The sequence below is a fragment of the Phoca vitulina genome, unplaced genomic scaffold (assembly GCF_004348235.1).
Source record: "Phoca vitulina isolate PV1807 unplaced genomic scaffold, GSC_HSeal_1.0 scaffold7, whole genome shotgun sequence".
Taxonomy (NCBI): domain Eukaryota; kingdom Metazoa; phylum Chordata; class Mammalia; order Carnivora; family Phocidae; genus Phoca; species Phoca vitulina.
The window spans coordinates 32,869,920-33,014,098 of NW_022589710.1; the positions used below are offsets into that span (position 1 = coordinate 32,869,920).

General features: G+C 36.8%; 2 protein-coding genes and 1 pseudogene across 2 annotated transcripts; 1 reads left to right on the forward strand and 2 right to left on the reverse strand.

Moving 5' to 3' along the window:
• Window positions 1–49,550: 49,550 nt before the first annotated feature.
• CUNH14orf39 (chromosome unknown C14orf39 homolog) lies at window positions 49,551–113,116 on the reverse strand. Its single transcript, XM_032404609.1, has 17 exons — window positions 113,068–113,116; window positions 112,921–112,977; window positions 110,337–110,463; window positions 105,700–105,789; window positions 87,451–87,638; window positions 87,313–87,355; window positions 84,697–84,817; window positions 83,660–83,751; window positions 81,674–81,807; window positions 80,909–80,985; window positions 69,938–70,023; window positions 69,794–69,852; window positions 64,671–64,732; window positions 63,386–63,564; window positions 59,524–59,668; window positions 52,832–52,889; window positions 49,551–49,750 (listed from the first exon to the last, which is right to left on the reverse strand). The coding sequence occupies exons 1-17, from the start codon at window positions 113,114–113,116 to the stop codon at window positions 49,551–49,553; spliced, it is 1,767 nt and encodes a 588-aa protein (XP_032260500.1).
• LOC116632673 lies at window positions 60,930–62,307 on the reverse strand (annotated as a pseudogene).
• A 27,691-nt stretch (window positions 113,117–140,807) lies between the features above and the next one.
• On the forward strand, window positions 140,808–142,720 carry SIX6 (SIX homeobox 6). Its single transcript, XM_032404611.1, has 2 exons — window positions 140,808–141,457; window positions 142,552–142,720. The coding sequence occupies exons 1-2, from the start codon at window positions 140,886–140,888 to the stop codon at window positions 142,718–142,720; spliced, it is 741 nt and encodes a 246-aa protein (XP_032260502.1). The 5' UTR covers window positions 140,808–140,885.
• The last annotated feature ends 1,459 nt before the right edge of the window (window positions 142,721–144,179 follow it).

Genomic DNA, 144,179 nt, shown 5'->3' on the forward strand with positions numbered 1-144,179 from the left:
GGAGAGGGGAGAGCGGCTCTCCTTATGCAGGGAGCCCTAGGCAGCTGGCCATAGATTAAGGGATAAAACTGAGACTCCTGCACCACCGCCGCCACCGCCCCCTATCTTCTCCCCACTAGCACAGCATTTTCATAAACCAGGGTTAGGCTCCTCATTCACGGCGCAAGCTCCTGAGAGCGGCAGTATTTTCAAATGACCAGCAGGTGGCGGAGTAAACCCTGTTCCCAAATCCATTCCCGGGGATGTTTAAGTTATTTGAAAACTAACGGATTAAAAAATTCAGTATCAGCCCAAATAAATTTAGCATTCAAGGTTCCATTAAAATAATAATATTTAATATAAAGACTTAAGTCCACTGTCAAGCTAAATGCTGACTATAGGGCACACTGGCATTGTTTTTTCTTAGCATTGTAACATATTCCAAAGTCATTTTTTTAGAATTACAATTCTTTTCTTTCCTTTCACTGTACTACTGAGTTGGAGAGAAATGATGGCTTCTTACTCATCTGAGTTTTTCTCTATTAAGAAATCTCTGTAATGGTTATCTAAGTGTGACATTAATCCACCAAACACTACAGCTCTGTCTGAGTTTAGGGATGTCTTTATTAAGTGTTCACTGTTAACCACTAGTTTCCCAACTCCTCCTACCCTGGCACTATGGGAGGCTACATTACACTCCTGTCTGCATCCTGAGCTGCTCCACAGGCAGGTGGATTGAAGAAGCCTCACTCCTCACCAGAGCCTTCCTCTTCTTCATAGTGTCTTACTTCACAGTGCTATGACTAGGGTTTGTAAACCTTGAGAACACACATTGTCCCTAAACTCTTTTGTCAAATAGTTTCTTCAGCTATTTTCATACATTCTTGGCAAGCACCAGTAATTATTAAAAGGGGTTTCCATCCAAACATATTCAGCAATTTTTACTTAAAACACAATCATATACAAGTATTGTACCCATACACATTCTCATTTCCACACATAGATGCATTTGCCATTGCATACAGGTGTAGATATTTGCATACATTTGTATAAATATCAAATCTCATTGCAGTGAATTTCATTGAATTATCCAACTCCCCATATTGTGTTGGAATTTTATGCCTCAAGTATGTTTTAACTAAATGAAAGGAACTAGGTTATAAGTAATAGGAACTAAGTGATACCACCTACTTCCTATCATGTATAACTTAGGGACATGGAGATATTTTATCTGCAGTTTATTTATTTACTTATTTATTTATTTTTAAAGATTTTATTTTTTAAAGTAATCTCTACACCCAGACATAGGGCTTGAACTCACAACCCCAAGATCAAGAGTCCTACGCTCCACCAACTGAACCAGCCAGGTGCCCCTCTGCAGTTTGATTTTTTGATATGAACTTTGCATTTTTATATAGACATCCACAAGTGAATTGATTAAAGAAAATGCACATTGAAAATATACATGTTAATATCTATTTATATAGGTTTTGTCTTTTTTCAGAAAAAGATTTCAAAAGGATTTACAGAGTTACATGAGAGTTCATAGAGAGTCACTAGGGACTTCAGAGATTTTAAGGATGAAACGCCAAGAATGGTTAAGGGCTTTGCTCAAAGGCATAGAGTTAACTAGAGATTGAAGAAGGACTGGAATAGGAAGTGTTCATCAAATGTTTGTGAATTAAATAAGATGGAAAATAATTCAGTGAGACTTTAAAAGATGCATAGCTGCTCACCTATTGTGAGCAGCTATTATAGAAATCAAGAGAGGTGAGCAGCTATAATAGCAATCAAGAGAGTAGAAAGGCTTATGAGAAGAGGTAGAAATATATATGTTTGTGGTCTTCTATAGCTGGTAGACGGGGCAGGCATAGTTACTGATCATGGTACTTGTTACTGGATATTTAGAACAGAGCATTCTCTTTGGAAACTTGAGAGCAATGCCTTCCTCCCAATTCCAGAGGATTTTGGAGAATGAAATAGAGTTCAATGAGAGCTGGGAAAAGAACCCAGGAATCCTTGCATTTCATCTCCTTTATGTATCAAGGAGATAATTCTAGCTGAGGACAAAAATCCAGTAACTATTTCATTTATGCTATAAATATTTTAATGCAATTATCTGCCAAGATTTATTAAAATTTATTAATAACTGACCCTTCTATAATTACATAATACCTTCTGTGAGTTAATATGTATTTAAGCTGACCAAATAAAGGTAAATGTTAATAGTGAGCCTTAGCCATCTCCTTGTTGTGCTCCAAGTCACCTTAGTTACCAGTTGAATAATGGGGCTTATTTAGTATACTTCAAATCCTGTCATTTTTAAATGAAATCAAGAGAATCAAACAGTACAAAAGAATCCACCAGGAGTGGAAAACAAGTGTGTTGATGGTGACTTCAGAAGTCATTTTGCCTTTCCCTGAAATAGAAAATTCTATTTCATAACCATGTTAAACTCCTTCTGTGCCAATTCCCCCATTGACAAGTACACCACACACACACACACACACACACACACACACACACACACACACATTTTACAAAAACGCTGAATTCTTCTCTCCAGGGTTATTTTTTATTTTGGAACAACACTAAACCTACATAAAATCTGCTTTAAGACTGTACACATATTGTTTGCCTTTCCAATATTATGTGTTTCTTTATTTTACAGATTGGGTTGAGAGCTGGAAGATTTTTTTTTCCCTGTTTCATCTTAAAAGCCTAAGGATCAATGCCAATTGCATACTTAGATATCAAGGCAACTTTTCCAGCTGTGCTCCAACTGTTTTCTATTGTGCTCACTACCATATTCTTGGTGCCATTTTTCTGATTTGAGTGAAACCTATGCAAGACATTAATTGTGTCTCATTACTGGTCCTTGCTCTTCTTTTCAATTCTGGTATATATGAATGCTCCAAAAGAAATACAACTGATAAACAAAACAGCAGTGTATTCTTCTGTACATTGTTCATGAGGCAAAGAGTAAGTGAGAAATTCATATTTGCCAGTGTATTTCAAGGCATTTTGTGGGATCCTTTAAAAAAAAAGTCTATTGCTTTATTTCTACCACAATGCCACTTCAGATCTAAATATTGGGGTTTTTTAACCAGAAGGGTAATAATTCTTTTGATTAAAATACTGCAGAATTTTGTAGAGTATTATCCAATACTAACAGAATAAAATATGCTATTACAAAACTGGGAGAAATGCAAAATAGAAAAATATAGATGTCATTAGAATAGTTTCTGATAATTTACTACTAAGACAGTATTTTGGCCTGTGTTATCTAGTCTGGATTCAAAGCAGTCAAAGGAGTGAGCTAGTAGAACCCACATTTCAAGTCACATTTAAAGCATTTTCTAAATCTTTGGCATAAAAATGCTAATTTTGATTTTAAATTTGATAAATTCTGCTTTAATATGGAGGTCATAAGAGAACAATTACTAAATGATGGAAAAATCATTTATTCAGAGAACCCTTATAATCTCCAGAGGCAAATCATGAATATCAGGACCAAACCCTTCAAGCATTACGTAGCACCACCTTAAAAGTAACTTTCTCTTTTGTTCAGCCAGAGGATACCAGATATTATAAGAAATGTGAAGTCCATCAGCTATTAATTTCAGGCCTGACTAAATTAAGAGCTAATATAATTGGAGTACTTTTATCAGACAGCAATTTCTGGAATAAAATACACATCATATAGCAAAGTTTTAAGAATTACAGAGAACATTAATTCAAAGTGATAAAATTTTTGGATTCCAACAGAACTTTTAAAATTTACATATATTTCCATATGTCCAAATGATTGATAATCTCACATTGTTGAGTAGGCCATGGCAGAGTACAATACATATTTGACATTTTGTGCATCACCATGAACTTATTTTAACACTAAATTTTTTGTAGGCTTAAGTGTGTTTCCTGCAGTTGTATTCATGGAGAAAACAGAATACTTGTAGTGGAAATAAAAATTCATCCTCAGAGATAACATCATTAAGGGGAAAAAATATCTTGATAATTACTAATTGATTTTCATAACACATTCATTGTATAAGAGTATTTTAGAGGGCCAATGGCCTGAAATCATACTTTCTTACATTGAAAAAGGTTAATTAGGAATTGAGCTCAAAGTTAGTTTTTTGAAGGTCAGCTGCTATGCTGTTGGGTCCTGTGACCCTGTCTCAAGTAATCACAGCATTAACATACAAGTTATAGCTTTCCTTTCACTTGATGACATAATCTCTTTAATTGGTGTCGGGAAGCCTGCATGTGAAAGAACCATGGAAAACACCTAGAGACTATAATTTTACTCTCTCCATTCACAGGGCAAATGAAACAAGCCTTAAGAATGTACGAAAGACTCATTACAATCCCTTGGCTGTCAACACAAAGCCCTCACATTTCAACCAAGAGTTTTAGGAATGATCAATTCTGTTTAGTTCTAACTTTGGCTGGTGAACTATTAACCTTTTCAGAAAAACCGTTGAATGCTAAATGTCAGATAATCTTCTATGAGAAAGCTAAGAGAGTAGATAATGTGGTTTAACTGATTAGACATCAATGTGAGAAGGTAATATTTGCAAAGTTATTAAGCATGCTCTCTGAAAGAAACTATTGGAGTGAGACTCCCTAACCCTCGCATTTCTACAACCTCTGACATCATTCTCATAAATCCCCTGCGCCTCATCATGCAGACTTGATATGGCCCATTTTCATTTGAGAGTTTAAATTCACCTTTTACAGAGAACTGATCAGCATTGTTGTGATCCTGTTTTCCCAACAGATTCTGCTTAGTAATAAAGAAACCCTTGAAATACCCATTATGAAACTTTTGCAAGGATAGGCTTTCGGAGAAGGAAGAAAGGAATTCTAAAATTTGCTAAGCCTCTCAGCATCAGTTTAACAAGTGCTCGCTGCAAAATGGAAGGGCCCTGGGTCTGTTGTTAATGGAGTTCCTGTCCTTACAACACTATTTCAGTTTTGTCACCTTTTATGATCCTTTTACCTCTTGAGTTCTGAGATGACTTTTTAAAAATTAGGTTAACCATCCAACCAAGAAGTACTATGTCTGGACTGCTTTGTGCTAAGGCCTCAATTGGGTGCCATCAACAGTCTGGCAAATATGGGGATGTGCCATCTAGCAGAGTTATGAAATCATCAGTTGGAACTCGTTCATATTTGGTTCTGATATAAATACTGGACTCTGCCTCTTGTGCCCTGTCTAGAAAAAAACTGTACCCTGAAGGTGTGGGAAGAGAGAATGTGGGTAGAAAGGACAGGCAGGTGTTTGTGATTGCAGACAGTACTGTACTGCCTTCCTATGACAACTACCAGTCAATCGAAATACTGTGTATTGACATGTCTTTAATCATGGCTCTGTGCAGATAATACACTGGTCTTAGGGCATCTGTTTTGTGTTTTGTATAATCTTCTATTTTTCTGCCCAGATGCATAGTACACCCACTCAAGGCTGGAAAGTCAGAAGATAACTTATTTGCTCCATTATTCTAATTTAGTCACTACCACAATTTTATTAATCAGCAAAATAATGATGCACAAATGCCTTAACTATAATTTGCTTTGTTTCACTCTGTGCCAATTTGGTGCGGTCTCAGTAATATCATAGTTTCATTATGCGCTGAAAATTGAATTATTTTTTCACCTTCAACCACTCAATAAAACCAACAATCTTCTTTTCCCATCAAGAGTTTTTAGCAAAATCTGAACTCTATCATCTAAGTTAAATGGTAACTTATAATGGGGAATTTGCATTCTTTTATTACCTGGGAGCTTTCTGCCGGAAGAGGAAATAAAATCACCTATTAATGCCCCTGCGTATCTAGTGCCACTGCATCCTAAGATCTATCAGTATTTGTTCACTCCCTGTAAGAAAAGTCCTAAGAGTGATGTCACTGAGATAGCAACATAGGTCATTCCTGACTTCACTCCCCCTCACAAGAACCAACATCTATTCAAGAACAAGACACCACTGAGGGAATCCTAGAACATGGGGCTGAGGCTGAGGAATACCCTGCACCTCAGAGACCAAGACAGACTGCATTAAAAGGGTAAGAAAAGTGACCTAATGTATACCACATTGTCCCTCTCACAGGACAGCACAGTACTACACAGAGGGGTCTCCCCTGAGCCACTACTTCCTCCAGTGGAAAAAGAGAACCAGGGGTACAACTAGCCTCCCCCAGTATGGTGGGTCACTTTTTGGGAGCCCCTACTCTGATCTCGAACCCTGAAGATTGCAGGGAAATTTGTGGGGCTAAGCTGCTGGGCATCTGACTGTGATAGAGAAGCAAGAAATGGCTTGCAATGACCATCATGTGGATCTTGGCAGACTGAGTTCATACCTGCAGTGCCCAAGTAGTAATCCCAAGCAGCAGTTTTGCTCATCTGCAGAACCAAGTGAGGAGGACACTCTGATCAGGGAACTCAGTGGGATGCAGATCTGCATGATTCAGATCCTCAAATATAGAGTTTTGCTGGCCCTAGAGTTTGCCCATACCCAGGCAAGGTGCTGAGTCACAGACCCACCCACTGTTAAGAGTCCTTCTAGGAACATCACCAAAGGCAAGGGAAGCAAGGGCAAAAATGAACTATTGGGACTTCATCAGGATAAAAAGCTTTTGCACAGCAAAAGAAACAACAAAACCAAAAGACAACCAACAAAATGGGAGAAGATATTTGCAAATGACATATCAGATAAAGGGCTAGTATCCAAAATCTATAAAGAACTTATCAAACTCAACACCCAAAGAACAAAGAATCCAATCAAGAAATGGGCAGAAGACATGAACAGACATTTTTCCAAAGAAGACATCCAAATGGCCAACAGACACATGAAAAAGTGCTCAACATCGCTCGGCATCAGGGAAATCCAAATCAAAACCTCAATGAGATACCACCTCACACCAGTCAGAATGGCTAAAATTAACAAGTCAGGAAATGACAGATGTTGGCGGGGATGTGGAGAAAGGGGAACCCTCCTACACTGTTGGTGGGAATGCAAGCTGGTGCAACCACTCTGGAAAACAGTATGAAGGTTCCTCAAAAAGTTGAAAATAGAGCTACCATACAATCCAGCAATTGCACTACTGAGTATTTATCCCAAAGATACAAATGTAGGGATCCAAAGGGGTATGTGCACCCCGATGTTTATAGCAGCAATGTCCACAATAGCCAAACTGTGGAAAGAGCCAAGATGTCCATCAACAGATGAATGGATAAAGAAGAGGTGGTATATATATACAATGGAATATTATGCAGCCATCAAAAGGAATGATATCTTGCCATTTGCAACGACGTGGATAGAACTGGAGGGTGTTATGCTGGGTGAAATAAGTCAATCAGAGAAAGACATGTATCATATGACCTCACTGATATGAGGAATTCTTAATCTCAGGAAACAAACTGAGGGTTGCTGGAGTGGGGGGTGGGGTGGGAGGGATGGAGTGGCTGGGTGATAGACACTGGGGAGGTTATGTGCTATGGTGAGCGCTGTGAATTGTGCAAGACTGTTGAATCTCAAATCTGTACCTCTGAAACAAATAATGCAATATATGTTAAGAAAAAAAAAAAGATAGCAGGAGGGGAAATTGGAGGGGGAGACGAACCATGAGAGACAATGGACTCTGAAAAACAAACTGAGGGTTCTAGAGGGGAGGGGGTGGGAGGATGGGTTAGCCTGGTGATGGTTGTTAAAGAGGGCACGTTCTGCATGGAGCACTGGATGTTATGCACAAACAATGAATCATGGAACACTACATCAAAAACTAATGATGTAATGTGTGGTGATTAACATAACAATAAAAAATTTTAAAAAAAAAAGAGTCCCTTCTAGGGGTGTCTGTGTGGCTCAGAAGTAACCCTTGAAATACCCATTATGAAACTTTTGCAAGGATAGGCTTTCGGAGAAGGAAGAAAGGAATTCTAAAATTTGCTAAGCCTCTCAGCATCAGTTTAACAAGTGCTCGCTGCAAAATGGAAGGGCCCCTGGGTCTGTTGTTAATGGAGTTTCTGTCCTTATAACACTATTTCAGTATTGTCACCTTTTATGATCCTTTTACCTCTTGAGTTCTGAGATGACTTTTTAAAAATTAGGCTAACCATCCAACCAAGAGGTACTATGCCTGGACTGCTCTGTGCTAAGGCCTCAGTTGGGTGCCATCAACAGTCTGGCAAATATGGGGATGTGTCTGATGGTTAAGTGTCTGACTCTTGATTTTGGCTCAGGTCATGATCTCAGGGTCATGAGATTACACCCCACATTGGGCTCTGAGCTGGATGTGGAACCTACTTGGGATTCTCTCTCCCCCTCTTCTGTCTGCCCCCACCCCTCTAAAAAAAAAGTCCCTTCTAGCCCTATCTAACCAGAAAGGCAGTGACAATTCCTGGAAGCTGTGTGGCCCAGTGGTGCTTGAGCTATGAGGTGGGTGGGCAGAACTGATCACCCCCAGAACAAAGCCAATACTGGACATGAAGTCTTCCAAAGCTATGCACAGGCAGGGGATTAATTCTTAGCCAAGGCTAAGGGTAGTTCCTAGTCCCTTCAAAATGGAGAGCCTATTTGGGAAATGGAGAGTAGCCTAGGACATTCCCCCCTCCATCCTGCCCAGGAAAGAGACACTGTGGAGCGTATTCTGGTCTTATCTGTCCAGAAGGGTTGGTGACAACTCTTGGGAACTATGTGGCCTAGTGGAGCTCCAGCTAAGAGAAGTATAGACAGAGGTGATAGTTTGCAGAGAAAAGCCAGTGGCCCTGTTTGGCCAGGAAACTTGGGGTGTGAGTCAGCTTGAGTTAAAACAACAAAGAACTTTAGAGCTGCTTCTCCTGCTGTATCTGAGTGGGGGATCTAATTTGTAGCCCTGCTCATTGCTGAATATAGCTTTAGCCTGTCTGACCAGGGAACCTAACCAGAGCACACAGGAAGCTGTGTAGCTCATTCAACAGCCCTCTACATAATAGCACTTGAACAGAGAGCACAGCTTGTGGCTTCCCCTGTCTGCAGAGCAAAACCTCACCAGACCAGGAAATTCAGTGCACATTCAGGCCTGATTCGGACCCCTAAACAATGACCTCTATAGGACCTGAGCCCTGGCCTGCTGTTCTACCAGGGCAGGGAAGCTAATTTATAGCCCCGCCTACTATTGAATATAGTACCCAGTCCCAACCATCTGGTCAGCCTGACCAGGGAATTCAGGCAGCTGTGGAGCCCCTCTTACAGCCCCATTTGACTAGTAGGGAACAAGACTGCAGTTCATTCCAGCTGTTCTCAGCCAGTGGCACCCCTGTTCCCTGTCCTCAAAGCTCAAACAGTTGCCACACCCAAAAGTAGACTATAATACTGGGCCTTACCTGCCCAAGATTACCAGCTGGAATCTGAAACCAAACTGAGCTGGCCAGTGAAGAACTGTCTCTTCCCAAGCAAACCTATAAAGTCTGGAAGAGGAGCCCTGTCATCTAAATGTCAGATAACAATGTAAGGATTCAAGGATCACAAAAAATCAGGTAAAATATGACACTTTCAAAGGAAAAAATAAAGCTAATCATAACTGACTCTAAAGAAATGGAGATCTATGAACTGTCAGACAAAGAATTCAGAATAATCCTCTTAAGGAAGTTTAGTGAACTACAAGAAAACATAGACAACTAAATGAAATTAGGAAAAAATTAGACGAATAAATCAAGAAGTTTGACAAGGAAATAGCAACCATCAAAAACAAAAATAAACAAACAAAACCCCCAGAAATCCTAGAGTTGAAGAATATAATAACTAAACTGAAGAATTCAATAGAGAATTTCAAAAGTAGACTTGACCATGCAGAAGAAAGAATCAGTGATCTGAAGGATAGCACATTGGAAACTACACAGTCAGTGGATCAAAAAGAAAAAAAGAATAAAAAAAGAGCAAAGAAAGCCTGCAGGAATTATAGGACACAATGAAAAGTAACAATATTTACATTTTAGGAATTCCAGAAGAGGGAGAGAAAGAGAGTATATTTAAAATGATAATGGCTGAAAACTTCCTAAATCTGGGAAAAGAAATGAATATCCAGATCCATAAGACCCAAAAGATCCCAAATAGGTTGAACCTGAATAGAGCCACACCAAGGCATATTAAATTAAATTGTCAAAAGTCAAAGACAGGGGCACCTGCGTGGCTTGGTCCGTTGAACCTCCGACTCTTGGTTTCGGCTCAGGTCATGATCTCAGGGTCCTGGGATTGAGCCCTGCATCGGGCTCAGTGCTCAGTGGGGAGTCTGCTTCTCTGCCTCTCTCTCCCTCTCCCTCTGCCCCTCCCCCTGCTCAAGCACTCTCTCTCTCTAAAATAAATAAATAAGTCTTTAAAAAAAGTCAAAGACAAAGAATTTTAAAAGCAGCCAGAGGAAAAAAAAGAGAAGTTACATGCAAGGGAAACCCCATGAGACTATCAGTAGATTTCTCAACAGAAACTTTTCATGCCAATAGAGAATGGCATGACATATTCAAAATATTGAAAGAAAATAACAGTCAACCAAGAATTCTATACCTGGCAAAGCTGTCCTTCAGAAACAAAGGAGGGACAAGACTTTCCTGAACAACCAAAAGCTGAGGGGATTCATTACCACCAGACTTGCCTTACAAGAAATGCTAAAGAAAGTTCTCTGAGTGGAAGTAAAAGAATGCTAATTAACATCGTAAAAAACACAAAAAGTTAGAGTAAATCTCACTGTTAATGGTAAATATATAGTCATAGTTAGATTCTGCAATATGGTAATAGTGGTGTTGAACTCACAACTCTAATTTAAAAGTTTTAAAAAAAGAATATAGAAAATATAACCATAAATGAGAAAATCTGTTATTAGTTACACAATAAAAAACATGTAAATTGTAACAGAAATAACCTAAAATGTGAGGAGGAGGAGTAAAAGTGTTAAGAATACAAATTCTATTGAAGTTAAGTTGTTATCAGTTTAAAATAGGATGTTCTAAGTTTAAAATATTTTATGTAAACCTCATGGTAACCAAAAGGGAAAATCTTGTAGTAATTACACAAAAGAACAAGATAAAGAAGTCAAAGCATACTGATACTAAAATACATCAAAACACAGAAAAAGACAGCGGGATAAGAAACAAGGAACAATACATATACAAAACAGGAAAATAATTAACAAAATGGTAATAGTAAGTCTTTACCTATCAACAATTACTTCAAATATAAATGGATTAAATTCTCCAGTCAAAAGACATAGAATGGTTGAATGGATAAAAAATCAAGATCCAACAATATGCTGCCTACAAGAGACTCACATTAGCCTTAAAGACACACATAGACTGAAAGTAAAGGGGGGAAATACACATTTTAAGAGAATGGTAACCAAAATAAACAAACAAACAAAAAACAGGAGTAGCCAACATACTTAAACAAAATAGACTTTAAACTAAAAATGGTAAGAAGCGGGGTGCCTGGGTGGCTCACTCAGTTAGGCTTGATTTTAGCTCAAGTCATGGTCTCAGGATCGAGCCCTGTATCAGGCCTATAGTGTGGAGCCTGCTTGATTTCTCTCTCCCTCTGCCCCTCTCCTCTCTCTGTCTCTGTCTCGCTCCCTCTCCCTAAAAAAAAAAAAAAAAAAGGTAAAAAGAGACAAAGAAGGTTATTATATAATAAAAGGGGGTCAATACATTAGGTAGATATAATAATTGTAAATATTTATGTGTTCAATATTAGAGCACCTTAAATATATAAATAAAAAACAGAGCTAAAAGGAGAAATATACATGGCTAAAATACACAGAGCGAAAAGGAGAAATAATTGGGGACTTTAATACCCTTCTCTCCACAATGGACAGATCACCCAGACAGAGAATCAATAAAGAAACAGTGGATTTGAACAACACTCTGGACTAAATGCATCTAACAGACATATACAGAACAGGAGAATACACATTTTTCTAAAGTGCACACAAAACATTTTCTAGGATAGACCATATGTTAGTCCACAAAATAAGCGTCAATAAATTCAAGAAGATTGAAATCATACCAAATATCTTCTCTGACCACAATGCATACAACTAGAAACCAATGACAAAAGGAAAACTGGAAAATTCATGAACACATGGAAATTAAACAACATTCTCCTGTACAACCAATGGATCAAGAAGAAATTAAAGGGGAAATAAAGTTTCTTGAAACAAATGAAAACGGAAATGTAACATACTAGAACTTATGGGATATAGCAAAAGCAGTTCTAAGAGAGAAGTTCATAGCAATAAATACGTACATTAAGAAGCAAGAAAGAGCCCAAATAAGTAATCTAACTCTATGTCTTAAGGAACTAGAAAAAAAAGAACAGAGACTAAGGTTTGCAGAAGAAAAGAAATACTAGAGATTAGAGCAGAAATAAATGAAACAGAGAACAGAAAAACAACAGAAAAGATTGACCAAACTAAGAGTTGGTTTCTTGAAAAGATAAATAAAATTGGTAAATCCTTAACTGGACTAACCAAGGAAAAAAGAGGACCCAAATCAACAAAATTATAAATGAAAAAGGAGACATTATAATTTACCACAGAAACTCAAGGAGTCATAGAGGTTATTATGAACAACCTATACACCAACAACCAACTTCTGGACAATCTAGAGGAAATGAAAAAATTCTTAGAAACCTACAATTTGGGGTGCCTGGGTGGCTCAGTTAGTTAAGTGTCTGCCTTCAGCACAGGTCATGATCTCAGGGTCCTAGGATCAAGCCCTGAGTCGCGCTCCCAGCTCAGTGGGGAATTCTCCCTCCTCCTCTCCCTTTGCCCCTCTACCCCCTACTCATGTGTGTGCTCTCTCTCTCAAATATAAAATCTTAAAGAAAAAAAAAAAAAGAAACCTACAACTTACCAAGACTGAATCAGGAAGAAATAGAAAATCTGAATAGAACAATTGCTAGTAAGGAAACTGAATCAAAAATCTCCCCAGAAAAAAAAACCCAGGACCAGATGGCTTCAAACATTTTCAAAGAAAACACCAATGTTTCTCAAACTCATCCCCCCAAAATTGAATAGGACCAAAAAAATTGAAAAGGAATATTATTTAGCCATAAAAATGAGGAAATCTTACCATTTGCAATAACATATATAGACCATTATGCTAAGTGAAATATGTCAGACAGAGAAAGACAAATACTGTATAATCTCACTTATATGTGGAGTCTAAAAAAACAAAATAAAGCAAAACTCAGAAGAAATCAGATTTGTAGTTATCAGGCAGGGTGTGGAGGGTGGTTAGAGGAAGGTGGTCAAAAGGTACAAACTTCCAGTTATAAGATAAATAAGCACTAGGGATGTAATGTACAACATGATGACTATTGCTAACACTGCTGTATGATATATAGGAAAGCTATTAAGAGAGTAAATCCTAAGAGTTCTCATCATAAGCAGAAACTTTTTTCCTTTATTCTTTTCTTCTTTTTTTTTTTAATTATATCTACATGGGAAGACAAGTGTTAGGTAAACCTATTGTGGTAATTATTTCACAACATATATAATCAAATAATCATGCTGTATGCCTTAAACTTATACAGAGATGAATATCAATTATTTCTCAATAAAACAAAAAACAATGAACAAAGTCCTTAGCCTGGCATACAAGTCTATGTATGATTTGGTCCTCTAGTACATCTCCACCTCCACCCTCCCACCATATCGAACTTCTCTCAGTCACTCAAAGCACCATGGTCTTTCTCTTTTTTAGAATCTTTGTATAATGTTCTCTTTACCAGAACTTCTCTTTCATTTGGACATTCTCAACACAGATTAGGAGTTAGCTCTGGTGTCATTCTCCCAGAATATCTAACCAGTATGGACAACATTCCCCTACATTCCGGGCCTTATATCACTCAAGGTGTTCCCTTACATGCCCAACTCAATCTCAATACACCATGCTGTAATTTTATGATACTCCTCAGTTTCTCTTGAGTGCTAGGACTCTATATTTTTCATGTCTAGAACCCCAGCATCTAGAACAGTGCCTGGCATAGGTAGGTGTTTCATAAAAGTTTGTTGAAACTTTTGCATGTTTTGGTAAGAGCATTTTGTTAATGTGTGGAAAATCATTTATGTTTTGTAAAAGTCATATATTTTGTATGATAAAATCCTTGAGTATAGGAACCCAGACAGATATATTATGTTTGCTGATCTATTTAAAAATAATTTCAGTATTATTTCAAAACTAATTTAATTAACTGGTTTTAAAACAACTGTGACTATGCTGGATCAGTCCTTTCAAAGATCCCAACATAATCTTTTATAGGAAATCAACCTAAGCCCTACACAGGTCACTTTAATGGTGTCCTCTAGATTAAGAAGATGAGCTATTCTGCTCTCTGCTTATCTCTGCTCCTGACTCTGAGCCAGGTTAAAATTTTAATGTGTTTGAAATGATGACTGAGTTTTGACCAGCAATTTACTGTCCCTTCACAAGGGGACAATCAAGAAATCAAAATTCTCTCTACTATTTTTGTCCAGTTGTTTTGCAAATGAATGAGCATGCATTGCCTGTGTGCCTTCAGCAAAGCAAGCATTTGTGAGAGCAACTCTGAATAGAAGTTTTCCTGTTTACCTTCTTATCACTTGTTTAAGTTCTAAGGAGAGAGACCTGGCCATTTTGTTATAGAATGGGTATTTTCAATGCAAAGAAAAGAAAAAAAAATCACAGTTTTGAGTTTTTACAATGTTTGCCCCTTTTCCCAGCAGGGATGTGTTTTGAGTGCCAGGAGACAAAAGTGTGGCCTCAACAAGCCGAATTTTAAAAAGAACATCATTTTCATTATGTAGTCAATCTCAATTACAAGCAAATGTTTTCTCTGTGGAGACTCTTCTCCTTTCAGGGCATTATGTGAACCTCTTTTGTGGATTGAGAGAAAGGATCAGTGGTCAATAGGGAGCAGAGTGCTGTGTACAGTGGATTTTTGTATCCCTCAGTCTCCTACATAATGCGTTTTGTCAGGAGAACAGCCTGCCATCCTGAGCAGATTTGCTGAATTAAAGAGCACAGCGGGGATAGGGAACTTGTTGCTAGGTGACTGACCACTGCTGCTTGGCGGGTCTGGGCCGAAGGTGACTCTCTGCTTTTCTTCCACTACTTAATCTTGCCTTTTAATCTGCATCTATAATTAACTCTGTTAATGCCACACATCCATTTGTTTCTTTTTTACTGCACTTCAAGCAACCAATTTATCATTATTTAGTCTTTACACTCAAACAACAAACTATTTTTTCTCCATTAGCGTCATATGAGGTGAAATATTCTACAGGCAAAAAAGATGTAGACTCAGTAGATATTGCCTGTGATTACTCACTTCCTCTGAGGATTTTCAGAGATACTTTTTGCTAACCTAAATGGAAAATACATCCTTGAGAAAACACTCCTGTTTTCCATTATCTCTACAAATTGATTGTGCCTAATTAGTGGAAATGTTCTTGGTGACTTTAAATTCCTCTCAGTGGTGACACATATCAACAATTAAAAATTGCTTCCTTTCTCAAAGGTTTACATAATTGTTTCACCTGAAACATGTGTTGCCTCCATTGTCTTTGCAGGACGTATTCTCTGTGGTCATTATCAGCCATAGAGGCTGGACGTGGATGCAGGACCTAGGAATGCAAAGAAGTAGGGACTTGGCAGAATCAATTCTGGTGAAGTGATGGCTATGTTCACTGTCTGGGGGATGCTGTAGTAGATTCTGGCAGCAGCGTCCAGAATCCAGCTTGGCTGATGTTGGTGGTTCAAGTGTGATGTTGTATGAAGAGGGAGAACTAAGGTAGTTTTGAGGAACTAGGTCTATGGCATGATTTTCAACACTGTTCCAGACCAGATGGCCCCAAGCCTGGCTCTGACCCTCCTCGACATCTGAGAGTTAAGATATTCTGCATGATACAATAGGCCTTGACTTGCATTTCTACACCCCTGTAGGCATTCTGGTATAATAGTTAAAAGAGCTGACTTAGAGACAGACTGCCTGGGTTCAGATCTCAGGTCTACCATTTACATGATGTATGGCCTGAGATAATTTAATCTCTCTATGCTTTGGTTTTCTCATCTCTAAATAGTGATAATAATAGTACCTTCTGATTAGGGTTGTTACAGGATTAAATAAACCAACCCTTGTAAGGCAATTAGTGCTTATTAGCTATTATTGTTATATTGATCATATGATAAAACAATTATCTAATTTTACATGTCTTATTAAGACAAAACTGCATGCCCATAGTGAATAAAAATATTAAGACATGGAGATTAAATAATGCCTTTTGGGGTTTTCATAGCAGTTTACTCACATGATCTCAATCCTCAAACTCCTCTAGTTTCACAAATTCTCAGTCTGTGTACAGAGACAGGTTACCATAGCAAAGATAGTTTAAATGCACATTTTCCTTAAGAATGTATATTTTGTGTGTACTATAGGGTTATACTATAGTTCAGGCTTTTAAAAGTGCTCGGTCTGACCTTTCTAAGTTAAGAAAAGGCAAGTTATGCAGGCTTTTATGCCAGACATATTTGGAGAGCATTAGGCTGTAATTAGACTAACTGGGGTTAGTTGGAGGTTGTGATGGCTCTACTTCAGTGGTGCATAAAAGCATCTTGTGCACAGAGAATTAGGAAGCCAGAATAAGGACCATTAGGATGTCATTTACTACATTTTCATTTAATCAATTTATACTCTTTAATGTGATGGCCTAGTTTGCATCCTTTATGCAGGTGTTAATTCTCTGCCTTTGACTCTCTTTAATACATGTCTATGAAATGTGGCTGCCTGCAAGTTCTTCTATGCATGTGTGATGGTGAGGGAAAGCGGGCCCCGTCCCGCACTCCTGACCATCACCAAACACAATGGGACGGCTAGAAAACTTTTATTTCTGACATTCTGAGAGTGAGCTAAAAGCCCCAGTCTCTTATGAAGGGTACCTGAGCCTACACAACACAATGAACTTGACTTTATTTCAGGATAGTGCTTCCTTATTTTTCCTTTTGACCACCAATGATAAAGTAATGTACAATAACAGTTTGAAGTAGCGGCCCTTCTGAGCACTCATATATGATCTCACTTATCTTAAAAATCTTCATAGAAAATTCCATTTTATAAGTGAGAAAATGAAAGCCCAGTTGTTGACTTAGTTGCCCAAGATGATTCACTCAGTCTATAGCAGGAACACGGTGAAGCATAGATACATTTTCCTTTAGGTCATATTCCATGCTGCTTCTCTGCTAGTTTTGCTGATTCAAGTATGGTGTAGACAGAACAATAAGTTGTTCCTCTTCTTGTCTTTCAGAAAGACTAGGTGATGACCTCAGTTGAACTTACAGGATTGTTTCACATTTTGACACTTTTATAAGATTTTCCCTCCTAAGACAAAACACTCTTTAAAACTGCAGTCAATTTGTGAGGCTCCATAGCAGATTTCTTAATTCTCAGATAAAGCATCTCTGGAAGCTAAAGCTCCATGAGGGCAGGGATCATGTCTTCTGGGTTCACCACTATATCCCCAGGATTTAGCACAGTGTTCAGTACATAGTAGGTGTTCGCATCATGTCTGTTGAACAATAAGTTGGTGAACGAATGAATTACTAAATATACTTAAAAGGAGAAGCTGATGTCTACCATTAGTTCCCTAAAATCCATTTTTACAGTAGTTTTCTTTTTTTTATGTATTTTATTTATTTGAGCGAGAGAGAGCACGAGCGGGGGTGGGGGGCAGCAGGAGAAGGACAAGCAGACTCCCTGCTAAGTAGGGATTATGACACTGAGATCATGACCTGAGCCAAAGGCAGACACTTAACCCACTGAGCCACCCAGGCGCCCCTCCAGTAGTTTTCTTAAAGTGATTAAAATTTAACACTTTAAAATGAATTTTAAGGATTACTTCATTTTTTTTTGAAGGATTACTTAGACTTGACTTAATTTTCTCATTTTGATTCACGTTCTCCTTTATTTATTTATTTATTTATTTATTTAGGTTGGGGGGGTGGCAGGAGCAGAGGGAAAGAGAGAATCTTAAGCAGGCTCCACTCCCAGCGTGGGAGTCCTACTCGGGGCTCAATCTCACAACCCTGAGATCATGACTTGAGCCAAAATCAAGAGTCCAATGCTTAACTGACCAAGCCACCCAGGTGCCCCTGTTTTCTTCCTTTTAAAATAAATTCTTGGCTTTTCAATGGGCTGTGCAGAGATTTGGTCATTGGTTTAAAATCATGGAGTAAAATGAGTTCAGTAATGGTATATCATTTTAATTTCGTCATATCCACAAAAAGATGGGGAAAAGTTAAAAAGGTAAGTTTAGAGCCTTTTTATCCTTTGCCTTTTCCTGAGAAGTGACTAAAATTTTGAATTTAAAATGGGTAGATAAAAAGCTCAAATTTAAAATTTGAGTTTGAAAATATGGAAATTATCTTTCAGCCTAATGAATTTTTAAAGAAATGTAATAAATAGTTATATTTATGTACCAGGAGCCATTATTAAATTAGTTTGTCATTCTAATATAGAGAAAATTATCATCAAATAAAGTTCATTAATAAACTTTGATATTTGGTGGCTGATTATCTCTGATTTTGCAGCAGAGTCTGTTTTTCATTGAGTGCTAAAAACTCACCTTTAGTTAATAAGTTCTGCTAAATGACATAAGTATGCATAATGAAAGCTATACACTAATAGGTTCACATTCATATCCCTTTTGCATCTGCTAAAAACCTAACACTAATTATTAATTATTTTTCTGCAATAATCCTTTGCAGTTTTTCCAGAAATTTGTGGATATATGTTTGGAACAAGCTCTCTATTTTGCTATTTTCCCCATATTTTGTGTCTGTTTTGTATTAACTTAACTACATTCATATGATTCCATGTCTAATAGGCAAGGATTATTTAAATACAAAAACTGCAATCAACAGGAAAGATGTTTTATAATGGTCTTCATTTTAAAAAGGAATATATCCTATAATTAGATCAATCTCATCTTATATTATGAACGTCGGTCCCTAGGATTTGGTGAAAATCAATCTAATTTTAAAAGTACTTGGAAATCACCAAACAAATTAGATTAAGCAAGTGGTATATCAACTCAAAAGAATATCTACAGCATTAAGGGACCTCATGTAGCTTTATTACAAATAGAATGATATGCCAACTTGTTCTATAGTCTTTAGTACATAATGCTGGCATCTAATCAAATCAAAAGTTCAATTGCCTTTGCTAAATGTTTCTTTTGGAAAGTTATTTTTTTTATTTTTTAAAAAATTTTATTTATTCTTTGTTTGAGAGAGAGAGGTAGGGAGAGAGAGCACAAGAGGGGAGGCGAGGGAGAAGCAGGCTCCCCGAGAGCAGGAAGCCTGATACAGGGCTTGATTCCAGAACCCTGGGATCATTACCTGAGCTGAAGGCAGATGCTCAACTGACTGAGCCACCCAGGTGACCCTGGAAAGTTATTTTTTAAAGGTATAATTCTGTTTTCCTTCTGTTTGTGTGATGGTATTTCATAGCTAAAAGACTTTACTGATTTCTCAAAAATTCTAGTTCTTAGAAAACCTTGCATGTTGATCAATAGATTAAAATAAATAAAGTGCCTTTTAAATTTAATTTTCTTCTTTGTTTACTCCTCAAAGTGTTGTGTTAAGTATGTTAGACAAAGTGTAGTGATAATGAGGCATCTATTGTGATATAAAACAGATTGTGGTCCTGTGTAGACAGTACAATTCATTCATTCTGTACCTTCCTCCCTCCCAAGTATTTATTTGTGCCAGGTGTGTTAAATTCTGAGGTTTCTCTATATATAGAAAAGCAGCCTCTTCATATTTTTTCCTGAGCATCTTTAAAAAATAAATGTACTGTTTTTATAACATTTCTTCCAAAACATTCAAAACACTTAAAAAGTGATAATTCCATTTTTGAACACAATGCATGTAATAATGAAATTCCTTTGGCAAAGCAACAAGTTTTTAAACAATTTTTAAGTGAAAAAATGAATATTTATTTAAGATGAGGAAATAAATAACAATAAAGTACAGATATCTATGGCAAACATCATGAAATCTAGAAAACATAATTTTTAATTAATTGCATGAAAAGCCTCTATAATACATTTTCTCCAGTATTTTTATTGAAAAAATTTTGAAAATTCCTGTCAAATTTCTTTCCAATACCAGCTATAAAAGATGTATTTGCTGTTTGTATGTTTCTTTAGGCTTGTGGTTAAGAGCCTATGGAATCTGATAAATTCTATTTCACATGATTACTATAAAAAAAAAATTGTTCCTTTCCATGCATGCCTCTACACTGAGTATCTTACAACCTGGCAGCTGACTTGATGCAAGAGGAAGCACGTACAGGCAAGAGGGCACCAGAAAACGCTGCAGCCAGAGAAAACAAGCTAGCAAGAAGCCAGTCTTCTTGTAACCTAAACACAAAAGTGACATTCCTTCACTATTCATTTGGAAGGAATCCCTAGGCCCCACCCACACTCAAGGGAAAGTAATTACACAGGGTGTGAATGAATATCAGGAAGCATCATTCTATGAGCTGCCTGTCACAGCACCATAGGACAACTTCATATGGTACTGTGGGCTCTGGTCTTATACCTTCCTGTCACGCTGCTGGCTAAGCAGGCTCAGTGGGCCATGGGAGCATATTGAAAGCCATTCCAACACTATTCTGACATCTAACAATGCCTTAAATAAACATGCAAGTAACTGCAAGCTACCCAAATATACCCCATCAAACTCAAAGAAGATGTACCCCCAGCTCATTTGTCCCTCATCTGAATCCCAAAATTGCCACTGGCTACTCCAATACTACCTCACACAAGTGGCCTTAACTGATTACAGTTAAAATACCCTGGTCTTACAAATTTTACAAAAGCGTAAGTATGTGCATACATCAGAAGGGGTCAAAGAATTGCTTAAGCTTTCGTACTTTCTCCATAAATCTGCCTCTGAATGGAAACCATCATTATGGACTAGGTTGACACAGAAAAATGACATAAAGTTGATAGAATTTAGAGATAGAAGACCCAGTTTCCACTGTTGCTTTTAAGCCCCTAAAAAATCACTATGACTTTAAGTTTTTATTTTAATTCCAGTTAGTTAACATACAGTGTCATATTAGTTTCAGGTGTACAATATAGTAATTCAACAATTCCATACATCACCCAGTGCTCATCACAACAAGTGCACTCCTTAATCCCCATCATCTATTTAACCCATTCCCCCCACCCCTTCCCCTCTGATAACCATTAGTTTCTTTTCTATAATTAAGAGTCTGTTCTTAATTTGTCTTTCTGTCTCTTTCCCCCGCTTTGCTCACTTGTTTTGTTTCTTAAATTCCACATATGAGTGAAATCATATGGTATTTGTCTTTCTCTGACTGACCTATTTCACTTTGCATTATACTCTCTAGCCGCATCCATGTAGTTGTAAATGGCAAGGTCTGATTCTTGTTTATAACCTCTTCTGCATATAGCAGTCTATATTAAGTTGATGGTTGCTCAAATTTGAGCCCATTCTTTACTCCTCTCCTCCCCACATTTTAGGTACATGTTGTTATATTTTGCCTTCTTTTATTTTGTGAGTTCCTTGCCTAACTTTTTACAGAAATATTCATTTTTACTGCTTTTTTGTTTCCTACCTTTATACTGTCAACTTTTGGTGTCTCCTTTCCACTCAAAGAGTCCCCTTTAATATTTCAGGGCTGATTTAGTAGTCATGAACTCCTTTAGCTTTTGTTTTTCTGGGAAACTCTTTATCTCTCCTTCTATTCTGAATGATAGCCTTGCTGGATAGAGTATTTTTGGCTGCAGATTTTTCCCATTCAGAACTTTGCATATATCATGCCACTCTCTTCTGGCTTGCAAAATTTCTGTTGAAAAAGTTCCTGCTAGCCTTATGGGTTTTCCCTCGTAAGTTACTGTCTTATTTTGTCTTGCTGTTTTTAAATTTTTTTCCTTTACCACTATATTTTGCCAATTTAATTACAATATGTCTTGGGGTGGATCTGCTTTTGTTGATTTTTATGGGAGTACTCTGTGTTTCTTGGACCTGGATATCTGCTTCCTTCCCCAGATTAGGGAAGTTTTCACATATTATTTCTTCAAATAAAGTTTCTGCCCCCCTTTCTTCTCTTCTTCTTCTGGGATTCCTGTAATATGAGTGTTACTACGTTTGATGGAGTCACTGAATTCCCTAAGTCTATTTTACTGTTGCATAATTCTTTTTTCTCTCTTTTCAGCTTGATTACTTTGCAGTACTCTGTGTTCTAGGTCACTAATTTGTTCCTCTGCTTCTTCCATTCTACTGTTCATTCCAACAAGATGTTTCTCATTTTGTTTATTGAGCCCTTAATCTCTGCTATGTTATTCCTTATTTCTGTGTTAAGGGTCTCACTCATGTCTTTCACTCTTTCCTCAAGTCCAGTGAGCATCCTTATGATCATTATTTTAAATTCTCTATCAGGCATTTTACTTACATCGGTTTTGTTTAGATCTCTGGCTGTGGCCTTGTCCTGTTTCTTCATTTGGGATCAATTTCTCTGTCTTCTTATTTTGTCTAAGTCTCTGTGCCTGTTTCTGTGTTAAGAAAGTCAGCTATGTCTCCCGTTCTTGAGGATAAGACTCCTTTCACTCACCATAATGTTTTTGAGATTTTTCCATGGTGTTGAATATATCCATAGTTCATTCTTTTGCATTGCTGAGTAGTGGCCTATAGGGATACATTACAATGTTTATCAATATATTTGAGTTGTTTCCAGTTTTTGGTTATTATGAATAAAGATGCTATGAACACTATTGTTCAAGTCTTTGTGTGGAGATGTTTTCATTCCTCTTGGACAAATAGAAATGAGTGAAATTATTGGGTCATGGGGGCAGGTATGTGCTTCCTTAACATAATGGGAAACTGTCGAACAGTTTTCCAAAGTGATTCACTATTTTGCTCTCCTATCAGCAATGGATGAGAACTCTTGTTTCTCCACATTCTCACCAACATTTGGTGTTGTCAAAATCTTTTTAATTTTAGCCATTCTAATAGGTATAAAATAGCATCTCATTGTGATTTTATTTTGTATTTTCCTGATGACCAATGATGATGTGCACCTTTTGATGTACTGATCATCTGCACATCTTTTGAGAAGGGTCTGTTCAGTCTTTTGCCCATATTTTACTGAATTGTCTTTTATTATTGATTTGTAGGAATTCTTTATATATTCTGGATAGAAGTCCTTTGTCAGATGTATGCCTTAAAATATTTTCTTCTTGTCTATATCAGTCAAGATAGAGAAACCACATAGTTTGAACAGGAAAAGTTTAAATACTTTTTAACTTAATTCTTATACTTAAGAATTCTTAAAAATAGCAGGGGACTGAAGTCCAAAAGACTGGTCAGTGAAAAATAAAGAGAGCTTTAAAGAATATAGAAATAGTAGTTATAAAAAACAGATACTATCCCTAGGACTGAGATAAAGTATCCAAGGAAGAAGCTCCATCAGAGCCGAGATGCAGATCTTGTTGAAGGTACTGGCTATGCCTACCATATGGCTGACAGAGATTTCACTGTGATGCCACATCAGTGGAACTTGCTAGAAAAAGTCTGTAGCTTGTCTGTTTATCCTATTCACGTGGTCTTTAACACAGCAAGGTTTTTGTCTCCCTTCCTTCCTTCCTTCCTTCCTTCCTTCCTTCCTTCCTTCCTTCCTTCCTTCCTCTATTTCTTTTTTAACCTATTGAATTCACTTTATCATAGAGAATCTCAAACAAGATAAGCACTTTCTAGGTAATTTTGTGGATTTGGTTATACATAGATATAGAAACAAAGATATATAGATATGTGTGTGTAATTTGCTTTGTTTTAAAATAAACATTGAATGCAGAAACTTTGTTTCTCATTACATGGCTTGATTTCAGGTACCATACTTCTGACTGGGTACTTGGACTGCATAACCTAAAACACAGTTTATATCATTGAGAATATGTGCAAATATCCAATAAAACAACTATATTTATTTCATTCTGTTTCTTGTTACTTGTATTTTTCTTCTTATCTTAAAGAAAATCAGAATATTTCTATTCTAATGAGTTAAAAAGAGGAGGGTATTTATTTTCTTGAATGTTAGGCACACAGAGTAAACCAACAAAGACAGTACTGACAAAAGATTTAGTGCATGTCATTTGAATGTGCTCCAAAGTGAAGATTAATAAAACAATGCTTATAAAAAAAGAAATGTTTAAATATATTAGTTAGCCTAATATATTATTTACCCTAAAAAATATTAATTACCCTAATTATGACAATCATTTGTCAGTACTGAAAAAAAAATATGCATATCCTCTGAAGTTTTTCTAACACTGGAATTTGCCATCAAAGCCAGAGGCAATTACATCCTACTGAGTGCACATTAAAGCAATCTAGAAACAGCTATTAAAATACATATACCCCTTTGCATAAATACCAAGAGATGCAATTGCTGGATCATACAGTAAGACTACATTTACTTCTATTAAAAAAAAAAAAAAAACTGCTAAACTGTTTTCCAAAGTAGCTGTACAATTCTGCACCTAACGCTTCGGTAAAACAATAGAGGCTATTAAAAAAAAAAAAGGAAAAAAATACATATACCCCAGTTCTGCCAAGATGGAGTACTTTTATTCCTCCTAAGACCTCCTCTTTGCAACTGAAAAACCCTGGGCATATACAACAAACAAAGATAGGAAGACTCTGTAAGATGTTAAACTGCCTAGGGACCTCAGGACTTGAGGAACAACATAGTGATGAGTTCCTGAGTTTCCTTGTTGCCTCCCACATATCCTGGACAAGGAAATGCAGAAGTCTCCAAACTGAAACCATGAATAGGCATAGGCAAAAAACCAAACACTTCCAAGAAAAATCTGTTTCCCCTAGCCAAAGAACTGAATGGCCTAACAACAGAAAACCTCCGGGCAATACATATCCCACTCCAGCCAAACATCAGTGGAAAAACCCCACTCTTAAAAATATTCAAATAGGTCACAGGAAGGTAAGAAAAGACAAACAGAAGAAACAAACAGAAAACAATAAAATGACTGACTTAAGCCTTAACATATCAGTTATTCCCTTAAATGTAAATAGTTTAAATATACCAATTAAAACACAGAGGTTGGCAGAGTGGCTGAGAAAACATCATCCAAAATATACCGTATATAATAAATTCACTTCAAATACAATGACATGAGTAGGTTTAAAGTAAATATCAAAATGACAGAATAGGAAGTCTCAGCCCTCATTCCCACCTCCCCACCAACACAGATTTAACAACATAAATTACAAAATACCTTTATGAGAAGTCCAGAATTCAGTTAAGAAGTTGCGGTGCCAGATGTCTGGGTGGCTCAGTCAGTGAAGCGTCTGCCTTCGGCTCAGGTTATGATCCCAGGGTCCTGGGACCAAGTCCTCCATCGGGTTCCTTGCTCAGTGGGGAGCCTGCTTCTCCCTCTGCCCTCTGTCGCTCCCCCTGCCTGTGCTCTCTCTCGCTCACGCTCTCTCTCTCTCTGACAAATACATAAATAAAATCTTTAAAGAAAAAAAAAAAAAGAAGTTGCAGTACTCCAGGTAAATGAAAAACCTGAGATCAGCTGCACTAAAACAAGAAAGAACAGCAATTTCACTTTTTTGACATCAGTCCCCCAAACCTGGCACAGGTCATCACAGAGAGAGATTGTGACTCCTCCCTGGGGTGGGGGGGAAGAAGAGAGAGTGAGGAGAACATCCAACACCCACAGCCTTTCTGTGCTGCAAAGCTGTTAATGGGATATACCACATTAAAAAATGAAAAATATGGGGCGCCTGGGTGGCTAAGTCATTAAGCGTCTGCCTTCGGCTCAGGTCATGGTCCCAGGGTCCTGGGATCGAGCTTCGCATCGGGCTCCCTGCTCCATGCAAAGCCTGCTTCTCCCTCTCCCACTCCCCCTGCTTGTGTTCCCTCTCTTGCTGTGTCTCTCTCTGTCAAATAAATAAATAAAATCTTTAAAAAAAAAAAAGAAAAAGAAAAATCACATGATCATCTCAATAGATGCAGAAAAAGCATTTGACAAATTCAATACCTTTTCATGATTAAAAACTCTCAACATATTAGGTATAGAAGGAATTTATTTCAACCTAACAAAGTCTATATATGACAAGCTTATAACAATTTTGAAAGTTTTATTTTTATTTTTTTCAGTTTTATTTTTTAGGAATTTTCTTGTTATTTAGCATTGAAATATAGTGCCTTTGAGGTTACACTTGTTGAAATTTTACAAGAAAGGATTCTACATAAGCCTGAAAAATATGGAAAATTATTAATGGTCCTTACTTGTGATTAATATTTTGGATTAAAAGAACTTTTACAGGAATTATATCTAATTATATGTTCTGCAAAGCACCTATAATTTTATGCCCTTTTTTTTACTCTGAACTTAATATATTTGTATTTGAATAGACAAGTCAAGTAAAGTGAACATGCACAAAATTCTTCACTAAGAAAATACATGGCTTCAATGTTTTTTAATAAAAAACTAATTTGTAAAAAAATAAAGTAAAATAATAGAAAGAGACATACCAGGGACGCCTGGGTGGCTCAGTCAGTTAAGCATCTGCCTTATGTTATCATAAAAAAGTATGTAAACTCATGTACATACATACATACATTCACAAACACGTAAGAGTTTTTGTCATTATTTTCCTTTATTAAAAGGGGATTATATTACACACATTTTTCTTCACTTTGTTTTCTTATTCAACTTTGTGAGAATTCTTTCAAGTCAACTGGCAGAGCTTTAATTCATTTTTAATAGATGCATAATATTATATATCATAATTATTCTATCACTACCAAATTCATGGGTAGTCACTTGTTTCTGGGTTTTGCCACTAAGAACAAATTCAGTAAGTGCTTATATGTTTTTATACCCTGATGAGTTTATTTCTATGGAAGAAATTCTCAGGCCTGAAATTAATGGGACTATTAATTCCATTATGAGAGATACTGGTCTGTAGTTTTTTGCTTTTTGTGTGTGTGTGTGCTTTGTCTGACTTTGGTGTAATAGCAGCCTTATAAAATGAGTTGGGAGGTGTTTCCTCCTCTTCCATTTTCTAGAACAGATTGTGTACAATGGGTGTTAATTATTTTATTTTTTATTTTTTTTAAAGATTTTATTTATTTGACAGAGAGAGAGTACACCTGTGTGCACGCACAAGCAGGGGGAGTGGCAGGCAGAGGGAGAGGGAGAAGCAGGCTCGCTGTTGAGCAGAGAGCCAGATGCAGGGCTTGATCACAGGACTCTGGGATCATGACCCGAGCCAAAGGCAGACGCTTAAGGACTGAGCCACCCAGGCATCCCTGGGTGTTAACTCTTTATTCTCCAGTGAGTCTACCTGGGTCTAATGATTTCTTTTGGGGGAGCTTTTTAATTACAAACTAAATTTCCATTATCATTGTAGGACTTATTGAGGTTTTCCATTTCATCTTGGTTGAATTCTGATAGTCTGTGATTTTTGAGGAATTGGTTCATTTCTTTTATGTTTTTAAATTTATGAGCATAAAGTTGTTCATAGTTGTGATGGTTAATTTTATGTGTCAACTTGGCTGGGCCAGTGCCTAGATATTTGTCCAAACATTATTTTGGATGTTTCTGTGAGGGTGTTTTTGGATGAGATTAACATTTAAACTGGTAAATTTTGAGTAAAGCAGATTGCTCTCCATAATGTGAATGGGCCTCATCCAATCAGTTAAAGACCTGAATAGCACAGAGACTTACCTCTCCTGACCAAGGAGAAATACTGCACCAAATGGGTTTTGGACTTAGACTACAACATTAGCTCTTCCTGGGCCCCTAGCTCAACTGCGTTCACACTTGAACTGCAACATTGGCTCTTTTCTGGGTTTTCAGCTTGGTAGTTTTAGAATTGAGCTGCAGTACTGGCTTTTCTCTGGGTTACCATGCAGATTTTGGACTGCCAGCCTCCATAACACATGAGCCAATTCCTTAAAATAAATCTCTTTCTAATACATACACATCTTATCAGTTCTGTTTCTCTAGAGAATCTAATAATTATTTCCTCCTAATGGCTGCAGGATCTTAGTAATATTCTCTGTTTAATTGCTAGTATTGGTGATGTAGGTCTTCACTTTTTTTGTCTTTGTTAGTATCATTAGAGATTTATCAATTTATTGATTTAAAAAAAAAACCCACCCTTTTGTTTTATTGATTTTTCTCTATTGTTTCCAATTACATTAATTTCTGCTCTTCATCATTTTATTCTTTCATCTTGCTTTAGATTTATTTTTGTCTTCTTTTTCTAGTTTCTTGAGGTAGGAACTTAGATTATTTAAGATCTTTTTTTTCTAATATTAGCATTTAATACTCAGCACTGCTTTAGCTGCATCCCACATATTTTCATATGTTGTATTTTCACTTTCACTCAGTTCTATGTATTTTTCAATTTTTCATTGAGACTTCCTCTTTGATTTATGAATTATTTAGAAGTGTGTTATTTTATTTCCAAGTATTTGAAGAGTTTCCTAATTGTTTTTCTATTATTGATTTCTACTTTAGCTCCATTATAGTTACAGAATATAGTCTGTGATTTCAGTTCTTTTAAACGTGTTGATATATTTTCTGTGGCCCAGGATATGGTCTATCTTGGTGAATGTTTCATGGGCACTAGAAAAAAAAATGTGTATTTTGCTGTTGCTAGGTAGAGTATTCTGTATATTTCAGTTAGATCCTCTGGCTGATTGTGTTGTTTAGATCTTATAGTTTGCCATCTAGTAGTTGTTTAGTAGTAATTGCTAAGAGAGGGATATTAACTGCCCAGTGTATAACTGTGGATTCGTCTATTTCTCCTATCAGTTTTTGTTTCATAGTTTTGGGGCTTTGTTGTTTGGTGTATACACATTTAAGATTAAGTCTTCCTAATGGATTGATCCTTTCATCGTGTGTAATGTGCCTCTTTGTCTCTTGTAATTTTTATTGTTTTGAAGTCTATCTTATCTGATGTTAATATAGCCACTCCTGCTTTAAAAAAAATACTGTTTGTATGGTATGTCTCTCTTGCTCTTTTTTTTTTTTTTTTTTTTTTTGGTCAGCGAGAGAGAGAGATTACAAGCAGGGGGAGTGGCGGAGGGAGGGAGAGGGAGAAGCAGGTTCCCTGCTGAGCAGGGAGCCCGATGCGGGCTCAATCCTACAACTTCGAGATGATGACCTGAGCTGAAATCAAGAGTTGGAGGCCCAGCCAACCGAGCCACCCAGGTGCCCTATATCTTAATATAACAGTGAGATGATATATAGCAAAGAATACTGTACTATTTTTTCATGAAAAAAAATTAGTTCATTTTAGAAAACAATGATTAGGCATTTTTCAAGCTACCAGATTAACATTTACTAAATTTAATATCACTTTCTTAAATAGATAGTATGTTAATTTGAAAATACGCAGTATAAAAATTTTACCTTTAATTCCTTGGTAATAGCTGACCCACTGTTTTCTAAAATAACCCATCCTATAGTAGTTCTCATAATTGACTTATAATAGAAAAAATAAAAATAATGACATATTTGAACCAAATCTGGACACATTTTGTGTTATTTTTCTTATGTGTTTACAATATAAAATTTGGAGACATTACAATACAAAAGGATTCTTATTAGTAGCTTATAAATCCATGCTTATTAACATTATAATAAAAATACATGCATTTGCATCCAATTTCATTTCTTAAATTACAAAGATGTGGTAAGCATTGACCATCAAATGTCATCTCTCATATATTGATAGCCCAGAGAAAAGGTAACTATATTTGAAGTCCTGGAAAAAATTGCTAAGCCTTCAGCATTCCCTTGTCAGAGTAATTTTCATAACTAAAAAGGAGCAATAAATGACAAAAACCAGGAATACAAATAGTTTTACATTATGTCAGTACTTACAGTTGATCTACCCACCATGCTTAGTCTCTGATGATCTTAGTTCTGAACTGTCATTTCCTTGAAGAACTAAAGGAAAATACATATAAGGTCCCATGAAATTCAAATAGTTATTTTAGATTGGTCTTGATTTTACAAACAGGAAGAAACAGATCATGAAACATGTTAAATTGTGTAAATAAAAGAATCATTCCTCTTACACAGCATTTTTGGTATTCTTCCTTGTTATCTAAACCAGAAAATATGCAACTATGTGTATGGATAGGTGAAAATTCTTAGAAGTAAAATGGCAGTGGTACACCTCAAGAGAGCTAACCCGTCAGTGTATTTCTTATAATCCTTGTTCTGTTTTAGGCCCCCTGTACCTTCCAGAAAGGACTAATCTTTTTCCTAATATAGAAGACTCACTGCATAGTTACAATTTTTCTTCTTATATGGGATAGAAGAGACTGCTTCATTATTCAATAAAAAATTTAATGACAATTTCTGAGGCATATTTCCCTAGGTTTTCCAGTAGTTTTCAAAAAGAATTTTAATTACCTATCTGACAAAAATGTATGTAGTATTCTTATGTGAAAAATCCTGTACTAGGTGTTTTAGAGACAGAAGTGAATATGACAGACTTGATCTCTCCCCTTCTGGAACCTTCAGTCTAGTGGCAGATACAACATTAAAGAACACACATAATTCCTTATATAATTAAAGTTGTAATTTTATATGAAGGAGGTATGCAGAATGTTATGAAAGATAGCCTAACAGTCTATGGGAGGAAGGGAAAGCTTCTTTGAGAAATTGACATGAATCAGTGAGCATATTGGTATAACAAAGCCTATGATTCTAATCAGACCTGAAGCCAAACCTATGGTTTCTTTTGTGTTTAAGCTTGTATGAGTTGGGTATCTATTGCTTACATCCGAGGAGTCTAACATGCCACTTAATGTCAAATAAGATGTAAAATAACTTTTGTCCAAGATATTTAAAGAAAAGGCAATTATTAGATTTTAGGTTGCTATTTGAAGTTAATTTCAGATTGCAAATCATTTTTCTGAGGTAATTTTTTTCAAGATCGTTCTCTAAAGAAAATGTAATAATTCAATGCTGATTAATGTCAGAGCTATACATATTCTTTTTTTGCTTAAAAACAGAATATACTTTAGGTCAAGTTGATTATCTATAAGATAAAAATATTTCAATTTCAAGTATTTTTAAATAACTTTAAAGAATATCTAAAAATACTTTTCAAATTATCATCTGCACATACATTTACCAAGTATATACTACATGCTACATTGTAATTTAGTAAACACTCATTGATCACCTATTAAGAACCAGGCCATGGCATTTGCAACAAGGTGGATGGAACTAGAGGGTATTATGCTAAGCGAGATAAGTCAATCAGAGAAAGACAAGTATCATACAATCTCACTGATATGAGGAATTCTTAATCTCAGGAAACAAACTGAGGGTTGCTGGAGTGGTGGGGGGTGGGAGGGATGGGGTGGCTGGGTGATAGACATTGGGGAGGGTATGTGCTACGGTGACCGTTGTGAATTGTGTAAGACTGATGAATCACAGACCTGTACCTCTGAAACAAATAATACATTATATGTTAAAAAAAAAAAAAAAGATAGTAGGAAGGGAAAAATGAAGGGGGGAAAATCAGAGGGGGAGACGAACCATGAGAGACTATGGACTCTGAGAAACAAACTGAGGGTTCTAGAGGGGAGGGGAGTGGAGGATGGGTTAGCCTGGTGATGGGTATTAAGGAGGGCACGTATTGAATGGAGCACTGGGTGTTATACGCAAACAATGAATCATGGAATGCTACTTCAAAAACTAATGATGTAATGTATGGTGACTAACATAACATAATAAAATTTAACAAAATTTTAAAAAATTAAAAAAAAGAGAACCAGGCCATGGTGATATGTTAAAGATTAAAGACCAAGTCCCTGCTCTCAAGGAACTCATATCCAGGGTTATGAGAAAAGTTCTCAAGAAAAATTATATTCTATAAAACAGTAGTGCTAGAAACTGATGACATAAAAATGATTAAGATGTAGTCTTTATCTGTAGGATTGACTAGCCTATTGGCATAGTTGGTTCATGCCATTCACTTTTCTTCCAGCAAATATTTATTGAGCATTTTACATGGGCTAGGTACCACACTAGATTCTATCTGAAGCAGCAGTATCAAACAAATTGGATTTAGTCAGGTGGGGAAGGTGGGAATTACTCAAGAATTATAAAAATAATTAAAGCATCATTGTACTTGGGGATACAAGATATCTAGAGCATAATCCTTGTCCTTGTAAAATACAAAGTCTAATTTTACAAATAAATATTGTAAAAGCTATGCTAACAGGTATAACCAAACTATGTTTGGAGCATTTAAGAAGTGCTGAGATCTGGGGTGCCTGGCTGGCTCAGGTGGAAGAGCATGTGACTCTTGATCTCTCCAGGTCATGACTGTACCCAATGGGTACAGAGATTACTAAAAAAAAAAAAAACTTTTTAAAAAAGAGCTGAGATCTGCTTGGTGAAGTCAGAGAAGGCTTTGCAGAGGTGTTTTTGAGATGAATTGTAGAGGATAAGTAGAAGTAAATAGCACAGAGGTGGTACTTCAAGCAACGGAAGCAGGTAAAAAATTTCTCCCCCTCATAATTCTCTAATCACAAAGAAAAAAATAAAACTATTGTATTGATTTTGGTTTTTTAAGCCTATTAATTACATTTCTGTTTAATTTAGGCTATCTGTTAGAGATACACTTATAATAATTTATTCTCATTGTGTTATGTGGAAATCTAGGAATAAAAAATTTTTATATTATACTCTCAACTCTATTTTTGAGACCAGGTTGATTTTATGCATGAATAAACTCAGGTTCTTATAGGGAGATTGTTATGGAGGATTAATTTTTGTTCAGCTCAGATAAAATAACACTGCTATTTCCCCTTTCTTCTCTCCTTCTCATTCACTATGCTCTGGCCATACTGACTTCCACCTCCTAGAAATGCCAGGTTCTTGCCTCAGGACCTCTGCCCATTTTGTGCTCATTACTGAGAACATTTTAAGTATTTATGCAAGTTTTGTGTACTGCCTATCATTTCCACTTGGTAGACCTTAACAAGCATTTCTTAAATTAATTATTACTAGGTTAGCCACATTATTAATTTTTGAGATCCTTTTATTTTTCTACCCATTAGGTATAGAGAGTAAGAAAGAGATAGACTAATTCAACAGATACAGAATATTACTAGTTATCAAAAACTTCAATGCATAATTCAAATATTTTTATATCATCAGAAGGCATCCATTAATCATAAAGTTGGGCAAAAGAATAAAAATGAGATTAGGAAGTAAATATTTTAATGTTACTTCTTCATGATGTATTGGAAGACAAAATTATTTCTTCCTTGGCTAGAAAAAACATGCATAACTTTTGTAAGTAGTTATTCAGACTCATTTGGACCATGGTGTAACTGAATTAATATGAATGCCTTCTTACTGAATACTTGTTTTATCATTGGATAGACTCTAAAAATTACTTTAAAATATCTTTTGTCTCTATCATAAAATTTTAAAAACCTGAACATTAAATTATCTTATGTTTTGCATGAAAATCTATCACCTGTCTCTAAAACAAGTTAGATCACCAAGCACTTACCATGAGCTAAGTCACTTTAATACTCCCAATAATCCTCTTTGATTTAGGATGATCAACCCCATTTTTAAAATGAGGAAACTGAAGCAAAGAGGATAAATAATTGGCCCAGAGTCACACTTTAGCATGAATCTTTCAGTGTTTAAACCTGGATAATAATATCAGGGCCCACACTCTCCACTACTATTCAATACTCTATCCATCATCCCTCTACTATACTCTCTTGTGATTCATCAATCTGGAGCTACAAATCCTTCATGAAGGGATGCCTGGCTGGCTCATTCAGTGGAGCATGTGACTCTTGATCTCAGGGTTGTAAGTTCAAGCCCCCACACTGGGTGTAGAGATTACTTAAAAATAAAAAACTCTTAAAAAAATAAAAACTCCTTCATGAAAAAAATACTTCCTAAAACATGCCAAAAAAAAAAAAAAAAATCAAAAGGCAAGCTGATACTTTGAGAAATTTACCCTCTAAAAAGTAGGGGAAAGTTCTAAAAAGAGTATCATATTCATCCCAAATCAAAAAAGAAATAATGTTTTAAGAGAGAAATTCTCAGCAAGATGTCAACATCAGAATACAAAGTGATGTATTTAGAAGCAGAACTGCTGCACTGTAAACAACCTGGGTGTGAGTCAGAGAATATTAGGACAGGCCTGTCCACCAGGGATATAGATTTGATTGCATGTGACTTGTGTCAGCTTAGGAGAAATCAAGAGCAAAGTATAAAAGCAAGGCAATGGGAATGGTTCTAAATGAGCCATTCAGCCTCGAAGGCAAGTTATATGGAGCAAATTGAAATTCAAAGGGAAAGCATTAACATGCCAACATGCTGGTTTATACATTGCTTGTTCATTCATTCCTTCAAAAGATCAGAAAACTTTATTTTAAAAATTGTAATTTTTCTTCACTTCAAAATTACTAACCCTCTCTGGTTAGCTAGCAGTAATTAAAGCTCTAGTCAGTCACCTATTTAGGCCCCTGAAATTCTCAATCACGATAAATAAAAAATTAATATTTACATTTTTCATTACTCAAAAAGGATTTACAACCCTGCAATCAGCAAAGCAGTAGAAAGCTTAAAGCTGTGTGTGTGTGTGTTTTGTTCAAATTTTTCCTCTATTGATTTTTTTTAATAGACTTTACTTTTTAGAGCAGTTTTAGGCTCACAGAAAAATTGAGCAAAAGGTAGAGATTTCCCATAAGCTCCCTACCCCCACACATGCATAGCCTCTCTCATTATCAATATCCACCACCAGAGTGGTACATTTGTACAATCAATGAACGTACATTGACACATCATCATCACTCAAAGTCCATAACTTACATTAGGGTTTACTCTTTATGTTGTACATTCTATGGGTTTGGACAAACTTGTAATAACATATATCCGTTATTATAGCATGATACAGAGTATTTTCATTGTCCCCAAAATCCTCTGCTCTGCCTATTCACTCCTTTCTCCCTCTTAACCCCTCACAACCACTGACCTTTTTACTGTCTCCATAGTTTTGCCTTTTCCAGAAACTCAAATAATTAGAATCATATAGTTACATATGTAGTTTTTGCAGATTGGCTTCTTTCACTTAGTAATACCTATTTAAGTTATCTCCATGTCCTTTCATAGCTTGGTAACATTTCTTTTTAACACTGAATAATATTCCATTGTCTGGGTGTACCACAGTTTACTTACCCACTCACCTACTGAAGAACATCTTAGTTGCTTCCAGGTTTTGGCAATTATGAATAAAGCTACTATAGACATCTGTATGCAGGTTTCTGTGTAGATATATATTTTCATCTCCTGTGGGTAAATATAAGAAGCACATAGCTAGAGCTAGATCATATGATAAGAGTATGCTTAGTTTCTTAAGAAAATGCCAAACTGTCTTCCAAAATAGCTCTACCATTTTGCATTCCCACCAGCAATGAGTGAAAGTTCTTGTTGCTCCACATCCTTTGTAGGATTTGGTGTTGTCAATGTTCTAGGTTTTGGCCATTCTGATAGACTTGTAGTGGTATCTCATTGTTGTTTTAACTTACATTTCTCTGATGACGTATGATGTGGAGCATCTTTTCATATGCTTATTTGTCATCTGTATATCTTCTTTGGTGAGGTGTCTGTTCAGATCTGTGGCCTATTTTTTAATTGAGTGATTTGTTTTCTTATTGTCGAGGCTTTTTTTTCTTATTGTTGAGTTTTAAGAGTTTTTTTTTTATATTAAGGCCACTTTATTTTTTTTTAAGATTTTATTTATTTATTTGACAGAGAGAGACACAGCGAGAGAGGGAACACAAGCAGAGGGAGTGGGAGAGGGAGAAGCAGGCTTCCCGCTGAGCAGGGAGCCTGATGTGGGGCTTGATCCCAGGACCCTGTGATCATGACCTGAGCCAAGGCAGATGCTTAACGACTGAGTCACCCAGGCGCCCCGAGTTTTAAGAGTTTTTGTATGTTATGGGTAACAATCTCTTATCAGATGTGTCTTTTGCAAATATTTTCTTCCAATCTGTGGCTTCTCTTTTTATTCTCTTGACCATGTCTTTTGCAGAGCAGAAAATTTTAATTTTAATGAAGTTCAGCTTATCAGTTATTTCTTTCATAGATTGTGCCTTTAATATTACATAGAAATAGTCATGGGGGCACCTAGGTGGCTCTTGATTAAGTGTCCAGCTCTTGATTTCGGCTCAGGTCATGATCTCGGAGTCCTGGATCGAGCCCCATGTTGGGCTCCCCACTCTGCAGGGAGACTGCTTGTCTTCATTTCTCTCTCCTTCTGCCCCTTCCCCACTTCACACTCGCGTTTTCCCTCTCAAATAAATAAATAAATCTTAAAAAAAAAGAAAGAAAGAAAGAGTCATCACCAAACTCTAGGTCATCTACATTATCTTCTATGTAATCTTCTAGGAATTTCATAGCTTTGTATTTTATATTTACATTTATGTGACCCATTTTATTTTTGTGAAGAGTATAAGGTCTGTACCTAGATCCATTTTTTTTTTTTTTTTTTTTTTTTTGGTATGTGGATGTCTGGTTGTTCCAGCACCATTTGTTGAAAAGACTATCTTTACTCCATTGTATTGCTTTTGTTCCTTTGTCAAAGATCAATTGAACGAATTTGTGTGGGTCTCTTTCTGAGTTTCTCTATTCCATTCCATTGATCTATTTGTTCTTTCATCAATATCACACTGTCTTGATTACTGGAGCTTTATAGTAAGTCATCCAACTTTGTTCCTCTCCTTCTTTATTTTGTTGGCTATTCTGGGTCTTTTGCCTCTCCATATAAACTTTAGAATCATTTTGTTGATATTCACAGAATAATTTGTTGGGATTAACTGCAATTGAATTGAATCTATAGATCAAGTTGGAAAGAACTGACATCTTGACAATATTGAATCTTTCTATCCATGAGCATGGAATATCTATTTATTAAGTTCTTCTTTGAGCTTACTATCTTTTCAGCTTTTTATGCTGTAAGTCTACACATTTCAATATGTTCTAGTCAGTAGTATTTATATCTTATTCCCTGACTATGCTAAAGTACATTAATGCCACAATATACAAGTAGAAAGTTGTTTCATTCCTCTGAGCTTTAAACTTGATCTAAATTACACTCTTAAAAATCTAACAGAACACTGAAAAGGAGCAAGGTTAGTTAAATGGTGGGTTCCCTTAATATTTACACTGAATCAAACACTAAACAACCAAATCAAACGATTTTTACATAGTGATGGTATGGTTTCAGAACTGTTAAGAAAATCAATCCAACTTAAATAAATTTTCTTTTAGTCCAGAGTCTCAAAATCCTGCCTAAATTTCATTGCCAAAGATAAATATTAACCCTTTTATAAAGCTTCTTGCTAAACTCAACCACTTCAGATTTTTAAAGGTTTGTTGTGGGGCGCCTGGGTGGCTCAGTTGGTTAAGCGACTGCCTTCGGCTCAGGTCATGATCCTGGAGTCCCTGGATCGGGTCCCGCATCGGGCTCCCTGCTCGGCAGGGAGTCTGCTTCTCCCTCTGACCCTCCCCCCTCTCATGTGCTTGCTCTCTCTCATTCTCTCTCTCTCAAATAAATAAATAAAAAATCTTTAAAAAAAAAAAATAAATAAATAAATAAAGGTTTGTTGTGGGCTCCTGGGTGGCTCAGTCGTTAAGCATCTGCCTTCAGCTCAGGTCATGATCCCAGGGTCCTGGGATCGAGCCCCGCATCAGGCTCCCTGCTCAGCAGGAAGCCTGCTTCTCCCTCTCCCACTCCCCCTGCTTGTGTTCCCTCTCTTGCTGTGTCTCTCTCTCTGTCAAATAAAGAAATAAAATCTTTTAAATAAATAAATAAAAATAAAGTTTTGTTGTGTTTCCTTTAAAATTTGTATTTAACCTGATTCAACAAGTCAATACTTAGAATTACAGGATTAGTTCTTCTGAAAAAAAGACAAATATGCCCTAATTCCCAAATATTTTACACTGTAAATCTAAAAAGAAAAAAAAAAAAAGGTGACTGGGTAATCTGAGACTGCTTAACTTGTAAGAAAATACTAGTTAGCAAGTGGGACACCAAGGATATTAAATGGAGCATATGTAATATAAAATTATCCTAGATTTTCTATGGATTTTCTAACACCATTCACAAAAAACAAACTCAAAGCAGATTAAAGACCTAAACATGAGACTCGAAACCATAAAAATCCCAGAAGAGAGCACAGGTAGTAATTTCTCTGATGTCAACTATAGCAACCTTTTTCTACATATGTCTCCTAAGGCAGGGAAACAAAAACAAAATAAACTATTGGGACAACATAAAATAAAAAGCTTTTGCATAGTGAAGGAAACCATCAACAAAACAAAAAAAAACTACCTACTGAATGGGAGAAGATATTTACAAATGATATTCCAATAAGGGTTAATATCCAAAATGTATAAATATATAAAATATATATTATACAAATCAACACCAAAAAAAAAAAAAAAAACCCAATCTGATTAAAAATGGGCAGAGGACCTGAATAGACATTTTTCTAAAGAAGACATACAGATGGCCAATACACATGAAAAGATGCTCAACATCCCTAATCATCAGGAAAATGCAAATCAAAATCACAATGAGATATCACTTTACATCAGTTCAAGTGCTAAAATCAAAATGACAAGAAATAACAAGTGTTGGCAAGGATGTGGAGAAAAAGGAACCCTTGTGTTCTGTTGGTGGGAATGTAAATTGGTGTAACCACCATGGAAAACAGTATGGAGGTTTCTCAAAAAATTAAAAATAGAAATACAATATGATCCAATAATTCCATTACTGAGTACTTACCCAAAGAAAACAAAAACACTAATTCAAAAAGATATATGTACCCCTATGTTTACAGCAGCATTATCTACAATAGCCAAGATATGGGAGAGCCCAAGTGTCCATCCAGAGATGAATGGGTAAGGAAAATGTGATACACACACACACATGCATGCACACACACTGGAATATTATGTAGTCATTAAAAAGGATGAGATTATGCCATTTGAGACAACGTGGATGGATCTAAAGGTTATTATGCAAAGTGAAATAGGTCAGATTTAGAGAACAAATACCATATGATTCCACTCATAAGTGGAATAAAAAAAAAAACTATGGATAAACAGATTAAAAGCAAAAAAAAAAAAAAAGAAGGCTGTCTTTAAAAATACAAATATGGGGTGCCTGGGTGGCTCAGTCATTAAGCGTCTACCTTCGGCTCAAGTCATGGTCCCAGGGTCCTGGGATGGAGCCCCACATCGGGCTCCCTGCTCAGCAGGAAGCCTGCTTCTCCCTCTCCCACCCACCCTGCTTGTGTTCCCTCTCTCGCTGTGTCTCCCTCTGTCAAATAAATAAATAAAATCTTAAAAAAAAATACAAATAAAAGACGAACAAGAGTATAAAACAAAAATGGCAAGCAAGCACTGACTCTCTTCTCAAAAACCTAAACCTAAAGACATTACAAAACCTGGAGAAAAAGTAAGATATCTGTCAAAACTAATATAAAGACAATTAAGGCTGAATTCTTGCATCAGCCAGAGAAATATGACCAATAGAAAATTTTATATATTTCAAAGAGAGAGAGATTGATTGATGGATGGATGGATGGATTACAAGGAATCTGCTCTGGATTATGGAGTCTGAGAAGTCCTAAGATCTGAAGTAGGAAAGAGAAACAATGCTATAGTTCCAATATGTGTGTGAAGATCTGAGAAGCAGGAAAGGAAATGGTATAAGTTCCAGTCTGAGTCTAAGTCCAAAGGCAGGAGAAGACCTATGTCCCAGCTCGAAGACAATCAGGCAGAGAGAGTGAATTCCCTCTTACTCAGTTTTTCTGTTCTATCAGGACCTCAATGGATTAGATGAGTCCTACCCACACTGGGGAGGGCAATATGCTTTTCTTAGTCTACTTATTCAAATGTTTATATCATCCAGAAACACCCTCATAGAAATACCCAGAATAATGGGCACTTTGTGGCCCTGTTAAGAACATAAAATTAACCATCACATGATAGCATTTTCGGGAGCTAGCATTGTTGGCAAGTTTTTAGGTATATCTTTTTATCTCGCCCTCATAGTGGTGGCAGCTTGTTGTTGATGGAAAAAGGCAAGGAAACATCTGGGTCTGGAGAACAGTTGAGAAGTACAGGCGGATAGCTGGCCCCTGAATATTTCCTTCACCTCCACTCCCTTATACAAATAGTTTTCAAAAACGATTCTTTAAAATGATTGTATCTAGTCCAACTTTCATGTAAAAGCAAAATCAAAGGTCTTTGATATTAATTGTTAAGTGGGAAAAGAAAGGTAAAATATATCTTATAATATGTCTTAAGTGTGAAACAAGGGAAAATAAGAATGTCCTTATTCTCTTTTTATGCATAAAACCCTTAGAAGTATAGAAAAAAAACCCCAAATAACTATGTTTACAAATGAAGGGGGTAGGAAACAGGTAAAGGAGACAGGGATGGGAAGGAGAGTTTTAACTGTTTACCTTTGTGTGTGTGTGTGTGTGTCCATGGGAGTATATTACCTTTAGAAAAATAAATTTAATTTTTAAAAATAAATGAAAGAAAATAATGTTACCAGACCTAAAAGGCCTCAGAAGGTTTATTGTTCAAGGACCATCCTGGGAATTACTCTTGAGAAAGTACTTGAGCATAGAAAGAATATATCCAGGAAGATACTCTAAGATATGCTTAATTACTTTTCAATACCCAGTCACTTCTTTTTCCTTAGTAATAAAACCCTGCATAACATGCTCCCTTAAATCCAACATTTCTCAGCTTCCCTAGCAATTAAGGTAGAGTCATTCTGACCAATGAGACAAAAGCCAAAATGTTATGTGGAACTTTTAAAGAGAGTGTGTGCAGAGATTATTACAATGAACTAAAAAAACCAACCATATGCTATCCTGCAAGAGATATGCTTTAAATATAAAGACACAAACAAGTTGAAAATAAATGGATGGAAAAAGTATATCATGGAAACAATTACAAGGCTGGAAGGGCTATGTTAATATAAAATTAAATACAAGTTAAGAAAAAGAATATTAGTAGAGATAAAGGGAGAGATTTCATAATGATAATAGGTTCAGTTCATAACAATCATAATGAATATAAACTTAATGAATGTTTCAAAAGATATGAAACAAAAATGGACAAAATTAAAGGGAGAAATAGACAAAAACACAGTCATAGTTTTGAACAGCCCTTTCTCAGCAATTGATAAAGATGATCTGAACAACACTGCCAATCACCTTGACCTAACTGGTGTTTACAGACAATTATACTTCACACAAATGCCAAATACACATTTTTTTCAAGTACACATATTTTGTTTACAAAGGTAGACTATATGTGGGTCCCATTAAATTTAAAAGGCCTAAAGTTTTGTGTGGAGGTGAGCATGTTACTCTCCTTTAATGATTGGTTAAACTCCTGGACTGGAGGAAAACTTTGGACAGCCATCAAAGATCTTTTTTTGGGGGCTTCTTTTCCTCATAATTTTACATATATATATATATTTTTTTTTTTTTTGAGAGAGAGAGAACATGCACGTGCATGTGTGCGCAGGGATGTGGGAGAGGCAGACGGAGAGGGAGCGAGAGAATCTTAAGCAGTTTTCACACCCAGCGTGAGGCCCCACCCAGGGCTCAATCTCACAACCCTGAGATCACGACCTGAGCCGAAATCAAGAGTGAGATGCTTAATCGACGGAGTCACCCAGGTGTCCCTTTCTCAAAATATTAACTTTTATTGTCTTTTCTAGTGTCTCTCCGCCTGGTACTGAGACTCCTTTACTGTCATAACTTCAAGCCAACAGATGATCCTTTCTACTCAAGGAGATTCATAAATGTTGTCTACCTTGGATTTGTCTGTCTCCGCCGTTTGTAACTCCTATATGTAAGTTCCCCAACAGATCAATGTTGACCTGTAGGTAGGGACATCTCTATGCCCCTATTCAGCAGGAAGAAGCTACAGAAGATATGACCTTCCACCCTCAGCAACCTTAAAGATTTAAGGGTCAAAATTGTTCAGGGGGTAAAATGAGGAGAACAAAGGCAAAAGAAATGTAGAAAAAATTAAATTTCCTTACAATTTACAGCCCTTTGATAAATACCTGAGACATACAGAGTGTGACATTCCTCAAGGGATTCATAGCTGCCTTAATGTTAATGCTTCGCTAGAGACTAAAAACAACCTTAGCTTGATAATAGCCAGACCTTCAGGATCCTGTAAGTCTTCTCTAAAGTACAGAAATCCCTTTAGATAATTCCCTTATCTCTACCCCACCTCCAACCTAAAAATATATAATCCGCCACACCTCACAATCACAGCTCTTTCTACCCTGTCCCTGTGTTGTAATACAAGCATTTTTTTGCACCATAAAAAGAAGAAAGGAAGGAAGGAAGGAGGAAGGAAGGAAGGAAGGAAGGGAGGAAGGAAGGAAGGAAAAGAGACAGAGAGAGAAAGAAAGAAGAAAGAAAGAAGAAAGAAAGAAAGAAAGAAAGAAAGAAAGAAAGAAAGAAAGAAAGAAAGAAAGAAAAAGAAAGAAATCATACAAAGTATTTCTTGGGCCATAATGAAGTTAAACTAGAAATCAATGACAGAAAGATACTTAAAATTCCCTAAATGTGTGGAAATTAGGGGCTCCTGGGTGGCTCAGTTGGTTGGGCATCTTCCTTCAGCTCAGGTCATGATCCCAGGGTCCTGGGATTGAGCCCCACGTTGGGCTCATTGCTGAGCGGGGAGCCTGCTTCTCCCTCTCCCTCTGCCTGCAGCTCCCCCCTGCTTGTGCTCTCTCTCTGTCAAATAAATAAATAAAATCTTTTTTAAAATGTATGGAAATTAAACAAACTTTTAAATACCCATGGGTCAAAGAGAAAGTCCCATAGGAAATACAAACATAATTTTACCTAAGTGAAAATAAAAATAAAATATATCAAAATTTGATGGATATAGCTAAAGCAGGGCTTAGAGGAAATGTTACAGCATTAAGTACTAATGAGAAAAGAAGAATGGTTTCAAATTAGTAATATAAGCTTCCACTTTAAGAAACTAAAGGAATAAAAGAAAATTAAAGCCACAGCAAACAGAAGGAAAGGAATAATAAAAAGTATAAACCAATAAAATTTAAAACAGAAAAATAGAGAAAAAAATCAATGAAATCAAAAGGTGGTTTTAGAGGGAAAAAACAGTAGCATTGATAATCCTCTAGCCAGACTGACAGAGACAGACTACAAATGATCAATATCAAGAATGAAAGAGAAGTGATCACTAAAGACCACACAGACAAAAAAAGATTAATGAGGAAATATTACAAACAACCCTACGACTATTAATTTGAAAACCTAGATGAAATGGACTAATTCTTTGAGATACAAACAACCAAAACTCATTCATGAAGAAATAGATAGTATATTCCTCTAACTATCTAAGAAATTGAATTCAAAGTTTAAAACCATGCAACATAGGAAACTCCAGGATGAGATGGTTTCACTGTTAAGTTTCCCCAAACATTTAAGGAAAAAAAAAAAAAGACAATTCTACACAATCTCTTCCAGAAAATAGAAAAGGTAAGAACACTTCCTAATTCATTTTATGAGGCCATCATTGCCCTAATACCAATAGACAGTAGAAGAAAACTTCAGACCAAAATTTCTCATGAACATAAATTGCAAAAGTCCTCAAAAGAATATTATCAAATTGAAATCAGAATATATTAAAAAGGATAATACATCAGGGTTTATCCCAGAAATTTATGGCTGGTTCAACATTTAAAAAGCAACCAATGTAATTCACTGTATTAATAGACTGAAAAAAAATACAATATGATAATATCAATTGATGCAGAAAGAATTTGACAAAATTCAACAGCCATTCATATTAAAAATTCACAGCAGACTATGAAAAGAATAGAATGTTCTTAACCTGATAAAGGCAACTATATAATAACCTATAGCTATCATACTAAATGGTGAAAGACTGAACACTTTCCCCCTAAGATCAGGTAAAAAGCAAAGATGTCCTCTCTTCCCACCCCCTATTCAATATCCTCCTGGAAGTCCTATCCAGTGAAATAATATAAGCAAAAGAAATAAAAAGCATGTATACTGAGGAAAAAAAGAAATGAAACTGCCTCTATTTGCAGTCATTACTTACATAGAAAAATCCCAAAGAATATATAAAAAAGCTACAAGACCTATTAAGTGAGTTTAGCAAGATCACAGGATGTACGGTTAATACACAAAAATCAACTTTATTTCTCTATACTAGCAATAAACAATTGGCATTCGAAATAAAAGTAGAAAAAGTATAGCATTTACATTAGTACCAAAAGGAGAAAAAGAAGAAAAATAAATATAAATAAAACAAAATATGTGCAGGACCTGCACTATGAAAATGACAAAATACTAATGAAAGAAATCAAACAGATGTAAATAAATAGAGAGATATACCATGCTCATGATTAGAAGACTCAAGATTGTTAAAATGCTGAATCTATAGGTCAGGGGCACCTGGGTGGCTCAGTTGGTTAAACATCTGACTCTTGATGGGAATGATTTCAGGTCATGATTTCAGGGTCGTGAAATTGAGCCCACATCAGGTTCTGGTTGTGGAGCCTGCTTAAGATTCTCTCTCTCTCTGCCCCACCCCCCCTAAAAAAATGCTGAATCTATAGGTCTAATGCAATCCCAATTAAAATCCCACAGACATTTACAAAAATCAACAAGCTGATTCTAAAATATATATGGAAAGGCAAAACAACTAGAAGAGCTAAAATAATGTTTACAAAGAACAAAGTTGGAGGACTTGTACCACCCAATTTCAAGATTCATTATAATTCATAGTAATCAAGATAATGTATTATAGATGAAAGGACAGACACCTAAATCAATGGAAAAGAATAGAGAGCCCAGAAATAGACTTATATAGGGGTACCTGGGTGGCTCATTTGGTTAAGCATCTGACTCTTGATTTCGGCTCAGGTCATGATCTTAGAGTTGTGAGTTCAAGTCCCACATTGGGCTCCACGCTGGGAGTGGAGCCAACATAAAAAAAAAAAAAAAGACCTATATGAACATATTGATTGATTACTGCCAAAGATACAAAAGCCATTCAATGGAGAAAGGACAATCTTTTCAACAAATGATGCCCCCCCAAAAGTTTATCTTGATACATACCTCACACCTTATATAAAAATTAACTTAAATATATCACAGACCTAAAAGTAAATATAAAACTCTGAAGTTTTTTTTAAGATTTCATTTATTTATTTGAGAGAGAGAGGGAACACGAGCAGGGGCAGAGGAAGAGGGAGAAGCAGACTCTCCACTGAGCAGGGAGCCTGTGGGGCTAGATCCCAGGACCCTGGGATCATGATCTGAGCTAAAGGCAGACGCTTAACTGAGTCATCCAGATTTAGGATTTGCAACTTCCACAATCATGAGAACCAATTCCTTAAAATAAATCTAGATGATGGATGGATATATAGACAGAAGACAGAAAGGATGCTATTGGTTCTGGTTCTCTGAACCCTAACACAATGGCCTTGAAAATTGGAGTGATGTGGACACAAGCCAAGGAATGCCAGCATCCACCAGAAACTGGAAGAGGCCTCTGTAGAAAGTATGGTCTTACTAACACCTTGATTTTGACCCAGTAAAACTGATTTTGGGTTTCTATCCTCCAGACCTGTGAGAGAATAAACTCCTGTTGTTTCAATCCACCAAGTTTGTGGCAATTTGCTATAGCAGCTACAGGAAACTAACATACCCTAATGGATAAATTTGTTTCTCACAGGGTCTGGGTTCACAATTCTGAAATTAAATGCATACTAAGGTTGAACAAGAGTAAATAAATTATAATTAATGAAAGCCAAGTTTCTCACTGTCAGAGAAAGAAGTTTCAAATAAAAGGAAAACACTAGAATGACCCTCATGTTGCTGGAGTTATCAGTACAAGCTCATGTTTTAAGTATGTAGATAGATGATAGATAGATAGATTAATATACATACATATATTTCTTGCTCTGTCCACTGAGAATTAGTGATACTACAGTAGCTATAGTATCTTAGACCTCCTTTGATGATAAATCAGAGTTTTAACTGAATTGGAATTTTCCTCTTCTAAATTTAGAATACCTTTTCTAATCATAGAGGAAAAAAACTAGTCTAATCATATTAAAATAGATTTTTTTCTTAAACATAAATAGATGTGCAGTTTTAGCTTTTCTACTAAATGTAACAGAGGGCTTTGGGACTGGACCCCACATTTCTAAAACCTTACTGTAGAAGTGGAGATGAATTCCTATTTTGAAGATTTCATCTATCATTAGGGGAATACTGTTCTTTAAAAATTATCTTTAGAAGGTTATTTGATTATACAGTTAATTCTGTGATCTATATTAGAAACACTGCACATTAACTCTGCTAGTTGAGATTTATGATATTCAAACACAACCAAATAACTGCTTCCTTTCTCTTTTTACCTTATATACAGAAGGTATTCAATCAAATACCTTTCTTTTAGGCAACATATACTTTTCTGATTTTAGGCGTCAGCAGCATCAAACCACAACACAATTAGTTGTTATCACCTGAAACTTATCACTGCGTATCTGGACCAGTGCAACTGCCTCCTACTTGATTTAACTCTAATTTCTCCCAACTCTAACCATATTACCTGCTTAACCTTTCTTAGTCATTCTTTTTATCTTGCAACTCTGGCATTTAAGACATAAGTTCCTTATCAGCTTCAGAAACCAAGTCAAAACACTTGAAGATTCTCTATAAATCATTCTTACCGTACCTATTAACCTCAGTTTCCTACTATTACTCTCCACTCTGTTTAGGCCTATTTTGAATTTCCTCCACTTGTACTAAATTTGTGATTGCATTTTTCTTTTGCTCATATTGTTCCCCTTACCTAGAAAGCCTTCCCTGCCTCTTTTACCAACTGAGTTCAATTCTATTAATTCAACAAAAAATTAATGAAATCTTACTAGACACTGGTCACTAGAGTTAGGCAACAAAAAATGCAAAGCTAAAAAAAAGCAGCATTTTACAATCTACATATACCTTTAGTGTCCTAATTCAAATCCTACCTCTTCAATGACTCCTTCCTAGGCTTTCCAGTCCATGATAACCTTCCTTTTTATAATTCTTAAAGCACTCAATCTCTTCTCTACCACAGACCAAGTTATAAACTATAGAATTTGATTATAAACTATTTTATTGTAATGTGTTTTTGTTGTTTCATAAGGTATGTCTCAACTAAATTATAAGTTCTTTGAGCGTAAGACTGTGTCTTTTAGCTCTTCTATATACCCTCAAAATGCCATGCACACTGTAGTTATTGATACATGATACCTTTGTGCTAGGCATTTCTCTATTTAAAGTAAAAATAAACCATGGAATCACTGGATCTCTCAAGGCTAAAACCAGTTTTGGGGCGCCTGGGTGGCTCAGTTGGTTGGGCGACTGCCTTCGGCTCAGGTCATGATCCTGGAGTCCCGGGATCGAGTCCCGCATCGGGCTCCCTGTTTGGCGGGGAGTCTGCTTCTCCCTCTGACCCTCCCCCCTCTCATGTGCTCTTTCTCCCTCTCTCATTCTCTCTCTTTCAAATAAATAAATAAAAAATCTTTAAAACCAGTTTTGACCCTCTTAAAGAACAAACCAATTACAACATTTTCTCCTTCCTCATATATAGCCAATGTCTTTATTATATCAAAACTACCAATTAATTCAATCATAGGGTCAATAAAATACTTGATATAAAAAGAAAAACTCTAGGTTTTTAGCTGAAATTTTCAGCTTTCAACCAGTTGTTGAAGCTTTTATTTTTAAACCACAGTCCGAAGTTTTCTTAAATTCTTTCTCTCATTAGCTGTATCATTTCTCTGACTTCTATCAAGTCTTTGGGAAAGCTTAATTTAATATAATTGTGATATGTTGTAGACACCCTGAAGAAGCAAGAGAGATTCACCCAAAATTTGGCTTGGATATTGAGACTAATGGCACCACAGTAGGGTATGAAAAGGTTTATTACTCATATAATGACGTTTTCTGGAGAGAGCAGGCCAGGACTACCTAGTTTGTCTGAAAATGGCTTGAGAGATCAGAGGAAGGAGACTGGCTTTTTTTATGGTGGTTCGGGGTGGGGCCAGAACAAGAGTTCCTATATATGGCTTGAACTTCCCACTGGTGCTAAAGGTGGGAACACCTGGGCTTTTTTTTTTTTTTTTAAGATTTTATTTATTTACTTGACAGAGAGCACAAGCAGGGGGAGAGGCAGGCAAAGGAAGAAGCAGGCTCCTTGCCTGCCAAGCAAGGAGCCAGATGTGGGACTGGATCCCAGCACCCTAGGATCATGACCTGAATTGAAGGCAGACGCCTAACGGACTGAACCACCAGGCATCCCATGGAACACCTGGGCTTTCTTATCAGCTTGATCAGATGTGGAGCAGAAGGGAAAGAAAATGCAGTGAAGCTTAAAATCTGTCAGCAGTCACACACCAGAATTTGGAATCAGACTCTTTATTACTCGAAAACTCAATGTAACCAATTTAAAAAGCACAAAATACAAAGACATTGAGCAATACGTTTATATAATTTCATCAAAATTTAAACATCTTCATTTAACCTACGTAACTCACAAGCAAATACTGCATATAAAACATGAAGGCCAATTTTCTTGTTAGAAACAGAAAACAAAATTTTAAATGTTCTTCAAAAAAGTTTAAGCAAGAAAATATAACAGTATCATCATTCATACAACGATCTAATTTTCAGAAATTACTCTAGCCCTTCACATGTAATTTCTTTCCATTAAAAATATTAGAATAACTGACAAAATTATAATTTTATTATTTGTTGTATTAGAAGAAAATAACACATTTTATTCACTATCACTAACATGAATTCTGTGAGATTATTATTAAAGCACCACTCTTTATACTGCAACAGTGAAGCATAAGTGAAACAGTAGTTTTAAAAGCATTTTTTAGTAGCTAAAGTACAAAGTACACCTCAGCTAATTCTGCATAGTTACTGCTACAAGGTCTTCTGATGGCCTAAATTTCAGGTTCTTATCAAAACACCTAAAATACTACCAGAATGAAACTTAGGTTCTGGGGAGAAGCAGGCTTAATATTTATAGTAACGATTAATGAAAAAGCATCAAATTCTATTAAGATTAATTCTGCCTAAATATGGCTTGCGAAATCAAAACCAAAATAAACAATAGAAAATGCTTCAAATAAAACAAAATTTGATGACATAGGGTTAATTTTCCTCAATATTTAAATATATAATCAAATAATGTAACTATGGTAACCCATTACTGCTTTAATCAACAAAAGAAAGTAGTCTTCATTTTTAAGTGATAATGTAAATTTATGCCCTAGATGATTACAGAGCAGTTAAATAATTTGAGAAATTAGTAATCAGTTCAAAAAAAAGTAAATTGTGTTGTATTTTGTGAGGAAGATGAAAAACCTTTTACAGAAGAAGGTGTTGAGTTTTGATCCTGTTCAAATGAAAATGGAAAACTAAAATAATCTTTTCCAGTTCCAAATGTATGAGTTGAAGAGTCTGAAGAAAAAGAAAATGTGAAGGCATCTTCTCCTTCTGGTTTCCCAAATAAGTTTCCTGAGGAAGATAAACATTACAATACCATGCTATTCATGTTACATAATTTACATAATCTATTAAATTACATAAACTGCAAACAATAAATAGGGTAACACTGAATCACTTATTAAGCAGATATTTAACTGTATTCCTATGTGCAAAGAACTACGAGAAATCAAATAGATTCAAAGTTACTTTCAAGTAATTTGAACTCAAGCATAATAAGAGCTAGTATATATGGTAGGAAAAGGGGTAAAACACCTCAAATGGAGAGAACAGCACAGAGGCACAGTAACAGGCATGCATAGGAAGTATAAGGATAACAGAATTCAATTCAGCTTGTCAGGAGCACTGAGAAATAATAAAAAGTTATTAAAAGGGTATTAATGAAGATGAGCTTAGAAAGACTGCTGAATGTCCAACTACAGAATCTGGACTTTATTTTATATGTAACAGGAAGCCATTAAAAGTTTTCAAGTGGAGGGGCACCAGGATGGTTCAGTCGGTTAAGCAATGGACTTTTGATTTTGGCTCAGGTCATGATCTCAGGATTGTGAGATCAAGCCCCACCTCCCACTCCACACTGGGTGTAGAGCCTGCTTAAGATTCGCACTCTCCCTTTCCTTCTGCCTCCCACCAAAATAATAAAAAATTTTTTTAAGTTTTCAAGTGGAGATATGACAGGATTTGAACTACTTTATAAGGATTACTAAGGAAAGAATGTGTAGAAATCCTGGAACAGTAGAGCGTCTAGAAGTGGGGATAATAGGAAAGAAATGATGAAAGCTTCATCATATAGTCATAGCAAAGCGAATGGGGAAAGATGCTGGGTCTAAGAGATATTGCAGAAGTCAAACTTAATTCAACTATTATTTATGAGTTACTACAATGTACTGTTTGTGGCATTGTTCAAGGAAATGGACAGAACAGTGAAAAGGCTTCTATAGTTCTAAAAGGAATTTTTTTAAGATTTTATTTTTATTTATTTTAGAGAGAGAGAGAGCGCAAGCTGAGGGGAGGACCAGAGGGGAAGGGAGAGGGAGAAAATCTCAAGCAGACTCCACGCTGAGCATGGAGCCTTATGCGGGCTCCATCTGACGACCCTGAGATCATGACCTGAGCCAAAATCAAGAGTCAGATGCTTAAACAACTGAGCCACCCAGGCGCCCCAAGAGGAATTTTTGAAATCAACTTTACATAAAGAATTATTTGGTTAATGACTCCAAGAACTGCCCCTAAGGAAAAATATTATTTTTCATTCACTATATATGTAAGACTATAAATATTAAAATATTTTTAATACCTTTATTATAATTTTTAATTATTAACAAACTCAAAATACACAGTAATCTAAAAACTTACTTGAAGTCTTTTAAAACACCTGTATTTTTTCCATAAAGAACCAATTCAATTAAGCAGAACAATTTATTTTGTAGCACTTTAAAATTTCATGTATCTTTAAACACCTCAATTATTTCAACCTAAATAAAGCTGAGCCTACCAGCAGTAGGGTGGGTGGATGGAGGGATGGTTAGAAAGACAGATGGACTGACTGATTACCAGATACTTGAGTTCTTCTCTATCCCTTTATTTTTCCATTGACTTCAGTACACATCCATAAGACTTAAACGAAGGAAAATAAATGTAATATAGCTATAGGCTCAGAAAGAACTAAAGGCTTGAATCTGCCTTTGAATAAATGAATTTGATGTTTTTTATTTAATTTCAGAAGAAAAAAAGTTCATATAAAGTCTCCATAAAACTCCTATGTTCATTATAAATAAAATAATAGATTAATGTGCAAGGTGCTGTGGACAATACAAAGGTGAATAAAACAGAATCCCTGTCCCCAAAGACCTGTGATTAGAAAATATTTTTTATATACTGATAAATAACAGACAAAAGAATATTTTAAAGTAGAATAGTGAAGGAGAGATCTTTTTGGGATGAAAAGTTGAAGGGAAATAAAAGGATTTATGGAACCTGGTCTTGGAAGATGGTTAGAAAGAAATGGAAGTTGATTTCAGGAAGAAAAAAGTGGATAAGAAAGTGTGGGCATATTTGGAATGTAGCGAGTTCTTTGGTCTGGCCAAAAGCATACATTATTTTTAAGAGAAAAGGCTTAAAAGGTATGTTAGAACAAGGTTAGATACATCACATTAATAGAATAAAAGAAAATAATCATATAATCCTCTCAATAGATGCAGAAAAAGGATTCAACAAAATTCAACATCCATTCATGATAAAAATTCAACAATTTAGGCATAGAAGGTACATATCTCAACATAATAAAGCCATATATGACAAGCCCACAGGTAACGCTATACTCAATGGTGAAAGGAGAAGAGTTTTCCTTTAAAATCAGGAACAAGACAAGGGTGCCCACTCTTACCACTCCTATTCATAGTACTGGAAGTCCTAGATAGAGCAATCAGGCAAGAAAAAGAAATAAATATATGTATATATATACATATGCACATGTAATGGAATATTACTGAGCTATAAAAAAACAGGAAATCCTGCCATTTATAGTAACACTAATGACATTATGCTAAGTGAAATAAGTCAGACAGAAAGACAAATAATGTATAATCTCACTTGTATGTGGTACTGAAAGAAAGGAAAGGAAGAAAAAAAGAAAAATGTCCACTATTCTATCACCAGAGCCAAAGCAGTACCAAATACAAAATATACTATATTTATACACATATATATTTCTATGTTGAATGAATCAATTAATCATAGGATAAGAGAAGAAAGAAGATCAAATAAAAAGTAAGCACCAGAGATATAGGAGGAAATCTAAAAACTTCAGAAAGAAGATGAGAATAATCAACTATATTGAATGCTACAGAGATAGTGAATATGATAATAAATACAAAATACCCATAATGTTTAATAATTGTTAAGTCACTAGTTGTTATTGGAGAATTTGGTGGAGTAGTGAAAGAAGCTAAATAGCTACAAAAAATAGTGAGTGGTGCAGAAGTAATAGAATTTTAAAAGAATAAACTGAGGGCCTGAGAAAATCAGAGGCAAACTAAATAAAAAGTGAGAAGTTAGCATGTTTTTATATGTAGCAAACTTCAAATCACTTACCAATTTCTTGTTGTGATGAGAGAGGATTTAAATTTCCTGCAGAATAATGTTCATTAAACTGAAAAATAATTTCCATTATTACTCAAGAAATCAGTAAAACAGTATATATGGCATTTATATTTGAATATAAAGCCTAGTTCTTCTAATAAGCATAATTAGAGTAGACAAAATGGCAACATTCTATATAGCACATTACTGTACTTTAAAAAAGAAACGTATCTTTAAAACCTATCATTTGCTTACATTAAAACAAAGCTTATTGATTTGATTCTTGCAATAGATAATATATTAAAAGGTATATATAGTATACTAAAGATAGTCCCTACTTTGGAATATTCATATAACCTAAAATTCTAAATAACTTTTGCTTTATTCTGAAGGTCTTTTACAAAGCAGGTTCTTGGTATTGTTTTCCTGCCTATAAAAGTAAGGAAATATGACAGCTTCATGTCAGTTCAGATCAAGTTTTGCTGCCAAAAGAGTCTGTTTTCTCTGTAAAACAGGTTTTTTTCAAAAAATGGGATCATGACAACAGATTTCTGTCCCTTTTTTTCTCTTAATGCTGCATTATGAGCATCTTCCCATGTCACTATTCTTCCAAAACCAAGATTCTTTTGATGGCATTTTCATATTTTTCCATATGAACATACCATACAGTGTCTATTTTTGTTTGTTTTTATTTAAATTCCAGTTAGTTAACATACAGTGTAATATTAGTTTCAGGTGTACAATTTAGTGATTCAACACGTACATACAACACCCAGTGCTTATTACAAGTGCACTCCTTTATTAATCCATTCCCCCACCCCCTCCCCTCTGGTAACCATCAGTTTGTTCTATATAGTTAAGAATCTGTTTCTTGGTTTGCAATCATTCTTTCACTTTGGACATTGAGGTCACTTCTGTTTCTTTCTAATACAAATTACACTTGAGTAAATACTGTTATGCACAGATTTACATTTTTTTTGACAATTAATAAGGAAAGCTGTTTATCCCAGAGATTTTATAAGTCACTTGAATTTCTTTTTCAGTGATTATCTATTCACCTAAAGAACTTTGTATATGTCTCTATTGAGGTAGTAATTATTATTAATCCACATAAGCTTTTTACATACTAAAGACATTAATTCCTTATATTATTGCAAATATTTTTATATCACATTATCATTTTGCCTTTAAAATTTTTTTAACAGATAAAAATTTTTTATGGAACCAAACTCAAACCCTTTTATTTTCTTTTGGCTCTTCTTCCACTGTTTTAATGCTCAGAGAATCCTTCCTCTTATTAAGATCTAATGAATATTTAACGTTTCAAGACTTTCTAGCCCATAATATTGATCAATTTATCAGTCCTTGTACCATTATCACATTTTGATTGCTCTTGGTTCCCCCTCACCAGTCTTCTTTTCCACAATATTCTTATTATTGTCTGTAGGATCTAAAATACGATTTTATTTGTAAAATAGGTAAATTGTCTTATCTTTTTGTTAGTCTAATGATGAGTTTATAAATTCTGTCAATTTTTTTCAAAGAACCAACTTTGGCTTTGTCAATTTTCTCTATTGCTTTTTTTCTATTTCATTGATTTCTCTTATCTCCCTTATTTTTTCATTCTATTTACTTTGGGTTTACTTTGTTCTTCTTTTTCTAGATTTTTTTTTTTTTAAGATTTTATTTATTTATTTGACACAGAGGGAGAGAGAGCACAGCAGGGGGAGCAGCAGGCAGAGGGAAAGGGAGAAGCAGGCTCTCAGCTGAGTGGGGAGCCCAATGCAGGGCTTGATCCCAGGACCCTGGGACAATGACCTGAGTTGAAGGCAGACGCTTAACGACTGAGCCACCCAGGCACCCCATTTTCTAGATTTTCAAGGTGAAAACTTAGGTCACTGATTTTAGACCTTTCTTCGTTTCTATTAACTGAATTATTTAAAATATTAATTAAATTATTTAAAGCTATGGTTTTATTCTGGTTTTGACAACATTCCTCAATTTTGAAACACTGAATTTTCATAATCACTCATTTCAAAATCTTTTCTAATTTCTCTCATGATTTCTTCTTTGGTTTTTTTTTTTGTTTTTTTGTGTTTTTTTTTTTATTTTATTATGTTATGTTAGTCACCATACAATACATCATTAGTTTTTGATGTGGTGATGTGTTTTTTTTTTTAAAGATTTTATTTATTTGACAGAGAGAGACAAAGCAAGAGAAGGAACACAAGCAGGGGGAGTGGGAAAGGGAGAAGCAGACTCCCTGCTGAACAGGGAGCCTGATGTGGGGCTCAATCCCAGGACCCTGGGATCATGACCTGAGCCGAAGGCAGACGCTTAACGACTGAGCCACCCAGACGCCCCATGATTTCTTCTTTGATCCATGGCCTAATTATTTAGGATTTTCCTTCTATTTTATTGATTTCTAATTTAATTATATTGTGGACAGAGAACATATTTGCTATGATCTCAATCCTTTGAAATTTATTAAGACTCATTTTATGGCCCAGAATATGGTCTTGGTGAATATACCATCAGCGCTTGAAAAGAATATACAGGCATACCTCAGAAATATTACAGGTTTGGTTTCAGACCACCACAAAACTGTGAATACCACAATAAAGCAAGTCAAATGAATTTTTTGGTTTCCCAATGCATATAAAAGTTATGTTTACACTACACTATTAAGTGTGCAATAGCATCATGTCTTAAAAATTGCACATACTTAAATTTAAAAATATTTTATTGCTAAAAACATGCAAACTTTCATCTGAGCTTTCAATGAGTTGTAATCATTGGTCACAAACCACCATAACAAATATAATAATAATGAAAAAACTTGAAATATTGTGAGAATTACCAAAATGGGACACAAAGATACAAAGTAAGCAAATGCTGTTGGGAAAAATGATGCCAGTAGACTTGTTTGGCACAGGGTTGCCACAAACCTTCAATTTATTAAAAAAAAAAAAAAGCAGTATCTGCAAAGTGCAGTAAGACAAGACATGCCTATATAAGCTGTGGAGCTGAGGTTGCTGGATGTGGTTGGTGTTCTATAAATGTCAGTTAGGTCAAGAGGGTTGATGGCAGTGTTCAGATTTTATAGATCTTTATTGATTATGTTGTCTAATTCAATCAAGTGCTGAGAGAAGGGTGCTAAAAATCTCCAATCAAGTTGTGTTTTTTTCTATTTCTCCCTTTAATTCAGTCAATTTTTGTTTCTGTATTTTTTAGTATAGTTGACAGACAATGTTACATTAGTTCTGGGTGTACAACTTAGTGAATTGACAAGTTTATACATGATGTTATGTCCACCACATGTATAGCTACAATCTGTCCCATTACATTGCTATTACAGTATCACTGACTGTATTCCTTATGGTCTGCTTTTCATTTGTTTCTGTATTTTGAAGCTGTTATTAGGCACATACACATTTGTCATTGTTATATCTTTCTTAAGAACTGGCCCTTTTATTTATTACAGAGAACGAGAGAAAGAGAGAGAGAGAGTGAGCAGGGGCCAGAGGGAGAGGGAGAAGCAGGCTCCCCACTAGGCAGGGAGCCCAATGCAGAGCTGGATCCTAAAACCCCAGGATCATGACCTGAGCCAAAGGCAGATGCTTAACCGACTGAACCACCCAGTCGCCCCAGCCCTTTTATTCTTAAGAAATGTCCTTCTTTATCTCTAGCAATATTCTTTGTCTAGAAGATTACCTAAAATGATATAAGTATAACCATTGTGACCTTCTTACAGTTTTTATGATATATCTTTTTCCATCCACTTACTTTTTTTTTCTTTCAAGATTTTATTTAAATTGTAGTTAGTTAACATACAGTGTAGTATTAGTTTCAGGGGTAGAATTTACTGCTTCATGACTTGCATATGACACCCAGTGCTCATTATATCAAGTGTCCTCCTTAATACCCATCACCCATTTACCCCATCCCCCCACCCACCTCCTCTCTAGCAACCCTCAGTTTGTTCCCAATTGTTAAGAGTCTCTTATGGTTTGCCTCTCTCTCTGTTTTCATCTTACTTTATTTTTCCTTCCTTTCCCCTATGTTCATCTGTTTTGTTTCTTAAATTCCATATATGAGTGAAATCATATGGTATTTGTCTTTCTCTGACTGACACATTTCGCTTAGCATAATACCCTCTAGTTCCATCCATGTCATTGCACATGGCAAGAGTTCATTCTTTTTGGTGGCTGAGTAATATTCCAGTGTGGTTTTTGTGTGTGTGTGTGTATCATGTCATCTGCAAACAGTGGAAGTTTGATGGCTATTAAGGAGGGCACTTATTGTGATGAGCACTGAGTGTTGTATGTAAGTGATGAATCACTAAATTCTACCCTGAACCTAATATTACACTGTATGTTAACTAACTGGAATTTAAACAAAAACTTGAAAAAAGAAAAAATAAATAAAATGTGTTTCTTGTTGATAGCTTATAGTAGGGTCATTTTTTTGATCTGCTCTTATAATCTCCACCTTTAATGGAGTGTTTAGTCCATTTATAGTTAATGTGATTATTAAAAGTTTTCATATTTGGGTCTAACATTTTACTATTTGTTTTATGTTTGCTCTCTCTGTGTTTTGTTATTCTATTACTTCTCTGCTTTATTTTGGGTTAATTTTTATTTTTTAGGATTCCATCTTAATTTATTGCCAATCTTATTTTTGAACATTTTCTTGATTATTCTTGACCAGGAAACTTAGTAATTATCTGTCAATCTCATTCCCCACCCCAACACTACAAAGCAAAACAAAACAAAAAATTAAAGATAAACCATCTTGCCATAATTCCAATTAGATTAGAATTGAATTACATTTATAAATTATTTTGGGAAGAAATACATATTTACAATATTTTATTCCTATGTAGCTATTCCATAAGTCTCTCTATATACTCAATAATTTTTGTCAGTAGTTTTTGTGGTCTTCTTTATCCAAATGTACATGTTTCCTGTTAAGGTTACATACATGTATTTTGCATTAATGTTAATATTGCAGTGACAATTATCTAATTTTATTCTACTTTTTTATGCCTAGCACACACCTTCTGGAAATTTTTTTGAAATAAGCATTGAGATAAAAATTGAGACAAAGTTGAAGACATGAAATACTATAAAATGTATTGTACTATATCATCCATCAATAAACTTATAATTTCAACAATTTAATATAATGGGGGGTATAGGAATAAAATATTCTAATCCACATAAAACTGGCTAAATGTGACTAATTTAAATGAGCAACAATATAATACTTATTATAATAACATATTTTAGTATTAAGTGGTTAGAATTTTTCTAAGGCTTTATGCATATAAACTCATTTAATATCCATAAAACCAATGGCAAAAACTCTTTTTTGTTTTAAAGATTTTATCTAGGGGTGCCTGGGTGGCTCAGTCATTAAGCATCTGCCTTCGGCTCAGGTCATGATCCCAGGGTCCAGGGATCGAGCCCCACATTGGGCTCTCTGCTCAGTGGGAGGCCTGCTTCTCCCTCTCCCTCTCCCCCTGCTTGTGATCCCTCTCTCGCTGTGTCTCTCTCTGTCAAATAAATAAATAAAATCTTTTTTAAAAAAATAAATAAAATAAATATTTTATCTATTTGTCAGAGAGAAAGAGAGCGCACAGCAGGGGAAGCGGTAGGCAGAGGGAGAAGCAGGCGCCTCGCCTAGCAAGGAGCCCCATGCGGGACTCCATCCCAGCTCATGACCTGAGCTGAAGGCAGATGCTCAACTGACCGAGCCACCCAGGCGCCCCACAATGGCAAAAATTCTTGTTTCCATTTTACAGATGAGAAACAGGGAGCTATGTACTCAAAATGCTACCTCCAGTACACACTCAACCAGTGTGGCATCAGAGTCTGGTCTTAACTGCTACACTGTGCTGTCTCTACTGATCAAATAAAGCATATCTTAATTTTCAGTTTCAATTGCCAAATAACAGAAATAAGCACCTTACTGTTCTATCACTGAATAGCAGAAATCACTATTTGGAGAAAACTAGGTCTTTTAAAATTAACCGATAATGTTGCTACATACACATATGTAAATAAAAAGACCAACTAATAACCTGGAGAATTTTCACACTGAGAAATGAAAAGTTTGTTTAGAAGTTAGGCACATGAACTATGAAGCCAAATCAATTTTGAACTGCCTTTAACTGCAATTTAAATCATCCCTATCCTGAGATTCTTTTTTTTATAAACAGTTATCAACTGAGGGCACCTGAAATTGAAAACAAAAACATAATGGGGGAACTGTGCTACATTATCAATACTCAGAATCTTTTTAAAAAATTGCCTCTGCTTTGTACTCTGCTCCAAGACAGTTTGATACTAAAGAATTAAAATTACTTGAGGGGCACCTGGGCCGCTCAACTGGTTAAGCTTCCAACTCTTCATTTTCACTCTGATCATGATCTCAGGGTGTTGAGATGGAGCCCCAAGTCGAGCTCTGCACTCAGTGGTGAGTCTACTTAAGATTCTCTCTCTCCCTCTGCTCCTTCCCCTGCTCGCTCACTTGCTCACTCTCTCTCAAATAAATACATCTTAAAAAAAAAATTCTTTCTCCCTCTGTCCCTCCCCACCCCTGCTTGCATGCATGAGTGCATGTGTGTTCTCTCTTAAAAAAATTACTTGAGGTTCCAGTGTACAGTTTTTTAGAAATAAAACTTTAGCTTCTCATATTACCTGATCTGATGAGATTTCTGAATCAAATATAGTAGAATCAAATAAATTCAATCCAGGAGATCTAGAAGTATAATTTGTAAGAAAAGAAAATCCAGGGGATTCCTTTTGTGTTTGAGCTTCAGGCATTATATTTCTATTTCTGTTACAAAGAAATAATAATAAAAATGTTAAAAATAAAAAAATAAAAAAATGTTAAAAATATATTACTAAATATTGCAGACTGCTAAACAATAGCACAGAAGTAAGAATTAGCACAGTAGGGAAAGGGAGAGAATAGTTATTGAAGTGAAAAACCTCTTAAGAAAAAGATGGTTTGAGGTGGAAAATAATGTTAAAGTAGAACAATCAATTATGGAATAATAATGAATTCCAACTGAGAATATTCTGTCTGGCTCTATTCTAGGTATTTCCACTGGCATTAACTTACTTATTCCTCACAATAAACCTATGAAATAGGTACTATTATTACCACCTCCATTTTACAGAAGAAAATTTTGAAGCATAGAAAGGTTAAATGACTTTCTCCAAGAAATGTAAGTGCCAGAGTTGGGATTTGAATTCAGCTATCCAGATTCAAAGTCCCAGCTTTTAACTTTGAGGCTATACTGTCTCCAAGATCTTGAAAGACAAGTATAAGATTTTAGTCTTGATGAGGAGGCAGCCATTACATATTGTTGCATAAGGAAGTTAAACTATAAAATGATTTGGGAAAAATAATTAGAGAGCACAGTGGTTAAATGAATTCTGGAGGTAGAGCTGCCTGTATTTTTTTTCTTTCAAACATCCATGTCTTGGCTTTAATACTGTGCATATTGGCCTCTATGGCACTACAAGTAAACATGAAAATAGTTCCCATTTCCATGCACAAGTATTCAGCTACTACACCATTTAAAATTAGTATGGACAAGGAAACCTTTGCAATAATTAATATCCATTTGGATAACTACAATTAAATGAATATTAAATCAACCAAGAAATAGGCTATGTTCAACATGCTCTAGATGTTAGGGTGTAATATTCAATGTTATTTAAAACTTAATTTTCTTTTTTTCTTTAAAGGGACATCTTTTCTATATGTGGGTGCTCAAATGAAAACTGAGGAATGCATTCTTTGACCATAGGAGCAAAATTCAGACAAAAGAGAGTGCTTGCCTCCTCCTCTGAAAGAATACATTTGCTCTTTATCTCTCTTTCCAGGCATCATTTCCCATATTATTAATGAAAATGCTTACAGGTACCAACCCCAAAATTCTGTCTTCAAGGGTAAGTTATAAATTTAAAAAAGAGTGGTTCATTATATAAAAAAGTCAAATTCCAGCAAAAACTAATGCTAAAAATGACATTAAATTTCTTAGCATCCACGTAATATATTTTCATGAGTTTTCTATTATGTGCAGATTTATTTTCCTTAAGAAGTAAAATGAAGTTTGAATAGTACAGTCTGTGTTGTGGTGACATCAGCAACTGCCAGTTCTTGCTCATCAACGAGTCCCAATTCTTTCAATGTCTTGGAGAGATTTGGCCTTGTTCGTTCTTCAATAGAGGTTACTGACTGTAAGTAAAGTGTTCTATTTTTTTCCCTCTAATGTGGCTGTGATGGCTGGAGATTTCATCTGCAGAGAAGCACTTGGTTAAATAATCCAAAACCTCCTGCAGTTTAGTGGATGGAGAAAACTGAATATTTTGAGGAAGCTGGCTACAAGCTGGGCAGTTTTCCTTTCTCTCTGCTTCAAATGTGTACGTTTATAGTCCATCTACATCACTGAATACCAAGTATAAGAGGAATATATGTACTTGTGGCTATTTTAAAAACCTCAGTGACACATACAGCTGCAATAACTGCATTTGTAGAAGCTACTGCAGGAATGATTCGTTTTACTACACCTTGAGTGAGTCTATAGGTAACACCCCTAGTATTATATTGTGATGCTCTCTCCACGGACTTTTGGAAAATCCACTGAATATGATCAGGATCATTTACATCTAATGGACTCCTTCTCCAAAAGCTGCTCCTTAGGCCACTGCAGTATCCTTACATACTCAGTACAGTGTTCTGGTAGCCTGGGCATAGACGCAATGGTGCACACGGGAAAATTAATCTGTGGAGGATAGTTTTAGTGTGCATTCAATACAAGCAGTCATTCCAGGCAGAATCACTTGGGCATTTCCTTTAAAACCTTCTGTCCCATCTATCAAAGGAACAATGGAGCTTGGATCTAATACACCATCTTCATAATTTAGAAGAGATATCAGCATGCCATTTATCCATCTTCTGGCTACGATAGAGTCCAGTCCACATACAATTATATGAAATTGTCGATAGAAAGTGTCATTAAAATCCTGAAATCTTGTTGAAATGTGGAACTACATTGCAGTTAGGAACTCTGTCATTTAGAAATTCTGCAGCAACTTCAGCCTTAGGTCTTCCAACATCTTTAGGCCTATATAAAAACTGCCTATTTAGATTGGAAACATCTATAGTGTCCATGTCTATAACATAAATCTAAAACCAGACAATGCCAGATTTTTTAGGAACTCACATCCTAAGCTGCCAGCTCCAATGACCAGAACTTTACATGTATCTAACAAAAACTGGAGAGATTCAGTGCTCAGTTCGAAATCAGGGTGTGTGAAGGGTCCAGATCGCTCGAGGAACTTCTTTACATGGTTCCAGCGAACTTCTCAGTCTCCAGTGTTCCCACACCCAACATCAACAGCCATTTTCTCAGCCAGCAGCTCCTCTATTCTCCTTCTTTTCTTCTCCGGCTCCTCGCCATCTGCCATATTGTCTCCCAAGCTGCCTGCATTTGAATCTCAACTCTATCACTGACAAGTTTTATCACCTGGGATTCTGTTTCCTCTTCTATAAAATAAGCATAATAATGTATTTACATCTCATAAAGTTGTGACTATTAAATGAGCAATATTTATAAAGTGTTTAGACACAGTTAATGCTATTGTCAAATAAGATAGAAATCTGAAAATACTTCCATAACTGTCTCCATTGACCATCAATGAGTCACTTAACTTTACAGATCAATTTTCTCATCCATAAACGAGGTTTTAGCATATGGCTGCCATATCCTTTTACAGTTCTCATATTTGATGATGAGTTCCACTTTGAATATACTGTGTGAGTCAACAGCGTGACTTTAATATATAAAACTCTTACTATCAATTTAAAATACAGAAGTAGAACATGGGTGAGAGAAATTTGAAGTGGAATCTGTTTGACATATGTTTTAAAAGAATCTTAAAGTTTGTAGTTTAAAAAGGGATTAAACTAAACAAAAAGGTTAAATGCAGCCTATTCTCTTGGCTGTAAACTACGAATCTGTGGTTTCCAAAGTTAAATAATCATGTTAAGAGATATTTCTGCCTACCAAGGTTACTTAACAGATGGCAATTCTTGCTTTAGACACTACAACATAAGGAAAAATGACAGCTGGAACATTATTCAATGATGCCCACAATCTACCATACATGATAGTAGCTTTTTAGCTTGACATTTAATATTTTTCCATACATTTTTTATCCTTTGGAAAATCTTAAATGTATGTACTATTACACTGGATAAGTACTCAGAATCTATACCATCTTCAGCTGAATGCTGTAGGAAAAATGGGGAAGAGGTTCTATGAAACAAGAATGGTAGAATGTTAATAATTGTTTAAACAGGATACTAGGTACATGGGAGGTTCATTACACTAGTCTCTCTCCTTTGTGTATTTGAAATATTCCATAATAAAACCTTTTTAAAGTTACAGGAACTAGACATTTTACTATTCCTATTAATTATTTATAAAATATTGGCTCAATATATATAGATTTCTTTAATGATAATTATTAATTAAAATCCTACATTTCAAAAGAAGGGGTTTTAGGAAACAATAATTTCTCCAAAGGTTCAGGTGTTTTCACAGCTTCAGGGGTTCTTAAAAATAAAGGAATTTCAGGAGTTTGTAGAAAATTCTCAGCCTTTTCTTCTACTTCATCACTATTATTTTCTATTGGTTTCCCAAAATGTTCTGCACATATAACCTGCAAATTCAAAATAATAGAAAACTATAAAAATGAATGTTATTTTTTAAAAAGGTTATTACATTAACAAATTCACATATGTAAAAATGTGTGAGGAAGAACACCATATTAATCTATGATGTTATCATTTCATAGACAAAATAAGTAAAATAAGAATAACTGATGAAAGTGATACCAAAATATAATTGTGCAAAATATGGAAAAATAATTATTTTTAATTTTCTAATTTTTCTTTTCTTCCCAGCTCTACCTCCCTTACCTCTACCTGAAAAAGGAAAGGATAACCAGAACATACTCAAATTGATGAAGAAAAATGGTTAGGAATGATTTTTTTTAAATTTCCACATCATGTGCTGGCTCAGGAATTATATATGACACAGGAAGGAAAAAGTGATTTAATTCTAAGAAACCTTATTCTCATTGGCTGTGTTCTTTGTACATTTTTGTCCTTAAAAATTCATTACACTACTTTCTCTGCAAAGGTTGAGAGCATGAATACTAATTTTCCTTTATATCATTTTGTAGGGTAAGAATATGATTTCTCAAATATGTTTGCTATACTAAATCCTATTTCAAAAATAATTTGGGTCTCTCCACCAAAAAAATTCAGAATGTTCTTTTTACCTGTTTTTCTTGAGCAGAATTCTACTATGTCATTTGTCTTGTTTTAACCCTTAGTAGCTACCTTAGTAAAGCCAATAAACATTGTCTACATCTATCATTAAAATTTTCCACTATTAAAATATATTTTGAAAATATTTTTGTGGCAACCACTGGTCTTGAACTGCCTTAGAAAATCATTCAATTTTACCAAACAAAATTGTTTTCTTCAGTTGTGATTTAGTTGTGGCATCAATATATATAGTCAATTATTAATGACAACTCTTTTTGTATATTTTCCTGTAAACTTTTTGTGGCTTCATTTTTTAATCTAAAACTCTTCTAAGGAATAGAAGATTTAACACCACAGGAACTTGATTACTAACCTAAAACACCTAGACCTCACATATATAATCTTCATTAAATTTAATCTGAAATTAAAGTGGAAACAATATTTTAAATTGGAATATTTTGCTTAGAAATTAGAAATCAAACATTTGACTTACTTGTGAAGTACATTTTGATTCTCTCAATTGTCTTACTGTACCTTTATCTTCACACTCAGCATCTGTTTGTTATAGGAGAACAAACTGTTTTTTCTTTTGGCAATTTAATTGTAAATAAAACATACAAACAATAAGAAATTACCAATATTTAATTGTTTTTGACCTACAAAAATAGCAATTTCATACAGTTTAACCCAATCCATACAGATAAGAGAATAAAACCCATATGAACAGTTTAACAAAGAAAATTATAGAGAATACCCATGTAACCATCACCCAGGTAAAGAAACAGAACATCATACATACTCCAAAAGGCCCCATATTCCTCATATCATCCCCTTCAGAGGTAATCACTTTCCTGACTTCTGTAAGGATTATTTCCTTGATTTGCTTTCTATAGTTTTATCACCTAAGTAATACAGTTTATTTTACCTGTTTTAAAACGTTGTATGATAAAATGGTAATATAGGTGTTCTTTGTCTTGCTTTTTTTGTTCAGCATATGCTTGTGAAATTCATCTGTATTGTTTCATATAGATATAATTTGCTTACTTGTATGGATGTAAAGTATTCCATTGTACAAACACAACATAATATACCTATCTATTCTACTAGCAAATGGGCATTTGGGGTGTTTCTACTTGGGGACTATTACAAACAGTAATGATATGAACATGCCTTTACATATATACTTGTACGTATGTACTTGTATTTCGCCAGGTATATACCTAGGAGTGGAATTATGAGGTATAGAGTATGTATATCTTTCATTTTACCAAATTTTAAACTATTTTCCAAAGTTTAGTTTCCAAACTATCAATTTTTGTTGTGGTACCTAGCCATCCCAAGTTACCTTAGGAACTCATTCAATTTCACCAGACAAAACTACTAGCTCTAATTATAATTTAGATATGGTCTCAATATATAGTCATTTATAAATGAGTTTCCCCCAATAGTTGTGAGAGTTCTTATCATCCTATATTCTCATTAATACTTAGTATTGTCAGACTTTCTGAATTTGCTTATCTGTTGGATGTGTAATAGTTCACTGTGGCTTTATTTTTCAGTTTCCTAATTTGCTGAGCATCTTTTCAAATGTTTATTTACCACATGAGTTTCTCTATTTGAAGTGCCTATTTGCATATTTTGCACATATTTCTAATTGGGTTGTCTGTCTTATTATTCTTGGTTTGTAGAAGTTCTTTGTACAATTTTGGAAACCAGTCCTTTGACAGTTTTCTGTGTTAAAAATATATCCTCTTGTCTTCCATTCTTTTTTTTTTTTTTAAGGTTTTTATTTATTTGAGAGAGAGAGAGAGAAAGAGAGCGCATAAGTAGGCAGAGTGGCAGGCGAAGGAAGAGGGAGAAGCAGACTCCCTGCTAAGCAGGGAGCCTAACTCAGGACTTGATCCCAGGACCCTGAGATCATGACCTGAGCTGAGGGCAGATGCTTAACAGAATGAGTCACCCAGGTGCCCCTTCCATTCTTTTTATAATGTCTTCTGATGAACAGAAATTCTTAAGTTTAATATAGCCAAATTTATCAACCTTTCTGATTGGGCTTTTTAATTCTTATTTAAGAAATTCTTTCCTACCTTGAATAGATGTTTTTCTATTTGATCATCTGAAAGCTTTATAGTTTAGCCTTTTGCAGTTAAGTCACAACTATTATTTTCACCACATATTAACTTCCTCAAAAGACAGGCTTGGAGATTGTTGAAGAGAGTCCTTTTTTTCTTCTAAGATAATTACATGCCTTTTTGGATATGAAGCCTTAACATATATGCTGAACAGCAGCTAGACTGTGCCAGATATATGCATTTCCCCACATATCTGTATTAGGGGTGCATTGTTCCTAGAGATCAGCCATTCTTCCCTTGTCTCACACTCAGTCAGCTTAGTATATATAGAGGATTATAAACAGGTGGAACAAATCACAGAAAGGTTCCCCTTTCTCTACATCCTCACCAAAACCTGTTGTTCCCTGTGTTGTTAATTTTAGCCATTCTGACAGGTGTGAAATGATATCTCATTGTACTTTGATTTGTATTTCCCTGATGATGAGTGATGCTGAGCATCTTTTCATGTGTCTGTATGTCTTCTTTGGAAAAATGTCTATTCGTGTCTTCTTCCTATTTTTTAATTGGATTATTTGTTTTGGGGGTGTTGAGTTTTATAAGTTCTTTACATATTTTGGATACTAACCCTTTATCAGATAATGTCATTTGCAAATATCTTCTCCCATTCCGTAGGTTGCCTTTCAGTTTTGTTGACTGTGCAGAAGCTTTTTATTTTGATGAAATCTCAATAGTTCATTTTTGCTTTTGTTTCCTTTGCCTCAGGAGATGTATCTAGTAAGAAGTTGCTACGGCCAATGTCAAAGAGGTTACTGCCTGTGTTTTCCTCTAGGATTTTAATGGTTTCCTGTCTTACATTTAGGTCTTTCATCTATTTGAATTTATTTTTATGTATGGTGTAAGAAAATAGTCCAGTTTCATTCTTTTGCATGTGGCTGTTCTCCCAACATCATTTCTTGAAGAGACCGTCTTCTTTCCATTGGATAGTCTTTCTTGCTTTGTCAAAGATTAGTTGACCATAGAGTTGTGGGTCCATTTCTGGGTTTTCTGTGCTGTTCCATTGATCTATGTGTTTTTTTTTTTTTTTTTAAGATTTTTTTATTTATTTGAGAGCGAGAGAGCAAGCGAGCGATAAGCAGAGGGAGAAGCAGGCTCTCCGCTGAGCAGGGAGCCTGACTCGGGGCTCGATCCCGGGACTCCAGGATCATGACCCAAGTCAAAGGCAGCCGCTTAACCAACTGAGCCACCCAGGCACCCCTATGTGTCTGTTTTTATGCCAGTATCATACCGTTTGATCACTGCAGCTTTGTAATATAACTTGAAGTCTGGAACTGTGATGCCTCCAGCTTTGTTTTTCAAGGTTGCTTTGGCTATTCAGGGTCTTTTGTGGTTCCATACAAATTTTCAAATTGTTTGTTCTAGCTCTGTGAAAAATGCTGTTGTTATTTTGATAGGGATTGCATCATACGTGTAGATTACTTTAGGTAATATAGATAATTTTAACAGTATTTGTTCTTCCAATCCATGAGCATGGAATGTTTCTCCATTTCATCTTCATTTCTTTTATCAGTGTTTTGTAGTTTTCAGAGTATGGGTCTTTCATCTCTTTGGTTAGGTTTATTCCTGGGTATCTTACGGTTTTTGGTGCAATTGTAAATGGGATTTATTCCTTAATTTCTCTTTCAGCTGCTTCATTATTGGCATATAGAAATGAAACAGATTTCTGTATATTGAATTTGTATACTGCAACTTTATTGAATTCATGTTATCTGTTCTAGCAGTTTTTTGGTAGAGTCTTTCAGGTTTTCTATATATAGTATCATGTCATCTACAAATAGTGAAAGTTTTACTTCTTCCCCACTGATCTGGCTGCCTTTTATTTCTTTTTGTTGTCTGATTGCTGTGGCTAGGATTTGCAGTATTATGTTGGATAAAAGTGGTGAGAGTGGACATCCCTATCTTGTTCCTGACCATAGAGGAAAAGGTCTCAGTTTTTCCCCAATGAGGATGATTTCAGTTGTGGGTTTTTTTGTGTATGGACTTTATTGTGTTGAGGTATGTTCCCTCTAAACCTACTTTATTGAGGGTTTTTATCATGAATGGATGTACTTTTTCAAATGCTTTTTCTGCATCTATTAAAAGGATCGTATGGTTCTTATCCTTTCTTTTATTAATGTGATGTATCATGTTGATTGATTTGTGAATACTGAACCACCTTTGCAACCCAGGAATAAATCCCACTTGATAGTGGTGAACGGTTCTTTTAATGTACTGTTGGATTTGGTTTGCTAGTATTTTGCATCCATGTTCATCAGGGATATTGGCCTGTAGTTTTCTTTTTTAGTGGAGTCTTTATCTGGTTTTGGTATCAGGGTAATGCTTGCCTCATAAAATGAATTTGGAAGTTTTCCTTCCTTTTCTATTTTTTGGAATAGTTTGAGAAGAATAGGTATTGACTCTTCTTTAAATGTTTGGTAAAATTTACCTGTGAAGACTTCTGGCCCTGGATTTTGTTTGTTGGGAGACTTTTTATTACTGATGCAATAGAATGAGCCATTTTTAAAACTTCAAAATAAAAGTTTGTAATCCACATGATACAGACAAGAAGAAGTGAATACTTTTATATAGCCTAATATATATATATATAAGTGGAATAACTGTTATTCATTACTGGATTACCAGTATATGTATATATGTATATGTACATATGAGATGTCTTATGTTACACATTATGTTATATATATTATGTATTTACATGTACATATATACATACATATATATACATAAAGAGATAGAATGAGTTTTTTTAAAGGGTGTGATACCCTTAAAATTTTCCAACAGCTAGTTGACTCTAGCATAATAAACTCATATATACATACATATATTTATATATATATTACATATATATATATCCTGTGACCTTTTTATGATTTTATTCAAAGAAAGTAATCCAAGATAGTAAAAGATTTATGTAAAAGAATATAGGAGCATTATGAAAAAAACCCAACCTGGAAACAATAAAATAGTTAATGTTTTGAAAAAGAATGGCTAAATAATTAAAATAAGTCAATATAAAAATAATTCAATATTTTGAGAGAATGGCTAAATGAATTATAGCATATCCTTACAATGGCATATGATACAGTCATTAAAAATAAAATCTATTTAATGGCATAGAAAAATACTCTAACAGTATATCAAGTGGAAAGAAAAGGTTACAAAATTATATATAGTACTGTTTCAAATTTGGGGGAAAAAATAAAAGAACACACATATACATAGGAAAAAAGGACAAGAACATATACCAGTATGGATGGTGTCAGTTATATCTGGGTGATGGTATCTTTGTTTCTTTTGTATTTTTCTCTGTTTTCCAAATCTTTTACAATGAAATATTTTATATTTAGTGAAAAATGTTTTTAAAAACCAGGCATGGATGGTCAGTTAACCAGAGAGGCAAACAATCCAAATAATGTATTTAAATAGTATAAAAGCTGGATATAATTTGTTACTCCCACTTCTTAGGAAAAATATAAACAGCAAATACCTGTATCTCCTATTTCAAACCACTGACTGCAATTTGATTGTCTCTGTGGGGTTAACAATCTAAAATACAATAAATAAATTTTTATGTTATTTGCTGATTTATTAATTTCAGAAATTAAAACATTTTTCCTATTTTAAAAGTTACCTGAAATGCATCATATTTTGTGAATTTTTAATAGCCACAGAATTTGAGCATTTTGAATGGTTATTCAGAGTAGAGTCATTAAGTACCTGAACAAAAGAAATTAAATATTAGAACTGGCTACACAGATAACAAAAATTTTTTGCTTGCCATGGCTACTGAAGGTTCTCCAAGAATATTGTCATTCTCCTCCTCATCATCATTAGCAATATGAACAACAACTACAAACATTAACTGAAACCACTACATACAAAATATTAAGTCAAATACTGGGAAAGTTTAAGACTCTTAGGAATTTGGTATTTTAGACAAGTATAACAACTATGCTTGGTAGTATTTCTACATTTAAGATAAACTTAAAAATTTTTATCCCGTATTAATTACTAGTCAAGTCAATCTTACCATTTTCTCAAATGATTTGTGTCTATTCTCTATAACCTCTTAAACTGAACATAAAAAAGCAAAACAGCAGGTTAAAAGATTAAAACCTGAGATTTTGTTTTTTATATATGTATGAAAAAGGTAATATTTCATTTTTAACTTTAAATTTTATTTAATATTAATATCTAAGCCACTGCTTTACTAATGTTTGTATTGTCTGTTTCGAGTCATTCATTCTCCGTGAGTCACTCATTTTGAAGAGTTCCTGATTTTTCTTATTTGACTCAACATAAAAATATCTTTATTTTAATAGGAAAATGTATCCCATTTATTTTTGTTATAACAGCCATTGGTCTTAATTCTGTAATCTTATTGTGATTTTAGATCATAAGAAAAGACCTTGCCCCTTAAAGAACATTTGTCCCTTAAAGAATAAGTGTTGTTAATTTCAATGTATGTTTTAAACAATATACATTTTGTATGGGCTCCCTGGTAAAAGTATTTGTACAAGTTAAGTAGTTGTTTACAATAGATGCCAAGAACTAAAATTGCCGAATATTTGCATTTTTATTTTTAATAAGTACTATGAACCAGTCCTCCAAAGTAATTACACCAAATTACATTCCCACTATTGCTGACTTTAATAGATATTATCAAATGTTGTAATGTATGCAAATCTGATAGGGGAAACCAGATATCTCGTTGGTTCAATATGCATTTCCCTGTACCCCTGAGCTCAAGCACCTTATGTTTTGTGACACTTTTTCTGTAAACTGTTTTATCTTTTGCCTATTTTTTGCCTAAAAATTAATTTGTATGAGTATTTATATATTATACATTCTGTATACCAATCTCCTATCCATTCTGTCATTCTCTTTAACTTTGTTGGTGTCTTTTGTCACACAGAATTTTTTTATTTTGATGTAGTCCATTGATCAATTTGTCTTTTCTTACACCACACTGTTATAATCATTGCATTTTGATAATGTTTTAAAATGTTCTGGGATGGAGTGCCTGGGTGGCTCAGTCAGTTAAGTGGCCGACTCTTGATTTCAGCTCATCATCTCAGGGTTGTGAGATTGAGCCCCACACTGGGCTCTGCACTGGGCATGGGGCCTGCTTAAGATACTTTCTCTCCCTCTCCTTTACCCCTCCCTCCTGCCCCCCTGCTCGCTCACTCTCTCTCCCACCCTAAAAAAAAAAAAAATGTTCTGGAATTATTAAGACAGTGGTGATGGTTACACTACCTTTAGAATACACTAAAAACCACTGAAATGTACATTTTAAAATGAATTTTATGATAAACATTTTGATATCTAAGAGTATGAGTTTCCCTTACATTGTTTTAAAAAAATTTTATTTTAAATCTTTATTTAAAATTATTTATTAATCTGTTGATGTAATGTCAATATGCTTGATAGACTTTTCTAATGCTAACTATCATTGTAATTCTTGGGAAAGCCAAGTTTAATCATAACATATTTTTTTAATGTTACAGTGCCAAATTAGGTTTGCTAATAATTTATTTGGATTTCTACATGTATGTTCATTCTTGAGACTAATGTATAATTTTTTCTTTCACTATCTTTGTCCTTGCTACCTAATGAATTAGCCATGCATAATTTGCTGGCTAGTTTCCAACTTCTATATTCTAGAATTGCTCATTAATAATAAATAATAATAAAGAGATTGCCCTCAACTAGCAATTTTGCCTCCCAAGGAACATCTGACAATGTCTGGAGACATTTTCTATTGTCTTTTCTTTGGGGGGAGGTGCTATTGGCCCCTAGAAGGTCACAAGATAACCCTATAAAAAAGGATTATCTGGTCTACAATGTCAATGGAGTCACAGTTTAGAAACTCTGATTTAGTCCTTAAAGGTTGGATAGAATTCACCCGAAAAACTGGTTCTGGTGTGTTTTGAAAGGGGTGTATGTGTGTGTGTGTGTGTGTGTGTGTGTGTGACAGAGGGAGAAGGGAGGCAAGTAATGGAGGAAAGAGGAAAACAGAGATTTGCTTACATTTCAGTTTCACTTACATTTCCATTTCTTCCAGTTTATTGATCTATTCATGTCTTTCTCAGTCTATTTAACAATTTATATTGTGCTAGAAAATTAACGCCCTCACCTAAATTTTCAAATTTATTGATATAAAGTCTTGCATAGTATTCTCTTAGGACCTTGAAAACATTTCTTCCCTATGTACAATGATATGCATTTTTTCCCCTTATTATTCTTTTCTTTTGAGAGGTGGGGGCTTCTCTTTTTTTTATATACTTGCTGAAATTTTATTTTATTGATATTTAAAAGTTACTAACTTTTGGCTATACTGATTAACCTAACTTTCTAATTTCATTAATTTCTGCTTTTCTCTTTATTAATTCCCACTTTCTTTGGATTGTTATTTTCCTGTTTTGAGTTGCGCTTTTTTCATACTTTGAACTTTTCATACTTAGAGTTCAGCTAATTTTAATCTTTATTTTCTAATATACTTGTTTTCAAATACAAATTTCTGAAGAACAATTTGGCTACATTCCACAGGTTTTGGTTTATAGTATTCTTCTAAATAGTTTTTAAATTTTATTTTGATTTCTTCTATAACCCCCAAATAATTTGAAAGTGTGTGAATTTCTTTTTCCTCTGCTAAATACTTTTTTGAGAGGAGGGCTTTGTTTGTTGAACTTGTTTTTTTATATAGTGGTAAATAAAGAGATCAACTTTTTAGAACTGGTTGAGATATCCTTTTAGTTGTAGTAAATGGCCAATTTTAGTGAATACTGCAAATATCAGGAAAAGAAAGCATAGAGGAGCCTGAGAAATGACACTGTAGAAATGATGCTATCAGCCCTGATAAGTGAACCTGAGTCTCTTACTTTAAATTTCATGGGCAGGTAAGAGAAAAATAAATATTTATCTTGTTTAAGATGCTGTTATTTCATTCATTTGGTTTTGTATTGTTACACATGTAGCCAAACTCAACCCCTAAACTCAAGATAGTACTTTTTTTGAGAGAACTATTCTTTTTAAACTGTGGATTCAATACTTTCTTGGAATTCTATCAATTTTTACTTTATATATGGTGCATCATGGTTCTTAGGACTTAGTGAGTTATTCTTTTTTAAAAAAATGAAATATATTTATCCCTATTAATGCTTTTTGTCTTAAACTCTATTTTATATGGCATTGTTACATCTGCTTTTTGTTTGCATTTGTCTGGTATATATTTCCCATTTCCTTCTACCTTCACCCTTCATTTGTCAAATTGTTTCAGCTCTTCTGTTTTAAAAGTATATGGCTATACTACTCTGGAAAACAGTATGAGGTTCCTCAAAAAGTTAAAAATAGAACTACCCTACAATCCAATAATTGCACTACTAGGTATTTCTCAAAAAATACAAAAATACTAATTCGAGGGCACCTGGGTGGCTCAGTTGGTTAAGCGACTGTCTTCGGCTCAGGTCACGATCCCAGGGTCCTGGGATCGAGTCCCACATCGGGCTCCCCCTGCTCTGCAGGGAGCCTGCTTCTCCCTCTGCCTCTGCCTGCCACTCCCCCTGCTTGTGCTCTCTCTGTCAAATAAATAAATAAAATATTTTTAAAAAATACTAATTTGAAGGGATACATGCACCTCTCTGTTTACAGCACCATTATCAACAATAGCCAAATGCAAAGAGCCCAAATGTCCATCGACTAATGAATGGATAAAGGAGACAGATATTCATACACACATACACATACACACACACACACACACACACACAGAAATGGAGTATTACTCAGCTATAAAAAAAAAAGAATGAAATCTTGCTATTTGCAATGACGTGGATGGAGCTAGAGAGTATTATGCTAAGTGAAATAGAGAAAGACAAATACCATATGATTTCACTCATATGTGGAATTTAAGAGACAAAACAGATGAACATTGGGGGTTAAAAAAGAGAGAGGCAAACCATAAAACAGACTCTTTATAAACTATAGAGGACAAACTGAGGGTTGCTGGAGGGAAGGTGGACAGGGGAATGGGTTAAATGGGTGATAGGTATTAAGGAGGGCACTTATTGTGATGAGCACTGGGTGTTGTATGTAAGTGATGAATCACTAAATCCTACACCTGAAAGAAACTAATATTACACTGTATGTTAACTAACTGGAATTTTAAAACTTGGAAGAGGAAAAAAGGTATATGGCTATATTTGTATATATATTCCACAGAAGCACCTCTGTCACATTTCTGATTACAGATTTGTTTGGAACTATTTATGGCATCTTATTTATTTTCTATTTATAATGTGTTCTAGCTATTTTATCCACCCTTCCATTCCTGCCTTTTGTTGGACTGATTAAGTTTTCTGTTTCATCTTTTTTCTTCTATTTTAAAACTTACACACTTCATTTTATTTATGTTGGTTACCCTTACATGCTTAATATACATGCATGAATTCACATTTTTCCAACAATATATAAGTAAATCAGTATTCATTTCTTCCTCTACCTCCATCCCCAAACAAAAAAAAAGAACTTGGGTAAACTTTTTTTCCCTCATTTATCTTCCCACCTTCAACCCATATTGATCTCATCTGAAATTTTAGTACTAGATTTTAAAATTTTTGTAATTAATACATATTCAGAATTAATGTTTCACTAATTACTTTGGTTACCACTACATCTCTGTCAGTATGTATTAATTATGAATTAATGAAAGACAATCATATTTTTCATTGAGAATTTCCCTATGGACTACTTTTAGGAAGAATGGGGGAAGATGGAGATGTGCCACACCATAAACTAGCTTTCTGAGTGGTATGTTCCTTGTTTTTCATGAGCATCATGAACCCCCTGGAGTACCATCTATCTCTCTAACCCAAGATCCCATACTTACTGCTTCCGCCTGGAGACAGTCATCCCATTGCTGATGACTGCCCAAAGGCAGAGGGGATATGAGATGAACTGATATTAACTAACTAACTTCCACTGAAGTAACCCAATCAATTACCTTATTTATTATCCTCACACCTATACCTTCTGCAAGAGTATTCTATGCAAGTCATGGGCCACAATTTCCCTCTTCAATCCAATCCTGTTTCCTCCTTCAGAAATATGTTTTTGGTCTACTGGACACAGGGCTTGGTATTTTTTTTTTTTTTTTCTGAGAGAGAGTGTGTGTGTGCATACAAGCATTGGGGAGGAGCAGAGGGAGAGGGAGAGAATCTTTTTTTAATTTATTTTATTTTATTTTATTAGATTATGTTAGTCACCATACATCATTAGTTTTTGATGTGGTGATCCACGATCCATTGTTTTCGTATAACACCCAGTGCTCCATGCAGTACGTGCCCTCCTTAATACCCATCACCGGGCTAATCCATCCCCCCACCCCCCTCCCCTCTAAAACCCTGTTTGTTTCTCAGAGTCCAGAGTCTCTCATGGTTCATCTCTCCCTCCGATTTCCCCCCCTTCATTTTTCCCTTCCTTCTCCTAATATCCTCCATGCTATTCCTTATGTTCCACAAATAAGTGAAACCATATGATAATTGACTTTCTCTGCTTGACTTATTTCACTTAGCATAATCTCCTCCAGTCCCATCCATGTTGATGTAAAAGTTGGGTATTCATCTTTTCTGATGGCTGAGTAATATTCCATTGTATGTATGGACCACATCTTCTTTATCCATTCATCTGTTGAAGGGCATCTCGGCTCTTTCCCCAGTTTGGCTATTGCGGACATTGCTGCTAAGAACATCGGGGTGCATATGGCCCTTCTTTTCGCTACATCTGTGTCTTTGGGGTAAATACCCAGTAGTGCAATTGCTGGGTCATAGGGTAGCTCTATTTTTAATTTTTTTGAGGCACCTCCACACTGTTTTCCAAAGTGGCTATACCAACTTGCATTCCCACCAACAGTGTAAGAGGGTTCCCCTTTCTCCACAACCTCTCCAACATTTGTTGTTTCTTTCCTTGTCCATTTTTTCCATTCTAACTGGTGTGAGGTGGTATCTCAATGTGGTTTTGATTTGAATTTCCCTGATGGCTAATGATGATGAACATTTTTTCATGTGTCTGTTAGCCATTTGTATGTCTTCTTCAGAGAAGTGTCTTTTCATATCTTCGGCCCACTTTTTGACTTGATTATTTGTTTTTTGGGTGTTGAGTTTGAGAAGTTCTTTTTAGATCTTGGATACCAGCCCTTTATCTGTAGTGTCATTTGCAAATATCTTCTCCCATTCCGTGGGTTGCCTCTTTGTTTTGTTGACTGTTTCCTTTGCTGTGCAGAAGCTTTTTATCTTGATGAAGTCCCAAAAGTTCATTTTTGCTTTTGTTTCACTAGCTTTTGGAGATGTATCTTGAAAGAAGTTGCTGTGGGCGATGTCAAAGAGGTTACTGCCTATGTTCTCCTCTAGGGTTTTGATGGATTCCTGTCTCACATTGAGGTCTTTCATCCACTTTGAGTTTATCTTTGTGAATGGTGTTAGAGAATGGTCGAGTTTCATTCTTCTACATGTGGCTGTCCAATTTTCCCAGCACCATTTATTGAAGAGACTGTCTTTTTTTCCATTGCATGTTTTTTCCTGCCTTGTCAAAGATTATTTGACCATAGAGTTGAGGGTCCATGCCTGGGTTCTCTATTCTGGTCCATTGGTCTATATGTCTGTTTTTGTGCCAGTACCATGCTGTCTTGGTGATCACAGCTTTGTAATATAGCTTGAAATCGGGCAACGTGATGCCCCCAGCTTTGTTTTTCTTTTTCAAGACTTCCTTGGCGATTTGGGGTCTTTTCTGATTCCATACAAATTTTAGGATTGTTTGTTCCAGCACTTTGAAAAATGTCATTGGAATTTTGATCGGGATGGCATTGAAGGTATAGATTGCTCTGGGTAGCATAGACATTTTAACAATGTTTATTCTTCTGATCCAGGAGCATGGAATGTTTTTCCATCTTTTTGTGTCTTCTTCAATTTCTTTCATGAGTGTTCTGTAGTTCCTAGAATATAGATCCTTTACCTCTTTGGTCAGGTTTATTCCGAGGTATTTTATGGGTTTTGGTGCTATTGTAAATGGAATCGTTTCTCTAATTTCTCTTTCTACAGTTGCATTGTTAGTGTATAAGAAAACAACTGATTTCTGTGCATTGCTTTTGTATCCTGCCACATTACTGAACTGCTGTATGAGTTCTAGTAACTTGGGGGTGGAGTCTTTTGGGTTTTCCACATAAAGTATCATGTCATCTGCGAAAAGAGAGAGTTTGACTTCTTCTTTGCCAATTTGAATACCTTTTCTTTTTGTTGTTTTTGTTGTCTTTTTGTTGTGCTTTCATTCTCATTAGTTTCCATGAATTGTTTAAGTTCTTCTTTGATTTCCTGTTTGACCCAAACATTCTTGAGCAGAATCCCTTTAGCTTCCAAGTGTTTGAATTTTTACCAAATTTTTTGTTGTGATTGAGTTCCAGTTTTAGAGCACTGTGGTCTGAGAATATGCAGGGAATAATCTCAATCTTTTGGTATCGGTTGAGACCTGATTTGTGACCCAGTATGTGGTCTATTCTGAAGAAAGTTCCATGTGCACTCAAGAAAAATGAGTATCCTGTTGTTTTAGGGTGGAATGTTCTGTAAATATCTATGAGGTTCATCTGGTCCAGTGTGTCATTCAAAGCTCTTGTTTCTTTGTTGATTTTCTGCTTAGATGATCTGTCTATTGCTGAGAGTGGAGTATTGAGGTCTCTACAATTAACGTATTGTTATCAATATGACTCTGTATTTTGGTTAACAGTTGGCTTATGTAGATGGCTGCTCCCATGTTGGGGGCATAGATATTTACAATTGTTAGATCTTCTTGTTGATAGACCCTTTAAGAATGATATAGTGTCGGGCGCCTGGGTGGCTCAGTTGTTAAGTGTCTGCCTTGGGCTCAGGTCATGATCCCAGAGTCCTGGGATAGAGCCCCGCATCAGGCTCCCTGCTCTGCGGGAAGCCTGCTTCTCCCTCTCCCACTCCCCCTGCTTGTGTTCCCTCTCTCGCTGTGTCTCTGTCAAATAAATAAATAAAATCTTTAAAAAAAAAAAAAAAAGAATGATATAGTGTCCTTCTGTGTCTCTAACCACAGTTTTTAATTTAAAATCTAATTTGTCTGATATAAGAATTGCTACCCCAGCTTTCTTTTGAGGCCCGCTGGCATGGAAGATGGATCTCCATCCCTTCACTTTCAGTCTGGATGTATCTTTAGGTTCAAAATGAGTCTCTTGTAGACAGCATATGGATGGGTACTGTCTTTTTATCCAATCTGCAACCCTGTGCTGTTTTATGGGAGCATTTAGGCCATTCACGTTGAGAGTGGTTATTGAAAGATACGAATTAATTGTCATCATGTTGCCTGTGAAGACCTTGTTTTTATAGATTGTCCCTGTAAATTTCTATTGTATATCACTTTTGGGGTCTTTCTCCTTTTATAGAACCCCTCTTAATATTTCTTACAGGGCCAGCTTAGTGGTCACATATTCTTTCTGGTTCTGCGGGTCTTGGAAGCTCTGCATCTCTCCATCCATTCTAAATGACAGTCTTGCCGGATAAAGTATTCTTGGCTGCATGTTCTTCTCGTTTAGTACCCTGAATATGTCTTTCAGCCCCTTCTGGCTTGCCAGGTCTCTGTGGATAGGTCTGACGTTATTCTGATGTCCCTCCCTCTGTACGTAAGGAATCTCTTCCCCCTAACTGCCCTTAAGATGGTTTCCTTGGTTCTAAGATTTGCGAGTTTTACTATTACATGCCGGGGTGTTGGCCTGTTTTCCTTGATTTTGGGAGGGGTCCTCTCTGCCTCTAGGACACGAATGTTTGTTTCGTTCCCCAGATTAGGGAAGTTCTCAGCTACAATTTGCTCAAATATATCTTCTAGTCCTCTCTCTCTCACCAACCCCTCCGGGATTCCAGTAATTCTGACATTGGAACGCTTCATGGTGTCGCTTATTTCTCTGATTCTATTTTCACGATTTGGAGTTGTTTTTCCCTGGCCTCTTTTCCCTTTTTATCTATTAAATTGTCTTCCAGGTCACTAATCCGTTCTTCTGCCTCACTTACCCTAGCTGTTAGATTATCTAGATTAGATTGGATCTCATTGATAGCATTTTTAAGTTCTGCCAATTCAGCTTTCATTTCTGCCCTTAGAGACTATGTTGCCATTAATTGATTTCTCCATTCTAGTTATTGTCTTCACAATTGCTAGCCTGAATTCCATCTCCAACATCTTGGTTGTATCTGCATCCATTTGTAAATCTGTGGCATAAGTCATAATCTCTGAGTCTTTCCTATTTGGGGGTTCCTCTTCCTAGTCATTCTGTTGATGGGTGGTTGAGGGAATGTATAGAGTCCAAATTATTGACCACAACCCAAGCAAGATGCACCTGTTTTCTAGGGACCTTAGGGTTGCTGGCCTTTTGTTTTCCCAGCCTGTCTTCTGGGGGAGGGGCCTGCCGCGCTGTTACTCAGGCAACCCTGTTTGGGCAGAGTTGCCCTGCCCCCCTGTAGCGGGGGATGGGCTCAGTGGGAACCAGTTTTTTGCGGCTTTTGTTCTCTTGCAGTTTTCCCTGGCGGCTTTCCACGTCTCTTCTGGGAGAGCAAAAAGAGACCGTTTCCAACCCTCTGCCTCAGAGTGGAGAGATTGCAGTCTGTTCTTCAGTGAGCTCTCCAGCCCCAGTCTCCATTTCTGTCCCTGCTGCTATAAACTGCAGCGTCCTGGGTTGTGCGCCCCTCCACAGCGCTCCCAGTCCTGCCTCCAGGTCGGGGCACATTTCTGCCTTTTGTGCTTCTAGAACCGCCAGCTGCCCCCAGTTCGCAGGCCTGGCCCTGCCGCTCCGATTTCCACCTAAAGTCCTTTCCCTGCCGCTACTGGTCTGCGAGTCTGTGCCCTGTCCCCAGTGCGGGAGGCTATTGATCACCAGCGGTGTAGGATCCCCATGGCCAGGCTCCCTCCCGCTGCCGTTTATCCTCTGGTATCTGCCCCCTGAATCACAGCTCCCACTTTGTACCTTGAAACCAACCACCTGTGATCTCTTGTTTGTAGAGATCCAGATCTATCTGCTTACATCTCAGGCTGAATTCGTGGGTGCTCAGAGTGATCTGGTAGATATCCAGCTCAATTCCAGGGACCAGTTGGAATAGGGACCCCTACTCCTCCGCCACCTTTTCTCAAATCCTCTCTACCCCAAGAGAGAGAATCTTAAGCAGGCTCCATGTCCAGCACAGAGCCCAATGCAGGGCTCAATCTCACAGCCCTGAAATCATGACCTGAGCCAAAATCATGACCTGAGCCAAAATCAAAAGTCAGCACTTAACCCAACTGAGCCACCCAGGTACCCCTGGGCTTGGTATTTTTAAATATCTTTCCTATTTTTAAGAGTGAGAAGGCTACAGTATATGTTCAGGCTGCCATACTGAAATTCTTTTAAGATTTTTAGATCTTGAGGTTGTAGTAATGGCTGAGTTAATATACTTATAACACATATATACACATACACACACACAAACCCATGTTCTAAATGCAGTACATTCACTATCTCATTTAATGCAAGCAAATATTTAATTTATACTATTAAAAAACAAATGCCTACCTGCATGTTGTTTTCTTTCTGTCTAAAGTCAATATTGGCAAGCTTTGCCTGCTTCATGGAACTTTCTTCTTTTTTATCTAGGTTATTAAATTGTACAACTTCAAATGAATTCCAGAGATAGAATCAAATATTATGCCCAACATTCAACCTAACCTTGTAATTTAAAAAATTAAGTTACATGAATATTTAATTTAAATTAAAATATAGAAATATGAAATTTCTACATAACTCTTAATTCCTCACTATATAACAGTTATTACAATAAGCATGAACGTAAAATGAAAACCAGCTTACAAAATTACATCTTTATAATAAGGAACCAAAGAAGACTGGGAGAAAAAGAACAGCTAATGGGGTTAAACTAATACAATGTAGTTAATCTAATCTGCAGATCCATTGAATGAAACATGATCTTAGTGACTAAGTCACAAATATTAACACAAGTCTGCTACCCACTTTAATTATACATATTGATAACACAACTTCTCAAATGAAAAATGTATTATTATTCATCCTCCTCTGACAGCTGTGCAACCAGACCAGAACACTTCTTATAATATCTTGTGAGTGATTTCTCTCTCAAAGAAAAAAACAGGTATAGAAGAGGCATATCTTGCTTGCTTTCAGAAAGTGGTACTTTCCTGAGTCTACTGGTCTCTAGTATTGTCTGTTCTTGCTTACCCCAGATGATAACAAAATTGCTTCTATTTCTTCTATGTGTTTGCAGAGAAAACTAAGTTTTTAAATAATTAACAGATACTGTACCTATAACTCTTGGTTCTGAAGAACGCATCTTCATTAGTCTGTCTAATTTCTGAGATTCATATGGAAGAAATAATTGACTGTTTTGAGGGGTTTTATTCAATATAAGTGCAGGTTGTTCATCTTTTTCAAAAAGTCTAAAGAGTGAATTACATTAAATATTTAGTAAGCAAAAAAATAATGTATAAATAAGGCTAGAAGAGATATTTATAGGCTATTATAATTTAAACTCATTTTGCATACAGTAAAACTGAGTTCCAAAATTTAACAGATCTGCCAATATTATTAAATTACTTACTGGCATCACAGCTAAAACACACTGTTCTTGATTAAGTCTAGTACCCTTCTCAGTATACCACACTCTCCTTTTTAAAACATAATCATTTTAAAAGAATTTCTAAACATGTCAAAAACATTTAAACCAAAACTTTATCCACAAATAGCATGCTGTAGATTTCAGAGTACTTCAAACTTTAAAAATAATTATTCAGAAACAAATCAGCTAGTATGAATCCAGAAATCACTAAAGCCATATTATAATCATAAATATGTCTTTTAAGTTTTTTACTGGAAGAAAAAAACTCATTGAATTTTTCCTAAATTAAAAAAGTAATTTTAATTATTGATAGTTAAATAATTTAAATAATGGTGTCATTTATAATAACTATCAAAATAGACATTGAGTAAAAATGACTAACAGTTACGTAAGTTCCTCTCAATGTAGAGGATTTTTACAGTATTAAAATGTTGTCAATGAAGTGAAATTCTAATCAATTTCTTCACAGAATTAAAGACAAATTATGGTTGTGAGAAATAGGTGGGGGGGTGGGGGATCAAGGAAATAATAGATCCAAGGAAGTGGGTCCGAGAAATTAACTTGGGAGAGGAATGTGTTGAAAAATCAGGACAAGAGCAATGGAGCCTAATGAGACAAATTTAAGAAGAATTTAAAAAGGTACAGGCAGAAAGAGAAAAAGTAGAAATTTTATCAGAAACAGCAACAGTGATACACCTATTTTTCTGTCACACAATAACAGACAAAATCAATCTTTTTTTAAATGCCTCCACCACTGATGTCTCTTTTAGCACCATTAGGATGAAAGACAAGGCCACAGATTCAGCAGCATTTTGACTCATCTTCACTCTCTGTGGCAAAATAAGAACGGTCAAGCTGGTGACGGGGTGATAAAAAGGTAAATACAATGCTGTTCCCACAAGTGTTCCTCTGTTTTACTCCTACTGGTGATCCATCATTGAAAACTGGATGAAATGTACAATGACAGGCTATAAAACAGCAAATGTGCTACTGCTATCTTATTTCTCTCTACACGTTATCCTTGGCCTTACTAAATAACAAGCATATTTGAATGTTAATCTATAATATTTAAGGGTAAAATCAGTATTTTTCAAGAATAAGCAGAAAAAGCCTGCATAAAAATGTATATAGATATACATATGAATATATGAATATTGGTGGCTTGGGATAGAATATAGAATATAGCGGGGCGCCTGGGTGGCTGTCGTTAAGCGTCTGCCTTCGGCTCAGGTCGTGATCCCAGGGTCCTGGGATCAAGCCCTGCATTGGGCTCCTTGCTCCGCGGGAAGCCTGCTTCTCCCTCTCCCACTCCCCCTGCTTGTGTTCCTGCTCTTGCTATCTCCCTCTCTGTCAAATAAATAAATAAAATATTTTTTAAAAAGAATACAGAATATAGAATCAAATGCTTAGATGCAGAATAACTATTGACATAAAATCCCATTTTAAAGTTTACCTAGGGGTGCCTGGGTGGCTTGGTCAGTTGACCATCCAACTCTTGATCTTGGCTCAGGTCATGATCTCAGGATCATGAGATGGAGCCACGGGTTCAGCTCCATGCTCAGTGTGTAGTCTGCTTGAGATTCTCTCCTTCTCCCTGTGTCCCTCCCCCCCACTCGTGCATGCTCTCTAACTAAATAAATAAAATCTTTATAAAAAATAAAGTTTACCTATACCTTTCTTTCAATTCCTTTATCTTTTCTATATTTTTATTTTTTTCTTCCAGAGTTTCTGCAAGATTCTTAGTTTCATGGAGTCTTGCAATCTGCTAAAAAGAAAAATGACAAAGCAAAACAAAATAATTATCTGTGAAGCATTAAGGAACATATGTTTCATCTTAACTAATGAATATGAGTTTTTCTATATAATCACAGGATTTATGTTTTTGTGGCAACAGCTATCTTTTAGTGAAAGTTGCTAAAACTGGGTCAAAATTAACAATAAATCATACTCCTTTAACTTTTCCTTACAACTCCATTAGCAAACCTAGATTCAATGAACTTCCATCTTCTTTTTTAAAAAGGTCAGAAGCAAAGTAGATATCAATTCCCTACATATAGACATAGTTACCATATATTTTAAAGGAAGTAGCATCTACTGTGTTATTATTAAAACGATTTTATTGTTATTTGGAACCTTATGCCTATGAATGGTTAATATATCTTCTTTAACACAACTTTCAAAAAATTCAGAAAATTAGCTGTTCAATTTTTTTCTCAGAATTTGGAAATAACTTTGATGGGTTTTCAGTCAATGAAAGCCATTTCAGTAGAGGACAGTAAAAATGTATTCAAGAAAATATCATGCACCATCAATCTTAAAGGCTGAACTAGTTCTAGCCTAGTTCTATACAGATTACAGCCACAGATTTTCAAGATTAAATTCTTTAAACAATTTACTGTCTTGTTCTCTTTTTTGACAACACTGTTGTAGCCCTTTTAGTGCCTTTAAGTTCCTGTTATTAAGCTGTATCTTGTACTTTATTCATCTTTTTTCAGCTGCCAAAGAAAAACTATTCCCTAAAACTCATAACTAAATATGCTCAGTACCTAAAACACATATTGGCTCCAAAGGTAATCTGAGATAAATAAATTTTCTTAAGTCTTTCTCCATATTTAGCCTCTTTAGAAATAGCTCTTCTAAGACTGTCAGTTAACACAGCATTATACTTATACATTAGTACATTTATAGAAACATATTACAAAATATATACCTGGTTTAAATAATTAATTTCTATTTCCACTTCATCTACTTCTTCCTTCAATTCAGATGAACTTTTGGAATAATTGCTGGCATGTTTAAGAATATCTTGTGTTTTACATCTCATGTTAGCCCTTTTATGTTAAGGAACTATGTTATGCAAGTAAATTTTACATTTGTAATATACGTACCATATCAGAAATAGTTAATATTATGTAACTTTATATATGTTCCATATAAACAATAAGCAATATTAATAACAGTATCTGAAAATAGAGGTAAAACTAACGTAAACATTTGGCAAACTGACAAAGATAATTTATTGCTTACCTATGTTATATATTGAGCTTAAAAACTTTTCATCCAAAAAATGTTAGAATTTTTTCTTTTACTTAAATATTTCACATAGTAGTTTTTTGCTTTTTTTTTTTTTACCCAAGTTCATCATGTCATTTGGCATGACTAATAATACATAATCAATTCAGGTCCAAATTTAACTTCTTGTGTTTCCATTGTTTATTTGTTCCAAAGTCGACATTTAAAAATCCAACCAGGGTGCCTGGGTGGCTCAATCAGCTGGGTGTCTGAATCTTGATTTTGGCTCAGGTTGTGGTCTCAGGGCCATGGGATCAAGCCCACAGCAGGGCTCTGCGCTCAGCAGAGCGTCTGCTTGGGATTCTCTCTCTCCCTCTGAACCTCACCCCCAAGAATAAATAAATAAGTAAATCTTTTAAAAATATTAATTAATTAATTAAAATCCACCCAATTTCCCTTTTCTTGCTCTGTAAGTTTCATCAGTGCAGCCTGCAGGACTCAGAAGACAGCTAGATCTTCTATCTGGGCTTTCTGCTTGAACTAGATTTATACCCAATTTCAAAGATTTTTTTTAAGATTTTATTTATTTGACAGAGAGAGAGAGGCAGTGAGAGAGGAAATACAAACAGGGGGAGAAGGAGAAGCAGGCTCCCCACTGAGCAGGGAGCCTGACACGGGGCCCGATCCAAGGACCCTGGGATCATGACCTGAGCCAAAGGCAGACGCTTAATGACTGAGCCACCCAGGCACCCATATACCCAATTTCAAGTACAGAATTTCTCAGCTGTTAACAGACATCCTGCATAGTTATTAACTACTACAATTTCCTAAGTTACTCTACAAACCATTTAGGAGAACTTAAAAATTAATAGAATAGTAGTAGTGAACAAGAACTCCAGAGAAAATCTGTCTACTTAAGACAGAATAATTCCTACTCTGCCTTAAAATACATAATATATATGCTAGAACATAAGAATTTCAGACGAACATTATTTATGATGCTATATTGTTATAAAAGTAAGTATCAATTAAAATTTTTAGATATAGACATTTAAATCTTAATCTTCAACTTTCCCTACCTCCATCACCTCTTCTTGTTTCTCACATAATCTTGTATCTCATCCCTTCCTACATCAAACTTCCTAAATTTCTGCTATACCTCGTGCATCAACCAACCTCTGCCTCTTCCCACTGAGAAGTTACAACACAGATAGGCAGGAAATAAACAACTAAAAACAGAATAAACTAAAACCTAAACATGAAGAGAGCAAGCAGCAAAGGAGTTAAAAGGATGATTTAGGATGAAGCAGAATGAAGTAAGGTAGAATGCAGGGATAAAGAAGATTTAGTATAAACAGTGGAGTTATAATCTGATAGGAAAGCATATGAAGGATTGTAGAGGTTGGAAGAGGATTAAAGTTCTAAGTTCATCATCAGGGAAGATCTCCTGGACAAACAGATGAGACTTAGACCAATTAAGAATTACTTAATCATCTAATACAATGCCACTGTATTAGAATTAATTGTTTACATGTCTGTCTCCCCTACTAAACTGTGAGCTCCTTGCAAAAAACTCTGTAACTTCTCAAGGATTACCTGGCACAAGGTAGGTACCCAATGAATTTCTATAGATGAGTAGATAATTGTGACTCACCTCCTCACCACCTTCCATCCTGATTTAACTAGAACTCTTTCTTTGGTAAGACAGAGCAAGATGACTTTTTCATTGGTTTGGTTGCCAAGATACACCACTTAAAGTCAACACATATACCACTTTATTCTCATTAAAATTGCTTGCTTCTCATCACATGCACATATATGAAAACTAATCCCAAATGACCTTTTAATTTTTTAATTTTTAATTTTTTTAATGTTATTTTATTGTGTTAGTCACCATACATCATTAGTTTTTGATGTGGTGATCCACAATTCATTGTTTTCGTATAACACCCAGTGCTCCATGCAGTACGTGCCCTCCTTAATACCCATCACTGGGCTACCCATCCCCCCCCCCTAAAACCCTCAGTTTGTTTCTCAGAGGCCATAGTCTCTCATGGTTCATCTCTCCCTCTGATTTCCCCCCCTTCGTTTTTCCCTTCCTTCAGGCTGCGATCTCTCTGCTCTGAGGCAGAGGGTTGGAAACGGTCTCTTCTGCATCACCAAAAGATCTTTAAAGTAACCGCTGTTTTTTTTTAATTAAACAAACAAAAAAAACCCAAATCAATTTGTTTCTTACCAGGGAATCATAATAACAATTAAAATACAGAAATAATACTTATAATAAAAATTCTAAGTAGAAATATTTTGTGGATACATATGTAATGTCCATTTAGCAAGTGATGGAAAAGGAGCAGGCACTGAAAAACAAAATCATATTTTAGTTTTATTCATTATTTTTTTCATTATAAATAGATACCATTATTTAAACAACATATAACAAAAATATTAATACCTAGAAATTCCATAAAGATAGTTTCATTCATTTTTAGTTGTTCAGTACTTGCCAACACTCTATTTTGAATTTCTTCATGTTCTCTTTTCTTCTCATAATATTCATGTGAAAGGGGTGTTTCTGAGTATTTTAACTGATATTGCTTCAAAACATCCTTATACTGACATATATAACCATGGTACATTTTTCTGTTAAAATTAAAAGAAATGATGTCAATATAACAAGAATATATCTAAAAACTTTCTAAGTGTCACCTGTTAAAGTCTAACAAGTTAAACATAAAAGGCAAGTCAAATGCCAACTTATCCCTGTTTCCCTCAATACTCTCTGCCTTTCAAATTTTCCTTTACTCCATCACACTTTTCAACTCTTTCCTCTTTCTCTTCACTACCTCACAGTTATTCATTCCTTAATCCTCTCCAATTTAACTTTTATTCCCACCATTCCAAAGAAACTTGCCCTTTCCCCCCACCAAAAAAAAGGAAATGAAACTGCCCTTCCCAAGGTCACCAATGATCTAATTGTCTAATTCAGTGATCTCTTTTTATTTCTCATCCTAATTGATACTGCAGAACCTAGAGGGTTTTTTTTAAGTTTTTATTTAGATTCCAGTTAGTTAACATACACTGTGATACTAGTTTCAGGTGTACAATATAGTGATTTCATTCATCACCCAGTACTCCTCACAACAAGTGGACTCCTTAATCCTCATCACCTATTTAACCCATACCCCCACCTATCTCCCCTCTGGAAGCCAACAGTTTGTTCTCTATAGTTAAGAGTCTGTTTCTTGGTTTGCCTCCCTCACTCTTTTATCCCCCTTTGTTCATTTGTTTTTTAAATTCCACATACAAGTGAAGTCATATGGTATTTGTCTTTCTCTGATTTTCTTCGCTTAGCATAATACTCTCTAGCTCCATCCATGTCATTGCAAATGGCAAGATTTCCTTTTTATGGCTAAGTAATATTCCATTGTATATAGGTACCACATCTTCTTTATCCATTCATCAGTTGATGGATACTTGGGCTGTTTCCATAATTTGGCTATTGTAGAAAATGCTGCTATAAACATTGGGGTGCATGTATCCCTTTGAATTAGTATTTTTGTATTCTTTGAGTAAATACCCAGTAGTTCAATTGCTGGATCACAGGGGAGTTCTATTTTTAACTTTCTGAGGAGCCTCCATACTGTTTTCCAGGGTAGCTGCACCAGCTTACATTTCTACCAACAGTGCAGGAGGGTTCCCCTTTCTCCACATCCTTGCCAACACCTACTGTTTCTGTTGTTGATATTTGGGACTTCATCAAAATAAAAAGATAAAAAGCTTCTGCACAATGAAGGAAACAACAAAACTAAAAGGCAACCTACGGAATGGAAGAAGATATTTGCAAATGACATATCTGATAAAGGGTTAGAATCCAAAATATATAAAGAACTTATAAAACTCAACACCCAAAAATGAATAATCCAATTAAAAATGGGCAGAACACATGAACAGACATTTTTCCAAAGAAAATATACAGATGACCACCAGATACATGAAAAGATGCTCAACATCACTCATCATCAGGGAAATACAAATCAAAACTACAATGAGAACCTGGTTCTTCCAATGACTTCCTGATCTTTATCCTCCCTGAGGCTTTCAGTTTGTACTCTCCCCAGTTCACCTACCTCTATAACTCTGCTTTTTATTTTTTTATTTTTTTATTTTTTGTTGTATTATTTTTTTATTATTTTAATTTTTTATTGTTATGTTAATCCTCATACATTACATCATTAGTTTTAGATATAGTGTTCCATGATTCATTGTTTGTGCATACCACCCAGTGCTCCATGCAGAATGTGCCCTCCTCAATACCCATCACCAGGCTAACCCATCCTCCCACCCCCCTCCCCTATAACTCTGCTTTTTAAATTTTCAACTCTCTAAGCTGACATTTTGATAAGAAGTCATGTTTTATGTGTTAGAACTCTGGGTTCACAATCATTCTTTTTTTTTTTTTTTTTAATTTATTTGACACAGAGAGAGAGACAGCGAGAGAGGGAACACAAGCGGGGGGAGTAGGAGAGGGAGAAGCAGGCTTCCCGCCGAGCAGGGAGCCTGATGTGGGGCTCGATCCTAGGACCCTGAGATCATGACCTGAGCCGAAGGCAGATGCTTAACCAACTGAGCCACCCAGGTGCCCCCACAATCATTCTTATATACTCCGTAACTATTTTATGAAGAAAATTTCAGCACTGTTTGGAGGAGCTCCTCCAGTCCAACTCAGGTAGAGGTGGATCGTCACCTCTTTGGGCACAAGTCTTTAGTGGACAGTTGATTCTTGCAAAAGGATTTTAACTCTTCCTTCTCATTTGACTTTTGTTAACCTATGGGCCAAATTTAACCTGCCACCTGTTTTTGTATGGCCCGTGAGCTAAGAATAATTTTTGCATTTTAAAATTATTGAAAAGTCAAAATAATAATATCTCATGACATTAAAATTATATGAAATTCAAGCTATAATATCCATAAATAAAGTTTTATTAGACCACAGTCATTCATTTACACGGTGTCTAAAGTTGTTCTTGCATTACAACAGCAGGGCTGAGTATCAGCAGAGACTGTATAACCCATAAAGCCTAAAATGTTTACTCTCTGGCCCTTAATAAAAAAAAAAGTCTGGGGTGCCTGGGTGGCTCAGTCGTTAAGTGTCTGCCTTCAGCTCAGGTCATGGTCCCAGGGTCCTGGGATCGAGCCCCACATCGGGCTCCCTGCTCTACAGGAAGCCTGCTTCTCCCTCTCCCACTCCCCCTGTTTGTGTTCCTTCTCTCGCTGTGTCTCTCTCTGTCATATAAATAAATAAAATCTTTAAAAAAAAAAAAGTCTGCCAATTCTAATCTACAGCAATGAAAATGTTCAATCCAGGTTCATTATAGGAAATATATTTTTAGATCCTCTTTTTACCCAATTCTTATCAAATACTTAGTTTCAAGAAATAATATTCATTGAAAGTTTTCTAAAAATATATAGTCCTTACGTTCCTCGGAATTCTGTAAATTTTCTAAATCAAGACATACTATATGGGGAAATTTATTTAAAGATACTAAAATGATTATCTCATCTTAGCAGATGAGAAAACAAGAACAGTTTTCACAAATGCTTTTATACTGAGAAAAAAACTAAGGATAACAGTATTGTACTGGTCAGCAGATCTGAATCTTCTGAATGTTTTAATTTAATATACTAAACTCTGTCCCCTTTTGCAAAATAAAGGAGTTGAGCCCAAAACAAACTTTTATTCCTCTAAATGCACATTTGCTAATTAATCTCTCAATTCTTGGGGAAATGGTCCAGGGAAGAGGGAAATACCTATTAGAAAACTAAGTCTGAGTCACCAGTTTCAGATGAAATTAGCATACCACATTTCTTATATACTCCACAGAGGGACTTTAGCAGAGACCAGCTTAACCTGACTATCTCATCTGTTGCCAACAATACTAGTCTTCATGAATGTCTAGAATGGAAGATTAGGAGAAACAAGAAGCTGGTACCTCTATTTCCTTCAGTACCCATGATACCAGCAAATGGAGTCTTTTCTTTTATACATATCTGGTATTGAGTCAATTCAATCAACCTATGTGTTTGGTTTAAGAAAGACCTATTTTCACTTTAATATCTTTGGCTGCCTAAAAGAAGTCATCCACAACAAACACTATTAGAGAGGTACATATTTAAACTGCTTTGTTTTAGCCCCTCATAGAAACATTTTAATAATGTTTTATAGCCATGGCTTGCATTGAAAGATGTTTTAAGGAGAAGTAATATATATATTGTGTTTATTTTGGGGAGGCCACTGAAGATAACTGACTACCACACTGCATAATTCCCCTTTTATGGGAACTCAGGGGAGAAATTTCTCTCAAATCTCATTACCAGGAAAAACCTCTGCTTATCCTAAACAACGGAACTGGGCTCCTCGCTCCTTCCTTCCTTCCTCCCTTCTTCCCCTCCCTCCTTTCTTCCTTTATTTCTTTTTTTCAGAGAGGACAGAGGAAAGTAGTCTGAATTGGGTTATGAGGTAGGATACCTCACCTCACCTCAGCCATTGAACTCACTTTGCTGGCTCTGAGTCTGTTCCAAGCTCTGGCTAAGGAGGCATCTGCCAGAACCCTCCCCAAGAGTGGGGTCCACGGCATCTCCTGCCCAGTCTGCCCTCATGCAAAGTCCTGTTCTCTAGGAACTCACCTCCCCAAAACTCAGGGAGGACCCTGTTAGGGCCGCTTTTGAAAAATTGAACTGTTTTTTAAATGAATACTCTGAATCTCAAACTGATCACATTTCCACAATGACTTGACTACTACTAGGAATTCCAAAGCCTAATCTGTACCTATATTTAACAAATGTGCAAGACCATGTAATAACAATTTCTATCCTAATCAAAGGCTTCATCTTCCTACATTATCCTTACATCCCTATAGCCTTGATTTTTATATTTAGTTTTCTTTTAACACTGTGGTGTTATACAAATTATTTCAAATCCTTTTTAGATTGAAGCAAGGTCTAAAAATGACAAAGTAACAGTCTCTTTCACCAGTTCCACCCTCTGCCTATTCCTTGGATCATAGTGTACTCTAGCTTTCTCTTCTTTTTGCTCTATATATTTCCCTGGGCTATCTTATCTATTTCCATGATTTCAAATGCCAGTGAAGTCCAAATCTATTACTTTAGTCTCTACCTTCTCCTCTTAAGACCCATCTTTAAATATAAAGGGTATTGCAATCTAGATTTTGTATGTGTGTTTTTAATTAAAATATAAAAATTGGCATGATGTCAGCAAGATGACAGAATAAAATATCCCTCATGTGTATTGCCCCATCAAAAATAATAATTTAGCATCCATCCATGGACAAAAGTGTGTTTGTGGGAGCTTTGGGATCCAGGTAGAAAACTGTGAAATCCTGGTGTAGTCCAAGACTGAGGAGAGTCATTTTGAGAAGGCAGGCTCACATCCTGGTGGCTAAGTCACTAACTGGTCCTGGCTATAGACCTGTAAACAGTTCAGTACCCCCTGAAAACTCAGCTACAACCCCATTTGGCTTTGGGTCTGTTACTAGCACCATACACCAAAGGACCCAGAAAGAGTCATGCCCACCTGTTTGTCAGGTAATAGACATACATACCTTAGTCCAGCTATGGACCCTGAAGTGACCCTGAACCAGCTCCAGTCCCTATGTCTGCAGTATAGGAGACCCTGGAGGTTAGACTGCCAAACTCATTCAGACTATAGATTCTGAAAGGGCCCTCTAACTGGGCTCCAGCCCATCGCAGCCACAGTCACCAAAGAGTCCTGCTCACACAGGGACCCAGCAGGAGATACTCCTGTCTGTGTCCCTGAAGATCCTGAAAGGGTCTTATCCTTGGTTCCAACCCCCTCACAGCCATAGTTTGTCAGCAGTACTGCCCTCAGTGGGAGTTCCCAGTGGAAGACACTCCTATCTGCACCCTAGTAGATTCTAAAAAGCCATATACTTGGTTCTAGGTCTCTCATAGCCAAAAGCCATCAGCAGACCTGCCAGCCCTGGAACCCAAAAATAGGTACTCCTATATGTACCCCTATAGATCCTAAAAGGGCCCTATACTTGGCTCCAGTCCCTCCAGCTACAGTCAGGGAGTACTCCAGTCCACCCAGGGAACTGGTGGAAGACATGCTTATCTGTACCTTCAGAGCCAGGACTACAGACCTCAAGATTGTAGAACCTGATTGTGGAACCTGAAACATCTCAGAGGCTCAGTTCCAGCCCCTCCTGGCCACAGTCTAGGGCCAGTCCTGACCACCCACAGATCCATCCTGTGACTAGGCAGTAGCTCTACCAGGTTCCTAAGTGGGAGCCACACCAGTCAACACACTTGGTAATAGGCCTGCTGACTGAGGACCAACTGTGGAACCTGAAGCAGACCTTCGTCCCAGTGCTATCTAACTGAATGAAGTACAGGAAGCATTCTCAAGCACCCAGGGACCAGAAGGATCATACCTGCCTGAGCCCCTCATAACAACCACACCAACCACAGATCCCAATGTAGACAAAGTGACAGCCTCAAAACCAACCCTAACCCAGCATGACTGCAATTCTAGAAGTAATCCCATCAGTCTAAGAAACCAACAGGAGAAGGTCTTTACCTGCCAAAACCAATCTGTAAACACTAAAAGAGATGTTTGTTCATTCAATAGCAAAGACACTAATGCAAGGCTACACAGATCACAAAGAACCAGGCAAATACAAAACCAGCAAAGGAAACTAATAAAGCTTTAGTAACTAACCCCAAAGGAATAGAGACCTACTATTTGCCTTCCAAAGAATTCAAATAATCATTTTCAAGAAACTCAATAAATTGCAAGAGAACACAGACAACTAAATGAAATCAAGGAAACAATGCATAAACAAAATAAGAAGTTTAATAAAGAAATAAAAACCATAAAAAAGAACCAAACAAAAATCCTAGGGGCACCTGGGTGGCTCAGTTGGTTATGCATCTGCCTTCAGCTCAGGTCATGCTCCCAGAGTTCTCAGATCAAACCCCACGTCAGGCTCCCTGCTTTGCAGAGAGCCTACTTCTCCCTTTCCCTCTGCCTGCTTGTACTCTCTATCTCTCTGCCAAATTAATGAATAAAATCTTTAAAAAAAAATAACATTAAAAAATAGATACAGCTACATTAACTTGTTAATGGATACACAGTATAAAAGATGTAAAGTGGGGCACCTGGCTGGCTCAGTTAGTGGAGTGTCTGATTCTTGATCTTGGGATCTTGGGATCTTGGGATCATGAGTTTGAGCCCCATGTTGGGGGTAGAGATTACTTTAAAAAAATGTATTAAACAAATAAAGGGAACTTTAAAATAAATAAATAAAGCAAACACGTATAAAACTCCCACCCTTTAAAAAAAAGATGTAAAGTATGACATAAATAGCATAAAATCTGAGGAGGGGGACGTAAAAGTGTAGAGTTTTTATATGCAATTGAAGGTAAGTTGTATCAGCTTAAAATAGTATATTTGTAAATGTTTTATGTTAACCTCATGGTAACCACAGAGAAAAAAACCTATAGCAGATACACAAAAGATAAAGAGGAAGAAATTAAAGTATACCACTATGAAAAACAAATCACAAAGGAAGACAATAAGAGAGGAAGACAGGAACAAATGAATTTTAAAAACACTCAGAAAACAATTAAATAAATGGCAATAGTAAGTCCTTATTTATCAATAATTACTTTAGGGGCACCTAGGTGGCTCAGTTTGTTGAGTGCCCAACTCTTGATTTCAGTTCAGGTCATGATCTCGGGGTTGTGGGATCAAGCCGTACATTGGGCTCCATGCTTGGCATGGAGTCTGCCTAAGATTTTCTTCCTCTCCCTCTGCCCATCTACTCTCATGCTCACACCCTATCTCTTTCTCTAAAATAAATAAATACATCTTCTAAAAAAAATAATTACTTTAAACATAAATAGACTAAATTCAAAAGATACAGAGCTGAATGGATTTAAAAAACAGGATCCAACAATATGCCACCTACAAGAAACTCACTTTAGCTTTAAGGACACACAAAGGCTGAAAGTGAAGAGATGGAAAAAGATATTTCATGCAATTGATAACCAAAAGAGAGAAAAAGTGGCTATACTTATGCCAGACAAAATAGACATTCAGTCAAAATCAGTCAGAAAAGACAAAGAAAAAACAAAGAAAAGTCTCTATACAATGATAAAAAGGTCAACTCACCAAGAAGATATAATAATTGCAAATATATGCACAACCCAACACTAAACCACCTGAAGCAAATATTAACATAACCGAAGGGAGAAAGAGCAATACTGGTAGAGGACTTGAATACCTCACTTTCAACACTGGAAAGATTATCCAGACAGAAATTAATAAGGAAACAGCACACCTGAATAACATTGTAGATGAAATGGACCTAACAGCGTTATACAGAACATTCAATCTAACATTCCATCTAACAACACAAGAACATACATTCCTCTTAAGTACACATGGAATATTCTCCAGTAGAGATCATATCTTGAGCCACAAAGCCACCTTAATAAACTTAAGAAGACTGAAATTATATCAAGGGTCTTTTTCTGGCCACAATGATATAGAACTAGAAATCAACAGCAGAAGGAAAATGAAAAATTCACAAATATGTGGAAATTAATCAACACACTCCTGAACAACACTGGGTCAAAGAAGAAATCAAAAGTATCTTGAGTGCCTGGGTGGCTCAGTCACTAAGCATCTGCCTTCGGCTCAGGTCATGATCCCAGGGTCCTGGGATCAAGCCCCACATTGGGCTCCCTGCTCTGCGGGAAGCCTGCTTCTCCCTCTCCCACTCCCCCTACTTGTGTTCCCTCTCTCACTGTGTCTCTTTCTGTCAAATAAATAAATAAAATCTTAAAAAAAAAAGTATGTTGAGACAAATGAAAATGAAAACACAATATACCAAAATCTAGGGGATGCAGCAAAAGTTGTTTTTAAAGGGAAATTTATAGCAATAAATGCCTACATTAAGAAAAAAGAAAGACCTCAAATAAGCAAACTAACTTTATACCTCAAGGAATTAGAAAAGGAAGAACAATCTAAGCCTGAAGTCGGCAGAAGGAAGCAAATAAGAAAGATTAGAACAGAAATAAATAAAATAGAGAAAAGGAAGACAATGGAAAAAAATCAGTGAAACAAAGAGTTGGTTTTTTGAAAAGATTAAAATATTTTGCAAACCCTCAGCTAGACCAACCAAGAAAAAAAGAGAGAGGAACTCAAACAGGCAAAATTATAAATGAAAGAGAAGATATTATACCATAGAAATACAAACCATACAACTGACACCATAGAAATACAAAAAGATCATAAGAGGCTATACCATGAACAATTATAAGACAAACAATAAGATAACCCAGAAGAAATTGATAAATTTCTAGAAACATACAACCTACCAAGACTCAATCATGAAGAAACAGAAAAACTGAACAGATCAATTATTAGCAAGGAGATTTGAAGTAGTAGTAACCAAAAACCTCCCAACAAAGAAAAGCCCAGGATAAGATGGTCTCATTGATGAGTTGTACCAAACATTTAAAGAATTAATACCAATACTTCTCAAACTCTTCCAAAAAGCTGAAGAGGAGGCAACACGCTCCAACTCATTTTATGAAGCCAGCATTACACTGATACCAAAGCCAGATGAGAACACTACAAGAAAAGAAAACTACAGGCCAATATTCCTGAGGAATATAGATGGAAAAATTCTCAACAAAACACTAGCAAACCAAACTCAACAGCACATTAAAAGGATCATACACAATGACCAAGTAGGATTTATCCATGGGTTGCAAGAATGGCTCAACATACACAAGTCAATAAACATGTTATTCCACATTAATAAAGGATAAAAATCATATGATCCACTCAATAGATGCAGAAAAAGCATCTGGCAAAACTCAACACCCATTCATGAGAAAAACTCTCAACAATTGGGTATAAAAGGAACATACCTCAACATAATAAAGGCCATGTATGACAAGTCCATAACTAACATCACAGTCAATATTGAAGAGCTAAATGCTTTTCCTTCAAAATCAGCAATAAGACTAGGATGCCACTCTCACCACTCCTAATCAATGTAGTACTGGAAATCTTAGCTAGAGCAAGTATGCAAGAAAAGGAAATAAAGTCATCCAAATAGGAAAGAAGTAAAATGGTCGGAGGGGGGAAAGATGGCGGAGGAGTAGGGGAACCTACTTCAACTGGTCCCCGGAATTGAGCTGGATATCCACCAGACCACTCTTGAGCACCCACGAAACCAGCCTGAGATGTAAGAAGATCTGGATCTCTACAAACAGAATATTGTAGGTGGTTGGTTTTGAGGTACGAAGCGGGGAGCCGTGATTCTGCGGGCAGATATCGGAGGATAAACGGCAGCGGGAGGGTGCCTGGCTGTGGGGATCCTACACCGCCGGTGAGCGACAGCGTCAAGTGCTGCGGACAGGCACAGACTCGCAGACCCGCAGCAGCGGGGAAAGGACTTTAGGGCAGCCCCTGGGGTGGAATCCTGGAGCGGCAGGGTCGCACCTGCGCGAACTGGGAGCGGCTGGCGGTTTTAGAAGCACAAAGGGCAGAGACGTGCCCCGACCTGAAGGCAGGACTGGGAGCGCTGCGGAGGGGCGCACAACCCAGGACGCTGCAGTTTATAGCAGCACAGACAGAAACGGAGACAGTGTGGCCTGGAGAGCTCACTGAAGAACAGACTGTGATCTCTCTGCTCTGAGGCAGAGGGTTGGAAACGGTCTCTTCTGCTCTGACTCGCGGGAGAGACGCGGAAAGCCGCCAGGGAAAGCCACCAGAGAACAAAAGCCCCAAAAACTGATTCCCGCTGAGCCCATCCCCCGCCACAGGGGCACAGGGCAACTCCGCCCTAACAGGGTTGCCTGAGTAACAGCTCGGCAGGCCCCTCCCGCAGAAGACAGGCTGGGAAAACAAGAGGCCAGCAACCCTAAGGTCCCAAGAAAACAGGTGCATCTTGCTTGGGTTCTGGTCAATAATTTGGACTCTATACATTCCCTCAAACACCCATCAACAGAATGACTAGGAGGAGGAGCCCCCAAAACAGAAAAGACTCAGAGATTATAACTTACGCTGTAGATTTACAAATGGATGCAGATATAACCAAGATGTCGGAGATGGAATTCAGGCTAGCAATTGTGAAGACAATGGCTAGAATGGAGAAATCAATTAATGGCAACATAGAGTCTCTAAGGGCAGAAATAAAAGGTGAATTGGCAGAACTTAAAAATGGTATCAATGAGATCCAATCCAATCTAGATAATCTAACAGCTAGGGTAACTGAGGCAGAAGAGAGAATAAGCGACCTGGAAGACAATTAATAGATAAAAAGGGAAAAGAGGAGGCCAGGGAAAAACAACTCCAAATCCATGAAAACAGAATCAGAGAAATAAGTGACACCATGAAGCGTTCCAATGTCAGAATAATTGAAATCCTGGAGGGAGTGGAGAGAGAGGACTAGAAGATGTATTTGAGCAAATCGTAGCTGAGAACTTCCCTAATCTGGGGAATGAAACAAACATTCGTGTCCTAGAGGCAGAGAGGACCCCTCCCAAGATCAAGGAAAACAGGCCAACACCCCGGCATGTAATAAATAGTAAAACTCGCAAATCTTAGAACCAAGGAAACCATCTTAAGGGCAGTTAGGGGGAAGAGATTCCTTACGTACAGAGGGAGGAACATCAGAATAACGTCAGACCTATCCACAGAGACCTGGCAAGCCAGAGAGGCCTGGCAAGACATATTCAGGGTACTAAATGAGAAGAACATGCAGCCAAGAATACTTTATCCGGCAAGACTGTCATTTAGAATGGATGGAGAGATGCAGAGCTTCCACAACTGGCAGAAGCTCAAAGAATATGTAACCACTAGGCTGGCCCTGCAAGAAATATTAAGGGGGGGTTCTATAAAAGGAGAAGGACCCCAAAAGTGATATACAACAGAAATTTACAGGGACAATCTATAAAAACAAGGTCTTCACAGGCAACATGATGACAATTAATTCGTATCTTTCAATAATCACTCCCAATGTGGATGGCCTAAACGCTCCCATAAAACAGCACAGGGTTGCAGATTGGATAAAAAGACAGTACCCATCCATATGCTATCTACAAGAGACTCATTTTGAACCTAAAGATACATCCAGACTGAAAGTGAAGGGATGGAGATCCATCTTCCATGCCAGCGGACCTCAAAAGAAAGCTGGGGTAGCAATTCTTATATCAGACAAATTAGATTTTAAACTAAAGTCTGTAATTAGAGACACAGAAGGACACTGTATCATTCTTAAAGAGTCTATCCAACAAGAAGATCTAATAATTGTAAATATCTATGCCCCCAACATGGGAGCAGCCATCTACATAAGCCAACTGTTAACCAAAATAAAGAGTCATATTGATAACAATACGTTAATTGTAGAAGACCTCAATACTCCACTCTCAGCAATGGACAGATCATCTAAGCAGAAAATCAACAAGGAAACAAGAGCTTTGAATGATACATTGGACCAGATGGACCTCATAGATATTTACAGAACATTCCACCCTAAAACAACAGAATACTCATTCTTCTCAAGCGCACATGGAACTTTCTCCAGAATAGACCACATACTGGGTCACAAATCAGGTCTCAACCGATACCAAAAGATTGAGATTATTCCCTGCATATTTTCAGACCACAGTGCTCTAAAACTGGAACTCAATGACAAGAAAAAATTTGGCAGAAATTCAAACACTTGGAAGCTAAAGACCACTCTGCTCAAGAATGTTTGGGTCAACCAGGAAATCAAAGAACTTAAACAATTCATGGAAACTAATGAGAACGAAAACACATCGGTCCAAAACCTATGGGATACTGCAAAGGCAGTCCTAAGAGGGAAATACATAGCCATCCAAGCCTCACTCAAAAAAATAGAAAAATTCCGAATTCATCAACTAACTCTACACCTTAAAGAACTAGAGAAAAAGCAACAAACGACGCCTAAGCCACGCATTAGAAGAGAAATAATTAAAATTAGAGCAGAAATCAATGAATTAGAAACCAGAAACACAGTAGATCAGATCAACAAAACTAGAAGTTGGTTCTTTGAAAGAATTAATAAGATCGATAAACCACTGGCCGGACTTATCCAAAAGAAAAGAGAAAGGACCCAAATTAATAAAATTATGAATGAAAGGGGAGAGATCATGACTAACGCCAAGGAAATAGAAACAATTCTTAGAAATTCTTATCAACAACTATATGCCAATAAACTGAGCAATCTGGATGAAATGGAGGCCTTCCTGGAAACCTATAAGCTTCCAAGACTGAAACAGGAAGAAATTGACAACCTGAATAGGCCAATAACCAGTAACGAGATTGAAGCAGTGATTGAAAACCTCCCAAAAAACAAGAGTCCAGGGCCTGATGGATTCCCTGGGGAATTCTACCAAACATTCAAAGAAGAAATAATACCTATTCTACTGAAGCTGTTTCAAAAAATAGAAACAGAAGGAAAACTTCCAAACTCATTCTATGAGGCCAGCATTACCTTAATCCCCAAACCAGGCAAAGACCCCATCAAATAGGAGAATTTCAGACTGATATCCCTGATGAATATGGATTCCAAAATCCTCAACAAAATCCTAGCTAATAGGATCCAACAGTACATTAAAAGGATCATCCACCACGACCAAGTGGATTTATCCCCAGGATGCAAGGGTGGTTCAACATTCGCAAATCAATCAATGTGATAGAACACATTAATAAGAGGAGGGAGAAGAACCATATGGTCCTCTCAATTGATGCAGAAAAAGCATTTGACAAAATACATCCTTTCCTGATTAAAACTCTCCAGAGTATAGGATAGAGGGAACATTCCTCAAGTTCATAAAATCCATCTATGAAAAACACACAGCGAATATTATCCTCAATGGGGAAAAGCTGAGAGCCTTTCCCTTAAGATCAGGAACATGTCAAGGATGCCCACTCTCACCACTGTTGTTCAACATAGTACTAGAGGTCCTAGCAACAGCAATCAGACAACAAAAAGAAATAAAAGGTATTCAAATTGGCAAAGAAGAAGTCAAACTCTCTTTTCGCAGATGACATGATACTTTATGTGGAAAACCCAAAAGACTCCACTCCCAAATTACTAGAACTCATACAGCAATTCAGTAATGTGGCAGGATACAAAATCAATGCACAGAAATCAGTTGCTTTCTTATACACTAACAATGCAACCGTAGAAAGAGAAATTAGAGAAAAGATTCCATTTACAATAGCACCAAAAACCATAAGATACCTCGGAATAAACCTAACCAAAGAGGTAAAGGATCTATAATCTAGGAACTACAAAACACTCATGAAAGAAATTGAAGAAGACACAAAAAGATGGAAAAATATTCCATGCTCATGGATCGGAAGAATAAACATTGTTAAAATGTTTATGCTACCCAGAGCAATCTATACCTTCAATGCCATCCCGATCAAAATTCCAATGACATTTTTCAAAGTGCTGGAACAAACAATCCTAAAATTTGTATGGAATCAGAAAAGACCCCAAATCGCCAAGGAAGTCTTGAAAAAGAAAAACAAAGCTGGGGGCATCACGTTGCCCGATTTCAAGCTATATTACAAAGCTGTGATCACCAAGACAGCATGGTACTGGCACAAAAACAGACGTATAGACCAATGGACCAGAATAGAGAACCCAGGCATGGACCCTCAACTCTATGGTCAAATAATCTTTGACAAGGCAGGAAAAAACATGCAATGGAAAAAAGACAGTCTCTTCAATAAATGGTGCTGGGAAAATTGGACAGCCACATGCAGAAGAATGAAACTCGACCATTCTCTAACACCATTCACAAAGATAAACTCAAAGTGGATGAAAGACCTCAATGTGAGACAGGAATCCATCAAAACCCTAGAGGAGAACATAGGCAGTAACCTCTTTGACATCGCCCACAGCAACTTCTTTCAAGATACATCTCCAAAAGCTAGTGAAACAAAAGCAAAAATGAACTTTTGGGACTTCATCAAGATAAAAAGCTTCTGCACAGCAAAGGAAACAGTCAACAAAACAAAGAGGCAACCCACGGAATGGGAGAAGATATTTGCAAATGACACTACAGATAAAGGGCTGGTATCCAAGATCTAAAAAGAACTTCTCAAACTCAACACCCAAAAAACAAATAATCAAGTCAAAAAGTGGGCCGAAGATATGAAAAGACACTTCTCTGAAGAAGACATACAAATGGCTAACAGACACATGAAAAAATGTTCATCATCATTAGCCATCAGGGAAATTCAAATCAAAACCACATTGAGATACCACCTCACACCAGTTAGAATGGAAAAAATGGACAAGGAAAGAAACAACAAATGTTGGAGAGGTTGTGGAGAAAGGGGAACCCTCTTACACTGTTGGTGAGAATGCAAGTTGGTATAGCCACTTTGGAAAACAGTGTGGAGGTGCCTCAAAAATTTAAAAATAGAGCTACCCTATGACCCAGCAATTGCACTACTGGGTATTTACCCCAAAGACACAGATGTAGCGAAAAGAAGGGCCATATGCACCCCAATGTTCATAGCAGCAATGTCTGCAATAGCCAAACTGGGGAAAGAGCTGAGATGCCCTTCAACAGATGAATGGATAAAGAAGATGTGGTCCATATATACAATGGAATATCACTCAGCCATCAGAAAAGATGAATACCCAACTTTTACATCAACATGGATGGGACTGGAGGAGATTATGCTAAGTGAAATAAGTCAAGCAGAGAAAGTCAATTATCATATGGTTTCACTTATTTGTGGAACATAAGGAATAGCATGGAGGATATTAGGAGAAGGAAGGGAAAAATGAGAAGGGGGAATTGGAGGGAGAGATGAACCATGAGAGACTCTGGACTCTGAGAAACAAACAGGGTTTTAGAGGGGAGGGGGGAGGGGGGATTGGTTAGCCCGGTGATGGGTATTAAGGAGGGCACGTACTGCATGGAGCACTGGGTGTTATACGAAAACAATGGATCATGGATCACCACATCAAAAACCAATGATGTATTGTATGGTGACTAACATAACATAATAAAATTAAAAAAAAAAAAAAGAAGTAAAATGGTCTCTGTTTGCAAAATGACATGATCTTATCCACAAAAAACTCTAAGACTCCACCCAAAAACTGTTAGAACTAATCAACAAATTCAGTGAAATTTCACACTACAAAATCAACATACAAAAATCAGTTGCATCTCTATATACTAACAATAAACTATCTGAAAAAGAAATAAAACAATCCCATTTACAATAGCATCAAAAACAATACAATACTTAGGAATAAATTAAACCAAGGAGGTGAAAGGTCCGCCCATTGAAAACTATAAGACATTGATCAAATAAACTGAAGAAAACATAAATAAATGGAAAGATATTCTGCACTCATGGATCAGAAGAATTGTTATAATGTCCATACTACCCAAAGCCATCTTTGGATTCAATGCAATCCCTATCAAAATTCCAATAGCATTTTTCACAGAAATAGAAAAAACAACTCTAAAATTTGTATGGAACTTCAAAAGACCCCCAAATAGCCAAAGCAATCTCAAGAAAGAACAAAACTGGAAGCATCACACTCCCTGATTTCAAACTATGCTACAAAGATATAGCAATCGGGCACCTGGGTGGCTCAGATGGTTAAGCGTCTGCCTTCAGCTCAGGTCATGATCCCAGAGTCCTGGGATCGAGTCCCGCATCAGGCTCCCTGCTCCTTGGGAGCCTGCTTCTCCCTCTGCCTCTCTCTCTCTCTCTCTCTCTCTCTCTCTGTCATGAATAAATAAATAAAATCTTTTAAAAAAAAAAAAGATATAGCAATCAAAACACTATCATACTGGCATAAAAACAACACACAGACCAATGGAACAGAATCAAGAGCTCACAAATAAACCATGTATATACAGTCAATTAATATTTGCAAAAGGAGGGGCACCTGGGTAGCTCAGTCGTTTAAGACTCTGCCTTCAGCTCAGGTCATGATATCAGGATCCTGGGATCGAGCCCTGCATTGGGCTCCCTGCTTAGTGGGGAGTCTGCTTCTCCCTCTCACTCTCCCTCTGTTCTCTCCCCCCCATTCTCTCTATATCAAATAAATAAAATCTTTAAAAAAATAGTTGGAAAGGAGCCAAGAATACTCAATGCAGAAAGGATAGTCTCTTCAATAAGTGGTGCTGGGAAAACTGGATATCCGCATGTGAAAGAATGAAATTGGACCCCTACCTTATGCTACTCACAAAAATTAACTCAAAATGGATTAAAGACTTAAATGTAATACTTGAAACCATAAAACTCTTAGGAGAAAACATAGGGGAAGAGCTCCTTGATATTGGTCTTTGCAACAAAATTTTTTGGATATAATACCCAAATCACAAGCAACAAAAGCAAAAATAAATGAGACCACACTGACCTAAAAAAGCTTCTGCACAGAAAAAAAAATTAACAAAATGTAGAGGCAATCTGTAGAATGGAAGAAAATATCTGCAAACCATATATCCAATAAGGGGTTAATATTCAAAGTATATAAGTGACTCATACAACTGAATAGCAAAAAGGCTAATAATTCATGTTAAAAATGGGCAGAGGAGCTGAACATTTTTCCAAAAACATACAAATGACCAAAAAGTTCATGAAAAGATGCTCAACATCACTAATCATCAGGGAAACACAAATCAAAACCACAATGAGATATCACCTTACACCCGTCAGGATAGCTAGTATCAAAAAGACAAGACATAACAATTACTGGTAAGGATGTGGAGAAAAAGCAACCCTTGTGCACTACTGGTGGGAATGTAAATTGGTACATCAATTATTCTTCAGTAATAATTTTTTTAAATGTACATATAGGGGCATCTGCCTGGGCCAGTCAGTAGAGCATGTGACTCAATTTCAGGGTCATAAGTTTGAGCCCCACATTGGGCATTGAGTTTCAACACTTTAAAAAATAATTTAAAAAAATGTGGGGAGCCTGCTTCTCCCTCTGCCTGCCGCTCCCCCTGCTTGTGCTCGCTCGTGCGCACTCTCTCTCCCTCTGTCTCTCTCTCTCTGGCAAGTAAATAAATACCTTAAAAAAACCAAAAACCAAAAAACAAAAAACAAAGTCTCTCACCTTGTTCCATTATATTCACTAATTACATTTAGTCCTCCAAACAAGGTTATTTTACACATGATAAAATAAATCCATACAATGGGTTTCTCCATTAGAATATAACACCCAGTACCATTAGCTCTCTGAAAATGAGAAGTTCCACATAAAATCCCCTTCAAAAAGTCAATACTCCAAATTTTTCATAAGCTAATTCTATAGCTACCTATTCCCCCAGATATTTACCTATAACAATTCAATTATAAAGACCATTAATTGAAGCACTCTGCTATTAACAATTCCTACTGATAAATTGTTTCTATCTAAGGACATATCTAAATAATCCAGGGTGGTAGAGCTTTATAACAGATAGGGAGGCTTCCAATGGCACCCAAAGAGTCCAAAGCACTGGATTTACTTTAAAAACAAAAACAAAAAACTCTCCCAATGTACAAAGTTTCTGCATTTTTCAAGTAATATTTTTACGAAGCATACTAAATTATATAACTGATAAATTAATATGTGTACTGTACTTGTCTTTTTCAATAGTTTCTTGATAAATAGTAAATTGGTCCTGCATATAGTCTTCATGCTTATGAAAAACATCACATGTTGGCTTCCAGCTATGGAAAAAAAACATTGTAATTAGAATCTCAGAATAATAAATTGTAAGAGATAATAAAAATGAATTTAACTATTTAAAGATAAATGAATCTTTCTCTTCCTGGAGAAAACGAGCCTATATCAAGAAAATATTCCCACCTCCCATCACCACCACTACCACCATTCAGGCAATCATACATATACTCAAATATCAATATCCATTAATTTTTACATAAAACCTACTGTGGAACCATGACTAAGGAAAGAGCAAATGTTACATGGCTGGACTGTGTATTGCTATGGCATTTCTAGAATATACTGTGCAACACTCCAACATCAGGCTTCCTTCTCATCATACTTCTAAGATCTTGGCTAACAAATTCTTTTGGAGTAAGGATTCAAAGAACTAGAATAAAGGCTAAAAAGAGGCTTTTTCTCCTTTGAAACTTAGAAAGTTGGGTCTCTATACCCTCTGAACTAGAAACAAAGAAACTAGGCCAAAAGAGTTATAAAATCAGATAGTAAGAATAAAATGAATAGTCATAATATTTTTTGTTTTATTACAAGACTTGAAAAATGTTACCAAATGTGAAAAATCTAAAATTTGCATCCACCATGTCAGCTTCCATTCTAAGTGTTGTTCAACTATTTCCTCTAGCTCTTTTTTTGAATCTTTAAATATTATTTTCAGATTCAAAAATTCACATGCCCACTTCGGAAGCAAAGAAAAGTATATGTAAGGAAATGACTATCATCCATATTCTCAACACTGAATAATAACTACTATTATTGTTTTAATAAACTATTTCCAGATTTTATGATAAGTATATATTTAACATCTTTTTTTAAAGGTTTATTTATTTGAGGGAGAGAGAGAGTGGGGGAAGAGGCAGATGGAGAGAGAATCTTAAGCGGACTCAGGGCTGAGTGAGGAGCCTTATGCAGGGCTCCATCTTACCACCCTGAGCTGAAACCAAGAGCTGGATGCTTAACTGACTACACCCCACAGATACCCCTATATTTAACATCTTTGAGATCATATTCACATATATAACAATGTATCCTCTTTTATCATCTCCTTTTAAATTATACACATTTTCCTTGTCACTAACAATTCATTGTAAAGGTTTTAATAAATACATCATATTCCATAATTTATCTAACCATTCCCATATTGTTGGCCATTTTTGCTTAATCTAAGTTTTTCTATTGTAAATAGAACTTTTACATAAATATTTGTCTGAATTGCTAATCATTTCCTTAGAAAACGTTCCCCAAAATGGAACTGTAAGGTCAAAGGTTATACATACACATATGCTGAGTATTTTTAAAATTCTGTAAGAAAACATTTTCACTAAAAAGCTTTTCCTGCAAGCATTTTGATGTATATACTCCTAAATTATTTCTAAGTATATGTAAATAGACAATTACTAAATTGGGTTCATACTATGAATGTTGTTTTATTGCTTTTTTCATTTTGGAATATACATCTTTCCATGTCAATAGAAAGCTAACATCTTTCCATGTCAATAAACATACACTTATAATTTTATTGGTCACCTACTCTTCATTCATATGCCTATACCAAAATTCATTTAACCCATCACCTAATGTTCTTTTTAATGTTTTCCTATCATAAAAAAGGTTGAAATAACTTATTGTACATTACATCTTTGAGAAAATGCCTAATTATTTCCTTATGAAAAATTCTCAGAAATGGAAACTTTTAATCAAAAGTCATGCTTATTTCTAAAGCTTTTTAAAAAATATACTGATGTGTCATCCAAAAGTTTTATACCAGCATACATGACTATAGTGTACAAGATAAATGATTTTCTTATTCCCTGGCCAACACAGGATATTATCTTCCTTTAAATTTCTGTAAAACTTAAAGGCAAAAAAACAGCATTTTATTATTGCTTTAATTTGGATGTCTGATTACCAGTAAGACTGGGCATTTGTTCATATGTTTATCAAACATTTATTTCTTCATTTTGGTATTTACCTATTTATTTTCTTTGCCGATTTTTCTAATGGGGCTTTTGCTTATTAGTTTCCACAAGTACTTTATATTTTTATTATTTTTATTTTTGTTAAAGATTTTATTTATTTATTTGACAGAGAGAAAGAGAGCACAAGCAGGTGGAGCAGGCAGAGGGAGAGGGAGAAGCAGGCTGCCTACTGAGCAGAGAGCCTGATGCGGGCTCAATCCCAGGGCCCTGGGATCATGACCCGAGCAGAAGGTAGCCGCTTAACCAACTGAACCACCCAGGTGCCCCTACTTTATATTTTTAAAAATTAACCCTTACTTGACATTTTTCCTATCTTATCCTTTTGCCTTTTATATCATTTGGAGGCATTTTTCTTTTTTTTTTTTTATAATTTTTTTATTGTTATGTTAATCCCCATACATTACATCATTAGTTTTAGATATAGTGTTCCATGATTCACTGTTTGTGCATAACACCCAGTGCTCCATGCAGAACGTGCCCTCCTCAATACCCATCACCAGGCTAACCCATCCTCCCAACCCCCTCCCCTCTAGAACCCTCAGTTTGTTTTTCAGAGTCCATTGTCTCTCATGGTTCTTCTCCCCCTCCGATTTCCCCCCCTTCATTCTTCCCCTCCTGCTACATTCTTCTTCTTCTTTTTTTCTTTCTTAACATATATTGCATTATTTGTTTCAGAGGTACAGATCTGAGATTCAACAGTCTTGCACAATTCACAGCGCTTACCAGAACACATACCCTCCCCAGTGTCCATCACCCAGTCACCCCATCCCTCCCACCCCACCCCCCACTCCAGCAACCCTCAGTTTGTTTCCTGAGATTAAGAATTCCTCATATCATTTTTCTTTTTAACTTGTGTGTAGTCATATTTATCCATTGTTTCCTCTGTAGTTTCTACTTTTGGTGTACACTTACAAAGGCCTTCTACTCTCAAAGATTACATGGTTACTTATATTTCTTCTAGTACTTTATGAATTCATATCCCACATTTAAATCTCTTAACCAGTATGCTGAAATCATGAATTAGAGGTATATCACGGTATTAAGATCCTACTAACTGTCCTCGGAACCCAGCAGAGATTAAGCTTGAATGAAGTACAATACATCTTGGACAATGGTTCTAAGGGGAAACTACTTTCCCAGCACCCACTGCATCTAGTTGAAGGAAATCACTGGTAAAACCTCCTATAATAAAACTTAAATCAAAATAAAAGAGAAAGTTCAATAGTATGTGTTGTTATCAGATTGACAAATAATTTAAACAAAAATTTAAACATTATTTCAGTGTTGTCAAGGGTATGAGGAAACAGGAACTTTCATATACACTGTTGGTGGAAGTATGAATTTATATAATCTTTCTGCGGAGAGAAGTTTGAAATTATCTATCAAATGTTTAAATGTGCATACTCTTTGATCTAACAGTTGCACTTCTAGAAGCTCATTCTATAGCAACAGGTCCATAAATGTGGAAGGATACCTGTACATGTTGCTCATAAAAGGGAAAAACTAGAAACCTAAATGTCTATTAATAGGAGAATGGTTAAATAATTTAAGATACACCAATACTATAAAATCCCATGGAGTTGTTAATGAAATCTATACATAATCACTACATGTATAGTATCATTTACATAACATACTGTTAAATTTTTTAAAAACAGTAAATACAGTATGATCCCATTTTGTAAAAAGAAAAAATAGATATATAGATAGATGTACATAAAAGTTTATGTAATAGTGACATTGAATTTTTATTGAAAAATGTCTGAAAAGATAGAATAGTTAAAAATGATTACCTATAAGGAAGAGGATAAGGTTGAGGTAGAAACTGCAGGCAGGGAATAACTTTTTATACTACACATTTATATAATTTTTGAATTTTTATACTAGGTAGGCATTACTTTTATAAAGGGGGAAAAATTTTAAAAACGTTAAAATTCCGAATAAAAAATATTTTAAAACAAATAGGATTCTAAATTATAGTAGTTAATACAAAGACAATGGTCTACATAAAGTACAGAAAACTAATACATTTTATTTTTGTAATGTATAATAAAGTTCCACTACTAAGCCTTTGTTTCAAAATGTTTATGTCTTATAATAAACTTAACCACTAGGATCCAGAACCTGAAGCCATGCTGAAAGAATTCTTAACATATTGAATACATTAACTTTGAAAAGCAACTGATTTTAGGCTAGATTCCCCTAAAAAAAATAAGATCTTAAAAACTCAAAGATGGAAATTATTTCAAACGTATTTACCTAATAGGAATTTTATATACTGAGCCTATATTATTCAAAATTCTGTAGACTATTCAGATCTGAATTAGAGAGATTTTACAGCATTTCTATTTTTCTTTTGATCCTCCTATGATCCCTTTTTACCAAAGCATGTAGCAAAGCAAGTTAAGACCTGACTCATTCTTCTGCTAATAGAAAGCACTACTTTAAAGCAACAGTGTCTTCAATTATAAATACTATAAATTATAAATAACAGAAACCTTGAATAAAAAAATCTAGTGCCAATTACTGGAAGTTCATTTCTTTCAAATACTCACTTACTACAGTTGTCTTTGATCTCCTTACTATGTTTACAGTAATGACCAATTTCCTCATCTGTTGTATTTATAGTTTCATGTATCTTACAAATAGTCGCCTTGTTTTCTTTAATATCTTCAAAGCATTCTGGAAAGGAGAAATGTTTATTTTTAAGGTAGAAATCATAAATTCAAAATTAAAAAAACAGAGGATAAAGGGGTATGGCAATTTACCTAAAAGGAGGAGAATTAGAGAACTGAGAGGGAGTGAAGCTTGAGATGGGAAGGCCCTATACTAAAAAACACAGAACCAGAACCAGGCTTGCTCCTAGACCCAGAAGCAAAGGATTTGTGTTTGGGATGGGAGAAGTACACCTGAAACTAATATTATACTGTGTTAACTAACTGGAATTTAAATAAAAACTTAAAAAAAGAAAGAAAGAAAGAAATGTCCCTGTCCCTCATCTTTAACGTAAGAGGGCTAGCTAGATAAAGTGATATCTAGAATCAATGGCATCTTATGACAGTATGAGTTCATATAAACATTTAGTCATATATGATACTAACTTGTTTTGGTTTTGACAAATGTAAAATTTCTCTTCATCAATTCCATGTCAATTAATTATTAAATACACCTTTGACTCACTTATTTCTTTGTTACTAGTGAATAAATATAAGATAAAAATATAATTTAAATATTAAAATAAATTCTTATTTTATCTGCATTCTTTTTTGTTGCAGAAAGGTAACCAAATTCTATCTTTTCAGAACCATCAAGAAATTAATGGTTATATTTTATGATAGTTTTTATGTAGGATCTTAAAATACTGTATTTATGTAATTTGCTTTGCCATTTCCCTCATAATATCATTTTTCAGAATTATTCCTGAAAATGGACATCCATCAATCCTGGCCCCTGACTTTTGGTGATGTCTAAAAAGATTTTAAAAATTCACTCATGTGATCCAAAATCTATAAGGAACTTATCAAACTTAACACCCAAAACCCAAATAATCCAGTTAAAAAATGAGCAGAAGACACAAATAGACATTTTTCCAAAGAAGACATACAGATAACTAACAGACACATGAAAAGATGCTCTACATCACTAATCATCAGGGAAATACAAATCAAAACTACGCTGAGATATCACCTCACACCTGTCAGACTGGCTAAAATTAGCAACAGATGTTGGTGAGGATGTGGCGAAAGGGGAACATTCTTACACTGTTGGTGGGAATGTAAACTGGTTCAGCCACTCTGGAAAACAGTATGAGGTTCGTCAGAAAGTTAAAAATAGAACTACTCTGTGATCCAGCAATTGCACTACTAGGTATTACCCAAAGGATACAAAAATACTGATTGGAAGGGTGCCTGGGTGGCTCAGTTAAGCATCCAACTCTTGATTTGATCTCAGAGTGGTGAGATGGAGCCCTGGGTCAGGCTCTGTGCTGAATGAGGAGACTGCTTCGGCTTTCTCTCTCTCCCTCTGCGCCTCTCCCTACCACCCCTCAAGTGTGCTCTCTCTAAAAAAAAAATTGATTAGAAGGGGCACATGCACCCTGATGTTTACAGCAGCATTATCAACAACAGCCAAATTATGGAAAGAGCCCAAATGTCCATCCACAGATGAATGGATAAAGAAGATGTGGTGTAGGGGCACCTGGATGGTATAGTCAGTTGGGCATCTGACTCTTGGTTTCAGCTTGGGCCCTGATCTCCCTGTTGTGGGATCGAGCCCCCTCATCCCTCTAGGTGCTCAGCATGGAGTCTATTTGAGATTCTCTCTCCCTCTCCCTCTGACCCTCCCACTCATATTCTCTCTCTCTCAAATACATAAATAAATAAATCTTAAAAAAAAAAGGATGTGGTGCCTATCTACAATGGAATATTAGCCATAAAAAAGAATGAAATCTTGCCGTTTGCAATGACAAGGATGGAGCTAGAGAATATCATGCTAAGCAAAGTAAGTCAGTCAGAGAAAGACAAATACCATATGATTTCACTTATATGTGGAATTTAAGAAACAAAACTAATGAACATAGGGGGAAAAAGAGAGAGAGGCAAACCATAAAAGAGACTCTTAACAATAGAGAACAAACTGAGGCTTGCTGGGGGGGTAGAGGTATGAGGGGGATGGATTAAATGGGTGATGGATATTAAGGAAGGCACTTGTGATGAGCACCAGTGTTGTATGTAAGTGATGAATCACTAAATCCTACACCTGAAACTAATATTACACTGCATGTTGAATAAATGGAATTTAAATAAAAATTTGAAACTATAAAAAAGCATACATTTAAAATTTACTCGTTTGAAATAACCTGTTATTTGAGAAAAATAACGTTTCAACTGTGCTTAATTAAGGTGTTATATCTGCTTAAAGTAAAATTCTTCAACACAAAATAACTGAATGCTGAATACAGAAATGTATTACTGAAAAGCCATAGTTAGGGCAAACAGCTTAGTATTAGTCACTAGATAGAACTAGAATAAAAGTTATAATCCCAACTATAAGTTACCTGAACAAGGCAACTGCTTATTATCTTATATGCCATAAAAAAACTTAAAAGCTAGAATAATTTTATCACACAAAACGACTTACTATTAATTCGTTGAAGCATATCTTCTTTAGTACTTATATCTTGCTCATACTGGAAAACTAAAAAAAACAGTGACTGCATTTCATTGTTAAAATGTTAAATGATAATACAAATAGTTACCTATGTCTTTATTTTCATTCTATACCTACCAAATTCTAGCAAAAGTCTGTCCAAACTGACAAATAGGCTGTCATTCATCTTGGATACTATATTTAAAAAAAAAAAAAAATAGTAAGGAAGGATTTTCTGAAGTCATATGCAAAACAGCATATATTCGTTTGGTAACAACGTTTTTAACCAAGCATTATTACAGCAAAATGTGGGGGGGAGCAAGAACTGAGGGTCGGGACCCCGTCAGCCCAGTACCGGGCACAGCCCTAGTAAGGCCCCAATAAATACTTGCTGAATGTCGTTGCAGGACTGAAATATCTGGGGGGGCGGGGGGAGCCTTCATAATCATTTATACGTGGTATTGCAATACGTCATTGAATATTCTGGAGTGCACAGACACCAAGATTCCTCAAAAGGATATGCCCTTTAAAATCTTCTCTCTGAATATGCCCTTTTCTGCGCGTGTACCACTACGCGTAGCAAGATTCCTAAAGAAAGTCCTTAACCAAAACCAACGTAAAACCAAGCGAGAATGCAATTTTACACTTACGAATTTACCACCAAAAATCCCAAAAGTGGAGGTTTTCACAGGACTGCCAAGTCGCAGTACAAAATACGCCTGAGGCGGGGGTCGTATTACTCGCCACGCGCAGATTCGAGGAGCCACTCTTCCCGCCCGTTCTGAAGCGCGAAGTTCGCTCAGGGCCGACACCCTCACAGCCAACGCGCTTCGGCTCACCCGGGTCCCTCCCCAACCCTCCAGGCAGGCGGCGGCGCCCACTGCTTGGGGCGGCACTGTGGCGGAGGAGGAGGCCACGCGCCGGCTAGCCCTGACGCGACCGCCGGTCGAACTCTGGGGACAGGGCCCGTCAGCGCCCCAGATCCCTCAGAGCCGCCGGCCCAGGGAATAACCGCCACACAGAGCTCCCTCTCCCACCCACCTCAACGGCCCCTCCGGAGCCCGAACGTTTCACGCCCTCCCTTCTCTGGGTCCCGCGACTCGACTCAGGGTCGCGAGGGCGGGGTACTCCACGCAGAACCCGACACTGAAAGGCGGGCGGGGGTCCGCTTCGGCCCCACCCAGCCCCGCGAGACTCGGCGAAGCCGGCAGCGGGAGCTGCAGATCGCGCTGAAGAGCGAGATCGAACTCCCCGCGAGACCAGCGCTGCGGCAATCACCCCTTCCCCCTGGGCGAAGCGTGAACCAAGCACCCCAAAACCCCAGAAGGGGTGCGGGAGTCAGAGAGAAGCCTGAAAGGAGGAACAGGGAACCTGTCAGGGATTTTCATGTTGCCTTGAAGACAAATGTTGTTTTAAGACGATTCATTCCTCTTGTAACATAGCCGTTTTAAAAAGTATTTTCAGAGAACAGCAGTAAAATTGAGAGGAAAAAACTCGAATCGATCATCAGAATTCAATTTTGCATTCAGCATTTTCAAAACTTCTTTAAAAGCAAGCGTAAGAATTCAAATATATTTTAATTCAACAAACATTCTGAGTGACTCATTTGTTTAGTTTCAAATAAAATGCACTAACATTTTTTGTCCAAATGCTGCCTTTAGATAATTTGTGCTCTCAGAATTTGTCAGCATATCCAAAGTGAAAACAAAAGAGTAGAGAAAATATAATTTAAGCAAATCAGCCCCCAAATTGCTTTAATTATTAATATATTTCTGATAAAGATTTTCAATACTAAATGATCTAAATTGCCTCAACTCACCACAACCTAAATTCGCAGATTATTAAAATGAAAAAGAAATTTTCAGAGGTTTTTCTTGCTTAAATACTTCAGATTATATGTGCATAACTGATTTTATTATAATGTGGTGTAATGTTGCTCATTAGTATTGATAGTAGGCCATCAAAACTAATGAAGTTTGATGATGTAAGAGATTTAACAGCTTTATTCTTGTACTTGTTTATGATATATTTGTTAACTACCCCCTTTTTAAGAAGGCATAAGGGCATAAATATGAAGGTTAAAGTTATTTAGTCTTGCTGGTACTACATTGCTATGACTGTCAAGACAATCTGATAGGTCAAAAGTGTTGATGCAGTTCAACTTAACAGCAGATTTTCTTGTAAAAATTTGTGGAAACATAGAAACACCACCTTACTGACACCTGAAAATCAACTTATTTGCATTTAAGTTCACATCTATGCATATCCTAATTACTCTCACAAAAATACAACTGTGTTCTACCAAAACCACTACCACCAATTCCATTCTAAAAAATCCCTACTAGAAAGCAATAAAGACGAAGTTCCATCTACTGGAGGGTTTTAAATAACAAATTTTATTCTTCCCTCTCTATTCCCCCAATGAAATATAGAGCACCATTAGAAAAATTATAGACCGTTGACTCAGGTAAACATTTATCTTAACAAATCATTTTCTGGGAAAGTACTCCCATAAAAATCCCTCCCTACCTATCATTAGCACCTTCCCCTTTGCACCAGACATGCAAATCAGAATCTGAAGAAATTCTTTATTTAAACCTGCTCCCCATTCTAATTGTACTGTATTCCTTTTTTTCCCTTTTACTGCTAAATCTATCCAACAGAAAACACATCTCCTATTTACTATTGCTTTCCACTCCTTTCCCCATTGACTTTTTAAACTCATCTGCTATCCCCATGACAATTAACTGCTTTCTCAGATAATCAATAAAATATTTTTATTCCAAATCTAATGGTCTTTTCTCAGTCTTATCCCCCCCCAAATTTTTTTCTAACTCTTCTCCATATTTGGTCCTACTAAAGGTCTTTGCAACCTTGACTTCCAAGACACTACTCTCTCATAGTTCTCTACCTCTCCTACCAGCACTTCTGATTTTGGCTTCTACTTCTTCCCTTTTACCATCACTACCCAACTATGGACTCTTATCAAAGATTTCTTTAACTCTACCTTTCTCGATACTCTTTCCTTTGGATCATTCATTCTAATGACTTTAGTTATCACTTCTGTGCTTAAAATTCCCAAATCTTTACTTCCAGTCCTATCTTATTATCTGACAGTTATAAAAATATTTACATTTACATGTTTCCATTAGCCTGGGTTCAATCTGATCCAAATCCAAAGTCATCTCTTCCTTTCCCTCTAACACACCTGTCTCAGTAGCACAGTAATTACCCTCAAAATCAATATGTGGAAAGTTGGTATCTTATCTGTCTCATTACTTTCTTCATCTCTTATAACTATTCACAAAGTCTTGTTGATTTTTTCTTTTCTTTTTTTATTTAAATTCAGTTAGCCAACATAGAGTACATTAGTTTTTGATGTAGTGTTCAATGATTCATTAGTTGCGTGTAACACCCAGTCTTCTTTGATATATCCCTTATATATATCCAATCAACTCTATAAACCATTTTGTAGGCATACAGATATGGATTCAACTTCTAGTTCTATCATTTCTTAAGTCAAAACTTTGGGCAGGTTTCTAACCCAAGCTTAGTTTCCTCAAATGTAAAGTGAGAATCAATAACTCCCAACACCTGAGGGCACGTGGCTGGCTCCCAGTTGGTAGAGCATACAACTCTTGATCTCAGGGTCATGAGTTTGAGCCTCATGTGGGGCATAGAGATTACTTTAAAAAAACTCCAACATCTTTGCTTCTGAGATACAGTATTTACCTGTTTTTTCTACTATTTCTAATAATTTATCTCTTCTTTCAGACTCATCCTCTTCCACTGAATCATGAAATGTTATAAATTCCTTAGGCTCAATCCTAGCCCTTTTCTTATTCTGTACTCTGTATTAAAGTAATTCGTCCCTTCCACTACACAGCTTCCACTACAGCTTCCACTACATAGCTTCCACTACAACTACTATACAGATGACCCACAAATGTATATCTCTAGCCCGGGCTTCTAGTATCAATCCACGTCCTTAGTGGCAAACAACCGAAGGTGACTCTGGCTGGTGTAAGCGAAAACAGAATTTGTTCAAATGATACTGCTTATCACAAAATCACCAGAATAGCTAGACAACCAGACTCAGAGGCAACCTAGGAAAGAGCAATGCCCAAACTCATACCACAGAACTGGAGGTCAAGACAACACAACCACAACCAAGCACTAAGGACTGCAATTCACACCACTACCACCAGCATGAGATGCTTCTGTTACGTCCACAACCACAACTGCCCTACAAACTTGATCTAATTTCAACTGCCATCACTGCCAGAAGAAATTCTTCCTAGGGCACACTTCTTTGTGTCACTTACTTCAAATTCAAAATTTGGGGTGGGTACATTTGATTTGGGAAAGCCTAGGCCACATGCCCCACCTCTTGTTTCCCTCAGACTGAGGTAAAAAAATTCTCCAAATATAAGTGAATTTAAATGCTAAAAAGTAAAAAAATAAGAGAAACTTTCTATGACACCTATCCTCTGAGTTCCAGATGCATAGATCTTAATTGCCTACACAATAAGCCAAAACACAATTCATGTTTTTTCCTCCACTAATGCTGGGCCTTTTTTTGTTATCTGTCTTTCCATAAATGCGACCAGTATCCATTTGTATGTGCCATAAATCTAGGCATCATCCTTGACAGTCTTCTTCTCATATCATTCCCCCACATCTAATCTATCACAAACCCTACCAATTTTACCTCTTACATATCTTTCCATCTATTTCTCTCCATCTCAATTGCCACCATTTTAGTCCAGGTTACCATCATTTTCTCACCTGGATTATTATAGTAGCTTCCAAACTAGTTTTGCTGCATATCTACTCTAGCCCTCTAGTCCATTCTTCATCCATCTTTCAATGGAGTGATTTTAAATGCAAATTTATTACTTTCTGTTTGTCTCTGTCTCTCTCTCTAATACACACACGCACCTTAGAACACTTCAATAGGAATGACTTCCTATTGTCCTAAGGACAAAATTCTTATCATGGCTTATAAGGCCCTTTATGATCTTGTCCCTTTCTATCTCTGCTTCTTCATATTATACCAACCTTATTTTCTTCCCTACAATCCAGCCTTACAGACCTTCTTTCAGTTCTTAACATCTTCCTTTCTAGGCATTGCACTTGCTGGCTGCTCAGCCTGGAATGCTGTATCCTTCATTTGATGACCTCCTAATCCTTCAAATCTCAACTCAAGTATCAGCCTCAGTAATGTTCATTATAAACTCTCAGAGCTCATGTATTCATCCTTCATAGCCTTTAACATGGTTATAATTCTACATTATTTGTGTAATTGTTGTATAAATATCTATCTCATCCATTATACTGTAGGCTTCCTAAGAACAGGCCCAATGCCCTCTGTCCCCTCTGCCCCAACACACACAAACACCTTCACAGCCACAAGGAATAATCCCAATTCAATTCACATGCAATTATAAGGTAATAAATGCCACCTCATTCTAAGAACAGTCCTTATAAAGAAAACAGTCATAGAAGAAGAAGTGAAGCAATTTGAATCTAACACAAATTTATTTACATGAACGGCAATCAGGTCAATGAAAAAAACCAACAAGTTTAAAGTGTGCCCAGATTTTCAAATATGCATGATGAAATTTACATTTTAATATTAAATTTATTAAAGATATATATTTAATATATATATTATCATATTATATATACTACACTATAATATAATAATATTAAATATTAATATTAATCAAAACAACCCCTTCCTTTGTTTCCTTAATATTAAATTTATTAAATATATATTTAATATATATAATATTATATATACTATTATAATATAATAATATTAAATATTAATATTAATATTAATCAAAACAACCCCCCCTCCTTTGTTTCCTCATTTGATCCCCTGTGGTAAGATTAGTGCTGCTCATCTTCCTGGCTACATTAGGTTTGTATTTTCATCACTTCCTTGAATTACCACGTCAATAAAATATGAGTAGTTATTTGACAACTCTGCTCTATTTTCTTGACAATAATCCTAATGCTAGTAGGTTTCCTTTTTTTTGTTTTAAAGATGTTATTTATTTGACAGAGAGAGACACAGCAAGAGAGGGAACACAAGCAGGGGGAGTGGGAGAGGGAGAAGCAGGCTTCCTGCTGAGCAGGGAGCCCGATGTGAGGCTCGATCCCAGGACCCTGGGATCATGACCAGAACGGAAGGCAGACGCTTAACGACTGAGCCACCCAGGCACCCCAGTAGGTTTCCTTCTAAGTGCATGCAAACCATATTAGGCAAATGCAAACAAACAAACAAAAACAGACTTTTTTTGTTCTTGTAGATCTTATAGGAACCATTTAATGTTAATTTGACCCATTCATTGTTTTACTGTTCATATATCCTTTGATTCTGTTTTTGGTGCAATCCTGTTTCCCTCAAGTATATCTACTTACTTCTAAAATCCTATTAAATGAGATCTTAAATTTTAATTTACCCCTCTTATTCTATCCTTCACATCACGTGATTCTTTAATTTTATTCCTTTTTTACTCACCATTGTATGCCCAACAGCTAGTCAGTGCCTGACACAAGGTAGACACTCAACAGATACTTTAATTAATAAACGAACGAGATGTGCTCAAAAATTGCTTATATCATTTCATATCTGGATTACTATAACAGACTGGGGACAACCCATTCCCTTTGATCTATCCTATATTCTTCCTATTCCATCCTACAACAATACTGATTTTTCTTGCATCTATGTCATTATGGTATCTATCTAATTTGAAAGAAATTAATGATTATATTTTCTTCTGCTTCAAATTGGAATGTCTGCACTATTTTAAGACCTTCTATAATTTGACCTTGACCTTATTTCCCAACAAAATCTCTCTCTTTTTAGCAGCCCAATTCCCTCACTGATCCATGAAGACACTATGCTTATTTAAGCTTCCATGGCTTTGTGTTCAATGTTCCTCTCAACTGGAAAGTTTCTCCTTGACCCAATTAAGTCAGTTGTAGAGAAATAAAGGCTTAGGACATTCAAGAGTCCCTTCTCAGACAACAGAACTCCTCTTTCTTAAGAGAAACCAATAACACTATGTATCTAGCTCCCAGAGGGCTCATCTCAGAGACGAACATGTGACCAGGCCAGGAATGGCCTGGCCAATCACAGTACTCCATCTCCAGGGCTAGTCTTTCCTTAAATGGTATGTGCAGAATGGTGAAAGAAAAATGTCTCTCTAAGCTACTGAACTCCAAAAACCTTGTAAGGCTGGAGCTGCTAACTGTCCTCTCCATATGAAAAAACCTGCCCTATAATGAAGGCAACACAGACAAAAGCAGAAACAAGATATAGAGGAGTCAACTACCCCTCGATTTTCAGTTCTATTAGTCAATAGATTCCCTTTTTGTTCAAGATAGTCTAAGTTCAGTTTATATTGCTTGCATTTATAGATTCCTTTTAAATGCAGAGAAGTAGAGATGATGAAATTTTTTGTCACTACACATGCCATTTGAAAATTGATTGCATCAACTTTCCAAGCATCAAAGTTAGTTAAATTTTCTTTGTTTAGTCTCCATCAATTAATTATAATCATGCCATGTTTTAGTTTGTTTCATATTTAATCCATGATTTCTTATACATATTTGTTTTCCCTGGAGTTTCAATTGTACTTTTCCCCCCTATAAAGAGAAGAATCATATGTCTTCTTCATCATATCATTAAATCCCTCAGGCACCTTACTACTTGTTAAATGCACTAGCATAATTTCTAAACCCAGAGTAAGCACAAACATTCTACTTTGAGAGACCTATACCTTCCCAGGTTAATCACTCAATTTCATTACAGACTATTTCTTAGGCTTCAGTCTGGGTGCATTCACATGAGTAGGAGGGGATAGGAGAGGCCAATTACCACGGCCCTGCTCTGGATAATTTTTCAAGCTAAACCTCATTTTCTGCTCCTCTTCCCCTTCCAATTATCTATATCTACCAACTCAGGGACAATCAACAGAAAAACTTCCTCATTAATTTTAAACAATAGTAAATGTTAATTATTATACAGCGCTATAATACAATGATGCCTTCAAAATCTATGGAATTATATAGGACTTAAGACCTTTACAATAATAACTTCAGGGGCACCTGGGTGGCTCAGTCGTTAAGCATCTGCCTTCGGCTCAGGTCATGATCCCAGGGTCTTGGGATCGAGCCCTGCATCGGGCTCCCTGCTCAGCGGGAAGCCTGCTTCTCCCTCTCCCACTCCACCTGCTTGTGTTCCCTCTCTCGCTGTGTCTCTCTCTGTCAAATAAATAAATAAAATCTTAAAAAAAAATTTTTTTTTAAATAAGAAAAAAAAATAATAACTTCAAACCATGATACTTTTTCAGTTCTCATATCTGTTTTTCCTATATAAGGAAACTATAAAATCTTACTGATGGATGTAAAAGAACATTTGAATAAATGACAGCCATTCCATGTACCTGAACAGGAATATTCAACATCATAAAGATGTACTGTATCCCAAATTAATCTATTTATGTAATACAATTTGTTGAAGGAGGTCATTGAGAGGATGTGACTGCTGGTTGACCTGTGAGCTAGACCCAAGCACTTGGAGGCTCCTCAACCCCTCCCCTATCCTTGGGATGCTTACCATTCCCACCATGGGAGCCATTTTCAAGGACATAGCCTTGAGAGAGTAAGGTGTTATTGAGACCAACTGGACTGCATACATGACTGAACCCAGTTAAGGCCTCTATAAACTTTTAAGATTCAGCATGTGGGTGCAGAGATCTACTCATCTTGTGCCGCTTAAGACAAGCCTCATAAGTAAGTTACCTTAAACCTGTCACCTACCAGTCTGAAGTGGTCTGCCTCTTTCTTTGATCTCTCTTGCCCTCTGTGTACAGGAGTAAGTTTCTGAACCAACAATTGGTAAGCCAGCCAAGAAACCAAAGAAATACGGCTTGGGAAAGAGGCATCTGCAGGGGAAATTCAAGTTGACCATTGATCTCTAAGTGGGGCAGAGTGGCCCATATGTCAGATGCTTATGGAACCCTGCATAAGTACATGGACACCCCAAAAATGCAAGCTGTTTTAAGGCATTTATTTGAGAAACTCTGCATAGCGCACTGCAGCAAAGAAGGGAAACAAACAACTGCCACAGTGGACTGGCCTCTATTGTGGGCAGTTCAGCAGGCCATCAATGCCCAGTGAGAGACTGAAGCTCAAGTTAGAAAGATGGAAAAAGAGCAGAAGTTAGAGAAAAACATGCAGTTGTTTGCTACTCCGCTAGCTTTGTAGCTGGGGACTAGGTGGGAAAGCATGATATAAGCTGGAGACCTTTGCATGCCATTTTGCAAAGCAAGGAGGGCACAAATTGCCACAGATTAAGATCCAAGCGCTTGTGACAAAGCCTGATTAAGACGCTAAAAGGTAGAATTACTGGAAAAGTGAGGAGAGCAAAGGGAAGGATGTTGTGGTTATTGATAATGATATAGACAGAATGCCCCATGCTGTCTGACCCCTAATACAAAGGACAATTTTAAATAGTAATTACTCTAGAATTATAAATAGAAAAATATACCCCAAAACTCCTAGGAGAAAACTTGCATTCTTTCTTTGTCCCTTGAGTTTGTAAATTTATCATATCTGAAATGTAAACATCCCAACAGGTAACAAAAACACTGACCACAATTGACTGAGAGTGGAGAAGAAAAAGGAGGGAAAGAAGTTTTTTAAAATACAGACTGCTATAGAAGCTCCCTTACCCCAAATCTAGTCCACCAAAAGATTACTGGTAAAGGGCAAATATAAATCTTAAAAATCTTCTCCACAAATATTAGTAAAAAGCTTTAGCCATGTGAGTAGGTAACCTTAACGTGTTCCATCAGAGACACATTTGGGTTTATCAGAGACACATTTGGGTTTTGTAAACTAATGAGTTTTATATTGTTATACCTGACTCATGGATAAAGTTTTGGAATGAAAGCTATAGGGTCTCTGTTTGAATTTGTCTATATTCTTACATATGTCTATAGATACATGTTATATATATGTGATGATTTTCGGCCCCCAGAGGGTATTGCCAAAATTAATTTGTAAAGAAAAATAAGCTTTAAAATCAATAGTGTACTTATATAAAACTGAAATTTAATTTTCTTTCACATGCTAAAAGGACAACATTTTCTTGGACTATTGGTCTGTTCTTGATGGAATTGTGAAATGTTTTTATCTTTTAAGTAATCTGCCTAGAAAACAAAGATTCTGTGTTTTATCAAAATAATTTCCTGTACTTCATGTTGTCTTTATTAAGACTTTGATTACTTAAGAAAACTGAGTCTTCTGTACTACGTAACTTTCTGTATTTGCCTTTGAAGTCACTTTTATCTATTGAAGTATAGTTAGCACACAATGCTACATTAGTTTCAGCTGTACAACACAGTGACTTGACAAGTCTATACATTATTCTGTGCTCACCACAAGTCTAGCTACCATCTGTCACCATATAATGCTATTACAATTTCACTGACTATATTCTCTATGCTCTATCCCTGTGACTTATTCATTCCATAACTAGAAGCTTGTATCTCCCTCTCCTTTTCACCTATTTTGCCCATCCCCTCTGGCAACAATTGTTTGTTCTCTGTATATGTGGGTCCATTTCTGCTTTTGTTTGTTTGTTTATCCATTTCTTTTGTTTTTTTGATTCCACATATAAGTGAAATCATATGATATTTGCCTTTCTCTGTCTTATTCCACTTTAATTAGCATCCTCTAGGTTCATCCATTTTGTTACAAATAGCAAGATATTCTTCTTTATGGCTGAGTAATAATCCATTGTGTGTGTGTGTGTGTGTGTGTGTGTGTATTTAGGAGACACAAAGCAATCTTCATTTCTTCCATATATTAGAAATATATATATAATATGTATTTTATATATACATATATATAATATATGTATTTATCCATTCATCTTTTTATCCATTCACCTATTGATGGACACTTGGGTTCTTTCCATATCTTGGCTATTGAACATAATGCTGCTATAAAGAGGGGTGCATATATTTTTTAATTAGTAAATACCCAGTAGTGGAATTACTGGATTATATGGTATTTCTATTTTTAACTTTTTGAGGAACCTCCATACTGTTTTCCACAATGGCTGCACCAATTTACATTCCCACAAACAGTGAGTGCACAAGGGTTCCTTTTTCTCCATGTCCTTACCAACATTTGTTATTTCTTGTCTTTTTGATACTAGCCATTCTGACAGGTGTGAGGTAATATCTCATTGTGGTTTTGATTTGTACTTCCCTGATGATTAGGGATGTTAGCATCTTTTCATGTGTCTGTTGACCATCTGTATGTCTTCTTTAGAAAAATATTCAGTTCCTCTACCAATTTTTTAATCAGAATGAGATTTTTTTCTGTTCAATTGTATAAGTTTTTCATATGTTTTGGATATTAACCCCTTATCAGATATATCATTTGCAAATATCTTTTCCCAATCAGTAGGTTGCCTTTTCATCTTGTTGATGGTTTCCTTCACTGTACACAAACTTTTTATTTTGATGTAGTCCCAATGGCTTATTTTTGCTTTTACTTCCCTAGCCAGATGTGACATACCTAGAAAAATGTTGCTATGGGACAATATCAAAGAAATTACTGCCTATTTTCTTTTAGGAGTTTTATAGTTTCATGTTTCACATTTACATCCTTAATTCATTTTGAGTTTATTTTTGTGTATGGTGTGTGAAAGTGGCCCAGTTTTGTTCTTTTGCATGTAGCTTTCCAGTTTTCCCAACATCATTTATTGAAGAGATTTTTTTCACCATTGTATATCTTTCCTCCTTTGTCACAGATTATTTTTCTATTCTGTTCCATTGATCTTTGTGTCTATTTTTGTGCCAGTACCACAATGCTTTGATTACTATAACTTTGTAGTATATCTTGAAATCTGGGATTGTGATATCTCCAGTTTTTTCTTCCTCAAGATTGATTTGGCTATCTGGGGTCTTTTGTAGTTTCATAAAAATTGTCGTATTATTTTTTTCTAGTTCTGTGAAAAATGCTATTGGTATTTTAATAGGGATTGCATTGTATCTGTAGATTGCTTTGGGTAGTATGGAATTTTTACCAGTATTAATTCTTCCAGTCCATGAGCATGGAATATCTTTCCATTTGTTTGTGTTGTCTTTAATTTCTTTCATCAATGTTTTATAGTTTTCAGAGTACAGGTTTTTCACCTCCTTGGTTAAGTTTATTCCTAGGTGCTTGAAGTCTTTAATTGTCACTTTGGTTAAATAGATAACTAAGTATTGTATCACAGTGACCTATGATCCTATTTAATCAAGAGTTTTAAACTTTTCGAAAATTTTGACAAATTTCCCCAAAATCAAATTCTAAGTAAGGTTTTATTGACCTTGAGCTAACTTTGGGATTTCATAGAGGGGCCCTAAAACATCTCAAAAGATGTGCTCTCTCTCCTTATAAAAGAGAGAGATTAAACTAATCAGGCTTATTTGTCATGTAAAATTACATGGAAAGCATTATAAAAAAAGATGATGCTAAACTTAAAGTTATTTCATCTAAATATGCTATTAATATAGCATAAGTATTTCATCTTCAAGGAGATTTATGGAAAAGACTCTGACAAGCAGAGGTTTCTGATAACTAAGATCAATTTGCTTTCACATGGGAAGGGCAACAATAGACCTTTCAAGTGCTTCCCCAAGGCTATCCACACAGTCCCACCTTATGTTACGAGATGGTAACCTAAGACCTATCCCTGTTCTCCTTCCTCATATCAGTAAAATGGGCCCATTTTATTGATAATACAATGTTAACATGTGAAGCCTTGCCTCTGCTGCTGGACACGCTGCAGACTTTGCTGGAACATCTGTGAGGGAGAGGATGGGTAGTGAACCCACAGAAAATTCAGGGCCCAGGAACTGCTGTAAAGTTTCTGTGAGTTGTTTAGTCAGGTAAAATGCATGCTATCCCAGAAGCTGTGACTGATGACATGCAAGCCTATCCAACATCTAAGAACATGAAAGAGGTGCAAGCTTTTACGGGGTTTTGGGGGTTTGGAGGACTTTTATTCCCTACCTGGTACAATGCTTCTGTCTCTTATACCACATGGGGAAGAAATGTGTCTATGTCTTCAGAAAGTATGGTTTGGGCACTGTAGCACAGAAAACAGGAGAGAGTACACTTAAGATTTTGGTCCCAGCTCTGGAAGGGGGCAGAAACCCCATAACCCCCCCCAGAACAATAGCTCCTAGCAGTGTACAGTGTTCCTCCAGGTAGAGCCTCTCACAAAGGAACAGCATATCACAGTAAGAACTACCCTTCCTGTCAAGGGGTGGATGGAGAATATGTTCCTTTGACCCTCTTAGTCTAAGTGGTATGCTTATTTGCAGCAGAGGAATACCTGGTCTGCCAGCCCATTGTCTCTATAAATGCTGGTGTTACCACGTCCTCTAGAGTATGTAGATCCTCCAAATGCTCCTACTCCTATTCTTGTGATGACCCTGGCAACCTGTAGAGAGAGAGAGTGGGGGAAATTCCCACTGATGCCTGGTATACAGATGCCTGGAAACAGGAACAAACCAAAGCAGCCAATGGGCTGAATTCAGAATAGTTTGATGTTCAATGTGTGATGTCCAATGGGCTGTACTCAGCATCATAAGTTTGACTCATGAGCCTTGGCCATTAACCCTCTGCACTGACAGGCTGTTCTAAAAGGATTAAACCTGTGGCTTGAACAATGGCAAGCTGGGGGGTATATGATGATGAATAAGCCCTTGTGTGGTTAGGATATGTAGAAAGATATTTGGGTTCATCTGCAAGAGCCTGAGGCAGTCCTCACTATCTTCCACATCCAAGCTCATGAGGCACTGATACTTGCTGGCAATCAGAAAGCAGATGCCCTTGGCTTGGGTATGAGCCCTAGCAACTGACCCGTCAGTAGCTATGCAGATTTGGTGCATAGAAAGAGCAGCCACTATAGCACCCAGGTGGGATGGCATATTGCCAAGGATGCTGGATTGCCCTTGAAATACAGTGACTTGGTTAATGCAGTAATAGCATTCCAGTGTGTTCTAAACAATGCCTAAGACAATTGCCAAAGGAGTCTGGGGTCATCCACCAGAGTTCTCAAGCAATGAAGAATTGGCAAATTGATTATATTGGCCCCATCCCTCAGAGTGAGTGTTCTAAATATGCTTTGGGTTGTATGGATACAAGCTTTCCCCTATTGCTGCATGAACCAGGTTGCCACCATTAGAGCATTAGAGAATTAGAGTACCATGTACAGATACCTCATCAAATAGACAGTGATTGGGACTCATGTTTGAAAGGTCATGATATGCAAGATGGATCAAAGAACATGACACTGAATGGAGGTTCCATCTCCCCTCTAATCCACAAGTAGCAGAGTTAGTAGAAAGGAGAAATACAATATTAAAGCAGCAGATTAAATTACTAACAGGTAAAACCACCTTGGCCAGATGGACTACTGCCCCAGGCTTTAATACATTTGAATGATCAACCAGTAGAGCCTATTGCCTCATATGCCAGACTGGGAACTCCTGCTGAGAACCCAATACCACAAAGATATGTAAGTTGTAGGAAACAGCCATTGCCCCAACTCTCACTGTGGCTCAACATGCTATGCTCCTGGCACCTGCCCACCTCTCCCTTGCAGTGTATTCAATAAACTTCTACCTCCTTTAAAAAAATAAAAACACAAGTACACACACACAAAAAAACCCCAAATATGCTATGCTGCTGAGAACACCAAAGCCCCATCACACCAGGGAAAGGCATCATCTACTGGAATTTACAATGGATGTCTCACCAGGATGGCCAGATAGCCACCAAATAAGCCATCTCTATGCTAGTGAAATCCCTTACTGACTTCTCAGGGCATAATGTGGAAGAGGGGTATGTGTAAGATTGTAAGAGCCAGTCATGAGGGATGGCATATTGGAAAAGGTCATTGAGAAGACATGACTACCCATTGACCTAAGAGCTGGACCCAGTCAACTGGAGCCTCCTCACCCCATTCCCTATCCTTGGAATATAAGTTCTGCCTACCATTTACACAGTGGGAGCCATTTTCAAGGACATAGCCTTGAGAGGATAAGGTATTGTTGAGACCATCTGGACGGAATACATGATTGAACCCAATCAAGGCCTCTATATAAACTTTTAAGATTTGGTAGGCAGGGGCAGAGATCTACTTGTCTTGCTGCTGCCCAAGGCAATCCTTGTAAGTAAGTTCCTTTGCTTATTAAACCTGCCACCTACCAATCTGGAGTGGTCTGCCTCTTTCTTTGGTCTCTTCTGCCTTCCATGCATGGGGCCAGTTTGCAAACAAAACAATTCCACAAAAACTCCCACTGGACTCTCTGCAGGTGTCAAAAAGATACTTGACAAAACTGACCTTACATCCAGAAGAAAATATTCACAGAACAGCCAAAGAATTTTCCTTAAAAAATGCTGAGAAATAATTTGCCCTGTCAAATATTAAAATGTATTTTAACTACAGTGAAATCATAGGAATAAATAGACATACCAAAAAAAAAGAGAATAAAAGGTTCAGAAGAATACCTATGTGTTCTATCTTTATATAGAAATTTATGTATATACAGAAATGTAGTATGTGATAATGATGGCACTTCAAATCCATGGGAAATGACTGCATCAATCAATAAATAATGGCAGAATAATTAGAAAATGATTTGATTTGAAGGGGGAAAAGCTTATGTTTTTAATATAGGCAGAGTAGGAGAAGAAAATACAGATTATTTATGTAATTTGAAAGGGAGGCAATACTAAATATGGCACCCAAAATAGAATGAGATTTGACAGATCTATGTAAAAATTATAAATGTACAGGGAAAACAACACCATAAAGTTAAAAGGCAAGTGAAAAAGTAGGAAAAATATTTGCAATAAGGACAGGGAAAAACAGATCTTTAATATTTGGAGAAATATTACAAATGAATAAAAGGAAAAAAATATTCCAATGAAGGGATATAATTGAGAAATTCTCAAAGGGGATATATAAATATAACCTTATTAATAACCAGAGAAATGCCTATTTTAAAAATGAAAAACCATTTTTCACCTATCAAGATAGCAAAGATTTAAAAGAATAATAATAGCCAGGGCATGGAAGGAAATCTTATACTCACACTCTTATACAGTATAAGTAGAAGTAAAAATCCTTTTGGATGACAATTTGGAAATATGTGTCAGTTTTTCAACTGTGTAACCCACTCATTTCACTTCTAAGAATTTGAAGAAAGGCAACCTACCGAATGAGAGAAGATTTTTGCAAATGACATATCAGATAAAGGATTAGTATCCAAAATATATAAAGAACTAATACAACTCAATGCCCAAAAAACAAATAATCCAATTTAAAAATGGTCAGAAGACATGAACAGACATTTCTCCAAAGAAGACATACAGATGGCCAACAGACACATGAAAAGTCACTCATCATCAAAGAAATGCAAATCAAAACTACAATGAGATATCATCTCACACATGACAGAATGGCTAAAATCAAAAACACAAGCAGCAACAAGTGTTGGCAAGGATGTGGAGAAAGGGGAACACTCTTGCACTATTGGTGGGCATGCAAATTGGTGCACCATTGTGGAAAACTGTATGGAAGTTCCTCAAAAAATTAAAAATAGAACTACCCTACAATTCAGGAATCATTTGATTGGGTATTTACCCCCAAAATACAAAAACACTAATTCAAAGGGATACCTGCACCCCTATCCTATTGCAGCATTATATACAATAGCCAAACTGTGGAAGAAGTCCAAATGTCCATTGATAGATGAATGGATAAAGAAAATGTGGTATGTATATACAATGGAATATTATTCAGCCATAAAAAATAATGAAATCTCGTCATTTGCAACAATATGGATAGAGCTAGAGAGTATAATGCTAAGCAAAATAAGTCATTCAGAAAAAAACAAATACCGTGTGGAATTTAAGAAACAAAACAAATGAGGAAATAAAGAAAAAAACAAATCAAGAAACAAACTCTTAACTATAGAGAACTGATGGTTACTATAGGGGAGGTGAGGGATAGGGATTAGAGTATACTTTATCATGATGAAAAAGATAAAATAAAATGATTTACAAAATTTTTTAAAAAGAACTGCTTTTGCTGCAAAAAAAGAATTTGAAGGAAAAAGATTGGACAATGCATAAAGATGCTCATGCTTCATTGTTTATAATGGTGAAAAACTGGAATCAATTTAAACAAACATCAATAGAGAATGGTTCAATAAGTTATGTATGTATGTTGTGGAATACAATGCAGCCATTCAAAATGATAACATGCATTTACTATCAAGAAAAATGTTCACAAAATATTATCATGAGAAGAGGTTATAAAACAGTGTGGATAATATGACAGCATTTCGGTCAAAAGAAAAAAATGTGTATCTGTGTATGTAGGAAAAAAGATCTATAAAGATATGCACCTAGCACTATTAGTGATTATCTCTGGAATAATGGCATTACAAAAACTTGCACTTTTGACGCCATATAATCTTAATATATGGATATTTATTGCAATAAGTATGTATTACTTTTATAAGAAGAAAAACAAAAAAAAAGGTATTTCCAGTAGGGAAAAAAACACAACTAGCACTCCAGATAAGGAAAATACATGAGAAAAGAATCTAAATGTCAACAAATGACCCAGAGCAGAAAGAAGAATGGAGAGGAATGTGTGTGTCTGTATGTATGTTCATAATAAGAATAGACTGCCTAGAACTGTGTGACATTGTTGTTAAATGAGTATTCTTAAAACAGAAGGGGCACACTTCAAGGAAACTCTAGGTACTGTACCATTTCAGGAAACTTTGGGATTGGCATAACAGAGGAGGAGGAAAGCGGGGAAGTGAAGATACTCTAAAAGTCTGATCCTATTTGGATAAGAAGAATGGGAAAAGTAATGTCATGGTAGGAAAAACAGTGCATCTTGATGGGAGAAATATTAAGTACCTTGTTTATAAACTGTAGTAGAGTCATAGGTAACAATCAAAGAGAGCAGGGAAAAGAAATATAACCATTGGTGGAATAAAAATGACTGTAGAACTTCCAAATCATTATTTCAACTGACTGAACTAAAGAAAAATACAAATAAACTGTAAATTTCTTCTCATATCTGTGAATTGTACTTCAACATAATACCATGATATGTTTTCATTTTATACTAAACATAGGCAGAGAGGGAAAGAATCTTCTCTTTTATCTTATCCTATAAATCCACTACTTTAATTGTTTCATTCACTAATGTCCCAAGGGACGCTTTAAAAGAAAGCTTAATATGAAAATAAAGAACTTAATGACCACTCTCCTTTGTTTAGGATCTTGCCAATCTAGACTCTGAATAATGATGAGGTAAAAAATCTGTAATTTATTTAAGATTTTTTATTTATTTATTTGTCAGAGAGAGAGAGAGCACAAAAAGGGGGAGTGTTAGGCAGAGGGAGAAGCAGCCTCCCTGCTGAGCAAGGAGCCCAATGCGGGACTCAATCCCAGGACCCCGGGATCATGACCTGAGCCAAAGGCAGACGCTTAATTGACTGAGCCACCCAGGTGTCCAGAAAAGTCTATAATTCATAATAACAAAGCCAAAAGGATTATTTTCCTACTTGTAGACTACTTATAATGTTCTATCCTCTTAATTTACTTCCAAGAAACATTTGAGACTAGCACATTTGTCATATAAGTGGGTATGGTAGGCTGAGGGAAAAAAAGCCCCCAAAGATATATTCACTTCCTAACCCCTAGAATCTATGAATATCACCTTATATGGCGAAAGATATGATGAAGCTAAGGATCTTGAGAAGAGGCTTATCCTGGATTAAACAGGCAGACCCTAAAGGCAATCACATTCATTTACAAAATATAAGCCAAAGGAGTTTTAACAGAAACAGTGAGAGTAAGGGCAAGATAGGAGGGGAACATGCAGCATTATCTACAATAGCCAAATTATGGAAGCAGCCCAAGTGTCCATCAATGGATAAATGGATAAAGAAGATGAGGTACATATATACAATAGAATATTACTCAGCCATAAAAGAGAATGAAATCTTGCCATTTGTAACAACATGGATGGAGCTAGAGAGTGTAATGCTAAGTGAGGTAAGTCAGAGAAAGACAAACGCCATATGATTTCACCCATATGTGAATTTAAGAAACAAAATAAATGAACAAGTAAAAAAAGAGACAAACCAAAAAACAGACCCTTAAGTATAGAGAACAAACAGAGGGTTACCAGAGGGAGTGAGATGGGGGGATGAGTGAAATAGGTGAAGGGGGATTAAGAGCACACTTATCTTTTTTTTTAATTAAAGATTTTATTTATTTATTTGTCAGGGAGAGACAGAGCACAAGCAGGGAGAGAGGCAGGCAGAGGGAGAAGCAGGCTCCCAGCTAAGCAAGGAGCCGGATGTGGGACTGGGATCATGACCTGAGCCGAAGGCAGATGCTTAACTGACTGAGCCACCCAGACGTCCCAAGAGCACACTTATCTTAATAAGCACTGAGTAATGTATAGAATTGTTGAATCACTATATTATACATCTGAACATAATATAACTGTATGTTAACTACACTGGATTTTTTTTTAAAGTGGGGAGGGCAGGCGGGGGGAAGAGGAAAGAAGAGGAGAAGAGAGGATGTGGTGTGAAGGAGGCAAAGACTGGAGAGATGTGGCTACAAACTGAGAAATGCCAGCAAGCCATTAGAAGCTGGGAGAGGCAAGAAACTCATTCTTCCCTAGAGCCTCTGAAAGGAGCACTGCACCTTGATTCAGACTTGTGGCCTCCAGAACCATGAGAGAATACATTTCTGTTGTTTTAAGCCACGCAGTTTGTGATAATTTGTTATAGCAGTTACTGGAGACTAATACAGTGAGCATTTGGGGAATTTCATGTAAACTGTCCACTGACTTCTTTAGACTAACTTATTGTAAAAACAGTGGTCCATAGAACAGGAAGGCCTATTTCAAAATAATTTATTGCTTGGAAAGTTTCAAGAGACCTAAGCAGAACACCAAGCGATTATGAGACCAAGGACAAGATGGAAAGTGAGCCATCACTAATATAGAGGGTCAAACTAACAGATTAACTAGATGGTTTTCTACAAGAGGGGAACTAATATTTGTTGTGAATTTACTATAAGCCAGGTACTATGCAAGGAATAGTCATGCATAATCCAGTGAAGAAACTGGGGCCTAAAATCATGTGGTTACTGCAATGATATAAACTTAAATTATTTAGAGTCCTTGCTCTTTCTACTATTTTGTCTGCTTCCACAAAGTTTAGTTTGAAAAGCATCACTTCCCCGAAACATCATTATAGTGACACTATACCCCTCTTCTCTGAGAACCACTCCCAGTCCCCATCTACTTACAGGAGTGAGCACTTTATCTATCCCACAATTTTAACAAGGCTTAGTTTAGTGAGGAGGTATTTGGCAATGGAGAACAGGAAACAGAATAAAGGAGTCATGGAGTCAGAACAAACAGAAAAGAGAAAATAAATACAAATCATTACACCGCAGAGAACTACAATCATTGGGAAATACGAACTTTCAGAGTCTACAAAAAGGATAGATAAGGATAAAAAGGTAAGTAAGCATAAAGGAGATGAGAGGAATAGTAAGAAAATTTAACTAAGTGAAGGGTAAAAATTAAACACTAAAATTCCAAAAAGTCATTTCAGCCTCAAATTTTAATAGCTGTAATGACAAATTCTCTTTCACTAATTTCACCCAAACCCAGTAATAATAGAGAAAGTAATAACAGATAGAATACAAAACAGAAAAAGTGGAGGATTAAAATTCCATAGTTTGAAGGATCTGGAAAAAAAAACAAAAAACGTGCTGTTAAAAGAAACATGCACACATTTCTCTGTCCCTTAATTTTTTTCTAAATCTATTCCTACTGTCTGCCTATATAATTCCCTACCAGAGCTTTGCAGCTGGTCCCCACTGGGGCTTAAGCAGACTCCTCTCTGTGTTTCCATTTAAAAATCTTTATTTCAATAGGTGGGCCTAGAGCATCTGCACTTCCAAAATTACCACACAACTGATCCAAAATGATTGAAACAAAATTGGTTTCAAAAATTGCCCTTAGGCTGAAAAGAAGATGAAGGCTAACATTTAAACCTAAAGAAACATTTATCACAATTCTGTGGTCTGTAATAGACTTCTGTGGTTGTAATAGAAATGTTGATAGCTTGTTAATTATAGAAATGCTAGTGAGCATCACTGTTATTCTTTAAAAAAACCTGACAAAAGAGTTCAGTTTTTTTTTTTTTATTTAAAACAAGCCTTACAGCACCTCAACTCCAATCTCTCCTCCCCAAGAGGTTGGATTCAGTCCCATTTTCCTGTAGTATACAGCGTGATGACTCAGAGAAAGGTCTTCAATTAAACCCAGACTCCAGTGTTCCCTTCCCCTCAGAGAAGTCCCAGAGTCACATTTGAGATTCAAGGCCTTTTTAGGACTTGCAAGGACATAAAACTTGACAAGACCCAGAATGGTTTAAATCTCTCTGAGATCCATGAACTAGAGTACACCAACCTCTGAAAGTCACAGCAACAAGAAACAGCATAAGACCTTACACAGGGCAGCCACCAATAAATATTCATGTGTGATTCAGATCCTCTGTGCTCAAACTCAACTGCAATTATACCATCTTCCTTGGGTAGAAAAAGCAAGGTATATAGTGGATAGAGGTTTGAATTTGTGTTTTAAACCTATCTCTGCCACTAATCATTGTGTAACATGAGTAATCATCTAACCTCTTTGGTCTTCATACTTTATTCATTTGTAAAATAAAGAAGGGCTGAGCAGTAACTTTCAACCATTGTTGCGTGTCCCACCAATTACTCAAACAATATAAATTCCAACATGATAGAAGCAAAACTCCACCTTTCCCAGAGATATTTCTAAATATATAAGTATTCAGTCACCAAAGTACCATTTATGGTAAATTTTAAGAAGAAATAAAATTACAGTAGGCTCTTAGGAACAGATTTTATTGGTGTGGACTAGGCCTAAGGTGAAATTAAAAGAGTACTGATTCCTTTGAAAGTGCTTCAACTCCAGAATAAACAGAATTTTAGCATATTTTGTGTGTCTATGCCTTGTTAATTATTTTGAGATTCTTTGAAGCAGGGTTTCTCAACAGTGGTGCTATTGACGTTTTGTTATAGGGGACAGTTCTGTTCATTGTAAGATGTTTAGCAGCATCTCTGGCATCCACCCATCGGATGCTAGTTGTGACAACCCAAAGTATCTTCAGGCATTGCTAAATGTCTCCTTAAAAGGGGAGTAAAATTGCTCTCTATTGAGATTTCTGCTTTGACAGGTAAGATGTCATGTAAATGTATTTTTGTAATGCAGTATTCTTATTTATTTATATATTATATATATATGTTATATGTATATATATGTTGTATGTAATTTATTACATATTATGTATAGTATGTAATTTATTACATATTATGTATAATATGTAATAAAATATATATATTATATATTTTTATAATGCAATATTTTAAAACTATTTTCTGCTAACCAACTGGATTACCAGGAGAATTTAGGTTTTTATTAGAGGCTAATACCTCTATTTGATTTTACAGTATTGGAAGGAAATTATTATTTACTCATATAATACATGTAATTAATACATATATGTGCCACACATATAATTTAACATAAATACTCTTTGGCTCATCCCAAAGGGCATAAACAAACTTACACTCTTTCACTTCATTAAATTTTAAGGCTTTTATGTATATTTTAGAAAGATACTTTCTTTTTTTTTTTTTTAAGATTTTATTTATTTGACAGAGAGAGACACAGTGAGAGAGGGAACACAAGCAGGGGGAGTGGGAGAGGGAGAAGCAGGCTTCCCACCAAGCAGGGAGCCCAATGCGGGGCTCCATCCAGGACCCTGGGATCATGACCTGAGCCGAAGGCAGACGCTTAACGACTGAGCCACCAAGGCACCCTAGAAAGATACTTTCATCTTGGATTTGAAAATGGCCAAAAATAATCTGCTGGTGGAAAAAAAATAAAGTTCCAATAGAGAACTACAAATTAATCATTCTTTCAGTCATTCAACTAATGTTTTATTACTGATAATAACGTGTTTATAAGTGATATGCTGGTTACATTTTTAAGCATTAATCCTTCATACAAGAACCCACTGATACATAGCCCTAAGCAAGCTATGCTGTGGTATAGTTAGTCCCATGTAGATTTAGACTTATGCCACAGAAGCAGAAGAGAGAAAAGTGAATTTAAGACCATAGTTTAAAAAAGGAGTATGACTTGTAATATACTCTTTGGTTTAAAAACAAATTCTCATTCAAATGCCTAGGATTAACCACAAACTAGAGGTCAAAACAGAGTTGTATAGTCAGCCTAACATTTAAAAATACAAAACAAAACATTACTGCTAATTAATCATTACTTTCAAATGGTACCTTTTCCCACATTTAAGCTTATACAAATTTCCTCCACTTAACAACATAAGCAATTTTGCATCATTTAAAAAATAATTGGTAAATAATTTTGTAAATAACAACAAAAATATTCTAATCTCTTAAAATTAGATCAATATTTTAATTGTAATACTTTTTCCCAGTTAATTTTACAGTGCCAGGAAATCTACAAAGTATTTCTCAAATGGTGTTTGTTCTCAGGAATGCACAATAAAGAGGCATCTCTGTTCTTTGTTACAAGGTGCATAATGGCAGGGGAAGAATGCATGAAATAGAACAATCTACCTTGGGAGCTAATTAGGACAGTCAGCACTTTAAAACTAGGATACTGAATTAATTCCATAATCTAAAGATTTGGACTACCAAATACATAAACAAGCATATATCTATATTTATGCATATGGTATCATCTGAAAGTCAGAGTACTAAACTTAAGAATAAATGTTTGAGAGTGTAAAATTTTAATACTGTAAATTCAAAGACAGTAAAATGCTTTTTTAAAGATTTCTAGACCTTTTTTTATGTTATTCTCACTCACCAGCAACACACCGCTTTGAGGCCCAGGAAAGGGAAACCAAGATCTCTCCCCCAAATGTCAAAATGGACTTACACAAAAGGCTAGGACCTCATTGTCTACCAGTCTATGACTCTCACATGCAGCACATATGTCTTTATCAAGGAATTCAGATGCACTCAATTACTACATTCTTAAAATTCCTGACTGTGAAATTATGTAGGAAAGAAAACAAAAATATATCATTTATTTTACAGGTGTTTGATTTAGGAAAAGTCAAAGACAAGAGACAAAACAAAACAAGAGATTGGAATCTCGAGACAAGACTGTATTGACCTTTAAGCAGCACTCTCCATGGGCAAATCATTCAGCAATGTGTAACCGGGGCTCCACATGTCCCTCTACTCTACAGGAAAATCAGAGAGGGCAAAATGAGGGGGCGACACCAATAAGCTCAAGAAGTCCCACTCTGAAGGTTTCTGGTATGAACCTCACAACTTTCTGGGGGGTGGAGGGGCACTTTGCTCTGCTGTTGCCTCACTGAATAATTAAACACAGAATCTGCCCAGGGGCATTGTCTTCTACAGCTTTTTTCGCCATATTTTTCCTGGTAAAGTAAAACTGAGTCTGCAGAGAACAGAATAGATGTCTTTGGATTCCCAAAGAGAATCAAGCATTTGCCTGCCCAAGGCCTCTCAAATCTACTAGCTACACACCAATCACAGAAAGCTGCAAATCAGGTCAAGGGCTGCTGCTAAGCTTTCTAGGTTTCCTGGTCAAACGCAAAAGAAAAATAAAGTTGGGGGTGGCAAGTAGGTGGTTGTCCAGAGGGTTGGTGCAAAGTTTCAAAACTAGTAAAAATCTATCCTTCCGTAAAAATTTAAGAAGTCAACCTGAAAGTCCAGCTTTCACCTGGCGCTTAAAGGGTGGGGTGAGGGTCACCGCCTTGTCCTTATTTCTAAGGAACCCAGTGGAGCTTCTCTCATTTCCAGGGATTGGGGGGGGGGGGGGGGGGGCGGGCATGCATTTCTTCTGTTTGTGAAGGTGATGAATGAATATGTGATCCTAAGTTTCCCAAGGGTGGTTTATTTCCTTTGAGTTAATAAAATTAAACCAAGTCCCCTGTGATAGAGAGGATAGGATCTCCTGATAGTAGACCAAGACCTCTAGACGCTTCTCAAACCTCCACACGCATCGTGTCCGGACACATCGTCTGGCGGAACTGGGACTCTGCCGCCCCTAACCAGCGCCCTTTTTCCTCGGCTCCAGGCGCTGCCAAGCCAGGATTTTGGTCCCAGTTGCCTGAGAGCTCCAAACACGCAGAAGCCAACGTGCCCTCTCCTCTAATATTTGTAGAACTATTATCCAAGAAATGGGATATTCCCATTTCCTGGATAGGGCACGTAGACTTGGAAAATTAACACGACTTTGCTCACAAAAACTAAGGGTAAGAAGCCAGCTTTCCCCGAATTCGCAGCTTTCAAACAGTTTAGCAAAAGGGCGGAGAGGCGCAGTCCCGTGAGGTACCCGCAACTTCTCACCTCAGGCGGCTAGGTGCGGGTGTTGGGGTCCTCTCTGGGCTCTGGGGCTGTAGGGTCTCCCAGACTTGGGGCTTCTTCCGCGCAGGAGAGCGTGAGGCCATTCTGCTAGGGGGAGCCGGCAGGGAAGACATACTGAGCAAGGGGATGCTTTCCTTCCCTGGCCAGAGGTGCCTGGAACACAGCCTTCCCGGGTTCCGCTTCACCCCTGCCCGATCCCCATGGCCCGCTGGGTTTTCTACACTGCGTTTTTGGGGCACTTGCATGCGCTGTTTCTCACTAAAAGTTGTTCCTCCAGCGAATTCGGAAATCTCCCCAAGCTAGAGAAGATTTGTGCTTTGACATTATCTTCACCGCCCTCTCTATTTTGCCCCTGCCTTGTCACATTTCAAAAAAAAGAAAGGGGGGAAAAAAAAAAAGAGCTCTTAAAAAAGAAAGCCTCTCCGTGAAGGCGGCTGGCAATCTCACAGAAATGATGTAAATGGTTGCAGGGCTCCCCCGCCAACCTCAGCTTTTTTATTATTATTTATTTAATTTATTTATTTATTTATTTTAGTGAACTATGAGGATCTGTGAAAATAATATCAGGGTTTTCCGTCAGAATGAGCTTTGCCCTGCACTCAGGCGTAGCATAATCTGACCCGACACCTCCAACCATCTGTGCTATCTATCTGCCTTCTGATTTACCAGAGCTGTACAAGCCGCATACAAATTGTACTTGATACTAAAGAAAAGACGGCCGGCCCAGTCCAGTTCGGTGGTGAACATTCTTATCTGATTCGTTTAGGGATGGACCTCCAAAAATCCTTTTCCAGTCATTTTTGTTGGATGCCCCTTTCCCAATTATTTTCTTCAAACTAAACAAGCCCCTTTGATAAGGCCCAGGTGAGATCATGGTTTCTTTTGATAGAGACCACAGAAAATGGTATGATGTGGATGTCAATTGGGAATCAATAAAAGTTGCCAATTCAATCTGCTGGCCCTAAGACAGAGCTGCCAAGAAGGCCCTTCCTCTCTGCAGGAGGGGTCAGTGCTCAGCGGCTTAGAAAGCGCTTTCTGTCCCTCTTCCCATTGCTGTGGTTCCCCCTTCTCTATTTTACTTGTACAGAGTTTCTTTGGGACAAAAAGGCCAAGGTTAGAGTTTCTATCCCCGGTGCAAGTTACATGTTCTAACACAGAGTAGGGCAAAAGCAGCCTGCAAGAAGAGCAAATCAATATTTTTAAAAGATCTTTGAAATAAGCTTTTAAGTTGCTGTCCTGACCTACCAGTGACTTCTCACTCTAGATGTGGCTATGCTGCACATTTGTTCAAGTCCATTAAACTGGGGGGTGGGGGGGGAGACTGAAAAGTATAAACTTTTGGGGAGTACAACGCCCCTTTTCCTGAGTGTTTAACTTCATGGTCAACACCTGTGTTATCAGGTGTGAGATTTGTTCTAGACCGTATTTAAAATGATTTCAGGAGACTTTTGAAGGTGTTGGGGATAGCCCAAACTGACCTCTTAACAGATCCCTGGTCCTGTTCCTTCTGCTTCAGATTCGCTTCCCACTCGGCTGCTTTGGCAGCTGGAAAAGGGGGAAAGGTGTGCAGGGATGGGTGCTGAGGAAAAAATGAGGTGATCTACTTCCCTCCCTCCCCATTCCTGCGCTCCCGCCAAAGTTTTCTGTTTCGTTACAATTAAATCTGGCGAATTCTCCGAGGATTTCGATTTGCCCCAGTCCTCATTGTCCTCTGGAGACCTCTTGACCCAGGCAGCGCATCACTCCAAAGTGGATTCCTGTAGCACTACTGCCTCTTTTGGCGGGGAGTTGGGGGGGGGGGTTGGGGGGCTGGGGGTGGAGGAACAAGGCTGGAGGAGGGTGTTGAAACGCTGCTGTTCTTGCCTTTTTCTCCTAGGCACTCTCCCGTCTTTTCCTCTTCCACATTCTGCAAAATACTGAGGAAAAGTCCCCGGGTGAACGGCGGGCGCTGTCGAGAGCGGGGAGGTGCTGAAAGGACCCGGGCGCACTGGTCGCAGTCTTGATTGGCAGAGCGGGCGGGTGACTGACAGGGGGTCTCCATGGCGCCCGCGCCGCCAATCCGCCCATTCCAGTAGCGGCGCCAGTTCGCCGGCCTGCGTGCCCTAACGAAGCCGAGCCGAACCTGGGCGGCGGGGCCCGCACCTCCTCCAATCCCTCCCGCTCTCTCGTTCCCAGCCGTTGCGCCGCCGCAGCTGCCCGGGCTGTGCGTCCCGGCTGCTCTAAGCCGCTTCACGGAGGAGAGCCTGGCGCACCCGGCCAGGCCCGCGGGCATCTGCTGTGTGTCCGGCTCCGTGCTCAGCGCCCCCATTGCAGTTGGCGCTGCCTCGATGTTCCAGCTGCCCATCTTGAATTTCAGTCCCCAGCAAGTGGCCGGGGTATGCGAGACTCTGGAGGAGAGCGGCGACGTAGAGCGCCTGGGTCGCTTCCTCTGGTCGCTGCCCGTGGCCCCTGCGGCCTGCGAGGCCCTCAACAAGAATGAATCGGTGCTGCGCGCGAGAGCCATCGTGGCCTTTCACGGTGGCAACTACCGCGAGCTCTACCATATCCTGGAAAACCACAAGTTCACTAAGGAGTCGCACGCCAAGCTGCAGGCGCTGTGGCTCGAAGCGCATTACCAGGAGGCTGAGAAGCTGCGTGGACGGCCCCTGGGGCCGGTGGACAAGTACCGTGTGAGGAAGAAGTTCCCGCTGCCGCGCACCATTTGGGACGGCGAACAGAAGACACACTGTTTCAAGGAGCGCACGCGGCATCTGCTACGGGAATGGTACCTGCAGGACCCATACCCCAACCCCAGCAAAAAGCGTGAGCTCGCCCAGGCAACCGGACTGACCCCTACGCAGGTGGGCAACTGGTTCAAAAACCGCCGACAAAGGGACCGGGCGGCTGCTGCCAAGAACAGGTCAGTACCTAGAGGCCTACGCGCCTTGCGCTCTCCCGGGTAGGGCAGGCGAAGGCACCCCGGGCGCCCTTACCCAGGGCCCGGCGACTTGGATCCGCAGGACCTGAGAGCTCAGTCTGTCTTCAGTTATGAGCCCACCGTGTTCTGGGATCCTGGGAGGGGAGGAGGGGGGCGGTTTCCTTCCGGGCTCTAGGTTCCCCATACTCTTTCTCTCGTTCTCAGCGCCTGGGGGTCGCTCCACCAGCTAGTTCCAGTCGCCAAACCAAGGCTGCATTGGGAAGGGGAAAGATATAAAAATTAAAATCCCAGCAATAATTAGGGACCCCAAGGCCCAAAGCTAATTCTTGTCAGCCTGGGCCCAGGCTCCTATTATTAAGTGAAGCCTCGCTTATTAGCAACGTGGCATTAGTGTTGCCTTTTTAAAAGCCCAGGTAAATTCTTCTCTAATGCTTTGAAAAGAGTTTTCAATGGACTTCTGGATGGAAGTCGAGTTCTCCTCTTTTCACGCGTGGACAACCCTGCCTCAAATCAGCAAACTAGTCAGCTGAGGCTTTTCGGTCCGCAGCGTGTGGATCTAAATTAGGCAAACATTTTGGCCAAGAAACCCCGCCTCATCCCCCAGGCCCAAACGTTCCGTGTAATCCTCAGGCAGCCCTTTTTGCTTTTAGCTTTGCTCTGACCCGGCCTTGAGGGCACTAACACGAGCGTGCGCCCAGAAAAGATGCACACTAGGAATGGGGTTCCCTATCCAGGAGCTTGATACGTCCTTGTCACCCACACCTCATTTATCTTGACAGTATTGTAAATCTCCCAAAGGCGGCCAACAATCGCGAATGACCCTGTGAGCCTAGCGTCTCGGATGGGGAGCCGAGAAAGGATTCAGAAGAAGGATGAGACAACTGCAGGGCTACTTGGAGAGGCGGCCGCGGACTCCGGCCCTGGCCTCTGTGGCCTCACTTTTCCCACTTTAACTGCCCGGGTCTGTGGAAGATCCGCTGGCCGCTGAGCTTAACGGATGCAGACGGGGTGGGGGTGGGGGGCGCAATGGGCGGCTAAGTTACGCTCTGTGACTATTATCCCTTTCCTTCCCGTAGACTCCAGCAGCAGGTCATGTCGCAGGGCTCCGGACGGGCTCTAAGGGCTGAGGAAGAGAGCACGCCCGAGGTGCTGGGCGCCGCCGCCAGCCCGGCCGCCAGCCTATCCAGCAAGGCAGCCACTTCGGCCATCTCCATCACGTCCAGCGACAGCGAGTGCGACATCTGAACTGCTCATCCAGCACGCTCAGAAACAGAATCCAGTGTAAAAACAAGACAAAATGAAATAGGATGAGAAACCAAGCAAACCCACTGCTTGCGAAACCGGGTGGCCAGGGACCCGCGGGCTCGGGTTGCCCATTTCCGCCCCGCGGCTGGCCTGGCTCCACTGGCGCCCTAGGGCCGCTATCACAGGGGTCCGCGGTGAGGCCCAACCCAGCGCTACGTTCTCCTTGCTTTGCTTTTTTCCAAGAATTCTGCTGCAAAGATGCCTCCGGAACCCGAACTGCATGCTGAGCGCCTGCCCTAAATCTCCCGTGGGTATTTCACGTCGAAAGGACGCTGTTATATAAGTATAAATTTTGCTTTAAAGGTTTTTTAAAAAAAACAAACAAAACAAAACATATATGCTGTTTATTTACTTATTTAAGAGACTGCCCTGGTAGGTTTCTCTATATCTTGGGAACTTGCTGTTTCTAAAGGCACAGGATGGAGCAGATGGGTTCGGTGTGAAGAAGCCAACAATAAAAACCTGGTGAGCAACCTTTCTTAATTAAGTGAGCTGCTCTCATTCCTTAAAAAAAAAAAAAAAAGATACTCTTCACCAGGTAAGCAGGAGCCCTTGTGCAAATAGTCTCAGGAGAGTCTTATCTTTTGCTTTCTCTGATGTCTCCTGGTATATTTTTTAAATGGTCCATGGTAGATCCATAACCACCTGCTCAAAAAATTGTATGTATGTATATACGTGTGTGTATGATATATTTAAACCTAGAAACTGGCAACATAAGCATCCCCTATGAGGCAACTCCACACATCCCCAAGCGCAGGTTACTATGGCTTGTCCACCTGACATTCACTTTTATGAAGTGTCGATGGCTTTCAGGAACAATTTAAGAAGCCAAACTCTGGGACTAAGTCATGAGTCCTATTTTATAAAAATGCAAGTCTATTCTGACACGGGCTCTGCAATTACAAAAGTTTCCCATCTCCTTTCAAGACCCCTCCCAAACAAAAGCAATAGGCACCCATGATCATGCTAGAGTGAGTATATACTATGTTTAAGACTGAACTCATATTAAAATAAAACAAAAGATAGGAGAGGTTTTAATAACTAAACTAACATCTTCTTGATGCAGAAGCAGGTTTTAATCAACACATTTTTCCACAAAAGGGATACTTAGATGAAGGAAAGGATGTAATCATGTGACATACTGAAGTGAAGTAGAAGGATGCAGAGAAATGACTAGCATTTTTAAAGTCTGATCTCTGTATTAACACATGAAATAAGTCACCTAGAGCTTCACTGTCCTGTAATGGCCTCAATTAAAACTATCAAATATTCTTAGGATTTAATTTGTCCTCACAAAGTGTGTAGGTACATGCAGGCACATACACACCAAAAAACAAACAAACAAACAAACAAACAAACAAAAAAACCCACTGTCCTGTACTAAAAAAGTAAATGTTAT

Coding starts and splice junctions, on each gene's coding strand:
- CUNH14orf39 (XM_032404609.1), bottom strand. CDS start 113,116: ATGAATGACAGCCTATTTGTCAGTTTGGACAGACTTTTGCTAGAATTT. Junction 105,790..110,336: donor ATCAAAGACAACTGTAGTAA/GTGAGTATTTGA, acceptor TTTTTTCCATAG/CTGGAAGCCAACATGTGATG. Junction 84,818..87,312: donor GCTAAATGGACATTACATAT/GTATCCACAAAA, acceptor TTAACATAAAAG/GGCTAACATGAGATGTAAAA.
- SIX6 (XM_032404611.1), top strand. CDS start 140,886: ATGTTCCAGCTGCCCATCTTGAATTTCAGTCCCCAGCAAGTGGCCGGG. Junction 141,458..142,551: donor GCGGCTGCTGCCAAGAACAG/GTCAGTACCTAG, acceptor TCCTTCCCGTAG/ACTCCAGCAGCAGGTCATGT.